General features: G+C 47.9%; 1 protein-coding gene, 4 long non-coding RNA genes and 1 pseudogene across 13 annotated transcripts; 3 read left to right on the top strand and 3 right to left on the bottom strand.

The window, feature by feature from the left end:
• The first annotated feature begins 5,658 nt into the window (after nucleotides 1–5,658).
• On the top strand, nucleotides 5,659–7,699 carry LOC112582964. The gene is made up of 3 exons (XR_003107320.2): nucleotides 5,659–5,716; nucleotides 6,448–6,547; nucleotides 7,366–7,699. It is a non-coding gene; the product is annotated as an uncharacterized LOC112582964 (long non-coding RNA).
• A 6,847-nt stretch (nucleotides 7,700–14,546) lies between these two features.
• LOC123332222 lies at nucleotides 14,547–17,893 on the top strand. The gene is made up of 2 exons (XR_006549020.2): nucleotides 14,547–14,663; nucleotides 17,004–17,893. It is a non-coding gene; the product is annotated as an uncharacterized LOC123332222 (long non-coding RNA).
• LOC123332223 lies at nucleotides 16,872–23,521 on the bottom strand. The gene is made up of 3 exons (XR_006549021.1): nucleotides 21,724–23,521; nucleotides 21,338–21,511; nucleotides 16,872–17,697 (listed from the first exon to the last, which is right to left on the bottom strand). It is a non-coding gene; the product is annotated as an uncharacterized LOC123332223 (long non-coding RNA).
• LOC112582963 lies at nucleotides 18,462–19,627 on the bottom strand (annotated as a pseudogene).
• Nucleotides 23,522–24,009: 488 nt separating the features above from the next.
• RPS6KA1 (ribosomal protein S6 kinase A1) lies at nucleotides 24,010–62,059 on the top strand. Of its 9 annotated transcripts, XM_025278671.1 has the most exons (23): nucleotides 27,296–27,330; nucleotides 27,545–27,644; nucleotides 30,371–30,415; nucleotides 38,838–38,954; nucleotides 39,237–39,318; nucleotides 41,155–41,235; nucleotides 41,418–41,497; nucleotides 43,108–43,214; nucleotides 44,184–44,221; nucleotides 44,560–44,702; nucleotides 45,118–45,188; nucleotides 45,503–45,591; nucleotides 46,554–46,618; nucleotides 46,879–46,981; nucleotides 48,376–48,506; nucleotides 49,985–50,110; nucleotides 50,682–50,771; nucleotides 51,143–51,301; nucleotides 58,537–58,698; nucleotides 58,928–59,004; nucleotides 59,286–59,403; nucleotides 60,622–60,759; nucleotides 61,108–62,059. In XM_025278671.1, the coding sequence occupies exons 1-23, from the start codon at nucleotides 27,311–27,313 to the stop codon at nucleotides 61,228–61,230; spliced, it is 2,265 nt and encodes a 754-aa protein (XP_025134456.1). In that variant the 5' UTR covers nucleotides 27,296–27,310; the 3' UTR covers nucleotides 61,231–62,059. The 9 variants fall into 9 exon arrangements, 8 of the variants coding, with proteins under 8 accessions (XP_006055519.1, XP_025134456.1, XP_006055521.1 ...); XM_006055457.3 differs by lacking the exons at nucleotides 27,296–27,330; nucleotides 27,545–27,644 and adding an exon at nucleotides 24,010–24,241; XM_025278670.2 differs by lacking the exons at nucleotides 27,296–27,330; nucleotides 27,545–27,644; nucleotides 30,371–30,415 and adding exons at nucleotides 37,776–37,987; nucleotides 38,369–38,439.
• Nucleotides 62,060–84,457: 22,398 nt separating this feature from the next.
• Nucleotides 84,458–92,460, bottom strand: LOC123332219. The gene is made up of 2 exons (XR_006549017.1): nucleotides 89,894–92,460; nucleotides 84,458–86,295 (listed from the first exon to the last, which is right to left on the bottom strand). It is a non-coding gene; the product is annotated as an uncharacterized LOC123332219 (long non-coding RNA).
• Nucleotides 92,461–115,077: the final 22,617 nt, after the last annotated feature.

The following is a 115,077-nucleotide window of genomic DNA, read 5'->3' as shown; positions in this document are numbered from 1 at the left end:
TAAAAAACAGATTTTTGGACTCGGTGGGAGAAGGCGAGGGTGGGATGATTTGAGAGAATATCATTGAAACATGTATATTACCATATGTGAAATAGATCGCTAGTCCAGGTTCGATGCATGAAACAGGGCACTCACAGATGGTGCACTGGGACAACCCAGAGGGATGGGGTGGGGAGGGAGGTGGGAGGGGGGTTCGGGACAAGGGGGAACACGTGTACACCCATGGCTGATTCATGTCAATGGATGGCAAAACCCATCACAATATTGTAATTAGCCTCCAATTAAAATTAGTTAATTAATTAAAAAAAAAAAGGTGTCTCCAAGTGCTCAGTGCCATGGATGGAAATGGACCTGTCCCAAGGTACCATCTTGAGGTATCAAAGCTTGGGGGTGGCAGGTTGGGGGGAGGTGGGCAGGGGCCAGGAGATGCAGAGAAGACCCTGTAGCTTCCAGAGCAGAAAAGAGACCCCATACAAAGCACCAGGGATCAGGATGCCTTTGGACTTCTCACAACAACACTGAAAGAAAATAATCTCCAATGAGAGTTTTTTAATAATGAGAGCAAAACTCCTGTCACTTACGATGTGCCAGGCACTGTTCTAAGAGTTTTTATATATCCTGTACTGAGCCACATTATTAAGGGCGAAGATAGAATGAAGATATTTGCAGACTTGCAAGGTCTCAAAAATCCTCATTCCCAAGAAACTGTTGGAGGAGGTACTCCACTGAAAGGAAGGGTAAAAAGAGAAGCAGTCCCAGGGATATCCAATGGAGGAGTAAGGTGAGAGATGCCCCTGAAGACCCCAGGATCAGAAAGGGGCTCACTTGGAAGCCTAAGCTTCTGATTCCTGCAACTCTCCCCGGGGCTCTGGCATGCTGGGGTGGGGGTGGGGTTGTAAGTGTTCTCTAAGGAGGCGGGGAAAAGCCAAACAGAAGAAAGCATTTCCGCTGGATTGTCCAATCAGAGCTCAGAAGAATAGATGCTGAATCTCCAGGGATCTCAAGCTCCAGGAATTTATTGATTTATCAATCCAAATTAAATATACCTAACTTTGTATACCTATTTTTTTTAAGGGCCCCCAGATTGTATAAACTTGAAACCCTACGAAGTCTGGATCTTTCCCTGCTCAGAATGAGAACTGTTCACCAAACAGAAAGGGCCAATACTCCAGACTGGAGTAGAAGGTAGACTCCAAAGAAAGTTCCCTTTAAGAAGACGGAACTGACAGAAAACCCGATGTGGTGGTCATGGAGCTCGTCTCCCAGAGCCCTCTCCTAGGAAGGGCTGGTGGCCCCACTGTGGGGGAGTTTGGACAGCAGGCCACCTCCAGCTGTTAGCTCCTTCAGGGCCGGTCTCTGATGCAGAGAGCTGCATTGAAAATGCAGATCCTTCCTGGGGCAGCCCATAGCGGGGACTGAGTCAGGCATAAAGGCCTGGCCATTTCAGCGGGCTTCAGGACACTCTTAGATGGGCCATACTTGCTCCAGGGCTCCCTACCAGGCAAGCAGAAGCTTCCCAGGCCCAGTTCCTTCCGCCCTGCCCCCTCTGCTTCCACTCACTGCCACTTCAGAGGTGTTGATCCCTAGTAAACATCTCTGTCTCCATCTCTGCTGCCAGAGACCCCAACCTGAGACACCTGATTCATAGGAACCTCTTGAGAAGAGATTTAGCTAACCAGTGGAGGGTGGAACATATACAAACTAAGCAAGTGACAAAACAGGACAACTGCTAACTCTGGGGAAAACAAAAAGGGGTACAGGAAAGGACAAATAATCATAGTGTACATATAGTAATGTACACAGTGACTACTGAGCTAACCAAGATTATGCTGGCAATTTGGAGATGTGGGGATTATGTGTATGATAGAGCAGGGGATGGGGAAAGAGAATTAAAACTATCTTCCATAGTAGAGAATCAAAAGGTAGTCTTTAAACAGAAACATCTAGGGACTCCCTTGATGGTCCAGTGTTTAAGGACTCTACCTTGCCACTGCAGGGGGCATGGGACCTATCCCTGGTAGAGGAACTAGGATTCCACATGCTGTGAAGCAAAAACAAAAAAAAAACGTTTTAAACCCCCCTAAAACCCTGAAACATCTAAAAGTGGCAAGATGAGAAGATCAGAGATAATGGAGATGAATCTAAAATATAGTCAGTTAAAAGAGCTGAAAGTGTCCATAGATGTGTCTGTGAATGTGGAGATGAGGGAAAAGCGTAGTGGACCAGACCACCTTCTGTTCTCATGGAAAACCTTACAATACTTGGTATGTCTTAATTTAAACTACGTGTAAGTATCACTTCTGTTTTTTTAAAAGAATATAAGCTTTCTGGTGGCAGGGACCATGAGAGTCTGGTTCTATAAAATCCCCACTTGAAGTAGGTGTTCAAAAAGTTATTTGTTATTTGAATAATTGAAGTCACCTTACTTGAAGCTCTGAACAGCTCCTCATAAGGCATACATAGTATGATGATCACAATGCTTGTGATGCCTCCAGGGACTGCAGGTGGGGTCTGGCCCTGCAAACTCCTCTCCCTGACCCCCTCCTCTCATGCCTCTTTCAGGTGCTCACAGGCACACTGCTCCTTTCTGCCTCAGGAACATTTGCACATGCTGTTCTACCTAAAAAGCTCTTCACCGACATCACCTAGTTCTCTTCCATAAATCAGACTTCAGCTCAAATGTCACTACCTCCAGGAGGTCCTCCCTGTCTTCTCTCTCCCTGTCTTTACCACCAGCAGGCTTATCCCAGGATCCCCAAGGACCTTGTAGGTTATGTTACTACATTTACTCCTTATCTAGAAGAAGACAGGGAGTCACCAAAGTGTTGCCAGGCAGGAAAGATAAGATCGAACATTCTGGTAGGTCTGGGGCTCAAAGAATTATGAACAGTAGCAAGCACCTTACTTGGGACACAGATGACCCTTGCTCAACAAAAAGCGGCCTCATCCTACCTCCCCAGGGTACCTCAGTAATTCCTATGTGTATTTTCCAGAATGGGGCATGGCTACCACTGGGCAGGGGGGATAATTTTAGTGGCATATGGCCAAATATTTTTCAGAGTTACATATTTTCTTAATGTACTAAGTCACTGCAGTCGTGTCTGACTCTTTGTGACCCTATGGGGTGTGGCCCGCCAGGCTCCTCTGTCCATGGGATTTCTCAGGCAAGAAAACTGGAGTGGGTTGCCATTTCCTTCTCCAGGTGATCTTCCTGACCCAGGGATCAAAACGGAGTCTCTTCTGTCTCCTGCATCAGCAGGCAGGCAGGCGGGTTCTTTACCACTAGTGCCGCCTTGGAAGCCCTAATTTTTTTTTATTTATTTGACTGTGCTGGGTCTTTGTTGCTGCGCGGGCTTTTCTCTAGTCGCAGCGAGTGGGGCTCCTCTCTAACTGCCGTGTGCACACTTCTTATTGCAGCGGCTTCTTGTTGCGGAGCACAGGCTCGAGGGTGCGCAGACTTCAGCGGCTGTGGCACGTGGGCTCAACAGTTGTGGTTCCTGGGCTCTAGAGCACGGGCTCAGTAGCTGCGTCACATGGGCTTAGTTGCTCTGCAGCATGTGGGATCTTTCCAGATCAGAGATAGAACCCATGTCTCCTGCATTGGCAGGCGGATTCTTTACCACTGAGCCACCAGAGAAGCCCAAAGACTTACATATTTATTTCAACTGGTATTCAAAAATAAAACTTTCATACTAAACCCATGATTTCATGGCCATTATTGCTTAGGACAAACTTCATGAGGTTGATACTCAATTGACCAACTAAGATTTGGAGCCTCTTGGTCAAGTCAAATTTGTCACATACCCTAAAAATCCCTCCACGCCTTTCTCTATACAAGTCTCCTGCCTGAAACGCCTTTCCTACCCCCTGCTTTGGAAATTCTATGTACCCTTCAAAGTCCCAGTTGAATCCCTGTTCAGGAACGTGGCCTTCAATTAGGGTAGGAGGTTGGCATAGTGGTTAAAAGCCGAGACTTATCAAATGAAAGTTTAGGCTCTGGGTGATAATGATGTATCAATGTAGGTTCACTAATCGTAACAAATGCACCATTCTATGTGTGAGATGTTCAAAGAGGGAGGAGGTTATGTGTTGGGGCAGTAGGCATAGGGAAATACTGCATCTTAGCTTGATTTTGCTGTGGATGTAAAAATGCTGTAAAAAAAATAAAGTCTATTTGGGGGAAAAACAAAAAAAAAACAACAAGGGAGTTCCCTGGTGGCCAAGTGGTTAGGATTTTAGGTTTTCACTGCAGAGGCTGCAGTCAGTCATTGGTGGGGGAACTGAGATCCTGCAAGCCCCATGATTGGCCAAAAAAAAAAAAAAAAAAAAACAACCAAGGCTTAGGAAAAAAAAATTTTTTTTTGGCTTAGAAATTTGATCCCTAGCTAGCTGTGTGACTTTGAGCAAGATACTTAACTTCTCTGAACTTATCCTCCTCTGTTGGATAGGAATAATAGTGCCTACTCTTAGAGGATTGTGAGAATTTAATGTCATCGTGCATATAAAAGTAATCAGTAAATGTCTACCATACAGTAAGCCCTCTTCAAAACTAACCTGTTATTTTCATGAGTATGGGAAGCAACGAATACGACTTTCCCTACTTACTTTAATAATTCGTCTTTGTACGCCTTTCACATAGTACGTGCTAAGGAAAAGCTGGCTGGTTGTTGAATTTGCTGCCTTTGGAAGGGGCCATTCTCATCCACACCTCCACATCTCCTTATTCAGTGAGCAACAAGATGCTGGCGCTTACTGGATGTCCACACCCGAGTCCCATGCCTTCCTGAGTAGGATCCACGGCGCCTGGGGGAAGCCCTGGTGACCGCTCCGCCGCCACCATGGCAGCTTCAACCCCATTTCTGGAAGCTAGCTCGGGAGGAGCAGAGTGTATAAAGTCAGACTCCCCAAGGGCGGCCCTCCCGATGTCTTCGGGGACCTGTTCTCCCGCCCGGGCCGTGAGGAGTCTCTCCAGGAACCCGGCAAGGCGCTGCTCCCGGGGGCCACACGGTGGCGGCGTAGAGCCAAGCTCCGCGCCCCACCCGGGAAGCGCTGGCAGAGCCAGAGCCCCAAAAGGTGGTCTCCTGCTCCCCACCCTTTTGCCAGGACATGTCACGGCACCCAGGCCGAGAGAACCGCGGGCCTAACCTCACTTCATTACCTCCGACTGGACCCTAGACTCCCGACCCTAGGCCGGGCACTCCCGGTTCGCTTGACTCGCCCTCCACGCCCGACAAACGCTGCCGGGGCTACCCCGCCGTGCAGCCAGTCCCGCGCAGCACACCTGGCGGGTACCGGGCCAGCTCGTGCTCAGAGTCAGGCTCCGAGCTCGCCGGACGCAGACCGAGTGTCCAGTCCCAACTCCCATAGTGCGCGGGCCCAAGGGATGGAGGTGGGCGTGGGCTCGGACTCTGAGGTCCTCACAGCCCGGACCTCCGGCCCGCTCCATCCTCGGCTTCCGCTTCCGGGCCTGCATCGTCTCCGAGCTTCTCTGAATGCCGCGAATCCCCTTCCTAACCATCCGAACGCAAGTCTCAAGGACTGAAAGCATCCCCAGGGCTCTACCTGTATCGGGGTCCCCTTAACAGCGGGGAGAGGCAAACAGGGCAAGCGCTGGCACGTGCCGGGGCGGGGCTTTGGGGGCGGGGCCTCGGGCGGCACTTTGGGGCGGGGCCCTGGGGGCGGGGCCTCCGAGCTAGTGCTCCCGCGGGCCGGGGAGGTACGCGAGGCGCGCGCAGGGTGCCGGGAGCGCGAACTACGCGGAAACGGGGTGGGGGGTCGGGGGGGAGGGGAAAGCGCGGGACTTGGGGCTGGGCGGACGCCGGGGTTGGTTTGAGTGAGCGAGAGCAGGGCCGGCTAGACCTGGGAGGTGAATGGTCTGGCCCTGGCGTTGGGCCTGGATCTGGGGCCCCAAAGCGGGAAGGGCCTGGGGTGGGGGGACGAGGGGAAGAAAGAAGCAGGAACCCCGCCCACTTTCCGACCTGGGTTTCTTGGAACGAGCCAGGAAATCTTGGTTGGGGCTTGATCTGTAGGCCATGGTGTTAATAGAGAAGGCTGATAGGGGGCCCCATATGGTTTTTATAGAGATGGCTGATAAGACACCCATTTCCCCCACATTCCAGGAAGTTCTCAGGCTTGTGCCCCAAGTGTTTGGGGGGCCTCAGCAGCCTCCTCCCCCACACGCTGCAGGGTGAGCCCCACCCCGAGAACCTAGGAAGGCCCTGTGGTCCCTCCAGAGCCTGCCCTCATCTTCAGTTTTAACGAGATTTGGGGGGAAAGAGGAAGTCTTGGGGCCACAGGCCACATACATCTAGATCTTCAGGCCTGAGGGCCTTCACTCTTCCCCCTACCCTCCTGGCTCCGACAAACCTTACTCTCCTTAGCAGAGGTATTAGAGGGGTCCCCATGGGGAGAAATGGAGCAATTTCAACTGGCTTTTTTCTATTGCAGTCTGCAAAAAAGGACGTGGGAGGAGGACTGAAGATGAGGTGCCCTGTTAACTCTTTCTGCCCAGCCTAGTGGCTGGCAGGAGCTCAGCAATTGGGCTGAGGTGCGCAGAATCTCGGAGTCCTTTTGTTTTCTGGTGTTCGGTTCTGCTGTGGGCCTGGGAAACAGCTAGAACTCTCTATGCCTGTTTTTTAAGCCCCTTCAGTGTTCCTCTTTTGTGTAAAAGTAATTCATGCATATATTTTTAAATTAAACTTTACAAAAATATGGATTTGAAAATTGAAAAACTTCACTGATAATTGCTTAACATGTATAAAAATACAGGCATACATAAAGGGGTCAAACCACATATAGTTTTGCAACTTGCTGTATATTGTGGACATTTTGTGTGTGTGTCATTTATAGAGATACTTCATTTTTAAGGAGTTCATAATATTCCAGAATACAGGTACCCCATAATTCTTTTGATCTTCTACTGATAAACATTTAGTTTTATGCTTATGTTTATGATCTTCATGTTGTTTCATTTTAAATTACAAATATGTGCTTATTGGAAAAAATGTAATTAAAATATTGATAAAGGCAAGAAATATGGATAAAGGCAGCACCATATTCGTACCAGCTAACTCCTTTATTTTGTAAGCCACATTTTATGGAACGCTTACTGTATGCCAGATACCATGCTAAGTCATTCACGGAACAGCAATCTGAGGTTTGGAGAAATGTCTCCAGTGAGGCTTGCCCAAGGTCACACAGCTAGAAAGTGGCAGAGCCAGGACCCAACTTTATCTGATTCCAAAGCTTTCCTGGCATCTTCCTGTTAACATTCGGGTGTCTTTCCTTCCAACCTTTTTTTTTTTTTTTAAACATGCAACAGGACAAAAATACATGTAAATATGCACTGTTTTTCCTCCTCCCCAGGCTTAGTTCTAAGGAGCCTTTGTAAGGAGGGCAGAGGGAGACGAATAGACCTAAGCAGAAGACTGGAGAGACCTGGAGGAATTTCCTTCCAGCCCCACTCAGGAAGAGCTGCTACTGAGAGAAGGGAGGGGAGTTGGCAGAGTTTGGGTGGTCAGGAATTTGGAAAAAAAGAGAAAAAAGGGAGAGCTTGGGGAGCTGTTGTAATAGTGTGGAACTTTGAGGAAGAGAGATCTGGGAGGATTCTGAAAAGAGGTCTTGCCATGCGCTGGGCTGCGTAATCCCTTTGCAGTGTCCTCCAGAGAGCTTTGGTAATAAAGCCTTTTGTTTCCTGTCAGTGCTTTTTGCAGTTGGATCGATTTCTTTTGGGTGAGAAGGGAGCGAAAGAAGACGAGCTTTCTCCAGGTTCGCGTGCATTTTGTTTACTTTTTCTTTTATGAAAATGAGATAGCCTCTCTACCCTTGCTCACTCAGTACCCACCCCCTAGAATGCCCTGTCTTTCCCATATCCTTCTCTAGTCCCCTCATCCTCGAAGGCTCACCTCTCCACCTCTTTCCCTCCTGTTGGCCCTTGCTTTTTCCAAGTCCCGCATGATAGCCCACATCAGGACAGATGACTGGCCCGTTGCTGGTAGGCCATACTGAGTAGGAGTTTTGCCACCACCAGAATCTCTTTGGTCACAAAAACTGTGCTGGTTTGCTGGTTTTAGAAATCTCCTGGTGTCAAGCAGAGTACCCGCGTTATCATTACCAGGGGAAGACTCTATAAACACGTCTACCCATTTCCTTTTGGCATCTGAGTAGTCGAGGAAGACCCAAAGCGGTCAAGCACCGGATAGAACAATGCTTTACTCACGTAGAGAAAAGACAGAACAAGACCAACTTCAGGAGTGGGTGTTGGTCTCTCATTGCCTGGGGATCTCACAGTGATCAGCACAGGGAATTCGCTGTATTCACTGTTTTGTGCCCCGGAGGAAGGACCTTGTCCCCTCTAAGAAGAGGACACATACAGCAATGGGGTTGGCTAGATGCCAAATGACCGACATGCTTTAAGCAGAGGTGAAAGAGTACTCATGACACCTGAAACAAGGAAGGAAAGACACACACAAGGTGATAAATCCAGCACTGGTTGCATGGGTGCTTTATCTCCTGGTTAGGAAGAGTTCCAGGCCCAGGGCCCACTCTTATGTCATTGAATAAGGGTTAAAAAACTGCAGGCAAGAGACATTCTCAACATTTGGCCATCATGACTCTTGTTTCCATCTTTGTTTTGACTGCTAAGAAACTCAGAACTTAAAAAAAAAAAATCAACATTTTGTTTATTTAAAATGTTTATTTTTGTCTGCGCTGGATCTTTGCTTCCTGTGGCCTTTCTCCAGTCGCGGTGAGTGGGGACTACTCTCCAGTTGCAGTACACGGGCTTCTCATTGCGGTGGCTTCTCTTGTTGCAGAGGAGAGTGGGCACAATTGTTGCAGTGCACAGGCTTAGTTGCTCCACTGCATGTGGAATTTCCTGGGACAGGAATCGAACCTATGTCTCCTTTGTTGGCAGATTCTTAATCACTAGACCATCAGGGAAGTCCCAGAACTTTTCTACTGCTGGATCAGTATTTTCTCTTTGTCCCAATTTTCTTAATTACTTATTTTTAGCCTTTAAAAAACTTTTTATTATGGAATATTTCAACATTTATTTACTTATTTTTGGCTGCATCGGGTCTTAGTTGTGGTATTCCAGCTCTGCTGTAGTTGTGGAGTACAGGCTTAGGTGCCCTAAGTCATGTGGGATCTTAGTGCCCCGACCAAGGATCAAACCTGCATCCGCTGTATTAGAAGGTGGATTCTTAACCAGTGGACCACCAGGGAAGTCCCTTTATTATGGAAGATTTCAAACACAGGAAAGTAGAGAGAATGTAATAAATTTTCGCATACCTATAGCCCATCCTCAATAATTATCAACATTTTGCCAATCTTGTTTCATCTGCCTTCCCTCTGAAGTATTATAAAGCACACCCCAGACATCATTTCACTTCACTGGCATTATTTCAGCATATGTCTTTAAAAGACAGGGCTTTTTCAAACACAACAGCAATGCCACTATCATACCTAACAAAATTAATACAAATTCCTTAAAACCTTTTAATACCTAGTTCATGTTCAGATTTCTTTAAAAGTTAGTCTGTTTCAATCAGGACTCAAATAAGGCTCACATCATTTATTTGGTTGATGTATCTCATAAGTAACTTTTCATCTATAACAGTTTTCCCTTTCCTTTCATTTTTCATGCTATTTATTTGTAAAGGAAACCAGAGCATTTGTTCTATAAAGCTTCCCACATCCCAGAAGATTTGGCTGATTGCTTCCTGATGGTGTAGTTTAACTTGTTCTTCTGTCTCTTGAATTTCCAGTAGACTGAACGTTAAATCTAGAGCTTGATTGTATGTGTTAGTAGCTCAGTCACGTCCAGCTCTTTGCGACCCTACGGACTGTAGCCTGCCCGGCTCCTCTGTCCATCGGATTTTTCAGGCAAGGATACTGGAGTTGGTTGCCATTTCTTTCTCCAGGACCCAGGGATTGAACCCGGGTCTCCTGCATTGCAGGCAGCTGCTTTACTGTCTGAGCTTCTAGGGAAGCCCTAGAGCTTGATTAGGTTTAATGTCTTTGGCGAGCATACTTTATTGGCAACGGTGTTGTCTACTTGTTTTTATGTCATTAATCAGTTCAGTTCAGCCACTCAGTCGTGTCCGACTCTTTGCGACCCCATGAACCACAGCACACCAGGCCTCCCTGTCCATCACCAACTCGAGTCGACCCAAACCCATGTCCATTGAGTCGGTGATGCCACCCAACCATTTCATCCTCTGTCGTCCCCTTCTTCTCCTGCCTTCAATCTTTCCCAGCATCAGGGTCTTTTCAAATGAGTCAGCTCTTTGTATCAGGTGGCCAAAGTATTGCAGTTTCATCTTCAACATCAGTCCTTCCAATGAACACCTAGGACTGATCTCCTTTAGGATGAACTGGTTGGATCTCCTTGCAGTCCAAGGGACTCTCAAGAGTCTTCTCCAACACCACAGTTCAGAAGCATCAATTCTTCGGCGTTCAGCTTTCTTTATAGTCCAACTCTCACATCCATGCATGACCACTGGAAAAACCATAGCCTTGACTAGACGGACCTTTCTTGACAAAGTAATGTCTCTGCTTTTCAATATGCTATCTAGGTTGGTCATAACTTTCTTTCCAAGGAGTAAGCGTGTTTTCATTTCATGGCTGCAGTCACCATCTGCAGTGATTTTTGAGCCCAGAAAAATAAAGTCCCCCACTGTTTCCACATCTATCTGCCATGAAGTGATGGGACCAGATGCCATGATCTTAGTTTTCTGAATGTTGAGCTTTAAGCCAACTTTTTCATTCTCCTCTTTCACTTTCATCAGGAGGCTCTTTAGTTCTTTACTTTCTGCCATAAAGGTGGTGTCATCTGCATATCTGAGGTTATTGATATTTCTCCTGACAATCTTGATTCTAGCCTGTGCTTCCTCCAGCCCAGCATTTCTCATAATGTACTCTGAGTATAAGTTAAATAAGTAGGGTGACAATATATAGCCTTGACATACTCCTTTTCCTCTGTGGAACCAGTCTGTTGTTACATGTCCAGTTCTGACTGTTGCTTCCTGACCTGTGTACAGATTTCTCAAGAGGCAGGTCAGGTGGTCTGGTATTCCCTTCTCTTGAAGAATTTTCCACAGTTTATTGTGATCCACATAGTCAAAGGCTTTGGCATAGTCAATAAAGCAGAAATAGATGTTTTTTCTGGAACTCTCTTGCCTTTTCAATGATCCAGCAGATACTGGCAATTTGATCTCTGGTTCCTCTGCCTTTTCTAAAACCAGCTTGAACATCTGGAAGTTCATGGTTCACGTATTGCTGAAGCCTGGCTTGGAGAATTTTAAGCATTACTTTACTAGCGTGTGACGGAGAAGGCAATGGCAACCCACTCCAGTACTCTTGCCTGGAAAATCCCATGGACAGAGGGGCCTGGTGGGCTACAGTCCATGGGGTCGCTAGGAGTCGGACATGACTGAGCGACTTCACTTTCACTTTTCACTTTCATGCATTGGAGAAGGAAATGGCAACCCACTCCGGTGTTCTTGCTTGGAGAATCCCAGGGATGGGGGAGCCTGGTGGGCTGCCATCTATGGGGTCACATAGAGTTGGACACTACTGAAGCGACTTAGCAGCAGCAGCGTGTGAAATGAGTGCAATTGTGCGGTAGTTTGAGCATTCTTTGGCCTTGCCTTTCTTTGGGATTGGAATGAAAAGTGACCTTTTCCAGTCCTGTGGCCACTGCAGAGTTTTCCAAATTTGCCAGCATATTGAGTGCAGCACTTTCACAGCATCATCTTTCAGGATTGAAATGGCTCAACTGGAATTCCATTACCTCCACTAGCTTTGTTCATAGTGATGCTTCCTAAGGCCTGCTTGACTTCACATTCCAGAATGTCTGGCTCTAGGTGAGTGATCACACCATCGTGATTAATTGGGTCGTGAAGCTCTTTTTTGTACAGTTCTTCTGTGTATTCTTGCCACCTCTTCTTAATATCTTCTGCTTCTGTTAGGTCCCTACCATTTCTCTCCTTTATCAAGCCCATCTTTGCATGAAATGTTCCCTTGGTTTCTCTAATTTTCTTGAAGAGATCTCTAGTCTTTACCATTCTATTGTTTTCCTCTATTTCTTTGCACTGATTGCTGAGGAAGGCTTTCTTATCTCTCCTTGCTATTCTTTGGAACTCTGCATTCAAATGGGTATATCTTTCCTTTTCCCTTTTGCTTTTCGCTTCCCTTCTTTTCACGGCTATTTGTAAGGCCTCCTCAGGCAGCCATTTTGCTTTTTTGCATTTCTTTTTCTTGGGGATGGTCTTGATCCCTGTCTCCTGTACAATGTCATGAACCTCTGTCCATAGTTCATCAGGCACTCTTTATCTATCAGATCTAGTCCCTTAAATCTATTTCTCACTTCCATTGTTTAGTCATAAGGGATTTGATTTAGGTCATACCTGAATGTTCTAGTGGTTTTCTCCACTTTCTTCAATTGGAGTCTGAATTTGGCAATAAGGAGTTCATGATCTGAGCCACAGTCAGCTCCTGGTCTTATTTTTGCTGACTGTATAGAGCTTCTCCATCTTTGGCTACAAAGAATATAGTCAATCTGATTTTGGTGTCAACCATCTGGTGATATCCATGTGTCGTATCATATCCATGTCATATCATATCATGTCCATGTCATATCTGCTGCTGCTGCTAAGTCTAGTGGTACATAATATTGACTTGAAATATTTTTATTGACTCATCCATGGTTTCAGGGCCCTTGGCCTAGTCTCTTCATTATGGAATTCCCCCCAAAGTTTTATCTCTTAGTTTTAGCATCCACTGATGATCCATTATCTCATTAGGTTTACAAAATGGTGACTATCTATTAATAATTCTATCATTCTTTTTGCATTCATTAGCTGAAATTCTTCCATAAAGAATAACTTTTCCTCATCCATTATTTGATTTTCCTGAAATAGTTTGTACAGGAAAGTTAAGATAAATGCTTGATCCCTTTTATGTATTTTTAGTTTTTTTGGCTATGCCATGCAGCTTCAGGATCTTAGTTCCCTGACTAGGGACCAGGCCACTCCAGTGAAAGTGCTGAGTCTTAACTACTGGACTGCCAAGGAATTCCCTCTTTTTTGTATTTTTATAAATTGCCTGAACTCCTTTGTGGAACAAGGTGTTACAAAACAAAGGGGAGGCAGGTAGGCAGAGTAGTGGAATGGAAAGAGCACAGGCCTTGGATTTGGACAGCATCCTGACTTCATCACTTCCTAGCTGTGTGACCTTGGGCCAGCCTTCCGAGCCTCAATTTCCTTAACTGCAGATTGGGGATATTGCTCCCCGTTTCCCCACACCTTCAGTAGAATCATTTCTAAGCCTAGATCAAGCAATTCCTTGTGCAGGAAAATAAAATATTTTATTCATTGTGGAAATTTTAGAGGATGCAGATAAAAATAAAGAAGAGAATACTAAAAACTCTGAAAAGCATTTAGCACATGATTGGCATATAGGCTTTTTTTTAATCTTTATCTATTTGGCTGTCTTCATTGTGGCACGCACAATCTTCTTTGGGACGCGCAGGGTCTCTAGTTTTGGTGCGTGGTGGATAGGACTCTGAAGTGTGGAGGCTCAGTAGTTTCGACATGTGGGCTTAGTTGCTCTGAGACATGTGGGATCTTAGTTTCCCGATCAGAGAGCGAACCCGTGTCCCCTGCATTGCAAGGCAGATTCTTAACCACTGGACCACCAGGAAAGTCCCTATATCAGTATTTTTGACAACTCCAGCTTGACTCTCAGGCTGCCCTGTGTCGGCATCCTTCTGGAAGAGAGTAAATTTAACCAGCCATGACTCCAGCCTCAGCCTAAGAAAATCCTAGCAAGAGCGAGAGAGGGGAGCCTTTAGGAGGGAGCAGGAGGTGGACTCCTCTGTTCTTATGTCAAGAGCTAGTGAAGTTAGACAGACCTGCCACAATCTCGCAGTGAGATCCTGGGAGAGTCACAAACCCCTGAGCCCTTTTCTCACCTGGAAGCTAGAGGTTGTCAAGGCTGACCTGCCAGTCATTGGGAGATTCCCATGAGATGTTGATGTGGAAACGCCCACCTTGGAGACAACAAGTGGGAGGTGCTCAGGAAATAGGGGTTAGCTTGATCTGTCTGGAAACCTCCTTTCTGAGCCCCCATCAAGTGTAAAGTCGCAAGTGACTCTTGTCACCGAAGGGCTGTGTAAGGCCTGGCTTGGAGTCCAGCTCAAAGTACAGTGTGAACTGGGTAAACCTCTTCCCCTCTGGGGCTTGGGTTCTTCCATTTGTGAAATGGCTACATTAGGGGTCCAAATCCAAACCCCCGGGAGCAGTCAGGTAGCAAGTGAATGAAATGGACAAGGCATTGGGACAATAGCGGGTGGTGGATACTGTGGTAATCTGATGGACTTGTTTTACCTAAGAGGGGCTGCCTGCTGATGGTCGCAAAACGGACTGTGAGCCCAGGTGGCCTGACTTTTAAACAGGCAGGACAGTTCTATTTTAAATTTTATTCTTCCTGTTTTTTTTTTAAATATATATATATATTTTCTTTTTACAAACCCTTCTCTCTGACTTTCAATAGATCTCAGCAAGGGAGCTGCTGTATTACGTAGGAAACTCCGACCCAGAAGCAGGTCATCTATGCATGGTTTAACCCCAGGTTCCCCACCAATGTGCGTTGTGTGACAGGTGAGGGGGTGGCTGCCTTTCCGGCTGTGCCTCATGTCCCAAGGGCTTTCCCTGACCAGAGGGGCAGTGGAATGTGCCTCCCTGTATTTTTAATTTTAAATTCAAGTTATTTGAGATATTTAGCCACCCGTATAGACTACACAAAATGTAAATATAAACAAAATGTAAAATAGGGTTAAGAGCATGGACTCTAAGAGAACTTCATGCACCAGCTTTACCACTTAACTGTATGACTTTGAGCAAATCATTTAGCTTCTCTGTGCCTCGCTTTTCTTATCTGTAAAATGGGGCTAATTATTGCACCTGCTTCACATGATTGTTGAAAGGGTCACATGAGCAAGGACAGGACTAGGCTGAGGTTACTAGAATGAAGTTAATGAGGAACCATCATGGATGCAGAATTTAAGGGGAGCACCATCAAAAGAACTCAGCAGCGCGTGGGCTTCTCCTTGTGGTGGCTTCTCCTGTTGCAGAGCACAGGCTCTAGAGCGTTTGGGCTTCAGCATTTGTCTAAGCCTCCTGGGCCTTAGTGTGCAGGCTCAGTGGTTGTGGCTCATGGGCCTGGTTGTCCCACAGCATGTGGGATCTTCCTGGACCAGGGATTAAACCCACGTCTCCCGCCCTGCATTGGCAGACGGATTCTTTACGGCTGAGCCACCAGGGAAGCCCCACATGTGTCTTTCTGAATTGTGATTTCCTTAGGGTATATGTCCAGTAATGGGATTGCTGGGTCTTATGGTAGTTTTTTCCCTAGTTTTTTTTATTTTTTAAAGAATTTCCATACTGTTCTCCATGGCTATATCAGTTTATATACCCACTGTGGCTTTATTCTTAAAACATGATGATACACATAGAGAACACCCATTCCACCTCCAGGTCCAGTGGTTCAAGGGTAAGAGAGAGAAAGCATTCGGCTTTGTTCACTGTCATATCCCCAGCGCCTAGCATGGTGCCTCATACATGGGTAGGATCTTAATAAACATTTGTTGAGTGGGGGAAATAATGGGATGACACATGTCAAACCTTAGAACAGTGCCTGGCACCAAGTAGGTGGCTCAATAAAATAATAATTATGTTTGAGATGATAACAACGTCATTGTCTGTGGGTCCTATTCTGTCTTCAGACCAATGGTGAACTTGATATGTTTGACACCCAGAATGTATCTTTTTTCCCCCCAAGATATCAGATTTTATTTTTCATTAACTTCTTTAACTTATATTTTCCGGTAATTTTTCAAAAAATATTTTCATTTTTATTGCAATATAGTTGATTTACAATGTTGTGTTAGTTTCAGGTGTACCACAAAGTGATCCAGTTACACGTATACTTATTCTTCTTTTAGATTCTTTTCTCATATAGGTTATCACAGAATATTGAGTACAGTTCCCTGTGCTATACAGCAGGTCCTTGTTGGTTATCCATCTTGTATACAGTAGTGTGGGTAGAATAGATCATTTTTTTAAGGCCAACATGACAAGATTATCTTCAATAATAATCATGAAATAAAGCATAATAATGGCAGAAAAGCAACAAAAATAGTAAAAACTGGCTTTTATTGAACCTCATATATACACTCAGACCAATAAAAATTTTAATAAATTAAAATAAAAATTGTAGTACAAAGGGGAACAAAGTAATGGACTAATAATTTTTGGTTACATTATTTTTTTAACAAAAAGGGACATACACACACACAAGACAAAATGCCTCTAAAAGAGGCAACTTGTGAAGTTCAGAGAATGGTTTGCACAGAGAATGACAGAACTGCATTAACAATTTACTGTTTTACCATCGCTGTGCTATCACTGTTGACTTCAAATCTGCTGTTCAAATGCAGGGACATGGGAACCTCCCTGGGCATCCGGTGGTTGGGTCTCCGCTTACCAATGCAGAGGGTGCAAGTTTGATCCCTGGTCGGGGAGCTAAGTTCCCACAGGCCTCACAGGCAAAAACCCGAAACATAAAACAGAAATACTGAAATTCAATAAAGACTTTAAAAATGTAGATAAATGGAGGGACACAGGGACATGAACACTCCTGATGTGAGCTCCAGTGATGCTGACCTGCTATGAACTCTCACCTGAAGGTGTATGTTGGGGCCAGTTATGTAACTGGGGATTCTTCAAATTAGCGTCCATGTAGAATGCATTATTTATGAAAGGTTAGGTGATAAAATGTCCAAATTTGAAGCATATATATATATAATTTAAGTTAGACCAATAAAGATCTCTTCAGGAGGGAGGGTTTTATCACCAAGGACATTGCTTAGAATTGCCAGGGCACGGTGATAATAAAAGCTGACGCACCCAGTTTCACTAATGTTTTGAACCGCTCCACAGACAATGCATGCCTTACGTCTTGCACATGGAGGACTGGCCACCACCCTTTCCTGATTCGCCTCTTGCCTCAGGCCATCAGCTTCCTATCTCTGGCTGAGACAGTCTCGAAGGCCCTTCCAAAGCTGACGTTGCTCTGCTTTCTAATCCTGGCTCTGCAAGCTATTTCAAGCTATGTGACCCTGGGTAAGTCAGGTCCTCCCTCCAAGTCTCAGTTTCTTCATCAGTAGGGGAACAGTAACCCCAAGCCATGTCTTATCCCGTAAGAGCTCAAGGAGATAGTGTGAGAGAAGACTCTGTAAAGAAGGAGACGCTGCACACAGGTGGCAGGTACCCAGGTGGCAGGCCTTGATGACAAAGGTGACGATGTTCCTCCAAAGTCATAAAGGAATTGTTCTTAGATTGAGGATCTGAGATAGGGGAAGGTTATCTAGTGGGTGCTGGACTTCACAAATCACTGACAGTGACTTTTTCCTTCCAGGAAAAGGCTTGATCCTCTTGGCCCGGAAGCAGGGGGCTGGTTACAATGACCCCAGTTCCTCTCTTGCTGTATTACATCCCAGCTGGAGGGAGCAACTTCCCTTCCAGAGGAAGGTGGCCAAGGCAGAAGCAGGGTGTGAGGAAATGCTGATGCCGGCTGGCTCTGAAATTAGCTTACCTGCTTGTTTAACCATTTCTCCAAAGAGAATGCAAGTTCCTAGAGCAGGGGTTGACAAAAAAAAAAAAAAAAAAAAAATCTTTTATTTCCTGAAGAGCCAGCTAGTAAACATTTTAGGCTTTCTTGGCCATATGGTCTCTGTTGAGACTGCTCGACGCTGCTGTTGCAGTGTGGAAGCAGCCCTAGACCATACGTAAACGGAGCGTGGCTGTGCTCCAATAAAACTTTATTTATGGATCCTGGAATCTGAATTTCACATAATTTTCACACATTATAAAATATCCTTTTGATTTTTTTTTCAGTCTTTTAAAGATGCAAAAACCACTCTTAGCTCATAGGCACATAAAAAGAGGCCAGATTTGGTCCACAGGCCACTGATAGTTTACCCACCCCTACTGGGCAGAGACCCTCTCTGTGTTTTCCTCCATGGTGTCCTCAGTGCCCAGAACAGTGCCGGGCATATAGCTGCCCATTAGTATCTGTTGATGACCCTCTGCTTACTCTCTGCCCATTGTCTCCAATTCCATCCTCATCTCTTGCTACTACTGAATCTCCCTCTCCTGCCAGCTCCCATCCGCTGTAACCAGCAGTGAGAAGCTTCTGCATCTCTCTGCCTTCCCACCCCTGGCCCCATCTCCAGGTCAGTGGAGGACCCCACTAGCTAATTCTCCAGTAGCCCTGGGACTCTCTCATCTGGATGCTCCCATGTCTCCTCTTCTCTGACTGCCTTTGGCCTCATATTTATTTCTCCAGCATCCAAAATCTTTTTACTAACAAGGCAGGATCTAGGGTTAGTTTTTTTTTTTTTTTTTTCTGAAAAAGAAACAACTTTATTGAGGTATAATTTACGTTCCATATTTAAATTGTACAGTTCAATGACCTTTTAAAAAAAGTTTATTTTTAAATGTACAACAGGCTCCAAGACAACACTTCATTCTAGATATGGGTGGCAATAGATGTTATGGCAAGGAACCCAGATGCTTAAACAGGAATGGAATTGAGTATCACTTCAATGGCCTTCATTAAACTCACCTAGCTGTGCCATCACCACAATCAAGTTCTGTAACATTTTTATCTCCCCAATAAGATTCCTTTTACTAATTAACAGTGATGAGTACCATTCTTACCCCTATGGTCAGTAGCTCAGTTGTATCCTATTTGTGTCCACAAGGATTCCTCTGTCTATGGAATTTTCTAGGCAAGAATACTGGAGTAGGTTGCCATTTCCTTTTCCAGGGTAGCGTTAGTTTTTGTAGCAGCAGCTGGCCCACTGGTTTCTGGCTCACTTAAACTTCTAGCCCTGGGAATGCAGGATTTGCCTGTACACCTCTCAGTCTTCACCAGGACCAGAGAGCAGGCCAGTGCCACAGCCCTTGGGAGAGTCCAGGGCCAGCTGGTTGAAGGTTGAGGATCTTGCTGCAGGCCTTGGAGATGATGCCCTGGGTGTGGCTGCTTCAGTTCGGTACCTCCTGGGCAGGCACAGCATCAATTAGATCCCTACAACCACAGCTGTTTTGCCTTCCTGGCCAGGAAATTCCATCTTCCAGATCATCTGGGAAAGGGCCAGAGGTGGCTGATTGGTGTAACTTATGAACAAGGTCTTTAGCACAACTTGATCAAAGGAGTTGGTTCATTTGGCCAGAAACCTGTACAGCTTGACCAACAGCCTTAGGTAGATGTCCTGGCTTTTGGCCTCATTCTTTACCAGCCTCTTGATCACAGTCATGGGAATTCCTTCAAGCTGAAGCCTCTTCTTACATATTCATCTCACACCAATGGAGAACTCACCCAGTGAGCTGCCCAAGCCCCAGTCTACTGCCCTCCTCCTACTTTCAGGGGCAAGAATTTGGAGAGAAGAGAGAGAGTGTAGGATTGTTACATACCCTTTCCAGTGAGCACTGATCGTGTACCAGACACTGCACAGGTATTTTGTTCCCTGACTTCACCTGATAACTCATAACCACTCCTATTTTACAGATGTGGAAGCAAACTCAGATGTGTTAACTGAAATTCTCAGTCAGGCAACTAGGAAGCGGGCAAGCAGGGGTTAGAGTCCAGGTTGGTGTGGCTCTATTCACAAGCCTATTTTGAGGGCTTGCCATGTCTGCCATGTCCAGCGAGTATCAGTAAACAAAACAGACAAGTCCTACCTCATGGAGCTTTTTTCCTAGTGGGAGAAACAAACAATAAACCGGTAAATATACAATATGATTGCTGGTAGACAGGCATGCCATGAAAGAAAGATGAGTAATACCATTGGGACTTCCCTGGTGGTCCAGTGGTTAAGAATCCACCTGCTGATGCAGGGGACAGGGGTTCGATCCCTAGTCAGGAAACTGGATGCCACATGCCACAGTGAAGACTGAAAAGCCCGTGTGCCACAGCTAAGACCTGGTGCAGCCAAATAAATAAATAAAATATTTTTAAAACGTTTAATTATCCAGATTTTAAAAATAAGCTGTCATAGCTGATAATGATTATTTAAATGCTGAGCCAAGTTCTGGTTAAAGGTAACTACCATTATGATCGTTCCCTGCATGCTGTTCCACCTGCTGCCAGGAGACGCATGTGCCAAGACCTTCCCCTACTGAAAGGCCAAGAAAAAAATAATGACAGACTCCCTTCCTGGGGCAGGGAGCATCCAGAACCTGCACTCTTGAACATTATAGCAAGCTCATGGCCAGGCTGCAGGAGAAGGACCTAAAACCAGGTGCTCAGCCCCTATCAGCTCAGACCGCTGCTCCAGGCCAGAATAACCTCTTCCACAGGGGACAGACTAAGAACCTCACTTGTGTCCAGTGCACACTTATGAGTCATTCATTTAACAAACACCTCAAGTGACTGCCCAGAACAGCCTGTTTTCATCCTATTATGAATAGTAATCATAGCTAGCATTTATCCACACCTCAGAGTGTAGCATTTCAGAGCCTGAGAATAGATTGGCTGCCTGGATCCGAGTCTCAGGTTTACTGGGTTGCAGCCAGATGATGTTGCGCATATCATTTATCCTTGCTGAGCGTCTCCTATGTGCCCGGCAGTGTGTCAGGTGCCAGGAAAACAAGAAAGAGCCAAGAAGAGCCGATTGCCGCCCTCTCACAGCTTACTGTCTAATTGGAGAGCCAGATGTTAATCAAGTAATCACAAAAACAAATGCAAAAGTGTACCTTGAGGTATACTTCCCTGGAGGAGAAGGCAATGGCACCCCACTCCAGTACTCTTGCCTGGAAAATCCCATGGACAGAGGAGCCTGGTGGGCTGCAGTCCATGGGGTCGCTAAGAGTCGGACACGACTGAGCGACTTCACTTTCACTTTTCACTTTCATGCACTGGAGAAGGAAATGGCAACCCACTCCAGTGTCCTTGCCTGGAGAATCCCAGGGACGGGGGAGCCTGGTGGGCTGCTGTCTATGGAGTCGCACAGAATCGGACACAACTGAAGCGACTTAGCGGCAGCAGCAGCATACTTCCCTGGTGGCTCAGACAGTAGAGAATCTGCTTGCAATCCTGGAGACCCAGGTTCGATCCCTGGGTTGGGAAGATTCCCTGGAGGAGGAAATGGCAAATCACTCCAGAATTCTGTCCTGGAGAACGTCATGGACAGTGGAGCCTAGTAGGCTACAGTTCATGGGGTCTCAGAGAGGTGGACACGACTGAGCGACTAACACTTTCACTTTCATACCTGAGGAGCGCTCAGGAGCAGTGTCCATTGTCCATAACAGGGAGGTAAAGAAAGATGTCCTGGAGGAAGTGACTGTGGAGATAAACTGGCTTGAGGAAGATGGAAGACAGTTTTAGGAACAAAGAACAAGGTGCTGTGGCAGGGGAACTGCAGGAAAGTCAGTGTGGCTGGAGCCTGGAGAGAAACGGAGAAAACTGTGAGCTGAGGCTACAGCGGGATCAGCACATTGTAGGCTACAGATCGGTGTCTTGGTGTCCACAGCTCTCTGCTGAGTGACCGCAACATCCCTACTACAATGATGGCAAGCTGACCTGCCCAAGCTCCCAGGCAGGGCCCAGGTGGCCTCTGTCCCCTCCCCCACCCTCCGCTCCCTTTTCCATCATGACCTGCTGCCTCTCCAATACTTTTCAGACGACACAGGAAATGAAATATTCATAGGAAAGCACAATCACTACTGGATCCTTCAGTTGGGATGATGCACTTGATAGGGAATCCTTTCGAGTAAGAAGGGAAAGGACGAGACCAGCAGCTCCAGGAAGGGGGCAGACTGAAGGCCAAATCATTCCAGTTTTCCTTTCACCTACACACCTCCCACTCATCCACCTCATTTTCCTCCCCCAGTCCTTTGTGCTTATTCTCTGGGTCTCAATGTCTCTTCCCAAGTTTAACTTATTTAAACTGGCTTGCAGACAGATATTCGGCACCTGTGTGCAATCTGTTCTGAGCCCTGAGTAGGATGACTAGATTTAGCAAATCAATGGGATACCCAATTAAATCTGAATTCAGATAAACAACAACAATTTTTTAGTCTAAGTAGGTCCAAATATTACAACGCTATCCCTCAGCAGCAGGGACTGGGGTGTCAGAAACTGGTTCCGGTCAACTGATAACTAATGCTGGTGATAATAACAGGTGCCAACATTGGCCCAGGTTACCTCCGGTTTGGCCCTCATCAGGGAAGTAACCAAGTGAGTGAACAAGAGAATGAACTCTGGGCCCAGACTAGCAGGGTTGTCTTTCAGCTCTGCCATTTTCTAGCTGTGTAACCTTGGAGGGACCCAACAAATGAAATGCTTAACTTCTCTGTTCTCAATTTCATCATCTGTATATTGCAGTAATAACAGCACCTACTTTATAAAGATGTCGTGAGGATTAAATGCATTTACAGGTAAAGTGTTTAGAACAGTACCTGGTCCACAGTAAGTGCTGTATTAATGTTAGCTGTGATTATCTAATCACACCAGACCAAATGTAAACTCCATGAGAACATGGATTTTCTTTTGTTCATTGCTAGGAGCGGGGCTGGTTTACAGTACATGCTCAAGAAGAGGGCCTGGCATGTAATACATACCCATAAATGTTTACTGAATTAAATCTAGTCCTCAGGATATACTGGAAAGATTGGAATCATGATTCCCTTTTTACAGATAAGGAAACAGGTTTAGGGACCCGAAAGGAGTTTTCCAACATTAAGGAGGTAGCAAGGACGGGATTCCAACCCAGATTTGTTAGGTTCCAAAGTCTTTTCCACTCAAAACTCAACTCACTTCAACAGTTGAGGTGCTACCCTTGGAAAATAAAGAAATAACGGGAGCATGTGGATTCAGGAGAAACCTTCATTGACTTTTTTTAAGGTCCTATAATCTGTTCCCGACCTGCTGTGTGACCTTGGGTAAGTCACCCCATCTTTCTGAAGCTGTTTTATGATGTGTAAACCAGGAGGTCATAAGTTGGTGAAGTCTGATCAGAAGAAAGCTTCTGATAAACAATCCTGCCTTAGAATAGCTTTGCAAATGGCCATTCTTCCCCCTCCATGAAACCCACAAGCCCATCTCTACACTCTTCCAGGTGTGAATCTCACCACACCTGGACTCTTAACACCGCTTTAAATGGAGGCTGAGTCTCTCCAGCGGGGATCCCTCTCCCTGGCCTCTTACTACAAGTGCAGCCCACGTGTCGGTGGATCCTGGGAGCCTCCCCAGAGGGGGCACAAACCCCAGTCAGCCCAGAGCCAGGTCTGCAGCTGGAGAGATTCTGGAGAGACTTGGCTTGAAGAGAGCAAAGCACGCGTATTAAGACATCAGTCTGGAGGCACTGTGAGCCCTGATGGTGGCGAAAGAAGATCCGTACCCTGCCCGGAGCTGGGGCGCAGGGGATCCCAATGTCGGTTTGGGGTGGGGGGGTGGGATGCGGGGAGTGTCCTAGGGCCTCGCAACGAGGGGAGTAGGGCTCAGGCTCCTTTCCTTTTCCAGCTTCTCCCTGGGTCAGGCCTAGGACATTCGGTGTGACTGGGAGTGGGGCGGGGGAGGGGGGGTGTTGAGGGGAGAGAGGGGAGGTAAAGGGAATAAGGGGGTACAGGCCCGCTGGAGAGAGAGGGGGCATCTGGGAAGCTATTCCAAAGGAGCTGAGTGTGGGGAGATCGGTGGCCCTGACGAGGTTTGGGCCCCGGGGACCGGGCTTGGGAGGGAGGAGCCGGGAGGTCCTCTCCTGGGCGGAGCGGAGCGTGGGCCGGGGGCTCACGGTGGAGGCGGGGCACTCACTCCCCGCGTGGCGGAGGCGGGGGTCCTCCCTGGGAATGCCGCGCCGCGGGGGCCGGGGCGGGGCTTCACTGGCCCCGCCCCCTCGCTCAGGTAGCCAATGGGCGCGGTGGCGCCGGGTGACGGAGGGAGCCGAAGTGCTAGTGCCGCGGCGGCGGCGGCGGCGGCGGACGGCCCAGCTAGAGCAAGAGGGTCTCGGCGGGGAGGAAGGGGACGCTGGGGACGCTGAGTGTGGGACCTCAGAACCCAGGAGGCGGCGCGGTTCGGGCCGCCGGTGGAGCACGGACGGCCCGGCTGCGGCGCGATGCCGCTCGCCCAGCTCAAGGAGCCCTGGCCGCTCATGGAGCTGGTGCCGCTGGACCCGGAGGTGAGTGAGCTGGGCGGGGGACGGGCGCCGGCGGCCGGCAAGCCCGAGTCCCCACAGGGGCGGGGCGGCCCGCGGCGCCGCTGTAGCCTGGCGGGCGCCCGCGAGGACGCGAGTGCCCTCCGGTCTCCAGCCTCGTCTCCGGCTCCACCCCCTAATGCTCCGGGTGTGTGTGCGCGAGGGACCGTTCTGCCAAGCCCCGAGGAAGCCCCTTACCCCGGAGAGCGAATCCCGTGCTGCGCTTAGATCTGACCCCCGCCTCACCCCACACATACCTGGGACCTGTACCCGGAGCTGTCGGAGGTTCCTTCATTAGGGCAGACGGACCAGGGCTGGGATGCCAGATGTCTTGGATTCCACAAGAGACGAGGGTCATGGGACCCCCCCACCCCAGCCCCCTGCCAACTTCTTGATGTCTCACAGCGGCCCTACCCCAAGAGCTCCCAGCATCTCCGCTGCTGACCTTAGAAGGATTTCCTTCTTGATCGTCGCAGTTGTGGAATTTGGGGTGACTCTGCCCGTCTGGGGCTGAAACCCTTGGTTTTCTTTGCTCCAGGCTAGGGTCAGAGGACGCCTGTGTCACCTCTCCCAGGCTGGGGAGAAGAGAATGGGGGAAAGTCCTTAGACCTTTGAGAAAATTATTCCTGGAGATGAGGAGGTCCTTGGTTCCTGCCCCCTCCCATGGGAAGGGTTGGGCCTCTAGGGAATTTGGCCTTTGCCTGCCTAGCTTCTCCCAGAAGCAACTCTTGCCTTCTGAGGATACTGTGGTTTAGGCCCTAACCTTGCAGAAGGCTCGCTCTTCCTGTGCCCACCAGGGTCAAGGTCAAGCCCTTGAACTGGCAAATGGACAAAACTTTCCCCTCAGCCTCATTATGGGAAGGACAGTAGGTGATACTGCCTTTCCAGGGGGATGTGAGGATATGAGGGAGACGATGGAAACCTCAGAGAGCCTGAGACCCAAAGTGATTTTCTTCTGGCTGGGGCTCGGACCCCTCCCCACTTAGATCCCCTCCTCTGCCCTCTCTTACCTGGGGCAACCACCAAGTGCCCTGCCCCTCAGGGCTGCTGGTTGGGAGCTGAGTGAGGATCCTGGGTCCCCAGCACCCGGAGTGTGCTGCCCCTTTAAAGGGATGGTCACCGCTGACACTGGCTATTGGAGGGTGGGCGCGGCAAGATTAGGTAACCAACCTGAAGGCGCAATTTGGAGTAAATTGCTCTGGGATCCCTGCCATGGGGTTTTTACGGGCCCTGCACAGCTCAAAAGTTCTCCCGCTGACTCACCCTCTGAACTGAGGAACATGGCCCTCTGCAGCCCCTATCCACGGGCTGCCCACCCTCTAGGACTGGGGCACAAGGGGTTAGGGGTGGTGCTCAGAGGTAAATTCCTTTGTCCTGGCACACCCTTGAGACCTAGGCCTCCCTAGAGGAAGGTGGACTGGGAGAGGCCAGGGAGGGACTTACCGTGGGTTATACTAGTTGGAAAGGCAGACACCCAGAAACTTGATTCCCAGTCCAGGGCACTGCTTCCTGCTTCTCTTTGGGAAATCCTGAGGCAGGGACCAGGTTTAAACAGGAAACTCAACTCAGTTTTAGTCCTACTGCACCTGAACTTTGAGAGGAAAAAAGACGGGCTTATTTCCCTGGTTTAGGGGGGATGTGATTTCTCCAGGAGCTTCACCTTGGATTTGCTGTGTGACCCTCAGTCAGTCCATAGCCTCTCTGGACCTCTGTTTCTCCACTGGCCAGGGTTGGGTTCTGGCCTCTGCTTTCTGGGCCTGAGAGGGTGCATAGCCCTAAGGAGTGCTGCCCATTTTCCTCCTCCCCACTCCATGGAAGTGCCAGGCGACTCGGTGTTATTGTTTGGGTAACAGGAGCCATGGGGCAGCCAGGGCACGGGTTGGGCGCAGGTTCTTACTGGAGAACAGGGCCTCGCTGTTCTCAGCCCAGGTGACATGTAAGTGATACAGCACCCTGACCTGCAGGTACAGGCTCCTGGCCGGGAGGGAGGCAGGCCGAGGGGCTGGCAGGGCATTTGGCAGAGGCCTGGGATCTGCCCTCCCTGCGACGCTGCCCAGAATGGGCTGCTTGGAGGCAGGGCCTTGTCTGGGGTGTGGCCCAGGTGGAGCCACCCCACTGGAAGTGTGGGTGAGGATTCTGCCGGGGCCTCCCCCTGGCCCTGCTGGGCTCAGTAACCGTGGCCGCAGGCCCAGCCTCGCTGTGCAGAGCTTTGCTCTGTGCCGTCCGCCCCACTCCGCCAGTGTGGCCTTATTGAAGTCAAATAATTCTCCAAACAGCTTCTCAGGGCAGGGAGTATTACCCCTGTCATATGGAACAACTGAACTCAGTGGGACCCGGCCTGTGAATTAATGTCAGAGTCAGAATTAGAATCCAGATCTCTCACTGTCTTCTACCCAGTAGGGGGAGGCTTAAAGATAGGCAAGAGCTGGGATCAAGCCGGCCAGGTGGAAGGTACTCCAGGAGAGGCTCCGGATGTTGGCAGACTCTCCTGTCCAGCCTTGGCTGAGGGCTAGTAGTGCCAGCCAGCCCTGGCACCTGGCCCCCAGCTTCCAGCAGTGGGTAGGGTTGCCAGTGCTGGGCTCTGAACCCAACTCCTGGGGCTGCTTCCTGCCTATGGGGCACGTGCGGTCTTTGTCCATCTGCTGCCTGGCTTCTCCAGACACTGCCCTGGATGCTTCTCTTCCCAAGACAGAGCGGCTTGGGTGGGAAGGAAGGATGCTTATTGGAACCCATCTCTGACCTTTGGGGAGGGGGCATAATGGCCTGGAGGCCCTCGGTTGCTGTGCCCATGAGTATTGCTCTCTGAGGAAGCGGGAGGAGAGTGAGTCTCCATCTTCTGAGGGGCCAGAGGCCTTTCCTGTACCAGACTCGTAGACAAGGTCTTTCATTCAGTATTCTGCAAGGTCAGTATCATTGTCCTTATTCATTCATTCAGCAAGTATTTATTGAGCACTTACAATGTGACAAGTACTTCTCCAACCAGCAGGGTGCCACTGTGAGCAAGACAGACCTGCCCTCCTAGTACCGGTGAGGAAGCCGAGGCTCAGAGAAGTAATGAGACAGACACATTCAGAGTGAGTGGCTGGCAGAGCCAGCGTTAGGGGCTCTGTCTTTGTGGCTGCAGACCTGTGTTCTTTCCACCCTCTGTGCAACAGTCAGTCCGGAAGGGCAGATGTGCCCTGTCTTCCCAGGACCCTGGCTTTCAAGGGGAAGGTCCTGTGGTCCTCTTTGCACTCCTAGTGCTTTCTCTGGGGCTGCCCATTCCCCGCTAGAGACCTTGTGCATCAGCTTTTACAGGCCTGGGCGTTCCATGAAGATGGTACCCAAGCCAGACCCCGGGACTGGAGGCAGCCAAACAGGCTCCCTGAATCCTCCAAGATACTGCTCTGTAAGCGCCCACCTCTGGGTTCACCCACCACCTCCTCCTCTCTCTCACTGGGGATTCATGTGACTCTGGGTCATAGCCTCATGTGTCACCTGCTAACAGAGAGGCCGCAGTTAAGTCACTCAGCTCTTCTGAGCCTCATCTGAAAAATGGGAGGAATAGAACCTACTCTGGCCTCCTTGCTCGCTTTGCTGGTTTGAGGTTTCATTTGACAGGCTATGTGCCAGACCCTGAGCTGGGTGCCAAGGAGACAATACTGGACAAGCCGTGGCTCCTCCCTGAGTTAATCTGAGGTTTGCTCGGTGCTGTGAGGCCCAGAGGAGGGAGGAAAGGACTTGAGGCTATATGGACAGAGGAGAAGACATTTAACTGAGTCCTCAGAGAAGACCAAGAGTGCACTGAAGTGACTGGGCAGGAAAGATTTTCTTGGTAGAAGGAGCCACCATGCAAATGCTTGGGGACAAGCTGGTCTGTTCAGGGTCTCAGCTTGTTCAGTTTAGCTCCAAAATAGGGATAGTAATAATGGTGATTGTTTGTGGACCAGTTATATGCCAGCTGTACTTTTTTTTTTTTAATATTTATTTAGCTGTGCCGGATCTTAGTTGTAGCACTTGGGATCTTTAGTTGTGGCATGTGGGATCTGACCAGGGATCGAACCTGGGCCCCCCTGCTTTGGGAGTGTAGAGTCTTGGCCCACTGGACCACCAGGGAAGTCCCTGGATGTATGTATTTTATAGACACTATTTTGCTTGCTTCTTAAAGCTACCCAGTGAGGTACATCACTTTTATCCCCATTTCACAGATGGGGAAACTGAAGCTTTGAGAAATGCAGTAACCTCAGAGTTATGCAGGTGATAACCCACAAGGTCAGATTCCAGAACCCACATTAATCACCTGTGGGAGCTGGAGATGATGGCTTTGAATGCCATACCAAGGAGCTGGGACTTTATCCCACAGGCAGTGGGAAGCCATGGAAGAGTTTGAGGCCTGGTACCTAGAAAGTTCTCAGTAAGGAGTGAGTGAGTGACCAGGGGAGTCTTACTCAAGTGTGATGATTGCAGTTGAGTTTTAGGAAGGGTGAGGGCTTAGAATGGGGGAGGCTGGTGTGTAGGCCCTTGTTACCATCCAGGGTTATGTCAAGAGTCTGCAATGTTGGGTGAAGTGGAACTCTGTCTATGAAGGCCTCACGCCTCCTCCTCCCCTCAGGCCTGGTTCCGCCCAGTCCTGCTTCCCAAGCTCCTGAGAGAGAACATGTATGATGGAGCCTCAGAATGCTGGCCCCTGGGGAGGATTAGGGGCATTAAGGGAGTTCAAGGGGCAGGATGTCCAGGGACTGGTGGGGAGGGAGTGCTGCTCCAGGAGCAGGAAGATTATATAATGGGGAAAGCACAGCTGTGCCCGCTGCTGCCAACAAGACTGCAGCTGCCCTGTGGACTTGGCCCCTGGCTCCAAAGTCCTGGGTCTTCCTGGTCTCTCCACACTCTTGCTGTGCATGAGGGCTGGGGACTGCTTTTAGCTTCCCAGCGCCCGGATGGGGTAGGTTACTCACCTCATATCACACAGGAAAGGGGTGGTATACCCAGGGTGGACAGCACCCAGCGGAGGGCGAAGTCTGGGGTCTGGAGGACTGCGCAGGGGCCAGCTGCCATGCCTGCCTCTCCGTTGCCCTGGCTGGGCACTGGAGCCGGCTCCTCTTCCTCAGTCCTCTTGAGCACCTCATGGTGTCAGAGACCGGATTTTGAATCCCCGCTGAGCAGTGGTGTGGCCGTAGGTGCCATCACTAGGCCCCTCTGCACCTCAGTTTCTTTCTCTGCCAAGTGGGACCCAGGCCTACCTCCCAGGTCAGGAGGGTTTAATGGTGCCGCAGGTGTGAGGCGCCAAACTCAGTGCCGGCGTCAGCAGGGGCTCGGAAGGGAGCAGCTGCTAGCGCCGAAGCCTCATCTCTGCCTCCCAGGATTCCCCATTTGTTAGGAGGGGCTCCCAGGTGGCACTAGTGGTAAAGAACCTGCTGCCAACGCAGGAGACCTAAGAGACGTGGGTTCGATCCCTGGGTGGGGAAGATTCCCTGGAGAAGGGAGCAGCAACCCACTCCAGTACTCTTGTCTGGAGAATCCCATGGACAGAGGAGCCTGGCAGGCTACAGTCCATGGGGTCGCGAAGAGTCGGAGACAATTGAAGTGACTTAGCACGCACGGCCCATGAGTCAGTAGTCCCTGCTTTGTGATAAGTGGTAAAATGAAGGTTCATAGGGAGTAGCAGTGATTCTGCAAGAATGGAGAGGGGTCCCAGAGCAGGCAGGGCCAGGGCATTTCTGGGCTGGGCACTCTCCCAGACTTTGTGTCCTTCAGCCCTTGCATCAACTCTGGGAGGTAGATGTAAATACCCATGTCACAGATTGGGAAACTGAGGCCTCTTGAGTTGGTTAGTTGGCACACACCCATAGTCCTTTCCTTCTCACTGGGAGGAGGTGGCATTTGAGCCAGACCTTCAAAGATGAGATGTTTTCTAGGCAGAGAACATGGGAGGGGTGCCCAAAGCAGGCTGCCTGAGTTGGGGCGATTGCAGGAGGCTTGAGGCCTGTGCCCTCCCAGAACTCCCGCCCCCGCCTCCAGGGCCCCTCTAGCCACTGGGAGCAGCCAGGGGCCGGGGCGCCCCATAGGGTCTGTCTTTGCTTTGTGCCACTCTGGTAAGTTCTGACAGTGTTCCCCACTCTCTCCTCTCTTTTCCAGAATGGACAAGCCTCAGGGGAGGAAGCTGGGCTTCAGCCATCCAAGGTAAGGCCCAGGCCCTAGCACCGGAGCTAGGGATCGTCAGGGGTGGAGTGACTTTGCCTGGAGTGGACGAGGAGGGAGGCACTGACCTTGTCCTGCCCAGGTGTGAGGCCCCCTGGGGCAGGCAGGCAGCTCAGCCTGCCTTCTCTCAAAGTGAAAGTGAAAGTCACTCAGTCATGTCCCACTCTTTGCAACCCCGCAGACTATACAGTCCATGGGATTCTCCAGGCCAGAATACTAGAGTGGGTAGCCATTCCCTTCTCCAAGGGATCTTCCCAACCCAGGGATTGAACCCCGCATTGAAGGTGGATTCTTTACCTACTGAGCCACCAGGGAAGCCCAAGTCCTTCTCTGGTTCCACTGAATGCTCGAGGCAACCCCATATGTCAGGATTACTCACTTCAGCCTTCCAGTTCTTCAGGTGAGTGGACTATGGCCCAGACAGGGTCAGAAGCCAGGCTAGAACTCAGGTTTACCCGTCACCCAGACCAGGACGCTTCCTCTGTTTATTTGCTCATGGTGGCCTGGCTGACTGTATTAAGAGGGTGAAGGGGTGATGGGAGAGGCTTAAGTCCACTGGCCCTGATGAGGGCATGGCACCTGGCACTGGAGGGAACCTGGTGGCCTCCAATCAAACCAGGGCCCAGTGCCTGGCATGTGGCACATAGGCCGTTTCTCAGGGCTCCCCGCTCCCAGTCCCAGGCCGGGTCCCTCAGCTCTGAGCTCTCTGGTCCCTTGGGCTCCTCCCTTCAGCCCCCCAGGGCCTGTTGCTGGTTTTGAGTGTCAACAGCACTGCGAGGCTGGGGGACAGTCTGGCCTGGGCTTTCTCATCACCATGCTGGGAATGACCTCACCCAGTTCTCAAGGTGCTGTGAGGTCGCAGAGCTGCTGGCTGGGGAGGGGCTGTGGAAGCCGCCAGGCAGGACAGGGCGTGAGTTCTGGCAGTAGAGCCGACCTGAGTTCTAGTCCTGCCTCCACCATCGCCATTTGACCCGAAGCTTCTCCCTTCTGAGTCTAGTTTCCTCAGCAGTAAAATGGGAATAATGGTACCTGCCTCCTGCCTCTCAGAAGTGACTTGAAGGACAAATGGAAGAGCAGCTGCCTGGCACACAGTAGCTTTAGCCCTGGCAGCCTGAGTGCCTGGCTGTGTTGCTCAGCTCCACTGCCTGTTAGTGGCCGCGCCCTTCTGGCCTGGGTCTGCCTAGGTACCAGACCATAAGCCCGACCTTTGAGATGGACCGAGGGCTGGTCCTGATGTTTGTCTTGACTCAGCCTCCTAAGATAAGGGAGCCGAGTTTCCTGGGGTAGGGCAGGCCAACAGAAGTAGGCTCCCACCCCCTCCTCTTTTTGTTACTATGGCAACCTTGGGTCACCAAAGGCCAGGCCGAGTCATGTGGACTGGGCCCCTTGACTTGTCTCAGCCCCATGTCTCAGCCTCATGTGGGAGAATCTCTTCCCACCAAGCAGCTGCCCCTGGTTGCCTAGTAATGAAGGGACTATAGGTCTCCAATGAAGATCCAGATGTTCAGATCTTGGGGCTGTAGTTCTAGGGGTTGCAGAGGTGCCTGCAGCTTTGAGGGAACTGGTGGTGAGTGCAGCTTCTCACCTCAGAGCTAGAGGGGCTGGTTAAGAGAAGACAAGCACTTACCTAGGTGGATAACCTACATTTGATCCCAAGTCTGTGACTCCTTCCTGCTTCTGGAACAGCAGATCCTGGGGTGGGAAGGGAGACGAGGCTAGACATGGATGGGGCAGAGAGAGCCTTGAATGCCATGTTAAGAGAGAGAAAGTGCCATACCAGGAGCTTTGCATTTGGTTCTCATAACATCCTCAGCGGTAGAAACTGTTATTCTCCCCATTTTACAGATGAGAAAGTTGAGGCCCAAGGTCAGATCACTAGTGGGCAATGAAGTCAGGTCTTGCTTGACCACAGAACCCACATTCCTCCCAGCCCAGGAAACACACTGAGTGCTGAAGAGGAGGAGCACTGCGTCCCTGTGAGCCCAGTTTCCATCATTACTTGGCACCTGCTCATTCACCTCTGTTGCTGCAGAATCTTGTAGCATCCCCAGTGCCCACTTTTGGGCTCAACACACCAGGGGGCGCTCAGCCTGTGGTCAGAACCTCATCACTTTGTGCAGTGGAAGGAGCTGGTTTATCTTTTGCATCATCACATGTTCATGGCACTGGGAACCCCAAAATGAAGTCAACACCCCACCTTTAGGGAGTTCTCAGCATTGGGGAAGGGTGGTGACAAGAAAGCTGTGTGGTGGATGCAGTGATGGGGAGGAACAGGCTGTGGGCACATAGAACCTTCATTCAGTACCAGGCCTGACAGTGGGCAGTGAAATATACCACCTGCCTACCTGCCTCTCTGGGGCATGATGAGATGAGCACGTCCCAGGGAACCCAGTAGCATCCACTCTCAAGGTTGACGGTGGACCAGATGGACAGGCAGTGCTGTGTGTGGCAGAAGAAGAAACATGGGCTGTGGGGCACCAGGTCACCTTCCCCGCAGAGCTGGCATTTGCCTGGGCCTCGAAAGCCGGGATTTGGGTAGCTGGAGAGAGAAGTGGGCCTTCCAGGGGGAGGAGAGGCCTGACTTGGAGGAGAGGCAGGTTCTCTGAGTTCAAAATCCTGCACCTCTTTCTTATTTGCCAGCTGACCTTGGGCGAGTTGTTTTACCCCTCGGAGGCTCCGATGCCTCTTCTGTAAAAGGAGAATAGAGTCCACCCATCAGGGCCACCCAGAAGGAGGGAACGTGATGTGCATAAATTGGAGCATCCAGCAGTGTTTGAGACATCATATTGGTGTTTAATGCTTGTTTATTTGATCCGTTTCAGGCAGAAGAAGGGATTGGGGTTTTAGCAGCTGTAGAGAGGACTGCAGTCTAGGATGAGAGCTCCCCGTGTGCACCTGGTCCTTTAGGCATGCTGGGGCTCCATTCACCCTCCCTCCCTTCCTGGGGGTGGATTGGGCACCCCAGGCCCCCTCCCTGGCTATCTCCGGAGCTGGACCCCTTGGAAGCGCCTGCAGGTCTATTTTGAGAGCTGAGCGTCTCCCCCCCTCCCCTCCTCTCTTCCTGTTTATGAAACCCTGATCCCTCCCGGATCCCTCATGCTCCCCTGGCTGGAGCTCAGGCAGGATGTGATTGTGGACTTCGGGGAGCCTTGGGAGTCTCAGGTGTTCGGGGGGAATTTCCCTGGGACTGGGCGGGGAAGGCTCCCCCACCCTCCACCCTCTCAACACCTGAGACCCGTGGACTCTGTCCCTTCAGCCTGCCCAGAGGAGACCCTGCAGCAGTAAGAAAGCCCTTGCCGTTCAGGGAGTTCTGTTTACCACATCCCTTTATCTCTGTGGCCCATTTTTGCTTCTTGAAACAACCTTTTGAGAGTGTGAACATTTTACAGAAGAAGCTGAGGCTTAGATAGGGAGAGAGGGTTGCACGGGAACAAATGAGTAGACGGGTCTTAGCTTCCCACCCTGCCCTCCTGGCCTCAGGCCTCTTTTCCGTGCTGGTCTCTCTACACGGAGTGTCTTTTTTCCACCTCTCTGCTTGGCCAGCTCCTATTGATCTTCAGGGTCCAGCTAGACTGTCGCATCTTCCCAGATCTTTCCCCGGGCAGAGAGTGAGACCCTGTGGGCACCTCCAGCACTTGGCCTGCTCTGTTGCATGCCACGCTTCCGTTTCGTTATTGTGCATTTGGGGGAGCTGCCTGAGGACAAGGCTGGAGGCTTCCTTAACACGTGCGCCTCCTAGTGTCTGGCTCCTGGCCTGGGGACACATAGCTGGGGGCCCATAGCTGTGAGTAACGTCCAGAGGGGAGGCAGGCTGGCGGGCCTAGCAAGGAGGGTGATGATGAAATGCTTCAGCCTGTAGGCTTCGATTTTGCCCCAAGCTCTCCGCCTTTCTGGCCGTGTGGCCTTGGGCAAGTCACTTTCTGTCTGAGTCTGCTTTCCTCCTCTCGGGAATGGGATGACAGCGCTTCCCTTGGAGTAGGACACCTGAGCCTGGCAGAATCCACACCAATAAAAGCTGAAGGAAAGAATGGCTTCCTGCAATAAATGCTCAGTTAAGAGGCACAGTTCTCATTGTCACTGCATGCCAGTCCTGGCCTCGGGCCCAAGGCCAGCTCGCCTATCAAGGAGGCCTGGGAACAGTGGACCCACTGCCCGGAGGCATGCCGGGAGAGGCGTCTGGGGATGTCTGCCCCATGAGAGGGGGCACCCCTGGGAGGCCCTGCAGATGCTGTCATCGGGGGGAGGGGCTGTTGATGTCTGTTAGGGTCAGAGATCAGCAGGTGGGCTTGGGCTGCAGCTGCGGGAGGGAGGCCCGGGTTGGGGACCCTACAGGCCAGGGATCAGGCAGGGAGTGTGGTAGCGGGGGGCAGAGCGGGGGTGCGCTCTGGGCTTCTCTCCAGCTGCCTTGTGGGAGGAAGTTAAATAAGAGGAAGTATCTATGGGGGGAATGGGGCCACGACCAGAGGGTGGGGTCTGGCGCTGTCCTCCCCGCTGCTGCCACCGGAGGCTCCCAGACCCTGCCCGCACCCCTCCAGAGCGGGCAGTTTGGAGACAGCTTCCTTCCTATTGCCCATTCTTGTACCCTGCCAGCCACGGAGAGCCTTCCTTTGCTTCTGAAGGATACAGGGGTAGTGAGGAGTCGGGGCGGGAGTGTAGCTGGTACTGGACCAGAGAGCTTTGGGGCTCTCAGGGCAACCCCAGACCCCAGGTCCTCCAGAAGAAGCTGGAGTACAACGAGAGGCCTCAGTCTAAGGAAGTATCTTGCACAACAGCCAGCAGGCCCTCCTCAGACTGCTGTCAGGGGCTCTGTGGGGACTGGAAGGGGAAGTTCTGTGTCCGTGGGGGCGTTTCCACATAGGGCATGTCTGTGGAAATGGTTTCCGATCAGCGGACTCGGTGCATCTGTGTGTGTCAGTTCCTGTGAGGGTACTGGGTGAGTGATGTGGTGAGGCCATGTGGCAAAGGGCCAGGCCTGGTCCCCCCTGCCCCACGGCTACCTGTGAGGTCCATGCTTTCTGCACCGTCCCCCCCACCGCCCCCACCTCAGGGCCCTGGGCGGATAGGCGTCTTCAGGGCGGCGCTGAGCGCGGTCGTGCCTGCTCTGTGGGCTGCCATTTTGGGTGGGCCCAGCCACGGGAAGGTCACCACAGGGGGAGGAAGGCCCGTGCTCCGGGCCAGACTGTCAGAGGCGGTGGCCCTGCTGCCTCTTGCCCCCCATTCTCTCCTGGAGGTGTTTGCAGGTAAAGGGTGTCCCCTGTGTGGCTGCTGCCTCTACTTGCGACTTCTGTCTGTATCCGGCTCTTCTTTCCTTAGGATCAGAGGAGACGAGGAGAAGGGTCTGTCTGCGTCCACCCTGGAGTCGTGGGCTTGGGGTCTACAGTGTCCCCTCCTCCGCAAGGGAGCCTTACCATGTTCTGTCCCTCCTCCCGGCAGAGGGGGAAGTGAGAAGGAGGGGGTCAGGGACCCTGCCTTCTGGGCCAGGAAAGTTGCAAAAGCAGAAGTGAGGGGAATTAGCCAGGCTCTCTGGCCATAGGCGTGGGACCCACCATGCAGACCCCAGCAGATTTCCCCAGGGCTGAGAGAGACTCACGCCCCTGCCCCAGAAAGGTGAGCAGAGGCTTGGCCAGCCTCCAGCGGTGTCTGTCACCAAGCTCTGCGCCAGGAGTGGGTTTGGGGGTGGCTCTGTGCCCTGGGGTTTCCGGGTGACTACCTCTGTCCCCAGGAACGGTTCTCAGTCAGAGGCAGACCGAGCGGTGGAGACTCAGACCTCAGGATGGGGCGGGTCGATGTTGCGGTGTGGTCTTTGCCCTCCCCAGCCCCTCTCTCAGCCAGGTTTTCTGCCTGTCCCACCTACTGGGTTCCTCTCAGGGGCCTGATTGACCTGCAGTTTTTCGTGACTGCAGCTTATGCGGCTGTTCAGGCTCCCTCAAGGGAAGCGTCTCTGAGGGTCGACATCTAGAGGCAGAAGTCCCCAGACTCTCCCTGGTACTAAGGGAGGGGCTGGGCTTGGCTCGGCAGGGCATCGCTCTGGCTGACTTGCCCGCCCTCCCTTTTCTGGCCCCTGAGGCCTGCTGACCCCCGGCCAGGCAGGGACCAGGGAGAGGACTTGGATTTGAGCAGGCTCCGCCACCAGTTCACTTTGAGCCTGGGTGAGTCGCTGTCCGGTGGAGCTCAGTTTCTGGTTCCTGAAGTGGGGCATGACAGCTTTGGGATATCTGTCTGGGTCAGGGTCAGAGTCATCAGATTACACTCAGCAGACATCCGTCTCCGTCTAGTGACTTGATCCTGGGCCCCTCTCAGGCCCTGGCATAGGACGGAAAGCCCAAAGAAATGGAATTCCTCAGAGATGAGTCGGCCACAAGTACCAGACTGCTCTCTCTCAAGTGCTGGGGTTTTGCAGATGATGTTCCCCCAGGTGGACCAGCAGGAACCCAGAGCTCTTGCCCTTAAGTCCAGGGTCTGACTCTCTGGGTGCCTGTGTGTCTAGATAGTGTGCCCTGGGTATCTGTCAGCCTCCTTGGACCTCACTGACGCTGGCTGCCTCTGACTGCTGCCCACTTGCTTCTGCTGTTGGGTTCCTGTCTGTCTCCACTCCATGAGTGCCTGTCTTTACCTGTTGGGTCCATGTCACATAGCTGGGTGCCTGTTGGGTCGTGTCCCTTCTGTCTCTGCCTGTTGAGTAAATTCCCCATCTGTCTCCACCTGTTGGATGCAAGCCCCCATCTGCCTCTGCCTGTTGGATCCCCATCTGTCTCTGCCTGTTAGGTACATGTCACCATCTATCTTTGCCTGTTGGAATGTGTGCCCCCCATCTGCCTCTCCATGGTAGATATGAGTCCTTGTCCACTTCTGCCTGTTGGGTATGAGTCCCTTCCTGCCTCCTCCCTGTGTTGGGTACATGTCCCCATCTGTCTCTGCCCGTCGGATGTGTATTCTTCCCACCTCCTTCCTGTTGGGTGCATGGCCCTGTGCATCCCAGCCTGCTGGGCACGGGGACTCTCCTACCCATCTGTTGGATGTGCGCCTTCATCTGTCTTCACCTGTAGGGAGCCTGCCTCTGCCTGTTGGGTGTCCCTCCTCATCTGCCTGAACATGTCTGGTCCCTGTGTCTGCCTGTTGGGCACCTGTCTCCTCCTCAGCAACGGCTTGGCATATGGGGCTTTCCCTCTGCAGGCCCACAGGGAGGATGGGGGGGAGGGCCAGAGGGCAGCCCTCCGGCGATGAGGAGGGTGGGGGAGAGAGAGGAAGGGAGGTGGTAAGGGAGCTGGGAAACCACAGGCCCTGAGTGATTGGTGGCCCTGGGCTGGCCCAGCCCCCGCCTTCACCCTGCACATCCGCCCTGGGCCTGGCCACCTCCGCAGCAGCCCCGGACGCTGCCTGCTCCTGCCATGGTGCCTCGGCCCGGCCGGGCGCATGGAGCAGGATCCCAAGCCGCCCCGTCTGCGGCTCTGGGCCCTGCTCCCCTGGCTGCCCAGGAAGCAGCGGCCCAGGATCAGCCAGACCTCCCTGCCTGCCCCTGGCCCTGGCCCTGGCCCTGGCCCCAGGCAGGACTCGGTGAGTGTGCCCAGCTGTCTGGGCCTGGCCTGACGGTGGCCCCTGGAACAGGTGCCCCAGTAACCAGTTTGGAAACAGCTGGCTCTGGGTTCTCCTTGCCCATTCCTGACCCTCCTGGGTGACTAGACCCTGTCCAGCCTTGCTTCCTGGGAGAGTGAGGAGGCACTTCCGGGCTCCAGGGCGGCATCGACAGATTGGAAGGAGAGCAGAGGGGTTCTAGAACATCTGGGACCTGGCAGGAGTTTCTAGTAGACTTGTGTGAAGGAAGTGTCAGAGGGTGGTGCAGAGAGTCCCAGTCTTACTCCCCCAACCTCAGGCTGACACTTACTGAGTTGCTAGGGGGAGTCTGAAGTGGCGACTTTGTATTCTTGTGTATCTTAGCCTTGTCCTTCTACCAGAGAGAGCCCATCTTCCATCTTGGCCAGAAACAAAAGCCCAGCTGTGCCTTCCCAGTACGCGAGCAAACTCGACTTCCTATTGTGGCAAAACCAAAACCTTTGTAGCTGCGGGAGGGGAGCCTCCAGAGAGGACTTGGGGCAGGTCTGTAGGCCTCAGCCAGAGCCTGGCATTGGCTCAGCCCGGCTGTGCCTGGGCACCCCTCTGGGCCTGACCAGGCTGGAGCAGCAGGAACAATATGAGCTCGCCTGACCCGGCTCCTTGGTGGTTTGGTCCTCCTCGGGTTTTGATATGCATGAATTGGGAGGCCTTGTCTTCCAGGGTAGCTGGCTGGTTGGGGTGCAGGACCCTGTCTGCTGAGATCTGGCGGGAGTAGGATCTCAGGATGGGGGGCCATGCCCTGTGCTGACCTGGATGGGACCTACCATGCTCACCAGCTCTGTTCCTCCATCAGGATGAGGGCGTTCTCAAGGAGATCTCCATCACACACCATGTCAAGGCTGGCTCGGAGAAGGCCGACCCATCCCATTTTGAGCTCCTCAAGGTCCTGGGCCAGGGATCCTTTGGCAAAGTGAGTCCCGAGCCCACAGCTAGGAGGGCAGCACTCGTCATGTCACAGTGGGGGTGGGAGGACCACCTTGGAGCTCAAAGTATCAGAGCGCAAGGGTTGATGGGTCTGAGGGGAGGAGGAGAGAGGTCACTGTGGTACCCAGGGGCAACACAAGGGCAACCTGGTGCTTAGGGAAGCTGGAGGTCAGCCTGGGACCTGGGGCATGCGGGCTGGCAGGGTCAGCCCCCTGCCCATCTTCTCTTCTGCTTCCCCCTCACCACCCCCACCCCGATGCCTTCTAAGGTCTTCCTGGTACGAAAGGTCACCCGACCTGACAGTGGACACTTGTACGCCATGAAGGTACTAAAGAAGGCGACACTGAAAGGTGAGTGGGGGGTGCCTCCCCGCAGAGCCTCAGGCTGGGCAGAGATAGAGGGCAGATGACACCCAGCTCTTAGGGGCCTTGGGTCTGATGGGAGAGACAGCTCTCTCACCAGGAATACCCGGTCTGAAGATACAGAAACAGGCCTATTCTCAGCCCCTCCTTCTCTCCCACCGCCCCTGATGGCAAAGACAGGATCCATTCAGAAGAAAAGACTTCCGGGAATTAACCCCTTCCCACCCCACTAAGCCAAGTGCCAGTGTTAGCTGAAGGGCGTCTGGCAGGAGGCAGGGGTGAGTGCGGTGTGTTGTGGGGGCGGGCGGGGCAAGGGCTTCAGATATCAGGCATCAGCTTGGTTAGGCAGAGGCATTCTGTTAGCAGAATTGCTTCATGATGCTTGAAGAGTCTGAGGGAGACCTCTCAGAGATGGGGAGAGTGTGAGAGGAGAGGAGGGAACCCAGGGAACAAGGCAGTTGGGCGGGTTGGAGAGGGTAAGTCAAGGCAGGGCCCCAGAGATGGATGGAGAGGTTCAGAAGGGAGCTGAGCCCACGTCTAGAGTTCCCAGACTTACAGAGGGTGTGAGGGTGGTTCGAGTGGGCTTTGGACTGGACAGTGACTCCTTGGTCAGCCTGGGGACCAGGCTGGTCCTGCTGACCAGGAGAAGTGGGCCCCGGCTAGGATGGTGGGGGCAGAATAGGAGGTACTGGCCTTGGGTTCCTGTGGCCACAGTGGGCTGGCTGTGGGGTGACTTAGCTGTGGTGCTCTAAGACCAGCCTGGTAGGGATGGGAATCCTTCCCCAGGAAGGATGATGGGAGGAGAAAGATGCTGTGAAGGGCTCCCTGGCTGGGACAGGGTAGGGGGTGCGGGACCCCACAGGCTGGTGCAGTTGGTGCTGGGACCCAGGAGAATCTGGGTTTCAGCCTCATAGGGGAGGGGCTCCCATGGGAGTAGCCAGGTGAGCTGTGCCTTTAGAGGGTGAGTTAGGCCTTCTCTCCAGACTGAAAACATAGAGGAAAGACACCCCAGGAGGGAGGAACTATGCCTGAACAGAAATGTAGAGCGATATTGATAGTTTGAAAATGCTAGGTGTATTTGGGAAGCAGTGATGAGGGTAGTTAATCCAGCATGGTCCCGGCCTTGTCTGGTGAGTGGAGCAAGAAAATTAGAGGGTGAAAGGTGCTCTGAAGGGGGACATAGAGCACTACAAGAGTCCAGAGGGCTCCAGCTCAGCCTGGCAGGTTAAGGAAAGCTTCCTGGAGGAGAGAATGCCTCAACTGAGTCAGAGGAGAACTGGCTGACAATCAGAACGGCCTAGGGACTTTTATTCTTAAAAAAAAAAAGGGTAAGGTGCCTGCTCAGACCTATGAGTCTGAAATTCATGCCCAGGGAGTCTACCCTCAGCTATAATCAGGGACTTTTTTCTTGCTTTTTTTGGCCACACCGCATGGCATGTGGAACTTCCCCAACCAGGGATTGAACCCACGCCTACTCTAGTGGAAGTGCAGAGTCTTAACCACCGGACCACCAGGGAAGTCTGGGAATTGGAGATTTTTATGCCAGACAGAGAAGGGGCTGATGAAGGCATCCCAGGGGGAGCCACAGGGGCAGAGTCTGGGGGCACACAAGGAACAGGTTGCTTAGGCTGGCTGGATTGAATGGCCCCTCGGGACACAGCTAGCGACAGGGCTAGAGAGATGGGCAGGGCACCAAGGCCAGTCTTGGGCACTGCCGAGAGACATGAGGAACAAGTAGAAAAGAGAGTCCTTCTTAGCCAAGGCTGGAGGCGCTGCTGTGCTGGGCGGCCAGACCTTTGGTAAGCCCCTTCTTCCTTTGACCAGTGCGTGACCGCGTTCGGACCAAAATGGAGAGAGACATCCTGGCTGACGTAAACCACCCGTTTGTGGTGAAGCTGCACTACGGTAAGACCACAGACCCTCCCTGACCTCCCACCCCACCTGCCGGCCTTTGCCCTTGTTGGGGGGCTGTTGCCTCCCCTGTATACTGCCCCATTTTCCGCCTGGCAGACCAAGGGAGCTGAGGGGCAGAGGGACAAGGCCCAGGGCGCAGCTGGCTCCCCCATGGCCTTTTCCCGTCTCCCCAGCCTTCCAGACCGAGGGCAAGCTCTACCTTATCCTGGACTTCCTGCGCGGCGGGGACCTCTTCACCCGGCTCTCTAAAGAGGTGAGCTGACACCCAGGACACCCGGACACCCCACTGCCAGGGCCCCAGATGGAGCTGGCGCGAAAGTGAGGCCTCCACCTGGGACTCGCCAGGCCTGCCCAGCATTCCCTGACCCACTCTGGGACAGAGCCCATTCCCTGGCTGAAATTCTGAGAGTTCCCTGAGATGGGTGAGGAGAATTAGGCCCAGGATGTGATCCTACCCTGATTCCAGGAACCCAAGAGTGGCTCTTACCTCTTCACCTCCTTGCTTCTTCTTTTTTTTTTTTTTAAGATTTATTTATTTGAGAGTTTTTATTTATTTTTTGGCTATGGTGGGTCTTCATTGCTGCATGCAGGCTTTCCCTAGTTGCAGCACGTGGGGGCTGTGACTCATTGCAGTGCTTGGGTTTCTCATTGCGGTGGCTTCTCTCATGGTGGAGCATGGGCTCTGGGGTGAATGGGCTTCAGGAGTTGTAGCTTGTGGCCTCTAGAGCTTGGCCTTAGCAGTTGCGGTGCACAGATTTAGTTGCTCCAAGGCATGTGGGATCTTCCCAGACCAGGGATCAAATCCGTGCCCCTAACATCGCAAGGTGGATTCTTAACCACTGGACCACCAGGGAAACCCCTTCACTTCCATTTTTTTCAGGGCTTCCCTGGGCAGGGTTATGAGGATTCGGAGAAGCTCAAATCCACCTAGAAAGCTGGATTTTTTAGGATTATGTGCTGTTAACCAAAAGGCTTTTGAACTCACATGTAAGAATTTGAGCCAGATATAAAAATGGGACCAGTAATACAAATTAAATTTTAGAAGAGAACCAAAGTTTTTAAATGTTTAAAATGCTGTTTGAATGATCAAATAGATAATACATGACTGAGAAGAAAAATATCCATTGAGAAGTCTTCCTCCCACCCCAGCCCTCTCGACTCCCTCCTCTAGGTAAACATTTTTCTTATCTAAATTTCCCATGTTTCTTTGGGAAAAAAATACAAACCAATTCAATGTATGATCTGAATCGTGACCCCTACTTTCTTACATACAAAATACCATTCTACATATACTGTACTTTGCTTTCTTCATGACAGTGTGTTTTGGAGTAACTTGGCACTTATACCTTGGAGATCGTATGGAGGGATCCTTGTTCTAGTTTATGGCTGCATTGTTGTTCAGTTGCCAAGTCGTGGCTGACTCTTTTGCAACCCCATGGACTGTAGCCTGCCAGCATCCTCTGTCCATGGGAGTTTCCAGGCAAGAATACTGGAATGGGTTGCCATGCCCTCCTCCAGGGGATCTTCCCGACCCAGATCTTGAACCCGTGTCTCCTGCTTGGCAGGCAGACTCTTCATTACTGAACCACCTGGGAACCCCTCATGGCTGGCAGACACTCCATGATGTGGGAAGGAGACAGTTTAGTTTACTGCTTGACCCTTGGGCTGTCTCCAGCCTTTCCCTACTTGCCTTTCAACGCTACCATGAGCGACTTGGATATTAGTCACTTTATTCTTCAAACCCCTTCATAAAGAAAAGGGGGTATAGAATCTCTGAGGGGGACGGGGAAGCTGCTGAGTGCCCAGTGCCCCAGCTCCTGAGAAAGGGGCGATCCCGGCTGAAGCCCCTCCCGCCCGTTGCAGGTTATGTTCACGGAGGAGGATGTGAAGTTTTACCTGGCCGAGCTGGCTTTGGGCCTGGATCACCTGCACAGTCTAGGCATCATTTACAGAGACCTGAAGCCTGAGAAGTGAGTGAAGGTCCAGCTCTGCCCAGCTCCCTAGGGTGTGCAGAGGCAGGCCCCAGGGGCCTCTTCTAGAGCAGAGCCAGTCTGAGGGGGTGGGTGACTCCCCCTGAGAAAGTGCCCCTCTCTTGGGTTGCCCCAGGAATGGGCGGGTGGAGCAAAGTGGTGGCGGCAGTAGGCTCGCCTGGGGGCTGCCTCATCACTAGGGCTGCCATCGCCAAGCACCAGGTACCTCTGTGCCTGGGCGTTGCCTACCTTTTTTGCTAATCCAGTGTGACATCTGAGATGCCACTATTAAAGGTCCTTCCTTGATATGACCCTCTGTAGAATCTTCCTTAACATCTAAATATCTTCAAGTGGTAACTTGGGAGCCAGGGGCAGGTGCTTACGTGGAGTAGGATGTGGCTTTAGAGTAAGGCAGAAAGTGAAAAGTGAAAGTGTTAAGTCACTCAGTCATGTCCAACTCTTTGCAACCACTTGGACTATAGCCCATCAGATTCTTCCGTCCGTGGAATTCTCCAGGCAAGATCACTGGAGTAGGTAGCCATTCCTTTTTCCAGGGGATGTTCCTGACCCAGGGATCGAACCTGGGTCTCCTGCATTGCAGGCAGATTCTTTACCATCTGAGCCACCAGGGAAGCCCAGAGTCAGGCAGACCTGAATTCAAATCTAATCTCTGCCACCTCCTAACTCTCTGACTGAGGGAGTTATTTAACCTCCCTGGGCCTTAACTTCCCCATCATTAAAACGGGGCCATGTGAGTACCTACCTCACACAGTCATTTCAAGAATTAGCAGAAAGGTAGGCAACACACCTGTGCGGCACCCCCAGTCCCTGCGCCACCCACCCATTCACCAGCCAGACCTGGTGGACCAGCTTCCCTGGGCTGAGCCCAGCCCCTACAGACCCGTGGCGTCACCTGACCCCACCAAAGGCCCACGACTGAGGGGCCCTGAACTCTTCTCTCCATTACAGCATCCTTCTGGATGAGGAAGGCCACATCAAACTCACTGGTGAGTGGAGGGCACCTGCCCCTCCGGTTTCAGGGGAGGGCAGGATGGGCTCTAGATGGACCTGGGCTGAGTGCTAGGGTATCCGCTTGTCCTGAGAGGCTGTGCCAGGCACTTAGAAGTGGTCAAAAGTCCAGGCCTGGCATGACGTGGGTTTGAATCCCAGGTCCCACTGTGTAATGCTGAGCAGACCATCTCACCCCCCTGGGCCTCAGCTTCCTCCTGAGTACCATGGTGGTGATGCCCTCAGGCCTCTGGGCAGGAGGGCATGGGTGTGCAGGGGTGGCAGCGAGGAAGGCAGGGGGTCCTGAAGGTGTGTCCACTTGTGCTCCTTGTCACAGACTTCGGTTTGAGCAAGGAGGCCATCGACCATGAGAAGAAAGCCTATTCCTTCTGCGGGACAGTGGAGTACATGGCCCCTGAGGTCGTCAACCGCCAGGGCCATACCCACAGTGCAGACTGGTGGTCCTATGGGGTGTTGATGGTGAGTGCCCAGGCAGGAGTAAAGCATCCAGCAACCAGTCCAGGCATTGGGCCTCAGTTTCCCCATCTGTGGGGCATGGGGGCAAGGGAGGGTGGTTTCTGGTCTCTAAGGCTCTTCTCTTGTCCTCTCATAGCTAAGCTGGCCTCACACTCCTCCGAGCTGCAGTTTCCTTCCTTGGAAGGATTCCAGGCTTGGCCCCACCTGGGGTGCCCCCCGCCCTGTACTGGGCCTCTCCCCAACCTCAGGCCCCTAGTTCTGCTCCTGGTGGTCTGATTGACGGAGAGGGGAGGGATACACACAGTTCTTGATCCAGGTGGACCTTCTGGGCAGGGGGCTGAGTGGCTGGCCCGGATGGGAGGAGGTGGGGGGCCTGGGGGGTGGGAGCAGAGCCTGAACGGACCCTTGTTCCCTGCAGTTTGAGATGTTGACGGGCTCCCTGCCCTTCCAGGGGAAGGACCGGAAGGAGACTATGACTCTGATTCTGAAGTAAGCTCCAGCCTCTCTCTGACACCTCCAGGTGTCTCCTCTTCTTGGCCTCGTTTGGGGGCCAGAGTAACACCCCACACCTATCCTCAGATTCTCCAAGAACGAGACACTCCGCTGGTTCGAGTGCTATGCTTTTGCTAGGGCTCCCTTTTCACCCACAGGGCCTATGGGTGGAGAATCCTGAGTCTCTGGGAGGGAAGTTAGTGGACGGCTTGTCTGGACTGAGCTGGAAATGAGATGTGGACAGAGGCGGGAGGTGAGACGGGGCCTCCGGGGCGGGGCTCAACCCTGACAAGACCCCGGGGCCATTGCAGGGCAAAGCTGGGCATGCCCCAGTTTCTAAGCACGGAAGCCCAGAGCCTCCTGCGGGCCCTGTTCAAGCGGAATCCTGCCAACCGGCTCGGTAAGTGGCCCCAGCCCAGGGGAGGGGAGCGGGTACAGCTGTGGCCTAGGCCACGGGGCCACATCTGGGGCTGAAAGGGGCCGTTGTCCTTTGTGTGGGCAGACAATGCCGGCGGCCACCCTGCGTTCTGGCCCCGTGTGTGGAGTGTGGGGCGGGGGGGTGACCTGTGTCTGGGGGAAAGCAGGAACTGAGTCATCTCCACTCCCCCTGGGGATGAGGACAGAGGCCGGCACGGCTCCTCCGTCAAGGCTGCTGGCTCAGGAGAAGGAGCACGAGTTCAGGCGCCAGGGGCTCGGGACCCCACTGCTGGCATGCGGTGGTCCCTCCACAGATACTGTGGTCGGATGAGTGCTGTTTGTGAGCAGAGTGACCCAAAGCAGTTGACGTCTCCCCCCAGAGCCCGAGGTCCTTGTGTCCACCAGGGACAATGATCTCGAGCTTCGCGGATTAAATGAAGTCACATGAATGTGTCTGTAGTAGCTGCTCAGTATGTGTTGGCTCCTTGGCTCCCGGGTTCACCTGGACCTTGACCAGCTTCGTAAGGTCCCATCCAGGTGTCTGGGCTTGAAAGGAGGGAGAGCCTGTCTGGTGGCTGACAAGGGCGATGGCCTAAGAGCAGCAGAGATGAGGCCTAAGTTGGTGCGGAGCTGGGGGAGGTGGGGACCCCCTGCAAATCTCAGGACAGGTTTGACCTGTCCCGACTTTGGCCTTGGACAAGTTGTCTAGCTTCTCTTCTCTGGACCCTCCTTCTCCCATCAGTACATGGGAGTCCAATCATCAAGAGGCTCCAGAAAGTAGAAAATGCTGAGTGGTCTGTAGGCCTCGGGGTGATGGCTGGACTTGGGGTGGCGTGAGCCCAGCCTCTGGTCCCAGACCCCAGTGAGGCGCGGCCACTCGGAGGACAGGGCGGCTGTCTGGGGTTAGAAGGCCCTGGGGCAGGCCCCTCATCTGGGCTCTTGCAGGCTCCGGCCCTGATGGGGCAGAGGAAATCAAGCGGCATGTCTTCTACTCCACCATTGACTGGAATGTGAGTGAGTCTATCCACCCTGGGGCCCCAGGCAGGGCTTCGGCTGTGGTGGGAGGGGGCCTCTGCTGACTCGAGCCTCCGAGGTGAAGCAGAGGTGACAGCGTGGCCTTGGGGGCACGGGCCGGCCTCCCGAGGGCGAGCAGTTATGCCCTGTCTGCATAGCCTGTGCTCCGTCCAGGCCATTAACTCCTCCTCCTGCATGGGGCTGCTGGTGGGCTGTGGGGTGCCAAGGTAACCAGGGCGCCCACTCCACCTTGCAGAAGCTGTACCGGCGTGAGATCAAGCCACCCTTCAAGCCGGCCGTGGCGCAACCCGATGACACCTTCTACTTTGACACTGAGTTCACGTCCCGCACACCCAAGGGTGCGTCCCTCGTCTGACTTTGTCCTGGGCTTTCCCTTCCCCAGGAGGGAAGTGGGGAGTCAGGGGCCTCTTTGGGGCACAGGGGCCCTGAGGGCTGAGGCAGGCCCAGGTATGTGGGCAGACAGGCAGGGAGTCTCTGACTCTTTGTCCCCGTCTCATTCAGCCTGGCTGTCCCACTCCGGGGCTCTATGGGCTTCTTTGTGCCTGGGCAAGGGGGTGGGAGTGAGTGGGTGAGTGGGCCACAATAGAAAAGTCAGGACCCTTGGCCCCGGGCACCTTCAGCCCACTGGAAAGACCAGACACATCAGGCTCCCACTCACGTCAGGGGTGAAGAATCTGACCTGGCAAATGCGCGAGGTGGACGGTCTGGCAGAGCAGGGGTGACGATGCCCAGAGGTCAGGGGCAAGCGTGGGAATGAGCTTTGGCTGCTCTGACATCTGGGCTTCGGTGACGCATCTGGAATACGGACTTAGCCGCAGACCCACTCAGTCCATGGGATTGCAGATAGAAGCCGAGGAGGGGGCTTCTGAGAGGGAACTTGGTAAATCCTAACGTTTTGGCCACATGCTGGGGAGGAGCGTTCTGAAAGGCCTCCTAGAGGGACAGGTTTTAGCAGAGGGGTGCTTGTACGTCTCTGATGTCGGGGAACTTGTCACTTCTCTGAGCAGCCCGTCCCATCTGCATTTATCTGATGAGTATGTACCAGGTCCCTTTAGTGTGCCAGCCATGCGGGGATCGATGGTGCACAAGACAGACCCAGGCCCTGCCTTCATATGGCTCAGGCTGTAGTGGGAGAGAGACACAAAGTCAGCTCTGGGCAGCTCAGCAAGTGCAGCTTAGCAGGGGCAACGGGCTGGAGGAGCAGCGTGAGGCCAGGTTTCTCAGAGGACAGTGTGTGAGCTGAGCCTCAAAGGATGGACAAGGAATGGTTGTCTAGTTAGCAGGAACAGCACGTACAATGGCTTAGAGTCTCCTCTAAGGATCTGAGAAGCTGGGCGTGGCTGAGCTGTGGAGTGGGGCGAAAGGAGGCTAAGATCACAAGCATCTCATTGCCTGGGCTATCCCAAGGGCAGAGGAAGGGTACAGACAGGGCACAGACTTGTGATTGGAACCCTCCATCTAGCTGCTGCAGAGAAGATGGACCTAAAGGGGCAGACCAGACACAAGGAGGCCTCCAGGAAGAGATAAAGTGCCTTGGCCTGGGCGGGTGGTGGATGTGAGGGTTTTTGCTGTTTCTTACATGACAGGGCTGGACTGGTCTGAACACACATGGGCAGATGGGCTAAAGCCAGAGATGAGAGGTCCTGCCCAGGCTCCCATCCCGGCCAGCTTTCTGGGCTACCTCGGGTCAAGGGTGCCTCCTCTGGTTCACACCCCCCTCCTGCCTCTGCAGACTCCCCAGGCATCCCCCCCAGTGCTGGTGCCCATCAGCTGTTCCGCGGCTTCAGTTTCGTGGCCACCGGCCTAATGGAGGACGACGGCAAGCCTCGGGCCACACAGGCGCCCCTGCATGCGGTGGTACAGGTGAGGGGCGGGAGAAACTTCTCAGCTGTCCCTTTCTTCTTGGAAGCCACGAGGTGGAAGAGCTGAGAACACAGGCACTGAATTCGGACAGACTTGGGTTCAGACCCTGCTGCCACCGGGGAGCCCACTGCGCCTCAACCTCCTTGAGCCTCAGTTTCCCCACTTGTAAAACAGGGAAGGCAGCATGCTTATGAGTTTCTTTTTTTTTTTTTTTTTTTAGTACTTTGAAACTTTATTTTAAAAATATTCTGAAATTTGAATTTTTCAAGAATCGCCATCTGCTTTCCTTTCACACACGCTTGGTCCTAATAAGTCCCGTGTGCGTGTGTGTTCAGTTGCTTAGTCTTGTCTGACTCTCTGAGACCCCATGGACTGTAGCCTGCCAGGCTGCTCTGTCCATGGACTCTTCCAGGCAAGAATACTGGAGTAGGTAGCCCTTCCCTTCTCCAGGTTATGAGTTTCTTGACACAGAGCCAGAATGTTGGAGGGCCGGGGCACACCCAGGTTGGTGGCACTGGGTGGTGGCTGGCCCTGACAGGTTGGGCGGGCACTCAGATCTCTTCCCACTGTCTCCCACTTGCCTACTCTCCGAACTCCATGGGAAATTTAGAGTTGAGAGGCAAGAATGGAGACTTTGGAGCTCACTGCCTGGGTCAGAGCTTCCAAGGTCAGGGATTGTGGAAGGGACACTTCCTCGTGCCTCAGTTTCCTCATCTGTAAATGGGGGTGAGGATAGAACCTTTCCCCGAGGGTTGTTTCAAGGATTATGTGAGTTACATAACACAAAGTTATGTGTAAAGTTAGGGTGACTTATGTGATTTATTATCCAACCGGGATATCTTGGTCCCAGACAAGTGTTAAACCGGACTGGATGTGAGGACAGCAGATGTGAAGCAGGGCCCTGTGTGGGCTGTGTGGTCACCTGGTGAAAAGGGCTCAGAATAGTGCCTGCTACACACTCAGCATCACGAAGCATTTGATACAGTTAATGTCTTAGAGCCTTGAGACCTCCCACAAGGTGGGCTGTGTCTCCCAGAAAAGGGAAACAACCCGCCAACAGCCACAGGAAGTGGAGAGCTGGGACCTGGCTCAGGGCTCCCGTGCCCCTCGCAGGCCTGCCTGGGTTCTCAGAGCCTCCAGCTGTTCCACGTGTGTGTGATGGCTCCTTACCCGCCTGCTCCAGCACCCACTGACCACAAACTGCAGCCAGGAGCCCAGGAGCCAGCAAGTGTGCCCATCATGTAGTGTAGAAAACAGGCCCGGAGAGGGGCAGGTTCTGGCCTGAGGCCTTCTACCCCAGGCTTCCTGTTGTTGTTCAGTCACTAAGTGGTGTCCGATTCTTTGTGCCCCCAATGACTGCAGCGCACCAGGCTTCCTTCTTGCCCAGTGCCACCTCCAGGGGCCCAAGGCCTGGGGCTCTGGGAGATGACTTTCCATTCTAGAGCACATAATCAGTCCCACCTCTTGGTCTCTTGCAGCAATTACATGGGAAGAACCTGGTTTTTAGCGATGGCTACGTGGTAAAAGAGACGATTGGTGTGGGCTCCTATTCTGAGTGCAAGCGCTGTGTCCACAAAGCCACCAACATGGAGTATGCTGTCAAGGTGAACCTCATGATCTTGTCTAGGCCAAGGCTGCTCGGCTGGGGTGGAGGTGGTGGGTGATGTAGCCCTGGCCCTCTGGTCGGGGAGGGATAGTGCTGGAAGCTCTGTGGATGGGTGAAAGGTATGCGGCTGAGACTCCACGCCCTGCAGCATGGGGCTCTGTGGCAGGTCAGGTGTAAGGCGTGCGGCTGAGACTCCACGCCCTGCAGCATGGGGCTCTGTGGCAGGTCGGGTGAAAGGTGTGCGGCTGAGACTCCATGCCCTGCAGCATGGGGCTCTGTGGCAGGTCAGGTGAAAGGCGTGCGGCTGAGACTCCACGCCCTGCAGCATGGGGCTTTGTGGCAGGTCAGGTGTAAGGCATGCGGCTGAGACTCCATGCCCTGCAGCATGGGGCTCTGTGGCAGGTCAGGTGAAAGGTGTGCGGCTGAGACTCCACGCCCTGCAGCGTGGGGCTCTGTGGCAGGTCGGGTGAAAGGCGTGCGGCCGAGACTCCACGCCCTGTAGTGTGGGGCTCTGTGGCAGGTCGGGACTCTGATCCCCCAACACCGCCACGTGCACTCCCTTTCCTCAGGTCATCGACAAGAGCAAGCGAGACCCCTCGGAAGAGATTGAAATTCTTCTGCGGTACGGGCAGCACCCCAACATCATCACTCTGAAAGATGTGAGTGGAGGTCCTTCAGGGTGGGGTGGGGACACAGGCCCTTGATTCTCGGATGGGTCTCGGGGTGGCCATTTCTTTGATTTCTGATCCTCCTCTGCTCACGGATGGGAGGTCCACTGAGGTGCCTCTAGTCTGGCTGCATCAGGTGCCCTCCCTGGGTGATGCTGGCATTCTCTGAGAGCATTCTTGCCCTCAGGACAGAGCCAGCATCCTGCTCAGGGGCCCAGGTGAAAGCCCTGCCAGGGTGATGAGACACAGAGCAGAACCCAGGCCCAAGGCTCAGGTCTTGCCTCCCTGGCCCGGCGAGTGGGCGACCGAGGAGCCCAGGCCTGGCGCCGAGGGGAGGGGCCTGACGGCGCAGTTTCTGGCAGGTGTACGATGACGGCAAGCATGTGTACCTGGTGACAGAGCTGATGCGGGGAGGGGAGCTGCTGGACAAGATCCTGCGGCAGAAGTTCTTCTCGGAACGCGAGGCCAGCTTCGTCCTGCACACCATCAGCAAGACCGTGGAGTACCTGCACTCCCAGGGGGTAAGTCTTGAGTAGGGGACACCGAGTGGGCCTGGGGCAGGGGGCGGCCTGGGGTCTTACCATCAGCAGAATTCATGGACCATGACCGGCCCAGACAGTGGCAGTCTTCCCCCAGCCAGACAGAGGGGAGACCTGAGCTGGGTGAGTGGGCAGGTGGATGGAGGTAAGGAAGGAAAGGAGGATGAGGCCACATTGTGAAAAGGAACGTTTATTCAGGACCTAGGCAGGCATCATGCTGCGTTCCTTCTTGGTTATCTCAACTGATTTTCACAGCAACTCTATTAGGTAGATGCTGGTCTTAGCCTCACTTTATAGTTATGGAAGCCGAGGCTCAGAGATGTGAGCTCACTTGCCCGAGGTCACACAGCCTGGGAAGAAGGGAGCCAGAGTATTTGACTGAGAAATTTGGGTGGGGAGCTACAGATGCAGAGTGGTTTTGAGTTGGGAAACAGCAAGATCACTGTGGGAGCTTCAAAGCTTCAGGGAGGAATCTGGCTGCAGGTTCAGCTGTCAGGACAAGAGGAAGTGGATGTAGGAGGAAATGCTGCTGGAAACACTGGCTAATTTCTTTACAATATTGTGGTTTTTGCTGTCCATTGACAAGATCAGCCACAGGTACACATGTGTCTCCCCATCCTGAACCCCCCTCCCACCTCCCTCCACCTCCCTCCCCACCCCATCCCTCTGGGTTGTCTCAGAGCCCTGGCTTTGAGTGCCCTGCTTCATGCATTGAACTTGTACTGCTCATCTATTTTACATGTGGTAATATACATGTTTCAGTGCTATTCTCTCAAATCATCCCACCCTTGCCTTCTCCCAGAGTCCAAAAGTCTGTTCTTTACATCTGAGTCTCTTTTGCTGCCTTTCATATAGGATTGCTGTTACCATCTTTCTAAATTCCATATGTATGCGTTAATACACTATATTTTTGTTTCTTTTTCTGACTTACTTCAGATTCATCCACCTCATTAGAACTGACTCGAATGTCAAAAATGTCCGCAATTTGTTTATTGGATTCACAATCTCTGCAAGGTTCATACCTTTCATTCACTTATCATACCCCTTAAGTCTCTTATAAAACTGAGATAAAATTTGCTTGCAGTAGATTTTAAGTGTACAAGTTGATGAGTTTCGTTAAATGTGTACATCCATGTCACCTCCGTAGTAAAACCTCCCTTTCAGATGCCACTGACTTGTTGAAGAGAGCAGTTCTGTGGAATGTCCCACATCATTTACTTATTTATTTGGCCTCACTGCAGAACATATGGGATCTTAGTTCCCCAACCAGGGACTGAATCTGTAACCCTACATTGGCAGCACGAAGTCTTAACCACTGAGCCACCAGGGGAGTCCCGGTCCCACATTCTGAATGCGTTTGCCTCCTTGGGGTATCATTTTAATTGTTTCTCGATTGCCTATGTTTCCTGTAAGCTGCAAGGTGCTCCAAAGTCTTAATTAGATTTCACTCCAACTTCTTTTGGGGAGCAAGGAGTCAAAAATCAGTCCATGGGAGGCGCAGTGACCTTCGCACAGCGTCATGTCCAGGAGCCCGTGTCTCATCGCCCGTTAGTCGTCAGGGGATGACTGAACGGGTCTGGAGACGGGTGAACGGGTGTCAGGCAGTGGGTGGGTGTGAGGTGTACCATGGAGATCGTAACCAACCTTTCATGCAGTGGTTTCAGCCTTTCGTGACATTTCCCTGAATCAATCATTTCATTAGAATTTGCAAAAATAACAATGTGTAATTCTGTCTCACTTATTAGGGGATTCTTTTGTGAAAAAGAACTTTACCTTATCACCAGAGGTCTAGTTTGGTTACTGCATGGTCGTGTTTGAAGTGGTTTTGTGTTTTGAAATGACCAGTGCAAACAGACTGATATGGAAATATGTCAGGTCAGACAGTACACAGGCTTCCTTTTCCTGTTTTGGTCTCACGTGAGTACTAGCTAGCATTACCCGAAGAAGGTTTAGAAGATAGAGCTGAAGTGGTGAGTTTCCAGCAGGCCACCTAAAGCTCAGAGCAGGGACTGCTGTGCCTCAGAGCTTATAGGATATTCGTTCCCTCAGCGAGGGAACCTGCACCCTCAGCTGTGAAAGCTCAGGGTCCTAACCACTGGACCACCAGGAAATTAACCAGGGAAGGGCTTTTTAGAGTGGGAGCTGCTTCCAAAAGTAGTGAGCCTCTCTATGAGGGGTAGGTGAGCTCCAAGTACAGACGTTCACTCTGTAGAGGTGTCATGGGAGAATATTATTTCTTGCCCAAAGGACATCTTTGGGATTTTGGAACCTATGGGCCCTAAAGTTTCTCCAGGCCAGAATACTGGAGTGGGTAGCCTTTCCCTTCTCCAGGGGATCTTCCCAACCCAGGAATCAAACCCAGGTCTCCCGTGTTGCAGGCAGATTCTTTACCAGCTGCCTCTAAAGTTTCTGGCCCTTCCAAATACTAGGGGAAGATGATGAGGAAATTGGGAGCTCTTCATAGAGGTTTCTGGAGGGAGATTCTCGAGCCGTTTACACTTTGGCAGCTTCTGTGGTCCAGAAGCTGGAAATCTCATAACAGCTGAGGAATGAGAAGGGAGTGACCAGTTCTGGACCCTCCTATTTGTTTTAATGTTATCTTCATATTGAAATATCACATAAACAGGTCATCATGCACAATTCAATAAGTCTTCAAAAAGTGAATACACCCACGTAACCAGCACCCAGAGCAGACAGGGCTGTGCCTCTCAGCTTAGTTCCCTGGCCAGGAATTGAACCCACACTCTTGGCAATGAAAACTGGGAGTCCTAACCACTGGACTGCCAGGGAACTCCTCAGGGAAGGGCTTTCTAGAGTAGGAGCTGAAGGATTTCTAGTTCCCCCCAACCCCCTCGAGCCTCTTCCACTTTCCCTCCTAAGGATAACCATTCTAAGCTGACTTCTAATTTGACATCCATGTGCTCTTTCATATCTGACTTCAGCCACTCAGCACTCTCTCTGAGAGTCACCGGTGATGCTGTGTGGCTTCAGTTCCCTCAGTCTCATTGCTCTGTGGTGTCTACTGTGCGAATACAGTTTAATTATCCTTTCTACTGTTAATGGACATGGATTGTTAGTAGTTTACTTATTTCATTTTTTAAAGAAGGTATTCAAGAACAAAGGAGTTGATAGTGATGCTGGTCCCTTCGGCATATGCTTCACACAGCTGATAAAGTAAGGTTTTGATGATATTCAGGATTCTTCTCTTTTGGCTGCTCTGGGTCTTGGTTGCAGGAGGCGGGCTCTTTAGTTTTGGCTCGTGTGATCTAGTTCCCTGACAAGAGACTGAACTGCGTTCAGAGCCCCCTGCATTGGGAGCTTGGAGTCTTAGCCAGCGGACCACCAGGGAAGTCTCTGTTACCAGTTTTTTGACTGTGACAAGTAACACTGCCGTGACGTTCTTGCACTTGTCTCTTGTGAACACTCGTCCACTATAACCTGGGTGTAAACATGACAGAGCGATTGCTGGGTCATAGTGCAGGATATGTTCATCTTCAGTAGATGTTGCAGGCTTCTGAAGTTGTTTTACATATTTATACTCTCCAGAAGTGTGTGAGAGTTCTGTTACTTGCCGACACTTGGCATTTTCCATCTTTTTAATTATAGCCACTCTAAGAGATGAGGAGTGGTATCCCATAGTGCTTTTAACTTATGTTTTCCGGATGACTGATGAAGTTGAGCACCTCTTCAGCGGTTTATTGCCATTTGGACAGCCTCTTTTATGGAAAGCCGGTTGAAGTCTTTCGTCCATTAAATGAAATTGGGTTGTCTGCTTTTTTTCATCTTATTTTGCAAGAGTTCTTTGTTTAATATGTGGAGCCCTTTCAAGTCTCTAGCTTCCCTCAGGGCCCCAGGGTGCCGAGAACAGCCTGCCTGAGAACTCAGTCGTGCTTCGCACTTTGACTTCTCTTTTAACCGGATGACTTATGTAGAAGAACTTCAGCCTTTATCTGTGTGTGTGGCTGCTCACAGGTGCCCTAACGCATCCTCCGATGATGCTGGCGATGACAGAGCACTTTGCTGCCACTGGCATCTCAGAGCACTTTCCACAGGCCGGACAGCTTCTAAGTACTTTACACATCCACTCACTCAGCTGTTTCAACAAAGCTATGAAGAAGGTGTGAGTATTAGGTCATCCATTTTATAGGTGAGGAAACTGAGGCTCTGGGAGCTTAAGTAAAAGTCTCATAGCTAAACTGGCTTTAGAGTCTGTGCTTCTTCCTTGCATACGATTGGCTGCTGCTTTGGACAACATCTGTGGCCCCATTTTCCTGCCCTTCTTGTCCTCTAATTTTTAAGGGCTTCTTAGCAAGCACTCACTGTATCTTGATAGCCAGCATGATGGTGGGTTCACCAGGAAGTGCTGGGGTTACTGGGGCAGCAGCTGTCATTTTCCAGGCCCTGTGCTGCGTACTCCTGGTACGTAACTCGTATGCGCCTTCCTGTAACGCTGGGGGCCGGGCACCATCAGCCCCGTTTTACAGGTGAGAAAACCAAAGGCTGGCGAGGTTGAGTGACACATCACGGTCACACAGCTGCTGCCGGTGGAGTCAGGATTCACACTGCAGCCCGTCTGCCTCCTGACTGAAATCACAACTTCACAGGAGCCACAGACTGTGACTCAGTGGCTGCGTTTGGCCTGCGCAATGCGGGTATCTTCTTGGTTTGGTAATTTGGCTGCTTTTGAAACCTGGGCCCGAGGTGGTGCGTAGTGATTGTCAGCTGGAGTGAGCAGCAGCTGCCTCTGGAGCCTGTTGGCCTGGCTCCACAGGGACCATGCAGGAATTCTCTCATAAAGCCAACTAACCGGTGAGATTCAGCCGATCTCACGTGCAAGGTCTCTTGTGTTTTGGAGGTGTGATTCATTCATTCATGGCACAGAGTTCACGTAGCGCTTGCTGTGTGCGAGTCCCTGTGCTGGGTCCTGGGGGTGAGCAGGCATTCCACAGAGAGATATGGCTGTTTGTGGTTGAAGGACCCCTCTCTGACCTGGGCTCCAGGCGCTGGAGGGATGTGGTGGACAGTGAGGCTAGAAAGGACAGCTTGGCTCTCCACACCAGGATGGGGACTTCAGGCTTTATCCCGAAGTAGTAGGGAGCCAATGATGGTTTTTCACAGCTCTCAGGGAGGTACCGTGAGCTCATGGGAGAAGGAAGGTGAAAATGAGTTTAGTCTGGGCTTATTGGGCTTGAGGGGCTAGGGGACATTCGGTGGTTGCCATCTGGTCAGCAGCTGTGTGATCCTGGACTTAGGAAAGTTCTGGGTTAATGTCGGAGATCTGAGAGTTGTCAATAATTAAGTGAGAGTTGGTGACTCTGAATGGAACCATGCAGAGGGAGAGGGTGTGGATGGAAAGCAAGTGGAATGCGTCAGCCTCCTCCGGTTACACACGAGCACATGGGGCCAAGGGAGAGTCATGTGCTTAAGGCCTCAGCAGTGTCATTTGTCCATTTCTCCAGCAGGAATTTATTGAGTACCTACTGTGTGCTGGGAACTGTTCTTAATGCTGGGATGCAGCAGTGAGCAAAACACTCATGGAGCTTACATTCCAGTGGGTGGGTTCTGAAGATGATGAAGTAAATATCCAGCAGTGGTAAATGCTGTGGGTAAAGCTAAAGCAGGGTGAGGAGACTAAGGAATACTGCTCTGTGGTTGCTATTTTGTATGGAATGGACCAGGTGGCATTTTATATTTTATATGGAGTAGTCCAGGGAAGCCCTTATTGGTAAGGTGGCATTTCAGCCAAAACCTGAAAGAAATAAGAGAATGAGCCAGGCAGATGCCTAAGAGGAGAGTATTCCAGAAAAAAGGAATAGCACATGCAAAGGCCCTGGGGCAGGAGTGTGCTTAGCACGCTGAAGGAAGAGCAAAGAGGCTGGCGTGGCCAAAGCCAGCTGAGCAAGGAAAGGAGTGCTAGAGGACCAGAGTGCCAGCCATATGGTGAGCAGTAGGGGAGAGAGGAGGTGAGGCCACCAGGCCACTGTAAAGACTTTTCTTCCTAAGAGGGGAACCCTTGGAGGTGACATGATCTGACTTACATTTAACAGGATCACTCTGGCTGCTCTGTTTAGAACAGGCCATAGGAAATGAGACAGAAGCAGGGAGACCGGGTTAGGAGGTTGTTGCCGTAATCCAGGGGAGGAATGATAATGGCTGGGATCCGCATGTTGCCAGTAGAGGGGCTGAGAAGTGCCTGGGCTCTGGACATTTTTTAAAAAACATTTATTTATTTGACCGTACCAGGTCTTAGTTGCGGCACTCTGGATCTTTAGCTATGGCGTGTGGGATCTTGTTCCCTGACCAGGGATCAAACCTGGCCTGCTGCATTGGGAGCACAAAGTCTTAACCACTGGACCACTATCCAGGGAAGTCCCTGGATATATTTTAATGGTAGAGCCAGCTGTGTTTGGTGATGGATTGATTGAGGAATATGAGAAAAAAAGAGGAATTAAGAATGACTCTTTACGATTTTGACCCATGCAGTGGGAAGAGCGGAGTTGCCATTAGGTCACATGTGTGGTCCCCGCTTCCCAGGTGGTGCAAGTAGTAAAGGACCCGCCTGCCAATGCAGGAGACGTAAGGAGGCATGGGTCTGTTTGATCCCTGAGTCGGGAAGATCCCTTGGAGGATGGCGTGGCACCCATTCCAGTATTCATGCCTAGAGAATCCAGTGGACAGAGGAGTCTGGTGGGCTACAGTCCATGGGTTCTCAAAGAGTCAGACACGACTGGAGCGACTTAGCACGCGTGCATATACACACATGTGTGGCACGCAGATTTGAGGAGTTCGCTGTGGACGGTGAAGTTAGAGCTGCCAAGTGGCTCAGTGGTAAAGAACCCGCCTGCCAACGCAGGAGGCACAAGAGACTTGGGTTTGATCTCTGAGTCAAAAAGACCCCCTTGGTAGGAAATGGCAACCCACACCAGGATTCTTGCCTGGAAAATTCCATGGACAGAGGAACCTGACGGGCTACAGTCCATGGGGTTGCAAAGTCGGACACAACCGAGCGCGTCCACGCACACAGACATTGACCTAGAGGGTTCAGGTTGATAATGCCAGCAGCAAGGCCCCTTGGCAGCCCCTTCCCCCCCTTTCAGATTCTGGATCCTTCTGCCCCCTCTCTGGGCCCATCTTCTGACTCTCCCAGCCCTGGCAGTGGACCTGGGCCCCCGGCAGCCTGTCCACATGGAGAACTGACCCGGACCCTCTGCCCCCAGGTCGTGCACAGGGACCTCAAGCCCAGCAACATCCTGTACGTGGATGAGTCTGGGAACCCTGAGTGCCTGCGCATCTGTGACTTTGGCTTTGCCAAGCAGCTGCGGGCTGAGAATGGGCTCCTTATGACACCTTGCTACACCGCCAACTTTGTGGCACCCGAGGTGAGTGGCCCAGCCTCCTCGGCTACGAGAGTGAGGGGGGGCTGGCACAGGGGCCTTGTGTCCCTTCCAGAGGCCCCACGCTGTCCAGGACTCAGGTCTCTGTGGCCTTGGTCCAGGTACCAAGGCAGGATCAGCCCACGCCTGGGACCCTTGTCCTGCGTTTTGGGGAGTAGCAGGCAGGCGTATGCCCCTCAGCCCGACCACCCTCCCCTGCCCACCTTCCTGCCAGGTCCTGAAGCGCCAGGGCTATGATGAAGGCTGCGACATTTGGAGCCTGGGCATTCTGCTGTACACCATGCTGGCGGGGTGAGTGCCCCTCTGGCCTGCACCCCGTCTGCCCCCTGCCCCTTCCTCCAGCCCTAGTGTACAGGCTGGGGTGGTGCTTGTCTGATGGGAGAGACTCATCCCTGCTTCAGGAAGGGCTGGAGACAGGGGCGTGGTGCTGCCTTTGGGAGCTCCACCTTGGGGAGAAAGTGCCGCCTTCGGGGGCACCCACTCCGAAGGGGGAGACACAGTCCCCCCTTGCCACCCCAGCCGCCTGGATGGAGGCCAGAGGCTATACCCACACCGGGTGGACTTTCCTCCAGATATACTCCATTTGCCAATGGACCCAGTGACACACCAGAGGAAATCCTGACGCGGATCGGCAGTGGCAAGTTCACTCTCAGTGGGGGAAACTGGAACACAGTTTCAGACACAGCCAAGGTGAGTCTGTAAGGCCTGGACCCTGCTCACTCAGGGCTGGGGAGGCAGGGTCCCATCCCAGGGCTTTTCGGCATTTCACGGACAGGTGACTGGCAGCCTCATTTCTCCAAGTGGAACATCCCACAAACCTCTGTTGCTGTATTTCTCCAAGTGGAAGATTCCCAGGCAGACTGCTGCCCCCTCCCCCGCCCTCTATCTTGTGTACTGTTTGAACAACTTGGTGATTGTTCACTGGCCCTTCCTGTGTTCTGGGCGCTGAAGGGGGACAGAGGGCTGCATCGTCATGGCCCCTGCCTCGTGGGGACTTAGTGTGAGGGGACAGACAGGCTTGCACACAAGGGGACAGAGAGGCAGGCCCTCCTGGTCAGAGGTATAGGCAGTGGAGACCCAGGCAGAGCTATGGGCCACCAGGCAGACAAGCATTCTCAGAGGATGGAACATCTGCGCTTTCAGTACTAAACAACAGGTCCCAGTGGTGGGAACCTCTGTGTCAGACGCTGGGTTGAGTCCTTAGTGAACAGCACCCCCTCGCATTAACCTTATGCTGCTGCTGCTGCTAAGTCGCTTTAGTCATGTCCGACTCTGTGCGACCCCATAGACGGCAGCCCACCAGTCTCCCCCGTCACTGGGATTCTCCAGGCAAGAACACTGGAGTGGGTTGCCATTTCCTTCTCTAATGTATGAAAGTGAAAAGTGAAAGTGAAGTCGCTCAGTCGTGTCCGACTCTTCACGACCCCATAGACTGCAGCCTACCAGGCTCCTCCGCCCATGGGATTTTCCAGGCAAAAGTACTGGAGTGGGGTGCCATTGCCTTCTCTGATTGACCTTATGAGTTGGGTACTTTTGTCATCCTGTTTCTTGGAGGGGAAGCTGAGGCTCAGAGAGTCAAAGTAACTTGCCCCGGATATGCAGTCGATGAGCAGCAGAGTCAGGTTTTGATCCTTCCCAGCCCAGCCTTCGGTTCTTCCCACCTTCCTACATGGCTTCTAGATGGTGAAAGAGGAAAGAAAGGGCCTTCCAGGAAGAAATCCCCAAAAAGGGCATGTGCCACTCGAGGAGGCCCTGGAGCAGCGTGGAGAATGGATTGCAGGGGCTAATGCAAGGGTCCAGGCGGGAGATTGCAGGAAACGGCTGCCTTAGCCATTCCCCATCAGCCAGGGCCAGCACTCTGCTCCCCTGCTAGCCTCTCCCACCAACCTCTTGCCTGCTCTTCCCCAGGACCTGGTGTCCAAGATGCTGCACGTGGACCCCCACCAGCGCCTCACAGCCAAGCAGGTCCTGCAGCACCCGTGGATCACCCAGAAAGACAAGCTTCCGCAGAGCCAGCTGTCACATCAGGACCTGCAGCTTGTGAAGGTACCACCACCCTAGGCTGCCGGGCTGCAGGGGCCCAAGCCAGGGTTCTGTGGGCAAGGACTCAGGGTGGTAGAGCCAGGAGATGCCACATGCGTCTCTCCCCAGGGAGCCCCCATCTGACAGGCCGGGGTGTCGACAGTGCACTCATGACCCCCAGTCCTTTGGGGGTGGGCACAGCTCCTGCCCTCTGAAGTCTGAGGGAGGAGGCAGGACTGATGACCATGAAGAACGACCAAGGCAGGATTAACAGGGGACCGGGTGGGCTGTAGAACCCTGGGAGGGGCTGGCTTGGCCTTGGAGTGCATGTACCTCCCACCCTCGTGAGCTGAAGTCCCCCTTGTCTCCCAGGGAGCCATGGCAGCTACCTACTCAGCACTCAACAGCTCCAAGCCCACCCCTCAGCTGAAGCCCATCGAGTCATCTATCCTGGCCCAGCGGCGGGTGAGGAAGCTGCCGTCCACCACCCTGTGAGGGGCCCGAGCATCCAGGCTGCAGGGCGGTGCTAGCTGGATGGAGGCAGCGTGCTTCCCAGAAGAAGCAGGCCTGAATCCCAGGGCCAGAGGGAGCGGAGCCCTGAGGGGCCCAAGAAGCAGCCAGCCCAGATCACCCCAGGGAGGGTGTGAGAAGTGCCTTCTCCTTCCCCAGGACGGACTCTTCTCGGCTCAGGCTCTGCTGGTTGAAATCGATTCACTGTAAAAACTCTTTATCTATTTTTAAGGACAAAATGGCATCAACCACCATGGATTTCTACAAGATCCATTTGCCTTTCTGAGAGCAGAAGTAGCCAGCAGAGCCCCAGGAGGGCGCTGAGTCACACAAGGGTGCTCTGTGGCTGAGACCCCTTAGAGCAGCTTTAGGATTCCCCCAGGGGGACCCCCACGATTGGCTGTCTATAGCCATCTGCACCCCTCTGAGGCAGTCCGGCGTCCCCTCCCAGAGCCTTTGGCTGTTTAGCAGAACTTGCTCTATCCCGGTTGGCTCCTTTTCTGTTCTGTTGTGCTGCAGTGGGGAGGTCTGGAACCACTTTCTGCTAGAGGAGAGGACAAAGGCCCTGTGGCTCCCAGCTCCAGGCACCAGCATCCACCCCTGGGTCCCCTGCAGTCAGGTCGAGCAGTCCCTGAAGGAGCATCGAGAAAGCACTTTCTGGCTGACTTCTGTTGGAGTCTGCCACAGGACAGAGTTCACGAGAGGCCTGTGGGGCGGCCCAAGAGGGGCAGGAGCTTTTTTCATTTCTTCCTCAGCTGGTAACTCAGGGTTCATCTGTCCATGGCCTTTCTAATAAACTTACAGTTGAATTGAAGCATGCTCGCCTCTGCTTGTCATCCCTGGATTTGCCCGCCCTCTGCTGCTGGGTGTTGAGGACTTTGGCCATGACCAGTACTGGGCCTGGGCCAGTTAGCCCACTGCTTGGAGCTCAACTGGGGAGCAGTGGGAGTCCCACTGGCTCTCCCCATTTCTGCCAGGGATTCCATTATGGCATTGACAATCAGTCAGTTCAGTTCAGTCGCTCAGTCGTGTCCGACTCTTTGTGACCCCACGAATCGCAGCACACCAGGCCTCCCTGTCCATCACCAACTCCCAGAGTCCATCCAAACTCATGTCCATCGAGTCGGTGATGCTATCCAGCCATCTCATCCTCTGTCGTCCCCTTCTCCTCCTGCCCCCAATCCCTCCCAGCATCAGAGTCTTTTCCAATGAGTCAACTCTTCACATCAGGTGGCCAAAGTATTGGAGTTTCAGCTTCAGCATCAGTCCTTCTAATGAACACCCAGGACTGATCTCCTTTAGGATGGACTGGTTGGATCTCCTTGCAGTCCAAGGGACTCTCAAGAGTCTTCTCCAACACCACAGTTCAAAAGCATCAATTCTTCGGCGCTCAGCTTTCTTCACAGTCCAACTCTCACATCCATACATGACCACTGGAAAAACCATAGCCTTGACTAGATGGACCTTTGTTGGCAAAGTAATGTCTCTGCTTTTGAATATGCTATCTAGGTTGGTCATAACTTTCCTTCCAAGGAGTAAGCGTCTTTTAATTAATTTCATGGCTGCAGTCACCATCTGCAGTGATTTTGGAGCCCCAAAAAATAAAGTCTGACACTGTTTCCACTGTTTCCCCATCTATTTGCCATGAAGGGATGGGCCCAGATGCCATGATCTTTGTTTTCTGAATGTTGAGCTTTAAGCCAACTTTTTCACTCTCCTCTTTCACTTTCATCAAGAGGCTCTTTAGTTCCTCTTCACTTTCTGCCATAAGGGTGGTGTCATCTGCATATCTGAGGTTATTGATATTTCTCCCGGCAATCTTGATTCTAGCTTGTGCTTCTTCCAGCCCAGCGTTTCTCATGATGTACTCTGCATTTAAGTTAAATAAGCAGGGTGACAATATACAGCCTTGATGTACTCCTTTTCCTATTTGGAACCAGTCTGTTGTTCCATGTCCAGTTCTAACTGTTGCTTCCTGACCTGCATACAGATTTCTCAAGAGGCAAGTCAGGTGGTCTGGTATTCCCATCTCTTTCAGAATTTTCCACAGTTTATTGTGATCCACATAGTCAAAGGCTTTGGCATAGTCAATAAAGCAGAAATAGATGTTTTTCTGGAACTCTCTTGCTTTTTCGATGATCCAGCGGATGTTGGCAATTTGATCTCTGGTTCCTCTGCCTTTTCTAAAACCAGCTTGAACATCAGGAAGTTCACGGTTCACATATTGCTGAAGCCTGGCTTGGAGAATTTTGAGCATTACTTCACTAGCATGTGAGATGAGTGCAATTGTGCGGTAGTTGGAGCATTCTTTGTCATTGCCTTTCTTTGGGATTGGGATGAAAACTGACCTTTCCCAACCCTGTGGCCACTGCTGAGCTTTGTAATGGGATTATTAGCCACTTGTGAGCAAGTGCCAGGCACTGTGCCTGAGCCTTACGTGTATTTCTCATTTGATCTTTTTTTTAATTTATTTTATTTTTGGCTGTGCTGGGTCTTCACTGCTGCACTCGGGCTTTCTCTAGTTGCAGCAATACGGGATGGGGGCTACTCTCAATTTGCGGTGCACAAGCTTCTCACTGCAGGGGCTTCTCTTGTTGCAGAGCACGGGCTCTAGCCATTCAGGCTTCAGTAATTGTTGTATGTGGCCCAGTTTGGTGACCTTTGACCTCCAGAGCACAGGCTGAGTAGTTGTGGGGCACAGGCTTAGTTGCTCTGAGGTGTGTAGAATCTTCCCAGACCAGGGATCAAACCTGTGTCCCCTGCATTGGCAGGTGGATTCTTAACCACTGGACCTCTAGGCAAGTCCTTCTCATTTAATCTTAACTCTGTGAGGAAGATGCTCTCATGTTATTATCCCTGTTTAGTAGACGGGGAAACTGAGGCTTGGGGTGGAGGGAATTGACATTTCCTCACACGATAAATTTTCTCTGGGTACCTATTCTGGCCCTGTTCCAGATGCCGGTGAACCAAGTAGAAAACAAGGTCATTGTTTTCCTGGACTTACTTCTTAGTGGAGAAACAGACAATTAAACAAAGGTCAGCTACTGGTGAAACATGCGGAGTGAAACTGGGGTGAGAGACAAGGTGATCAGGGAAGGCCTCTCAGGGGAGGTGACCCAGAAGCTGAGATCTGAATGATGAGAAGGGCCCAGCCATGACCAGGAGACAGAGGGCAGGGTCAGAGCAAAGGCGCCAAGGAGGAAATAGGCTGTGCTCAGGGACTGGAGAAAAGCCAGCAAGACTGTGGTGTCAGGGCCAGGGGTTTACCTGAGATGAGGTTCAGAAGGAAGGCAGAGGCCAGACATGCTGGGTTTTATAGGCTAGGGTAAGGAGTTAGGATTCAACTCTAGATGAGATGCAAGCTCCTAAAGGAATTTCATGAAGCAGGAAAGTGACGTGATTTGATTAAATTTTAGAAAAATCACTCTAACTAATGTGTAGAGAATGGATAGGGGGAGAAGGAGGAGAGGGCAGGCAGGAAGCAAAGTGACCGGTGGCTTCTGTAGCAGCTCACACAAGCGAGGAGGTCGCCTGGACTAGGGTGGTGGGAGTGGAGAGCAGAGGGAGTAAAGGGTCCAGATAAGCTGTGGAGGTAAAGTAGACAGCACTTGCTATCAGTTTGGATATAGACTGAGAAAAAGGCTATTCATGGATAGTTTCTAGGTTTTGACTTGTGTCCTTGAGTCCTGAGGGAGACGTTGGCAGGAGTAAGTGTGAGAACCCTGTTGTTCTTTAGTCACTACGTCGCATCCGACTCTGTTGTGACCCCAAGGTTAGTAGCCCGCCAGGCTCCTCTGTCCATGGGATTTCCCAGGCAAGAATACTGGAGTGGGTTGCCATTTCCTTCTCCAGGAGATCTTCCCAGATCAGGGATCGAACCCGTGTCTCCTGCAGTGGCAGGCAGATTCTTTACCACTGAGCCACCAGGGAAGCCCTTGAGAAATTTAGGAGATGCCTTATAAATATCCAAACAGAGGTGTCAGCTAAGAGTTGTAATTAGAAGTGGCAGTTCGGGAGAGAGGTCTGGATTGGAAGTCTAAATTTGGGAGCCATTAGTTTAGAGAAAGTTTGTAGAGCCAGGAGGTTGGACTTTCAGAACATGGTCCCTGGACCGGCAGTATCAGCATCACCTGGGAACTTGTTAGAAATGCAGAAACTTAGGGCTATCCCCAGAACTGCTCAATCAGAATCTACATTCTAATGAGATCTACATGTGATTTGTGTGCACATTAAAGTTTGAGAAATGCTATTATAGGGACTGCTCATACCAAACACCCTTTTCCAACAACACAAGAGACAACTCTACACATGGACATCACCTAATGGTCAATACCGAAATCAGACTGAGTGTATTTTTTGCAGCCAAGGATAGAGAAACTCTATACAGTCAGCAAAAACAAGGCTTGGAGCTGACTGTGGCTCAGATCATCAGCTCCTTATTGCAAAATTCAGGCTTAAATTGAAGAAAGTAGAGAAAATCATTAGACCATTCAAGTGTGACCTAAATCAAATCCCTTATGATTTACGCAGTGGAGGTAATGAATAGATCCAAGGGATTAGATCTAGTAGACAGATTGCCTGAAGAACTATAGATGGAAGTTCATAACATTGTACAGGAGGCAGTGACCAAAATCGTCCCCAAAAAAAGAAATGCAAGGAGGCAAAGAAGTTGTCTGAAGAGGTTTTACAAATAGCTGAGGAAAGAAGAGAAATGAAAGGCAAGGGAGAAATTGAATTACAGAATTCCAGAGAATAGCAAGGAGAGAAAAGAAGGCCTTTTTAAATGAATAATGCAAATAAATCAAGGAAAACAACAGAATGGGAAAATTAGAGAGAGCAAGGGAGTATTTTGTGCAAGGATGGGCACCATAAAGACAGAAATGGTAAGGACCTAACAGAAGCAGAAGAGATTAAGAAGAGGTGGCAAGAATACACAGGAGAACTACACAGAAAAGGTCTTAATGACCCAGAAAACCACGATGGTGTGGTCACTCACTTAGAGCCAGACATCCTGGAGTGTGAAGTCAAGTGAGCCTTAGAAAGCATTACTACAAACAAAGTTGGTGGAGGTGATGGAATTCCAGCAGAGCTATTCAAAATCCTAAAAGATGATGGTGCTAAAGTGTTGCACTCAATATGTCAACAAACTTGGAAAACTCAGTGGTGGCCAAAGGACTGGAAAAGGTCAGTTTTCATTCCAATCCCAAAGAGGGACAATGCCAAAGAATATTTAAACTACCATACAATTGCATTCATTTCACATACTAGTAAGGTTATGCTCAAAATCCTTCAAGCTAGGCTTCAACAGTATGTGAGCCAAGAACTTCCAGAGGTACAAACTGGGTTTAGAAAAGGCAGAGGAATCAGAGATCAAATTGCCAACTTTCATTGGATCATAGAGAAAGTAAGGGAATACCAGAAAAACATCTACTTCTGCTTCACTGATTACTCTAAAGCTTTTGACTGTGTGGATCAAAGCAAACTGTGGAAAATTCTTAGAAATGAGAATACCAGATCATCTTACCTGTCTGCTGAGAAGCCTGTATACAGGTCAAGAAGCAACAGTTAGAACCAGACATGGAACAATGGACTGGTTCCAAATTGGGAAAGGAGTACGTCAAGGCTATTTATTGTCACCTTGCTTATTTAACTTATGTGCAGAGTATACCATGTGAAATGCCAGGCTGGATGAATCACAAGCTGGAATCAAGATTTCTGGGAGAAATATCAACGTCAGATATGCAGATGATACCACTCTAATGGCAGAAAGTGAAGAGGAACTAAAGACCCTCTTGATGAGGGTGAAGGAAGAGAGTGAAAAGGCTGGCTTAAAACTCAGTGTTCAAAAAACTAGGATCATGGCATCCAGTCCCATCACTTCATGGCAAATAGATGGGGGAGAAGTGGAAACGGTGACAGATTTTCTCTTCTTGGGCTCCAAAATCACTACAATGAATGCAGCCATGAAATTAAAAGACACTTGCTCCTTGGAAGGAAAGCTGTGACAAACCTAGACAGCATATTAAAAAATTTAGAGACATCACTTTCTGACAAAGGTCCATATAGTCAAAGCTATGGTTTTTCTAGTAATCATGTACAGATGTGAGAGTTGGACCATAAAGAAGGCTGAGCACCAAAGAATTGATGCTTTTGAACTGTGGTGTTGGAGAAGACTCTTGAGAGTCCCTTAGACTGCAAGGAGATCAAACCAGTCTATCTTAAAGGAAGTCAACTCTGAACATTCATTGGAAGGACTGATGCTGAAGCTGAAGCTCCAGTACTTTCACCACCTGATTGGAAGAGGGACTCATTGGAAAAGACCCTGATGCTGAGAAAGACTGAGGGCAAGAGTGGGGGATGACAGAGGATGAGATGGTTGGCTAGCATCACTGGATCAATGAACATGAATTTGAGCAAACTCAAGGAGATAGTGAAGGACAGGAAAGCCTGGCATGCTGCAGTACATAGGGTCACAAAGAATCAGACACAGTTTAGCAACTGAACAATAATAACAATTGTAGGGACTGAGAGCAGAGAAGGGGATTGATGGAGAGTGAGCACATACGAGCATTTAGAGGAGATGACCTGGAGGAGGGAGAGCCAGCAAAGGAAAGGAGATAACAGTGAATGGGGACCTGCCAGTCTGGCTCAATCCAAAGCTTTACGAACCAGACACTTTTGCTTCTGTTATTTCTCAACCTCCTCACTTTATAGATAGGAAAGCCAGGACTCAAGAGATGAGTAAGTCTTATTATGATAGAAGCAGATTCTGACACTAGCAGTTCAACTTCTGAGCTGACCTTGACTTGCAGTTTCTGAGCTAGCAGTCTCCCCACAGGAGCAGGGAAAGCGGCAGTGGAACCCCAGAGGCCGAGGGCCTCTCGTGAACACACACTCACACACGTAGTCCTGAGCCCCTGACCAGGGTGTGTTCCATTTCTCTGGGCAATGAAATCAACATTTACTGTCCCACCCACTACCCAAGGTCGTCCACCCCAGATGCCATCATCCTTGCTGGAATCCTGAGGCTCCTCCCTGACCCCTTCCCCCACTTCCTACATCCAATCTGCCTTCTGGTCCCATCAATATTGTTCCCTAAATACTTTGGGGATCCACCCCCTTCTCTCCCTTCTCCCCGTATGCCTCTTTTTTTGTTGCTTGTTTTTGTTTTTAATATTTATTATTTATTTATTGACTGCATTGGGTCTTAGCCGCAGCACGTGGAATCTTTGTTGCGGCTCACAGGCTCCGCTCTAGTTGTGGCGCGTGGGCTTAGCTGCCCTGCTGCCTGTAGGATCTTAGTTCCCTAACCAGGGGCCGAACCAGAACCTCCACCCCACCCATTGGAAGGCAGATTCTCAACCACTGGACTACCGGGGAAGTCCCCGATCTTGTTTTTTGTTGTTGTTGTTGTTCTTTGCCGCTGCCTACTGCTTCCCTTCGGTCTTTTGTGTCCCCAGCATCCTCCATTTAGAATCACAAATTCTGACCCAGCATCTGCCCTGGAGTGGCTCCCTGCTGTCCACAGAGAGAGCCCAGACAGTCAGTCCTAGTCTGACAGTCAGTGTCCTGTGTGACCTGGTCCCTCCTGAGCCCCAGCATCAGCTCTCATAACTTGTCCCCAGATTGCTCACATGACCTGAACTTGCCAGGCTCCTGCCTCCACTGGATTCTGCCTGGCTAACTTCTACTCATCCTTTAGGAAAATTCAAATGACACCTCCAGGAAGCCAGCTAGGACATCCCAGACAGGGTTTGGCAGTTCTTCTTTGGGATCCCCAGACACTCTATGTTATACAGATTTGGAACTGGCTGATGATGTATTTTCTCCCTACCCAGTCTGTGAACTCCAAGGTATGAGCTGTGTTTTGTTCATTTCTGTATCCCAAGCACATAGCTCCAGGCCTGGCACACAATATTTTGGTTCTCAGCTAGCGTTTGTTGAATGAGTGAATGAGAGAGAACGCAGGAACAGTGGGCTTGGAGGTGCAAGGGGAAGCATAGAAACTTCACCCACAGAGTTGCAGGAGCCTGGAAAGGCATCTAAGGAGGAAGAAAAGAAGCCGATGCCCGACGCACCAAGCAGTTAGTGTCTTGCCCCAGGCACCAGAGGGGGGATTCAAGAACCAAGATGGGTAGAGTGAGAGTCCACAACTGCTTTCTCAGCAGCTAAACCCCGACACTCATATACTTCACCTCTCTGAGCCTCAGGTTCCTCACTTGCTAAATGGGAATCACAATCTGGGCTCATCTCACAGCTTAACCTAAAGATCAAATGAGCAAGTGAGTTTGCACATGTTTTGTAAGGTAAAAAGTGTAGCTTACACAGTTAAGCTTGTTCTAACTTTTACAAGGTGAGCCGCCACCCCAGCCACTGCCCTCAGGAACTCAGTGGATTTCAGAAGCACACTTCCCAATCACCAGCATCTTAGCCAGGAACTTTCCTCTCTGAGTGCTGACTCCCTGGGCAAAACCCACTTATAGAAATAACCCGACTTGAGGAATCGAATTGTCAGTTCAGATGTTCCCAAGTGCCAGAGTCACTCTTCCCATTAAGGCTCGAATAACAGTGCCTGAGCTCCCATCCGCCAGGATGCCCATTCCATGAAATATCCCTGTGCGCCTATTAAACAGATCCTTGCTCTGTGGAGGCGCTGGATGCCAGGTGTTTCCTAGGCTTTATTTCAGTTGATCCTCATGTGAAGGAGTTTTGTTTTTTCTTTTTTTCCTGGCTGTGCCACATGGCTTGCAGGATCTTAGTTCCCCAACTAGGTATCGAACCCATGCCCCCTGCAGTGGAAGCACAGAGGTCTAACCACTGGACCAATGGGGAAGTCCCCAGAGATATGATTAATTCCATTCCAAGCATGAGAAAGTTGAGGCTCAGAGGTTAAGTGATTTGCCCAAGGATACAGCTAAGTGAAAGAGCAGAACTCAAACTGAGGTCTGTGTGGTTCTGAAACTGCTCTTAACAGGGTACTGCCCCACCTCTCCGCTTCCAAGAAGCCCAAAATCTACTTACCATGCTCCACAGAGTTATCTGGTTGTTATCACTCTTCCCCTCAGGCAACCATGTGGTCATAAAGGCACCTATAGTATTGGGGTCTGGCCTCAATTAGAAGATGTTGTTAGAAAGTAGTATTTCCCAGCGGGCAAAGGGCAGAAAACATCTCAGGGAATTTGGGGAGTTTCCTCTGGACAGTCTCAGAAGGTGGTGAGTTCCCCATAGCCTGGGCTCAGGCAGAGAACTAATAAGACCTGTCAGGATCCTCGAGAAGATTCCTGTTGCCAGGTGGGGACTTATTTAGATGATTTTACACATCCCCTCTGAGTCAGAGATGCCAGTTCTCAACTGTTGGCACAGGCATCAAAGTCCCTAATTGTTTCTTGTATTTCACCCACTTACATTTTATGTTTTTCATGGTTATTTCTGGGACAGGCACCCTCAGAGAAAAGGCTGGTTTCCCCTAAATGTTAAGCATCCAAACATTTGGTACTTTGATTAACATATGGATTTAATCCTTGATCTGGCCATTCATTTATTGGCGATGATAGTAGGCATGATTGAGTTCCTGCTTTATACTGAGCACAATATGTACATCACCCCTAATACTCAAAGCAATCTCATGAGGTGGGTATGATCATTTCCATCTTATAACAAGGAAACTGAAGCTAAGAGAGGATACTTGCCCACTGGTCACCAGCAAGGAGGTTGACTGAGCCAGGTTTTGAGCCCAGGTCTATTTGGCCCCGGGATTCCCTGGTGGCTCAGCAGTAAAGAATCTACCTGCAATGCAGGAGCCTCAGAAGACACGGGATCGATCCTGGGTTGGGAAGATCCCCTGAAGGAGGGCATGGCAATCCACTCCAGTATTTGCCTGGAGAATCCCATGAACAGAGGAACCCGGCGGGCTACAGCCCAGGGGGTTGCAAAGAGTTGTACACGACGGAAGCGACTAAGCAAGCACGCGTGCTATTTGGCCCCAGAGCTCATTCTAGGCCACTTTGCTGTACAGCCTACATTTCATCCCACACTGACTTGTAAAATTTCACAGTTAAAAGGGCTCTAAAGGCCTCAACCCAGTCTCCACCCACGACAGGAATCTCCAACAGATGGTTCTCCCGTTTCTACTCAGATACTGCCAGCGATTACGGAGACCCCCCCCCGCCCACCACATCACAAGGCAGTCCCCCGCACGGAAGGAAGGTTCCTCTGCTTTGAACCGAGGTCTTCTGCATAGCTTCCATTTCTTGAGGGGGTTCCCACTAACTCCAAGGACTCGAGGGAGAAATGACTCAGCAGTAACAGGAGGGAAATCTAAAGGACATCCCCCTCCCCACCCTCAGGGAAGCAGCTGCAGCCACAGGCAAAGCTTGTGCTGTCAGGAGACACAGATGTGGAGGTGAGCAGGAGGGCCTTGTGAGCCATGCCCTCCCCAGGGCTGTGCAGTGGACCCTCCAGCCCTACTCATCCCTGAAGGCAGGTGGTGGTGGTGGGAACAGCTGGATCTGCAGTCACACACCAGCCCCAAGGCTGACCTGCTGTTTGACCTTGGGCGAGTCATTTCACTGCTCTGAGGTGTTTCCCCAACCGTCAAACGGGGCTGATGTGAGTGTTAAAGGAGAGGGTGTGTCTAGAGTCTCTCAGTTAAAAGCAAATGTCAAACGTAGGAACGTAGGAAGGAACCCGGAGTCCGGGGTTAAGCATGGACTCCAGTCAGAGCTGTCTTGGTTTTGTTTGTCGTGGCAGTCTGAGTGCGGGTTAGAAAAGAATTTCCAGACACAGAGTGTTTTAGAAGGGAGTGAGTTTATTAAGAGCAGGGAGCAGAGATAATGAGGGTGTGGTGAGCACAGGGGGTTGACTTCCTGACAGGCCGGCGAGAGTTGATTGAGACGCTGTTAGAACAGGGGGTTGACTCAAGGGAGAACTGACGCTTTTCGTGGGTTAACAGCCAATTTTTATAGCCTCAAGACAAAGAAAATTCCTGCTGGAAGGTTGGCATTGTGAAGTAAAAATTGCTCAGTCATGTCCGACTCTTTGTGACCCCATGGACTGTAGCCCACCAGGATCCTCTGTCCATGGGCATTCTCCAGGCAAGAATACCGGGAGTGGGTAGCTGTTCCCTTTTCCAGGGGATCTTCTGAACCCAGGGATCAAACCCAGGTCTCCCGCATTGCAGGCAGATTCTTTACCGTCTGAGGTACCAGGGAAGTTAGGTGACTAGTTACGGCACTATAGGGTGAGCACTGAGGTGGGCATTTTTGCCTAATACGGGGTCAGCTGAAAATCCAATACTTTGGCCACCTGATGCGAAGAACTGACTCATTGGAAAAGACCCTGATGCTGAGAAAGATTGAAGGCAGGAGGAGAAGGTGGCAACAGAGGATGAGATGGTTGGATGGACATGAGTTTGAGCAAGCTCCAGGAGCTGGTGAAGGACAGGGAAGCCTGCCGTGCTGCTGTCCATGGGGTTGCAAACAGCCAGACACGACTGAGCGACTGAACTGAACCGAACTGGGGTCAGAAAGCCTGCTGGTGATAATCAGGGGGGCTTCTGGCAGCGGTTACAAAGGAGCTCAGTCAGTTCCCAAAATGACCTTGTTCCTAGATGCTGCTTCTGTAGCCTTGCTGCAAGGCCTTGCTCGGTAGCCTTGGGGCAGGACTCACATTGTTTACTTTTTTTCTTGAAGTATGAGTGTTTCTGGGTTAGAATCCAATGTTGACCCCTTGTCTGTGTGACCTTGGGCAAGTCATTTAGCCTCTCTGCCTCAATTTCCCCTTCTTTAAAATGGGAATTAATAGTAGTGGCTACTCTGGAAAAAGTAAAACTAAGCACTGCCTCAGAAGCACGTGGCACAGGGCCTGACACATAGGAAATGCTTAACATGTATTGCTAACACTACTACCCACTCTCTCCTTCCAGAGCACAGACTCCTCTGTCTCTGCCTGTCTGTCTTTCTGTCTCCAGAGCAGAGATACCAGTCAACTCATCTGAACATCTTTGTCCCATGAGAAGAAGGAACCCTCTCAAAACGGCTGTCTCTGTCTTTTCCTCTCCTACCTCAGAGCCTCTCTCTGAGTTATAACTCATGTGTATGACTCAATCTGAAACTTCTTTTTATAAGTAATTTCCTCTGTTTCTCTTCCCTTCTTCCGCTCCACACCCACTCCTCAGGCTGTGGGCTAAATTGAGAAATCAAGGGGCAGATGACACATGTTTGAGTGAAGTCTGAGGTCTGCACCTGGTCTGGGCCTGGCATCACTCACCCATTGCAGAATCTTCTTACCAGAGGACTGGGTCGGCACAGTCATTCCTTCTGTTATTACAGAGCATTCCAGGTCCTAGACCTTTTGTGTGAGCATCAGGGAGCAGCTGACAGGGACTGAATATTCTCACCTGGAGGAGTGAGTAGAGGGTTAGAATCAGAAGGCATGAGAGTGAGGTCAGATCTCAACATCGGCCATCACAAGCTGTGTGACCTCGGGCAGGTCACTTGACCTCTCTGAATTTCGTTTTCCTCATTTGCAAGCCATCCTCAGAGCGTCATAAGAGTGAAGGCTCTAGCAGAGATTAGGTGCAGAAAAAATGGTAGCTATGTTGCAAGAATGCTTGATAGAACATTCGGAGCTGAAAGAGACCCTCCAGAACCAGGGATCTTAACTTGAGCTCCATGGGCTTCCCAGAAACGAGGAAATGATATGTAAAAGGGTGTCTGCTTGTGTAGTTTTCTGGGGGAGAAGGTTCAGGGTTTTCATCAGATTTTCAGAGGGGTTTGTGATCCCCTAAAATTGTGTCCAGGGGAGCAGATATTAGACTTTTACTTGACTAGTATGCGGAAGAGTCTTCTCGTCCCAGCACTTAGTAGACATGCATTGAAGATGCTAAGACCAATGCTCCTTGCCTGTCTGGAGCTTTGGGCTTCAGGGCGGATAAGTGATTTAGCCAAGGTGCAGACATCTGAGAATGGACGGAAGCCTACTGCTGGGATTGGAACCCCAAATCTCTGACTGCAAAGCTGGCCACATTTGTATCAGGAGAGGGCGCCCCCCCACCCCCACCCCCCGGCCTGTGACTTGCCTAAGTTCCCTCTGGTTAGCCAAGACTAGCAGGATCAGCATTGCATAAGAAAGGCGCTGGGGGGACTTCCCTGGTGGTCTAGTGGTTAAGAATCCACCTTCCAATGCAGGAGATGCAGGTTCAATCCCCTTCAGGGCAACTAAGCCCATATGCCTTGCTGCAACAACTAAGCCATGGGCTCTAGAACCCATGCTCTACAACAAGAAAAGCCAAAGCACCACACGCAGCCAAAAAAATAAATAATACTAATGGTAATAAAAAGTTAAAGATGGGAATCCTCTGGCATCCCAGTGGTTAGATACCTTCACTGCTGGGGCCCAGGTTCCTTTCCTGGTCAGAGAACTAAGATCCCACAAGTCACACAGTACAGCCAAAAAAGGAAAAAAAAAAAAAAAACCCGCCTTGGGGTCACAGGAGCTGAGATGTGGATACAGCTTATGGGGGTGCAGACAAACTGTCAGGGGTGGGCAAATCCTTGACTGTGACTGGCCCTATTCTACTCTGAGCTGACTCAGGGAGGCAGGTTCCTTTCCTAAACTCCAACACAAGCTGACAGACCAGGAAGCAATTCCACAAGTGTATTTTAGATCAACTATGTGAGGTTTAATTCACCGTCAACAAGATGCATGGATTTTATGTATACGATCAGATGAGTTTTGACAAATGTGTACACCTGTGAAACCCATACCGCTCACAAGATACAGAACGTTTTTATTACCCAGAGAATTTCCTCCTGTCCCTTCTTAGTCTCTCCCAAGGTAGAGGCAGCCATCATTCTTATTTTTTGTCTCCATAAATTAGTGTTGCCCCTTCTAGAACTTGTATAAACAGAATCATACAGAGTGTGCTCGTTCATGTCTGATTTCCTTTGTTCAACATAATATCTATGAAGATTCGTCCGTGTTGTTGCCTGTGTCGGGAGCTCATTTCATTTTGTCCCTGAACAGCATTCCATGGACTGAATGTGCCACAATTTCTTTAACCCATTCATCTGTTTATGGACACTTTTTCCCTTTTTGGCTCATATGAATATTCATATAGGAGTTTTGTGTGGACATACATTTTTATTTCTCTTGGGTAAATATATAGAAGTGTCGTTGCTCCATGCTAGGGTAGGTGTAGGTTTAACTAAAAAATGACTCAGCTGTTTTCCAAAGGACATTTTACACCCTGACTAGCAATGTATGAAAGTTCCATTTGCTTCATACCCTTGCCAATCCTTGGTATTATTAGTCTTTTTAACTTTAGTCATTCTAGTGGGTGTGAATTGGTTTCCCTTTGCGGTTTTAATTTGCATTTATCTAATGACTATTGATGCTGAACATCTTTTCATGTATTTACCGGTTATTCCTACATATTCTTTTGTCTGTTCAAAACTTTTGCTTCATTTAAAAAACTGGGGAGACTTCCTGACCCTGGTGGTCCAGTAGCTAAGACTCTGTGCTCCTAATGCAGGGGCCTGGATTGGATCCCTGGATAGGGAACTAGATCACACGTGCTGAAACTAAGTTTCCAGGCCTGGCACAGCCAAATAAATATTTAAAAAAAAAAAAAAAAGCAAGTGTAAGTACAGTATAAGATAGATTTATCTTCTTAATGTTATATGTATAGAAAAAACAAAAATGATAGACAACAAAATGTTAACAATGATTCTTCTTTGTGCTTTTAAAATACTTGACTAACTTTTTAAGATGAAGCTATGGATTAAAAAAAAAGTCACAAACCCATACACAAAAAATATATGCGTGCCTGTGTGTTTTCAGAACCCAATCCAGCCCTGAGCACACGTCCTAAGAAGGAAACCAGTGCAGAGATTCAGAATTAGCTGCTGCACCCTTGACCAGAACCCTGTGGAGCCACCCTTCTGCCTTCTGGATATCAAGGAGAGTCTTAACTACTCCCTAGGGTCTCAGGGAAACCATGGGAAAAAGGGATGACTTACTGATTCCCAGCGCTAAAACTGAGAAAGCCTAAATAGGGATGGGCAAGTGTTTTGATTGCCTGAAAAGCAACATGTTTAGACAGATGAAATTTATTTATTACACGATACATCGCGGTGATGTTGGCATCAGCTCATTTGTCAGTCAACAAACATTTCCTGGGCACCTACCCAACATCTAATTTTTGGAGGAAAAAATGATGACTTTGGTTTGGTGTTTGTTAAAAGGTAATCACTCTTCTTTCCTCCCGTTTACCACATGCTCAACACTTAACCGGGGCCTTGAAATGTTTTTGTTGTTGCTGTTCAGTGGCTAAATCGTGTCCGACTCTTTGTGACCCCATGGACTGCAGCATGCCAGGCTTCCCTGTCCTTCACTATCTCCCGTCGTTTGTTCAAACTCATGTCCATTGAATCAATGGACATACTTCCAACCATCTCATCCTCTGTTGCCCCCTTCTCTTCCTTCCCTCAATCTTTCCCAGAATCAGGGTCTTTTCCAATGAGTTGGCTCTTCAAGTCAGGTTAGCTCATTTAATTATCAAAAACCACATCAAAGAGAGATTATTATTTCACACATGAAAATGGAATGTCAGAGAACTTAAACAACTGAAATATCAAAGAACTTAAATCCTTTAATCAGTAGTTCATGTGTATTGAGTGCTTATGGGTGCTACCCACTGTACTAAGTGCTTTGTAAGAATTACCGCCTTTACTTACTTACCTTTGATTATACTCATTTTACTTAAGAGTATGAGGTTAAATTATTTTGATGTTAAATTATCTACCCAAGGTCATCCTGTTAGAAAGTGGTAAACCTGGGATCAGTACTCGACTTGGCATTGGTAGACTTTGTTCCGATTTTCCTTTTACCATGTGATTTTAGGCAAGACACTGAACAACTCAGTTTAGTTTTTTCTTAAGGTTTTTGGAGTTTGGGGGTTTTTTTTGGAGTGGCATGCAGCATCAGATCATCCCAAGACAAGGGATCAAATCTGTGCCTCTTCCCTGAGGATGTGGAGTCTTAACTACTGAGCCACCAGGGAAGTCCTTACTTAAGTTTTTTAATGAGGATTTTTTTAAGTCACAAATGGGCTTTGTACACTTTTAAGGGACTTTAAACTTGCATTATTATTTAATCAAAAAACATAATTGTGATTTCCCTGCTGGCCCAGTGGTTAAGAGTCTGCTTGCCAATGGAGGAGACACAGGTTCAATCCCTGGTCAGGGAAGATTCCACATGCTGTGGGTCAACTCTATTTACCCAAGAGAAATAAAAACATATGTCCACACAAAGCTCCTACATGAATATTCATATGAGCCAAAATGGGGGGAAATGTCCATCAACAGATGAATGGGTTAAAGGAATTGTGGCACATTCAGTCCATGGAATGCTGCTCAGGGACAAAACGAAATGAAATCCACATGCTGTGGAGCCTGGGCACCATGATTACTGAGCCCATGCTCTAGTGTCCAAGAGCTGCAATTGCTGAAGCCTGCACACTTTGGAGCCCATGCTCTGCAGCAAGAGGGGCCACTGCAACAGGGGGCCACAACTAGAGAAAGCCTGAACATGGCAACAAAGACTCAGTGCAGGCAAGAATTAAAAAAAAAAAATTATTGATCACAGCCAATACTGGGAAGCACTGGGAGGATGCATACATGAATAATTTGTTTGCTCTTTAGTAGTTTATAGAAAGATGATCAGATATCAATAAAAATAAGGAACACAAGTCCAAGGGATCCCGTTCTTACAACTAGTCTGGGCAATCAGACAGACCCAGGCTTGAAAACTTGGCTCTACCACCAACTATCTGTATGACTTTGGGTAAAGTATCTAACCTTTCTGAACCTCAGTGTTTTTCTCTATCATTGTCTGTATAATATACCTACTTTACACAAGTGTTTCAGAGGACTGAGTTAAGTAAAGTGCCCAGCACCGTGTTTGGCACTAAAGCAGACATACACATTGAATGTGGTAGTTATTTTATTTGCGTACCATGGGCAAGGTCCCTTTTGTCTGTGTCCACTCTGACTCTGTTTCCTTTTCTTCCTGGGCACACAGCTAGACTACACTTGCTATTAGATGTGTCCATGTGACAGAGTTCTAGCCAATGGGATGTGAGCAGACATTCAGTTCAGTCGCTCAGTCGTGTCCGACTCTTTGTGACCCCATGAATCACAGCATGCCAGGCCTCCCTGTCCATCACCAACTCCTGGGTTTCACTCAAACTCACGTCCATCGAGTCGGTGATGCCATCCAGCCATCTCATCCTCTGTCGTCCCCTTCTCCTCCTGCCCCCAATCCCTCCCAGCATCAGAGTCTTTTCCAATGAGTCAACTCTTCACATCAGGTGGCCAAAGTATTGGAGTTTCAGCTTCAGCATCAGTCCTTCCAAAGAACACCCAGGGCTGATCTCCTTCAGAATGGACTGGTTGGATCTCCTTGCAGTCCAAGGGACTCTCAAAGAGTCTTCTCCACAGTTCAAAAGCATCAATTCTTCAGTGCTCAGCTTTCTTCACAGTCCAACTCTCACATCCACACATGACCACTGGAAAAACCATAGCCTTGACTAGACGGACCTTTGTTGGCAAAGTAATGTCTCTGCTTTTGAATATGCTATCTAGGTTGGTCATAACTTTCCTTCCAAGGAGTAAGTGTCTTTTAATTTCATGACTGCAGACACCATCTGCAGTGATTTTGGAGCCCAAAAAACAAAGTCTGACACTGTTTCCCCATCTATTTGCCATGAAGTGATGGGACCAGATGCTATGATCTTCGTTTTCTGAATGTTGAGCTTTAAGCCAACTTTTTCACTCTCCTCCTTCACTTTCATCAAGAGGCTTTTTAGTTCCTCTTCACTTTCTGCCATAAGGGTGGTGTCATCTGCATATCTGAGGTTATTGATATTTCTCCGGGCAATCTTGATTCTAGCTTGTGCTTCTTCCAGCCCAGCGTTTCTCATGATGTACTCTGCATATAAGTTAAATAAGCAGGGTGACAATATACAGCCTTGACGTACTCTTTTTCCTATTTGGAACCAATTTGTTGTTCCATGTCCAGTTCTAACTGTTGCTTCCTGACCTGCATATAGGTTTCTCAAGAGGCAAGTCAGGTGGTCTGGTATTCCCATCTCTTGAAGAATTTTCCATAGTTTATTGTGATCCACACAGTCAAAGGCTTTGGCATAGTCAATAAAACAGAAATAGATGTTTTTCTGGAACTCTCTTGCTTTTTCGATGATCCAGCGGATATTGGCAATATTATCTGTTCACAAAATCCTCCCAAGGAGACCTCCCCATCTCTTTCTCCATTCTGTGGTTTGACAAACATAGTCACTTTGGGCTTTATGTGGTGAGATGGCAGAGCCATGAGATGGAAAGAGCTTGGGTTAATGAATCACTGTTTAGAAGAAGATCACATGTCAATCAGGGACACCTGTTCTGGACTTCACATTAGTCCAAAATAAATTGTTCATGGGTTTGTTTCTTACCCCAGCAAGTACTACCCTAAGAGATCAACAAAGGGTCCATTCTCATCATCCACAGCCTCCAAGTCTCCCAGGATCTGTCTTTTTGCACCTGAGAAGCTCACACAGGGTCATACCCCTTACACCACACCTCTTCATACTCTGCACCCCCACTCAGTAGACACAGTTATGAAGTGATGGAAGAGCTCATGATTGAATTCTGCATTCAGTGTGTTGGAGAGTTTCCCTGACCTAGGACTCCTGGAAACATGAATATGATCTCAACCTAAAATATTAAGGTTCCAGTGAAAGATAACATTTTGGGTTTGGCAGGTTTCCAGAGGAAAACATTCTAAATGGGATAGCAGGGTACCTTGTAAACATATTCCCATGAAATCTACCTTCTCCCCTGTAATTAAACTCTCTTGCTCACAAATATCACTATGGCTGTCTTTCCAGGTTTCCATCAAGGCCCGCCTCCTCCAGAAAAACATTCTTAATCATTTGAGCCCCATAGCTTGCTCTTGCCTCTTTTTATTTTTGTTGCTTGCAACACTCATTTGACTATTGTTTTTTCAATCTTTTTTCTTACTCTTTCTTTACTCTTTTCTTAAGTAACTCTTTGAGGCAGAGAAAAATGATAGAATGAAATTGGAGAAAAAGTGTCTCAGGGAGAAATCATAAAAACACTGAAGCCGAGTTATTGTCCCAATCCTGTTATTTACCAGCTGTGTGACCTTGGGTAAGTCACCTCCTTCTCTGGACTTCAGGTTTCTCATCTGTAATATAAGGGACTAAAACCCAACCAACTGTTCTGTTTGCTTAAAACCACTAAATCTCCCTTTATGTTATTTTTTATTTTACTAATCCTGTGTGTAAAATCAAACCACATTTGCTGATGGGAACAGTGGGAAGAGACTGAGATTTGAAGTCAGTTAGATCTAGACTGGGCTCTCAGCTCAACAGTTCATCAGCTATGTGACCTTAGGTAAATGATTTTCCATTTCTGAGCCTGAGAGATGTTTTCTTCTCCCTCACCTTCACTTTCCTCTTCCCCTCCTTCTCCTTTTGTGTTCTTCTGATCTTTTTTATTTTTAAAATCAAAGTGAAAAAGTGAAAGAAATGTTCTGTTATAATTTTCACTCAATAAAATACATCCACTTAAACTATACAGTTGAATGAGTTTTGACAAATATATATACTTATGCAAAAACTCCCCAAGCATGATACAGAACATTTACATTAGCCCCCCAAATTCTCTCATACTCTTTTGCTATTAACCTCTCTACCTGCAGAAAACCACTGATTCTATTTCCAGTTTTGCCTTAAAATTTCACGTAAAGAGGGTAATATATGATGTGCTGATATACTCTTTTTTGTCTAACTTCCTTCATCAGCATGATGTTTTTGAGATTCATCCATAATTGCATATTTCGATAGTTCATTCCTTTTTATTGCCAAGTGGTATTCCTTTGCATTATTATGCCACAATCTATTTATTCATTTACCTGTAATCGAAGACATTTGGGTTACTTGCAATTTGGGGCTATTATGAATAGAGCTGCTATAAACGTTCATATGCAAAACTTTTTTAAGGATTAGGGTTTTTTAAGTTAAAAAATTAATTATTTATTTGGCTGCAGCAGGTCTCAGTTGCAGTATGGAGGTTATTCCATCTTTATTGAGGCATGCAGGCTCTTTTTTTTGTTCTGTCATGCAGGCTTCTTAGTTGTGACATGAGAGATCTCGTTCTCTGACCAAGGATGGAACATGGGTCCCCTGCATTGGGAGCATGGAATCTTAGCCACTGGACCACCAGAGAAGTCCCAAGACGTTTTGTAGACATACGTTTTTATTTATCTAGAAGTAGAATTGCTGGGTCGTAAGTTAAGCATATGTTCAACTTTATAAGAAACTATCAAACTGTTCTTCAAAGTATTTGTATGAACCACTTTACAATCCCATCAGCGGCATATGAGGGTTCTGGTTGCTCAGCAACATCACTGATACTTGGTGTTATGCCTGTTTAAATTACAGCTTTTCTGGTGAAAGCACACAGATATATCTCATTGTGGTTTAATCTGCATTTCCCCTGATGCCTAACGATGCTGAGCATCTATCTCCTCGTGTGCTTGTTCACTCTTTGTATATCTTCCTTGGAAAAGAGTCTGAACAAATCTTTCGCTTCTTTTTCCCTGAGTTTTCTTATTATTGAGTTGATAGGTTTGTTTTTTGTTTTTTGTTTTTGTTTTTGTTTTTACCTATTCTGGATACAGTTTCCTTGTCAGAAATATACATAAAAAATATTTTCCCCAGTCTGCAACTTGCGTTGTCTTTAGAAGATCAGAAGATTTTATCAATTAGGTTCAATGTAAAGTTTTTCTCTGATGGTTAATTTTCTTTTTTAACTCTAAGAAAGCTTTTTCTTTCTTTCTTTTAAGTGACTTTAAAAGTCCTTTTTACTTATTTATGTGGTTGTGCCAGGTCTTAGTTGCAGTACATGGGATCTTCGATCTCCCTTGCAGCATGCAAGGATCTTTAGTTGGGGCATGTGGGATCTAGTTTCCTGACCAAGGATAGAACCTAAGTTCCCTGCATTGGGGGCATGGAGTCTTAGCCACTGGACCACCAGAGAAGTTCCTAAGAAAGCTTTTTCTATCCCAAGTTCTCAAAGATTTTCTTCTACTTTCTTGCCAAGTTTAGCATTTATGATTAGCTTTATGATCCACTTCAAATCAATTTCTTTGTATGGTATGAGAGAAGAGTTGAAATTTATTTTTTACTTATGGATATCCAAGTTGGTTCTGCACCATTTTTTGAAAGACTGACTATCCTTTTACAGCACTTTCTTGGTAACCAATTGACCATATATATACATGTGGCTCTGTCCCTTAACTCTCTATTCTATTGAGCTATATGTCTTAACATAATACCACACTGTTTTATTACTAAAGCTTTATATTATAGTTTATACTATAGTATACTTTATACTTTAGCTTTATAGTATTTAAAGTAAATATTAATATTGTAGTTAAAAGTACCCCTCTCCTGGGACTTCCCTGGTGGTTCAGTGGTTAACACTGTGTACTTTCAATGCAGGGGGCTCAGGTTTGATCCCTGATCGGAGAACTAAGGGTCTCACAAGCTGCACCACAAAGCCAAAAAAGTCCCCCTCTCCTGAATATTTTTGTGTTTTCTTTTCCTTGATTTTGTGCAGTTTCACTGTGATGTGACTCTTATTTTTTAATGTTGACTCAAGAACAGAATTACTGGGACATAGGCTAAAGCCAGAATTCACCTGACTGTGTACTGGCAAATTGTTCTTCAGAATGGCTTCATTGGCTCTTGAATCTCTATATCCCCTCATTCTGGCTAACAGTTAACATTCCCCAGCTTTATAATTTTTACCAGTCTCATGTTACAACCTGACATCTCCATGCTGTTTTTATTTTTTTAATATTTTTCTTGCTGTTTTTAAAAACAGCTCTATTGAAATAAAACTGACATACCATAGACTACACAGTGTAAATTGGATGTTTTGACATCTGTATACACCTGTGAATCCATCTTCACAAAGAGGTGATGAATCTTTCACTCCTAACCTTCCTTGTGCCCTTTTTGAGTCTGAGCTTTTTTATCTGCAAAATGCAGCTTCGGAGTGAGAAAATATGATGTGAGCTTAATTTGTGGACTGGCATATATAGTGGACACTGGGGAAATAGAGCTAGTACTACTGCATCTATACAGATAGGCAATTAGCTGATGAGATAGGCCCTGAAGCTACACTGCCTGAGTTCAAAGCCATTTCTGTTATTTGCTTGCTTGGACAGATTAATCAATGTCTCTATGAATTAACTTCCCCATCTGCAAAATGGGAATAATAGTGTGACACCTACCTCAAAGGATTAAAAAAGTTAATATGTGTAGAAAAAAACTTTTTTCTGTCATAAGTAAAAGAACAATTTTAGCTAGACTTTTTGAAATTTTGAAAAATATTCATTAGACTTTCTCTGACATATGGGGGTCTGGAACTCGAGCTTTGTAACCTCTGAACTAAAGTGGTCTTTCAGGGTCTGACAACTCCTGCAAATGTGATCCTCTAAGTCTATGATTTATCTAAGTGATAATGGTAATTCTATGAGTCACCACAAGAGGGACTAGGAATTAACTTCTGTGGACTGTGAACAACTCAATAATACTTTTTATCTACTCTGATGCTAGGAAAGATTGAGGACAGGAGGAGAAGGCGGCGACGAGGATGAGACAGTTGCTTGGCATCACCAACTCAATGGACATGAGTTTGAGCAAATTCCAGGAGATCGTGAAAGACAGGAAAGCCTGGCGTGCTGCAGTCCATGGGGAAGAAAAGTCAGACATGACTTAGCAACTAAACAACAACAATCTACCTACTTGGAAATATTGATAACAATATTGATATCTGAGGAACAAGCTCTTTCTTAGTACACACAGGGCTTCTGTAACTGACTCATTACTAGCATTTTGTCCATCCTGAGTCTCTACACTGTAATGCACATGTGACCAAAAGGACTTATACACAGCCTTTTGGAAAATAGCATGTTTAATATTAAGGAGCAGTTTTAATAACAGCAACAGTAACCAACATGCATTGAAGGCACACTGTGTGTCAGTTCTAAGTGGTTTTCATTAACCTATCAACTAAGGTGGGTATTCTTATTATCTTATTTCCCCATTTTAAAGATGATAAAATTGAGGCCCAGAGAGTTAGGAAACTGGAAGAAGATCACAAGTTATTAGAATAATATATAGTTATTCTAGGAGCATCCTGTAGGAGAGAAAAGAGCAAGCCTATTTTGATGAAGCGCTTTTTATCTCTTACCTGCTCTTACTATTTATCTGACATTACTAAAAGTTATACAAACTGGCAAAAGAATCCACCAGATGTGCAGATAAATGTCCAAAATAAAAGAGTTCCCACTAAACTCAGTCAGCCTATGATGCTGTCCTCACAAAGAGAAAAACATTGAATTTAGAGTCACAAGAGGCATCAAGACTTAGTGAAAAGGACACATCTTTGGAGTAAAAGTAACTAGGTTCAACTTCTGACTCTTCCGATAGCTGTGACCTTGGATAAATTACCTTGGCTCTCTAAGCCTGTTTATTCAGGTGTGAAAAAAAAGAAATTTATATATGTCATTCACAGAGAGTTGGTGAGGTATAAATAAACTAGCTTTTGTAAGAGCACGTAACAGTTTCCGACATATAGTAGGAACTAAGGAAATGCTTAGTTGGATGCTTTGGGAACCTTAGAAGCAGAGTCTGACAACAATCCTAGATAGGAAATTAATTAAGGAAGTCCTCCACGAAGCCAGAAAGCGCCAAGGGGAAGCAGGGCAAAGAAGAGAAAGAAGCCAAGCAAAAAGGAGGTTTCAGGCAGTCCCAGAAAGGGTAGCTTAATCCCTTAGGGAACTCAAGAGTATAAATTCTACTGGAGACAGTCAACAGAGTTTGCAAATTCCCACCTCCAGTTAGTCATTTGCTAGAGGCTTAGGGAAGAGAGAGGACTTCTAGGTGCCACTAGTGGTGAAGAACCCGCCTGCTAATTCAGGAAACAAAAGACATGTGTGTTCCAGCCCTGGGTCAGGAAGAGCCTCTGGAATAGGGAATGGCAACCCTCTCTAGTATTTTTGCCTGGAGAATCCCATGGACGGAGGAGCCTGGTGGGCTACAGTCCACAGGGTTGCAGAGTCTGACTCAACTGAGGTGACTTAACATAAGTGCAAAGGGAAGAGGAAAGAATCAAAGCCATTCTAGTAGCCTGAGGACCATCCTGGGAAGAGCCACAGGTTCTGGTTATTGGAAACAAAAGCAAACAGCACCTAAAAGAGGTGGGGAGCAACTGGTAAAAGATCTGAGAGGATTTGGGGAGAGCAAAAATAGTATCTACTACAGGGTTTGAGTTCTTTCCTTCCTTTTAGAAAACCTGGGTTCAAGTCCTTGCTTTGCCACTTATCTGAATCAAATGCCACATTATAATGAAAGCCTTGTGGAAATTAAAGTGTTAGATGTGGGAATTCCCTGGTGACCGAGTGGTTAGTATTCTGAGCTTTCACTGCCATGGCACAGGTACAATCCCTGGTTGGGGAACCAAGATCCCGCAAGCCGAGTGGTAAGGCCAAAATAAATAAATAAACAAAATGTTTTAGACGAATTCCTTATTGAGCAAGCCTTTATAGAACTTCTAGTATAAACAAGACACAGTACTAGGTGCTGCGATATACAGCTTTAAAATTTTTTCATTTTATTTCTTTATTTTGGCTGCACTAGGTCTTTGTTGCGGCGCGAGGGCTTTTTCTGATGCAGTGAGCGGGGGCCACTCTCCAGTCGCGGTGCGTGGGCTTCTCACTGTGGTGGCTTCTCCTGTGGAATGCAAGCTCTGGGGCACAGGCTTCAGTAGTTGTGGCACATGGCCTTAGTTGCCAAGCAGCATGTGGAATCCTCCCAGACCAGGGATCAAAACTGTCCTCTGCGGTGGCAGGCAGATTCTCAAACACTGGATCACCACGGAAGTCCGGGATCTACCCCTTGATTCAAGATTCATAAACAAGGAGCTTTAAATCCAGGGAGGGAGTCAGATAAGGAAATAGAAAATTTCCTGACTATGTGATAAGTGATGTTATTATAGTATGGTGGGGTGGGGAGCGACTGGTACAAAGGAGGCTGTGGCCAGTTCTGTCGAAGGGCCAGGTGTCAGGAAAAGTGTCAAGAGGAGCTGATGCCTGAACTGAGTCCCAAAAGATGGGGAAGAGTTGTCAGGCAGATAGTGAGAAAAGGCATCCCTGGCAGTGGGAACAGCATGAGCAAAATCACAAAGGGGTGAAACAGCCTGGAGTTTGAACTTAATTCCAAAAGGCAGTGGGAGCCTTTGAAAGATTCTGAGCTGGGGAATGGCTTCATCAACCTTCCTTTTTTTTTTTTTTTTTTTCTTTTCTTTTGACCACGCCATGCAGCATGTGGAATCTTAGTTCCCCAACCAGGGATCAAACCCATGCCCCCTATAATGGAAGTACAGAGTCTTAACCACTGGATTGCCAGGGAAACCCCAACCTTGCATTTTAGAATGATCACTCTGGCTGGCAGTAGTGTAAGAAACACCGCGAGGGAAGAGAGACTACACAAGACGGTCAGATGGGAAACAATTAGAGCGGCCAAAGAGCTTAAGGAACATTGCCATTTATTTATCTATTTTTGGCTCCTACTGGGTCTTTGTTGCTGCATGCGGGCTTTCTCTAGCTTCAGCGAGCAAGGGCTGCTCTCTACTTACGTGGGCTTCTCGTTGCGGTGGCTTCTCCTGTTGTAGAGCACAAGCTCTGGGCCTTGGGCTTCAGTAATTCCATACCAAGGTCACAGGTGCGAGGCCTTGCACCAAGGCCACGGAAGTGGAGCCCAGAACCAAGGTCACCTCTGAAATTGACTGGGCCCCATTGTAACTGTTGCCAAAAGCCCCCTGATCTTTTCCAGCCAGCTTCCTGACCCCACGAATAGTGAAAGTGTTAGTTGCTCAGTCGTGTCTGACTCTTTGTGACCCCACAGACTGTGGCCCACCAGGCTTCCCTGTCCATGGGATTTTCCAGGCAAGAATGCTGGAGTGGGTTGCCATGCCCTTTTCCAGGGGTCCTTCCCAACCCAGGGATTGAACCCAGGTCTCCTGCATGACAGGCAGATTCTTTACCATCTGAGCCACTACCAGAGTATTCTGACCGCATATTAGGCAAAAATGCCCACCCTGGGTGTACTCACCCTGTAGTGTCCCAACCCATCACCCAGTGCCCCCCTTCCAACAGGAATTTTCTTTGTCTTGAGGCTATAAGAATTGGCTACCAGCCCACAAAAGTGTCGGCTCTGCCTTGAGCCCGCCCACTGTTCTAACAGTGTCCTGTGGGCTCTCCTGGTCTGTCAGGAGGTCAGCGCGGGGAGCCTGCAGCACTGTCATTATCTCTGCTCTTTATTCTTAATAAACTCACTCCTCTCTGAAATACTGTGTCTGGAAATACTTTTCCTAGCTGCCCTCGGACTGCCACGACAGTTGCATTGTGTGGGCTCTAGAACGAGGGCTGACTAGTTGTGCTGCAGGGACTTAGCTGCCCCGCGGCATGTGGGATCTTCTGGGACCGGGGATCGAACCCATGTCCCCTGCGTGGACAGGCGGATTCTTAACAACTAGAACAACAGGGAAGTCCTTAATCTGTTCTTTTAATCTGTTTTATTTTTATGTTGCATTTTAAGCACGCCATCATGTCACAAATTTTTCATGCAAATAATTACAATAGCTTCAGAATAATCCACCAAATAGATGATCCTAACCATTTGCTAGTTGGTGGACTTTTGAGTTGCTTCTGTAATTTTTTTTTCAATATAAAATGATCATTATGATAAACATCTTTGCACACATGGCCTTTTCTGAATTTCAGATTCATCCTTTAGAAGAGGTTTCTAGGAGTGAAGTGATTAGGTCAAGGTCAAGAAGGGTCTACAACTAGAAACCATGGTGCCAGTTGTCCTCCCATTTTTGGGATATTCCATCAGCCATTAGCTTTACCTCACAACAGTAATAGAGAGCAATACTCTTTAAAAAAAAAAAAAAAAGGAAGATTTTAAACTGTACTGAAACCCTTTATCAACTGAGGAACATTTTAGCTCATCCAACCTGTTTCTCTGCTGTTGTTTCTCTTTTGAACAGCAGATGGCAGGATAATCCCACAACAGGTGTCATGACAATTTAATTGCAAGAAGAAAATTGTTTCTTTTCCCACATGTATTTCTTTCCCGAGATAAACAGCATGTAGGGCATCTGCCTCTTTATTGGAAGTAAGATATGTAAGAAGGTGGGTTTCAGCAAGGAATATAAGGTAGTCAACGTAAATTCTGAGTCTTAGGTTATTACACTCTGTGCAAAAACAAATTTCTCAGAAAGAAGCAAATGGAGGTTGAAAGCCGATTGTTAAAATTCCACATATTCTAGATTTCCCCAGTTAATAATCATAAAAAGTTTATAGCCAGAAAGTCACAGAGGCCCTTCTGTTGTAATTGTTAGAGCTTAGAGTCAGTGGGAACACCCTTCTCACCCAAGGGATTTTAAAAGCCAATCCCACCCCCTCCCCACAACCCTTTCCCCTAGCGCTCATTTCCCATCTCTTCACAAAATTGCCAGGGTAATTGACTCTTAGATGAGATGAGTTTGACTTTCTACCCTGATTTTGTAACAGAAGTTCTTTTGGTGAGGTTCTTTGTTTGAAAATGCACAATAAAAATGGCTTTAGAATGACTTCAGAGGACTCTTTCTTTTTCTGGTGCCAACAACAGATTCCAAAGCAGCTATTATTCGAGGTGGGTGATAGGATCCCTTGAGACTGTTTAAGTATCGGTTTTCAAAGTGCTTAGGAACCTGAAATGTCCTGTATGGTATATTTGCAGGTGCATAATTGGCCAAGTGCTCCAGGGGTTATAAAGACTGCCTTCCTGTAGTTGGAATAGACAGATTTAGCCTCTTACTGAAATTGAAGGCTGCAATGGCGATAACAAATCTGATTCTAACTCTCCCATGTCATTGCTGCCCAAAGGTGCCTTTGTCTCCCAGGAGAAAGAGGTTGGAGGTAAGTGAATGGCCCTTCACCAGAGCTGTGTAGAAAACACTGCGAAGAAAAACTTTTGTCCTGAGAGAGCACGTTTAGGGCTATTGCCTGTGAAGCAAACTTGCTTTGTTTACAGCCAACCTGCCTGAATGCAAATACTGTGAGGTGACTGGGAACTGTGGAGAAGCAAACTGCTTTAAAAGCAGGCTTTCAGTGGGAAACTTTAAGCATACAATGGCTTTTGTTTTTGTTTAGACATAATTCTCCAACCTGGCTTTTTTATTGCACTAACCAAAATAAATTTGGGTAAACTTAAAGGGTTGCCTTGATGTCAGAAGAAAATGGATATTGTCTCTCCTGCACGCATTTGAATGCTCGTACATAATCCTAGCTACATCCAGATAAGAATACACCTCCTCCCATAGAAAGCTTTTCTGGAACAGAATATCACCGAGAGTGTTCACTTTGGGGCTTGATGGTCCTAGCCTGTCTTACCAAAACTTTTAAAGTTTGCCCGCTCCTTCACTCTTCCACTGCAGTTAATACTTACGTGTACTTAGTGGTGTTCTGAACTCCTTTTATTCCTCAAGGTTCCCTCGCATTTGATGAGACCTGTGCAGCAGGAGCTTTCATCATACCAAATCCAGGGTGGTGTTTAGTGGAGAAGGGGCCAGGAAAGGGGGTGGGGGAGAAGCCCTTGCTTTTTACTAAATCACTGGGAAACTAGTGGGCTCTTTTTCAGATTAAATATCTTTAAATAGCAGGATCTCCGGCTATGAAGGCATGGGTGAAACTGCTTCTCTCAGTCAAACCTGAGGTGGAGGATGTAGGTGTCACATTCAAATCAGAGAGGCGCCTCGCAACAGGAAAGATTTAATCAGCTCTCCTTCCCAGGATCAGCTGCCAGGTTTGAACATTTACTTGTCTGTGTTCCAGGCAGGAGACACTGCTAATTATGGGAGCAATTCCCATGGATACAGAGAAGAATTGTCTGAGCTGAGGAGTCAAAGCTCAGATCAGGATGGGGCTAAGAGGAAAAAATACCCCCAACATTCTCAGGGAAATTCCAGAGTTGTCAAGGGACATGCCTCCTCGGCAGGAATGCCCCTATATCTGCCATTTGATGATTTGGAAACATCCTTTCCCTCACTTTCCTAACTCATGTGTTAAGAATCCCTTTGTTTGAGAAATGGAATTGAAAAAGTGGTTTCTTTCATTCAAACATTACGTGATAAAGTTATCTGGAAAAAAAAACCTGGGCTCCACCAAGAGTGATTTTCATAAATGACCGTACCTGAAAAGAGGCAGACTTGGCCATCAGGGCAGCCAAAATGGCACAAGCATTTGGAATCTGTTGCCTTATCCTTGGCAAAGACACCACCAGATCCTTTCTGCTGTGTGTAAAGTAAGCTGTGGCAAAACTTACCTATCTTGTGATATAAAACCTAGACTCACAAGTGAGCCGAATTTATATTCTGCCCCTCTTCTTTCTCCATTATGCAGAGCACCTGCTCCTTGTCCCTCCCCCACTCCTCCAGCTGTCTGTCTGTCTCATTTGTGTCAATTAAGGATTCAATACTGCTTGATTTAATTGAATGACTTTCCCTGTATAGAATCCCAACCACAGATAGGGACCAGCTATCACTCCCATTGCCCAGAATAAAAAACTCAAAAAAGCCAAAGCATGTGTGTCTTAAAAGAGTAACGTATGTGTAATATACATGTTAAATAAATATGTCATAAAATATTTTAAAAAAGAAACAAAGAAAAGAGGAAGGTACTCACTAAGCTTTGACGTGAACCAGAGAAGGCAATGGGGGCAAGACTGGGCTCCTGGACATACCCAGTTATATCACTGGTAGCCTGCCAACTGGTAGTCAGCACTGCATAAACCAAGACCATTTGACCCACTCAATTTAGTTAAAGCTTTCAGAAGTTGTTGAGTTTTGTTTTTTTTTAAGTTGTGCTGGGTCTTCATTGCTGTGCTCGAGCTTTCTTTAGTTGAGGTGAGCAGGGGCTCCTCTTTGTTGCAGGGCTGGCTTTCCCACCCCTGTGGCTCCTCTTGTTGCAAAGCCTTGACTCTAGGCTCGCTGGCTTGGTAGTTGTGGTGCACGGGCTTAGTTGCCCAGAGGAGTGTCGAATCTTCCTGGACCAGGAATCGAATCTGTGTCTCCTGCATTGGCAGGTGGATTCTTTACCACTGAGCCACTAGGGAAGTCCAGAAGCTGTTCTTAAGGCTTCGAAACCAAAGAATCAACTGGAAGAAATAAACCTCTGCGTGACTTCCTAGTTTACAAAGTGCTTTCCCATCCTCAGGAGAACAATTTTGTCTTTCTGTTCATTCAGTCATTGATCAAATAGGCTCTGTTCTTTAGTCATCTGCCTCTATTCATTGAGCCAGGCAGTGTTCTAGGAGCTGAAATCTGTGTTCTAAGAATAGAGAATAAAATCCCTGTCCTCATGGAACTTATATTTTGACGGGCGGGGGGAAGCAAACAAGAAATTAGTAACCTACAGTCTACCTCATGGTGCTCAGGGTTATGGAGAATCAGACAGTAGGGTTAAGGGAGATGAGGCTTATTGTTTGGGTAGAGTTATCCATTTTACAAAGGGTGATCAGAAAGGGCCCCCTAAGCTAAGACATAAAAAAATGGAGGACACTTTACAAACATTAGGGAGAGGAGAATTCCTGGCAGAAAGAACAGCAAACGTAAAGGTCTTGAGACAAGAGTTTCCTTGTTGAAGGAGACTAGTGTAGCTGAATAGAGTGAGCTAGGGAGAGCTTTAGGAGCTAGGCCAGGCAAGCGGGAATGTAGGGGGCAGAATTGTAGGGCCTTGGAAGTCATTAAAGACTTTTATTTGAGTGGCATGAGAAGTCACTGGAGGAATGATTTATGTTTTATGATATGACTTATGTTTTCAAAGGTTTATTCTGGCTGCTGTGCAGAAAAAAAAAAAAAGATAGGAGAGCAAGGACAGAAGCGGGGAGAATAGTTCGGAGGCAGTTGCAGGAATCTAGGCGAAAAACACGGAGAAGGCAATGGCACCCCACTCCACTACTCTTGCCTGGAAAATCCCATGGACGGAGGAGCCTGGTAGGCTACAGTCCATGGGGTCGCGAACAGTCGGACACGACTGAACGACTTCCCTTTCACTTTTCACTTTCATGCACCGGAGAAGGAAATGGCAACCCACTCCAGTGTTCTTGCCAGGAGAATCCCAGGGACGGGGGAGCCTGGTGGGCTGCTGTCTATGGGGTCGCACAGAGTCGGACACGACTGATGTGACTTAGCAGCAGCAGCAGCAGGCAAAAAACAATGGAGTCTCAGATTAGGACAGCAGCAGCAGAGATGCTGACAAGTCGTTAGATTTTAGAGGTAAACGTACCAGGATTTGCTGATGGCTATAAGAGGGGAGGGGTATATGAGAAATAGAGAAGAGTCAAAGATACTGTGGATATTTGGCCTGAGTTAGATAACCTGGTGGGATGAACAGAGAGACCTTGAATCATAGGTGAGACTAAATTGCAAATCACGGCTTTGGTCTAATATTGATATAATCTTGGGCAAGTCACTGAATCTCTCTGAGCATCAGTTTATTAATCAGTAAGAAAGTGATAATGATATAATACCTCACCCACAGGTCTATTAGGGCTTCTCCAGTGGTTCAGTGGTAAAGAATCCACCTGCAATGCAGAAGACAAGAGGAGATACCAGTTCGATCCCTGGGTCGGGAAGATCCCCTGAAGAAGGAAATGTCAACACATTCCAGTATTTTTGCCTGGAAAATCCCATGGTCAGAGGAGCCTGGCAGGCTACAGCCCAAGGTTCACAAAGAGTTGGATACAACTGAAGCAATTTAGTGCCTGCGTGTGTGCGTGCTCGCGCACACACACACACACACACACACACACACAGACAAGTCTATGGTGAGAACTGAATGGGATGTTCAAATGCTGAGAAGAGTACCTAATACAGAGATACTCCATCAATGCCAGTTGAATATGGGAGTAAATAATGTCTTTTGAAATATTATCCATCTGGGGTCTTCTCAATTCTCGTCATTAACTTATCATCCTCCACAGGTTCCACTATATTTAGAATTAAAAAAAAAAATCTTTCCAAAACCAAGAAGATCCATCATGATCTGGCCTCAACTACCTGTCCAACCCACCAGCCACATCGACCTTCTGTTTAGCTGCTAAGAAAACTTAACAATTTTCTGGTTTCAGAACTATCACACACTCTTCTCTCTGCCTGCAATGGCCCTCACCCAAGTAGCTGGTGCCTTCTCATCCTACAAGAAACTTACCTTCCTCAGAGTGACCTTTCCTGACCATCAACTTCAAAAAAAGCTCCCACCATTATTCTTTCTTTCAGCGTTTGTTCTGGGAATTCCTTGGTGGTCCAGTGATTAGGACTCAGTGCTTTGACTGAGTCCTGGTTCAATCCCTGGTTGGGAAACTAAGATCCTCACTTGTTGAGGGCCCCCTCAAAAAAGAGGGTTGTCCTTTACATTTCGAAAAGTTAATCACAATTTATAATTCTTGTCACCTAATTATTGTCTGTCTCTTCTTCTAGGCTGTATGTTCCATGAAAAAAGGGACCACCAAGTATATACACAATTCCTGGGGTAATCTTGGCTCATAATAGGCTCTCAATAAATGTTTGCTGGAAAGCGTGGTGACAGAATATTCTCACTGGTATTCTGCTGCTGTTCTTTAAAAAATAAAAAGTCTCATTTTTTCTGCCTTTTGCTTAGTTCTCTATTGCATTTCACTGGGGAGTGGGAACACTTTACTTCGTTGAATCAGAAAAGCCCTTGAAAACAAAACAAAGAGAAAAAAGAAAGAAAAGCCCTTGACTTTTCTTTTGTGTATACTACACTGGGCTTAACATTTATGTACAGTACTAACACTGATTTTTTTTTCTTTTCTGTGCTCACTTCTCAAGGTTATACTCGTCTTTAGAGGCAAATGACAAAAGAATAGACCTTAAAAAAAGGAAAAAGAAAAAAGAATAGACCTGAGTTTCAGATCATCTAAGAATCCTCACTTTTATCCATCCAAAGTACTTGAATAGGCAAAGACTTGGGAGGGAATTCCAAGGAAGGAATTCCAAGGAAGGGGAACTGTCAGCAAGAGCATGTAGCATTGCTGTTTGGAAGAAAATTAGGAAACATGCATAGTTTCTGTCTCTAAATTTTGGTAATTAGGGCAGGAATGTCAAAGATCAGATGGACTATCTAAGGTTGAATGAGCTGGCAATATTCCCTCCTTATCTATTTTCTAAAAGAATTTGTGGAAGATTGATCTTACTTCTTCTTTAAATGTTTGATAGAATTTTCCAGTGAAACCATCTGGGTCTAGAGCTTTCTTTAAGAAAGATATTTATTAACAAATTTGATTTCTTTAAGAGATATAGGGCAGTTTGCATTTTCTACTTCATCTTGTGTCAATTTTAGTAAGCTGTGTTATAGGTAATATCTTGAATGCTAAACTGAATCTTATTTTCTTAATGAACTGTATTTGGGAGTCACTAAAGTTTTTTATGCAAAAGAGTAAAATTTGGGAAGTAAAAGTTTGGGGAAAAGGTCAGGGAAAGGGGAGAAACTGACAGTAGACTTTTACATAGATGTGAGAAATAAGTGACAAGGGTCCTGATTGGGTGGTTTTGGGAATAAGGGGAAAGAACCTGAGCAATAAGTGACAAGGGTCCTGATTGGGTGGTTTTGGAAATAAGGGGAAAGAAGCAAATTCCAGTAATATAACCACTCCTTTTTCTATCTCTTTTTGCCTGAACTGGGTATTGATAAATTTTAGTACTTAATGGAACATTCTGCTGCTTCTAGCACCCACTCTGCCCTAGATGGAAAGCATTCCTTGTACCAGAGCCCAGTGTAGAAAGGTATAATGTTTCTGCTGTGATTTAGACTTCCAGTCTCTAAGACTTAGGCCTTAGGAACTGATGCCAGCTGTCTGTCCTTTGGGTTTTAAGTTTAACTTCACAACTAGCTTTTCCAATATACTGTTGTTATTTCTCTTTTTTATTTGACAGATGTGGTTTCACAGGGCATCTAGAGGTTGCTTAAATTCTGTAGGTAAGTACTAAACTGTAGCTATTTTCCTAATTTGGGAACTGAAATGGCAGCTATGATAGAGGGAAGAAACATGGGATTTAGAGTCAAAAGACCTGAGTTTTAACACTGTGGGACCTATGACAAGGCACCTAGTTTCTCTGGACCTTAGCACCCTTATGTGTATACTGAACATAATGCCAGTTTTGCACATATCACGATTTGTTCCAAGAACCAAATGAGGAACTGTTTTTCATCTTTTAAAAACAAGCAATCTATTTAATTTCAATGTCTAATTGTTTATGTGAATAATGTTTTTTTAAGTAATTAATTAATATAAATGGGATCTCTCAGCTCAAAATTACAAAAAACTTTGTTGGTTTGTTTGGTTTTAGGATGGTCTTCCATGCCTTTAAGTGATTACGGTAGTACTGTTAAGCTTTCAAAAATTTCTTTTTTTTTTTTTTTTTGCTTTTCAATAGAAAATCTTCAACTAAGCCTTAGAAGACTTCACAGTTGAGGACTGAATAACTTTCAAGGGGGAAGTTATTGTGCATTTAGCAAAGGCACTAGTGTTTGATTAGAATTTGCAAGACCTAACTCTTAACCTATAATCTGAGAGGTATTAAACCAGTTATTGGGAATTTTCTTTTCACAGATATCTACATGGCTTGGAGAAGGCAATGGCAACCCACTCCAGTACTCGTGCCTGGACAATCCCATGAATGGAGGAGCCTGGTGGGCTGCAGTCCATGGAGTCGCTAAGAGTCGGACACGACTGAGCGTCTTCACTTTCACTTTTCACTTTCATGCATTGGAGAAGGAAATGGCAACCCACTCCAGTGTTCTTGCCTGGAGAATTCCAGGGACGGGGGAGCCAGGTGGGCTGCCGTCTATGGGGTCGCACAGAGTCGGACACGGCTGAAGCGACTTAGCAGCAGCAGCAGCAGCACATGTCTTGCTTCCTCACTTCCTTTAGGTCTTTACTCCAGTGATACCCTCTCAGAACTTTCTTGTCCATTCAGTTTAAAATTTAAAGTTTCCCCCAACACTTCTCATTTCCATTCTCTGCTTAATTTGTTCTCCACAGCATTCATCATTTAATGTATAACATGATTATTTATTAGTTTATATTTTGCCCTTCACAAACCCTGTTCATGAATTTGAGCAAACTCCAGGAGATAGTGGAGGACAGAGGAGCCTGGCATGCTGCAGGCCGTGGAGTCGCAAAGAGTGAGACACAACTTGGCAACTGAACAACAACCTCCATGAATTTTATCTGTTCATTGTTGTATCTCGAGAAAATAGGACAGTCCTTGGGACATAATAGGCACCCAATAAATATTTGTTGGATGAATAAAAGAAGACTTCAAGGGTTTTCTCTTTTGCATTTAACAGAGTAAGAATGTGAAAAATCCAGAAGATGCTCTTTTGACAAAACAGTAATGGGACTTTGACTCAGATGCATCTTCTAACACCATCCACAGCAGACGATCATGTCCACATTTAAACTGTTTTCAGCTCTGGGAACAACAATTGTAAACTTCTAGGGTCACTGTTTACTTTACTGAAAATTGTAGAATTCAGGAAGAAGCAGAGGGGTGCCCACGGGGTCATCTTTCTAAGAAAATGCTCACCCAAATCTTGGGCTCTGGCAGTTTGCCTGTCAAGTAAGTTTAGGAATCATTAGGATAATCTCCTCCTCTTACTTCCAGAGGATTCCCTCTGAAATACTAGTATCCCAGGAGGGGATCACAGCTTAATCCTTCATCATTTAACACTTGAGTTGGATTTAGTATATGGGGTGAGGACTGAGGAGGAAGATACATTTTACCAATTTTGCAGTTGTGCCTGGAGTTTTTTTTTCACATACCAAAGTCCCCTTGCCCCTAAATATTACTTCACAGACAAATACTATAGATTATAACTGATTGAACAGAATGGGAAATGAAGATGGGAATGTTTCTAATCAGCTACAATTCCATCAATTCAATCAACCCAATCTCTATAATTGTAATTACAAAGAGATCATAAGGTGGAGAGATTTGAATTCCAAACATACCAAACTGAAGCCAGCAAAGGTAAACCAGATTCTCTGCCTCCAAACCTGTGCCCTGAGGTATACATTTGGTAGTGGGAGTGCCCATCAATTAGGTCACCGTGTGATAAAAATAACTGCATATATTGTAGTTCATACCCAGATGTTCATAGTCAAGTTGAGGACTCCTGTGTCACGTGCTGTGAGCAGTGATCTCTAACTACAGTCAAGGGCTGACTAACATACAGACTTCTGGGTCTCATTGGAGACCTAACAAAACAGAAACTCAGGGAGGGTACAACTTGATAATTTGTGTTGGTAAATAAGCACTGATGACTATCATGGATGGCCATGTTGGGATACCAAGGAAGTAAATGATATGGGCCCTGGCTTTTGAAACTTTACAGTTTACTTGGAAAATTAGAACTGAGATAAGAAATAAGTGAATATGGTTTCATCAGAGTGGTTAACATGTGGTACTTTATATAAACGTTACCAATGTGAAGACAGAGGGGAGAAGTTAGTGGTGGGGAAGATTGAATGGAGGAAGTAAAACCTTGGTGGGCCTTGAGGTTTGGACAGGATTTAAATAAAGGGGAGAGGAGCATGTAGGAGAAATACAGTAGGGAATTGAACAAAGGTTTTGAACTGTGGTGTTGGAGAAGACTCTTGAGAGTCCAGTCCCTTGGACTGCAAAGAGATCCAATTAGTCCATTCTAAAGGAGATCAGCCCTGAGTGTTCTTTGGAAGGAATGATGCTAAAGCTGAAACTCCAGTACTTTGGCCACCTCATGTGAAGAGTTGACTCATTGGAAAAGACTCTGATGCTGGGAGGGATTGGGGCAGGAGGAAAAGGGGACGACGGAGGATGAGATGGCTGGACAGCATCACCGACTCCATGGACATGAGTTTGAGTGAACTCCAGGAGATGGTGATGGACAGGGAGGCCTGGCGTGCTGCGATTCATGGGGTCGCAAAGTTGGACACAACTGAGCGACTGATCTGATCTGATCTGATCAAAGGCAGGAACATAGCAATGTGTCTTCAGAACATTGAGGCTGGCCAAATTAGGAAATGCACTATGAGGAAGAGTTAGAAATAGGGATTGATGGGTAGGTGATACCGGATTGTAGAAAGTCTTGGATGTCAGGCAGAAGAGTTTAACTTCCCTGACATGGAAAAACTGGGAGTAAAAATCAAACTGCCAGCTGAGCAAAATCCACTCTGAGTTGCAGAAAGGGAATGGGTTCTGGTGGATATTCCCTCTCTGCCTCTTAATTATAAGATTCTTTCCAGCAAGGGCAAGCTTTCAGAGGAATCTGGGAAACTTGTGTCTTTCACCCAACCCTCTAATACAAATCTTTTCAATCTCTGATATAAATTTGTCTCTTCCTTTTGAAATCAGCCAGAAAGTTCCCAGGGAACCTGAAAGCCACTTCACAATTTAAAGCAATCCTTACTTCTAACGCTAGAAGCCCATCTGGGTCTGTCTGTAACCCTAAATTCTGAACACATATTGGTCTGGAAATTCCCCATAACTCAGGAAGCATTTTACCTACCCCGAGTATGAATGTTTTGCTCCCAATTCTCCTGGTGAAAGGAGGTGTGAACTGTGATCCTATAGAAAACCATTGTGAAGACAGGAGGGCACAGGCAGTATGGTATGTACCTAAGAAGGTAAGCTTTCTTATCCCTTTGTGTTTCTTTGCTCATTACTGAAAGAGAAGTTTCAGAAGGCAAGCCAGAGAGCCAAGCTCCTGGGTGACTGAGGATTTTCTGGTTTCAAATTAAACAGAAAACTAAATTAGCAAATTAATTGTTTGATGTGTTTTCCTGGGCCCTTCATCAGCTGCTGCAGGACCAGTAGCCAATCAAAGAAGACTTTTGGCTACCCTGAAGAGGGGGCAGGGTTCAGAATCAGGTTCTGCTAGCTACCAAGTGTCAGACATGTTAATTTTAAATTACTTTTGTACAGCTTGGTGTCAAAATGATTAAAGCATGAAGAGAAAAACAGAACCAAAGGAAAGAAGGAAATAATTTACCTTGCATTTGGAGCAAGGACACTTGCAATTCCATTTCAGCTGACTTTGTCCTATAAGTTACACAAGTTGTAAGTTTTATGCCCTTTAGTGACCACCTAAGATGGGACGGTTATGCAGTGGTCATAGCTCTTCATTCCCTTTGTATAATATCACTATCTCCATGGCAGAATCTATATCACAGACATTAATATGGTCACACTTTTTTTCCCTGCTTCCCCAATAAAATTTATTCCGTTAATATATTAGGCACTCTGTGTCAGGCATTGTCCTAACTATAGTTTACATGTAATTTATTATATAACCCTCAACAACAATGCCATGAGGTAGATGTTATTATTATTTCCATTCTACAGAGAAGAAAACTAAGGCTTAGAAAGGTAAAGTCATTTGCTCTAGGTGCTCATCTAGCAAAGGCAGAGCTGGGTTTCTAGTCCTAGTTTTGCCCTATTCCACAGCAGTCTTGTCTCCTTTCCATTTTCCCCTTTTGGTAGGAGGAAAAAGAATCTAAGTAAGTCTGATTGCTAAGACAGCTTCATTGTCCCTTTTAACAGTCATATATGTTTATTTGTTTGAAGATGTAGCTGAGATCAGCCTTATTCTCCATGAAATAGCCTCATCTTTACCATACTGCTTTCCTGGGGTAAGTACATAACCAGCTCACTGGTGGGCTTGTCTTTGTTTCTGTCTCCAGCTTTCCCAGTCAGTTTCATGGGCTTCATGACACATTTTGCTCAAAATGAGCCGTCTCATAGGACTCTTGCATGTGAAATTTAAGGCTGACCTAGCCGCTATTGTTTTTCAACCATCAACACAAAGCTGTACTGCTTGATTTCTCTCATCTGCCAGATTTTATTAATTTTACTTTATCCACCCTTCCTACAGTCACCCCACATTATCTTACTGTGTTGTTTGCCTCTGGAATTGCAGTGTAATGCTACAATTCAATTTTAAGATCCTGGCGGTATAGAATTCACCATCCTGCTCCCTGGGTGTTACTAAGTAAGTTTTAGTTGCACCAAAATCTCCTAAAGGTGCCAACTGATACCCAAGCCACCATTCAGGATAGTATTGATAATGCTAAAGAAGTGATCTATAAACACAAGACTTAAATAGTTGCCCACTGATAAATTTAGAAATCCTGGCTCTTAGAACTTCAGGGATGTTATTATCAGCTGACTTTTAGTGAGTGCTTTCACATCACTATGTGCTAAGTGTTTTTCAACAAACTACTGAAGTATGTAATATTGTTTTCCCCCTTTTTTACAGTGACCAAGTGAATGGCAGCAAGGATGAAAGGCACCTCAATATTGTATGGTCCAGCCTCCACATATATTTTGAATACTTCTAGTGATGGATGTGGAGCTTGTTACATTCTAAGACAATCTATTTCATATTTGCGTGACTTCTTCCATATTCTGAGCTAGTGTGTGTCTCTGAAGCTCCTAAATCATCAGTTTTAGAATCTTAGAGCCTCCCAGGACAAATCTTAGTTCTTTTTTTCACACAACAGCTCTTCAGGTATTTCAAGATGGCTCTACCATCACTTATGAATTCTTCAACTCTTCCTCTTAAGCCTGGATTTCAAGTCTCTTCACCATCTTGATTGGTTGCTCTCTTTATTACATTCCTCTAAAAGTGAACACGTTACCTAGATGAGATCTAACATAGAATGAAGTGGAGCTCTTTCCTCGTTCCAGATGCTGTATTTCTATTAATCCAGCCTAAAATTGTATTTAATTCATCTGAAGCCCCACTTGCTGAAAAAAACCAACCTGACACCCCACCACCCTTCTTTGTTCTGTACTTGATTTTCACGTTTATGCTCCTTTTCTAGTTCTCTTGTAACACATGCACACGATTCAATTCTTTTCTGCATGACCTTGATCCTCATTCTTTGCTCTATCAGACTGATATCTCCCTATGCACATATGTTACATTTATTTTCTCTCAGCTTCTATCACCTTATCTCTTCCCACTTCATCTCCTGGTTTCTACCTATTTCAACATCAGAGAATCCAAATCACTTTTAACCATCTTGCTTCTTTCTGAATCTGGTGAGGTTGGATGTGTCTGTCCCGGTTAACATTTACAATGCATATGCTGACAGTTTGAGGCTAGCTTCCAAGAGAGTAATCTGATTTGGGAATGCTTTTCCTAAGCAGATCTCAACAGATTTCACTTTACTGGAGTTCCAGAGGAAAAAGCATAGCCCTAGACTTGCTCATACAGGGGACATCCTGAAGACAAAAGATGGTAAATTAATGAATGATGACTTTTCATTTTATGGAGTTAAACTGACAACCAGCTTGGGTGATGAGAAGCACAATGGAAACAGTCTGGGTTTAAAACCTAGTTCTGTAGGTTCCAGCCTGGGTTGTGCCAGTTACTTAACTTCTTTGTCTCAATTTCATCATCTGTAAAATAATAGCAACAATTGTACCCACTTCTCACAGGCCTGCAGTAAGGAGTTAGTTCATATGAAGAGCTTAGACGTGCCTATCTCACACCTAGTAAAGGACAAATATTATTATTCCTGGAAAATAAAGGTAGAACAGAAAAGAAATTATTCCTCCTAGGTACTTAGGTTTTCTGCGTGCATCTTTACAAACTTTAATTCACTGAGCCTTAGTATTGAGGTTTTGGCTTTATAAGGAAGCAGACACTCAGAAAGAAGCTCAAGAGTCATTTGTGAATGAATGCCCTTCAATCTGGGGCTGGGGAGAAGCAGGGTAGAATTGTTATTTAAGAGAGAGTAAAGGCTAGAAGAATTATAATCTATCAGGCAGAAGATCTGGCATGCCCTCTTCCTTTTTTCCCGGTTGAAACAAACCAACCAACCCACTTTCAAAAATGAGTAAATGTAGATCTTATCAAGGGCTGTGGAGCTACAGATCTTCCAAAGAATTAAATGGTCTATCATGGTCAACTTTTTGTGTTTAAAAATCTCTGGATTAAAAAAAAATGAAAACACGACTTCCTTTCCACCCCTCCCCCCAACCCCCCTTTTTAGTCTTGGTCATATAGCAGTTTAGCACAGAATTCTACAAAAAGTCAAAGGTTCCACAGAAAGTTATGTTTGGTCATGTTGTATGGTCTACAGTGTAGACTACACTAACAGAAGAAATTAGTTTAGGTTGTGTCAAATCATGTTAAAATACAACATTAAATAAATGCAAAGAGCCCAGAACAAAGAAAGTGATTAAGCTGGTTTAACTGCATTCAACCCACTATGCTAAATCCCCGTAGGGGGCTGTAGTTAAATAACAAATTTAGTTTCTTGGCCTAAATCCTTTTCTTCAAAGAAGAAATTTTTCTTGTGAGTAACTCTGATAAATTTTGTTTTCATCTTCTTCATTTCTTAGTCTCTAGGGAAGCTAGGGTGAAAAGAATCTATCTGATTGGGCTGCATTTTTGGAAGAGATGTACTGTGAAGAATGGAATAGAAGGCGATGGGTTACACAGCTAAAGAGGCGTTGGAGGAACTGAGGCATGGGTGAAGTGTGATTGTTCAGCCCCAGAAAAAGGCCAGCTAGTGACACCCGGAATAGGATTTTATCAGGCAGTGAATCAAATAAGGCTGCGAGGGAGATAATAAGGTGTAATTATAGCAGTGCTGTTAGTGCCTGTTCATGGGGTCTGGCAGCAATTTGGTTGAACACCCCTCATTTTGAGAAATTTGTAATTTGGCAGTAAGAATTCTTGCCTTAAAATTTGGCACAAACCTTCACAGTTTAATATTGCAAAATCTGGGAAATGTTGAAATGTGGCTGCTATTCTAATTGAACTTTTTCAGGCTTTTTCGAATTGGTTTTTTTCCTGTTGGATTCAGAAACAAACGCTTCTCTTTTAAAAAGTTCACTAAGGTTTTTTTAAACCACAAACTCCTGTACGCTTACAAGCAGATGTACTGCTGTAATAAATTCTCATGACTTTAAATCTTTGTGTACATACAGAGGGGGAAAAAGCTTTCACTTGAAAAACCCGAGTTCCTTCTGATAGTAGCCCTTTAAAAATTCCCCACAATCAGTATTTTGTTTAATTTCCTTTGAGTCAGAGCGGTGCAACGTGGTGTTGCTCTTGGTTTTATGAACCGACTGCTTCCCCGAAGCTTATTCCCCGTTGTTTTAAAGTAGAAGGGAGGTCACCGGGCTGTAGTGAAATGTGGCCAACTCCGCCTGGGACCAAGCTGGCCCAACGGGCTTCTCTAAAGTAACTGGAAGTTTTCTGACAGGAAACCGGTCAGTTCTTATAAGCGTCGGCTCGGGTTCCCACGGCCCCGGCAGCTGCAGCTCCCCCGACGCCCCTCTCGGGGCCGGGAAGGAGCGCGGGGTGCGGGGCGCTGTGGGCGGCAGGGGGCAGCAGCGGGAACCCGTTGTTCTCCAGGCAGGGGGTGGGGCGGGAAGCTGCACCCCCACCCCGTTTCCGTGCCCCGCGCTCTTCCCTCCCCCTCTCGCGCCTTGCCTCGCCTTGCCTTGCCTTCCCTCCCCTCCCCGCGGGGAGGAGGGCGGGGGTGCGGAGCCCTCCCCCGGGACAGGGGGCGTGTGCGTCCCCTCCACTCCCCTCCCCCCGGCCGGGCTCTCCTGGCTCCCCGAGGCGGGAGTTTCCAGGAAGAGCTCAGAGCGCGGTCGCACCACCGAGCGCACGGAGACGTCAAGTAGTCCCTGAGAGCGACCTGATTCAGAGAATTCTAGCTGCCAGAGGCTGTCGGGAGTTGGAACTCCGAAAAGATTGGGAACAGCTCTCTGGCCTGGGGAGCTCTGGGAAAGAGGTCGGAGGTCCCACTTTCCATTCCTGGAGAAATATGTGTAGTGGAGGCGGAACGAGTTCCGGCGGAGGGCTCGGACGCGCCGGGTGGAGTGAAGCGCCGCGCGGTCGAAGCGCTCACAGAGTTAAAGTGGGCGGGAAAACCCGGAGCGGACTCTCCCTGACACGCCTAGGACCTCCCTCCCCACTCTTCTTGGGGGAGGGGAACGAAAAAAGAAGAGACAGAAACGTGTTCCCTTTCTCTGCTTCCTAAATGCCTAGTGAAGAAACAAGTGGCGACTCGCCACTTCGAGAAATGCGCTGCAGGACCTTCAGGTCCCGGCGGGGAGGGATCGTATGGCTCCTCCTCCAGTAACGTCCGCACCGTCGGCGCTGGGCGCGCGGTCAGAAACCCAGGCCTGCGACCTGGAGGAGCTAGGCGCGCGCATGCGTGCGGTGGGCGCGCGCTTCCCGCCCCTTTCCTGAGTGCGTTCTCTTCCCCCCTCCCCCCACGTTCCTCAGCCGCCACCTCAGAGCTTCCCCCCGCACCCAGCCCTCTCTTTTCGGGGGAGGTGGCCCATCTTGCCCATCGACTGACTAACCCCTTCACCCCAGCTTCGCCCCGCCTCCCCTGAGCTTCGGTACGAACTCCGCAGCTAAGGGCTCAGCTTTCACATTCCCGCCTCCGCCTTCTATCTCCCCTCCCAACCCTTAAGCACTTCCTGCAAACTACCCTGTTCTTGCTCCTTTCGGCGCCGCCTCCTCCCAGCCCTAACTGGATGGCTGCGTTCACGTTGGTGGGGCTCTGGATAGTACCTTGTAGTCCTCCTGCAGGCGGTGGCTGCTCCATTTTACAGATGAGGAAGTTAAAGTCCAGAGCGCCGACGAGCTGGACTCTAAAGGCTCCTTGTTGTTGTACAGTCTCTAAGTCGTGTACGACTCTGTGACCCAGTGGCCCGTAGCACGTCAGGCTGCCAAGTCTGACGGAGTTTTCTCAAACTCCTATCCATTGAGTGGGTGATGCTCTCTAACTACCTAACAGAACGTGGTCCGGTGGAGGAGGGAATGGCAAACCACGCCAGTATTCTTGCCAGGAGACTCCCATGTACAGTATGAAAAGGCTCCTTTTGAGTTGTCCCCAAAAGCAAACACTGTAACTGGCTTTGGAAAGAGAAACCCTTGACTTGCTACAATTTAAGCAACCTTGGAAAGCCAGTCCCAGTCTTTTGGCACCCTCAATCCTTCAGGCCAAACCACCGAGCCCAGTTGGCAAACAACCATAGAAACAATTTATCCCAAATCAACTATGTAGCGACCTCTAAATTAGAAAAAGAGTCAATTGGTGACTTTAGAGGTTATGTATAGGCTATTTATTCAATGTGAAGTCGTTTTTAAAAGCACTGTGTACTATTTTCTCTTAGATGTTGTAATTCTCGTATTCCTTCCCCAATTTGAGATCATGTTTTTGGTTTTGAAAACATTTTGACATAATTTGTCTCCCAGTAACAACAACAAACTTTTCCTTTTTGTTAGTATCAGTGTTAATCGCACAGTTACGTCCGACTAGTTGGCAATCCCGTGGACTGTAGCCCACCAGGCTCCTCTAGTTCATGGGATTCTCCAGGCGAGAATACTGGAGTGCGTTCCCATTTCCTCCGCCAGGGGATCTTCCGCACCCGGGGACTGAACCTGGGTCTCCTGTATTTCAGGCAGAGTGTTTACCTTCTTAGACACCACAGAACAGCTTTGTTAGTATGGTTGATTATTATTCCTAAATTCCACACCTTAATCCCTAAAGTCAATTCTTCCCTGGGCTTCAGCTCCAGTTAAAAGTTATCTCCAGTAGGTGAGAGGTTTGCAAAAGACGTCAAAGAGAATCTTGAGGCACTGCGTCTCTAAACTTTTTGTGTATCACAAACTTTAAAGCTGTAAGTGGGAATTAAAGGAAAAGACTTGTGTAATTTTATGTATATCAAGAGATTCATTATTTCAGATTCAAATGTTTTGAGATTCTCATTCCAAGCATTGTAAATATGGGTCTGTTTTGTTTTGTTAATTTATTTTCTTTATTGGCTATGCTGGGTCTTCCTTGCTGGGGGCTTTCTCTAGTTGCTGCATGCAGGAGCTACTCTTTGTTGACATGTGCAGACTTATTGTGGTGGCTTCTCTTGTTTCAGAGCACAGAATTTAGGTGCTTGGGCTTCAGTAGTTGCAGCACACGGGCTCAGTAGTTGTGGTGCATGAGCTGCTCTGTGGTGTGTGGGATCTTCTTGGACTGGGGATGGAATACATGTCCCCTGCATTGGCCCCCTGCATTGGCAGGCAGATTCTTGTCCATTGCGCCACCAGAAAAGTCACTGGTGGGACTTTCTTTTTAAATGACTGTTTTATCACTATTTCCTTCTATTGCAAGTATTTCTAAATTACTTATTGGACTGATGTCTTCTAAGCATAATGATGGTCTGAAGAACCAGTCCAGATTGTTTCAAGGCAGTTTTTTAAGTTGACTGAATGTTGCATGATAAACTTTGTGAACATTTGTTCAGTAAATAAATGTTTTCTATGTGTAAAGCACTGTATTAGGTCTTTTGTGAGAGAGAAAGTTGACAAGCTAGGGAGGGCTGTTCTTAAGAAGCAATCTAAGTGGAGATAAAATTCTCTACCATAGGCTCAAATCAGTAAAAATTCGTTGTTATTTCTAGGTTGATTTTTTTTTTTTTATCACTTAAGTTATATTGATTTGAGGTTTCCAAGAAATTTCCCCCATGTTCATGTGCAGTTCTCAGGTTCTGGAGAGCCAAGAAGCATCTAAATAGAAAAGATCAGGAGTGGGCAGTGATTTAATGGGAATATGAATAACGATAGTTCAATACTGAAAAATGAGATTATAGGAATGGTAGGAAAGACAAATGCAAGTGTAAGAAGATCCAGGTCTCCAGATTTTAAATTGTGAAGAAAGCTAGGAAGGCCTTAGGAATTATGTGCTGTTTAATTTTGCTTGAGTGTTTATAAATGTAGCTTTTATTTCAGGAAAGATAAAACAGTGTTGTATTTAAGCACATGATTATGGACACAGATTTGGTGAGGATTTTTTTAATTTTTTTTTTGGCCTCACCATGCAGCATGCAGGATCTTAGTTCCCCAACCAAGGATCGAACCATGCTCCCGCAGTGGAAGCACAGAGTCCTAACCACTGAACCAGGGAATTCTCTGATGGGGAGTTTCAAGGAATACTAGTGGTAGAGAAGAAAAATCTAGTCTGCAGTGGAATTCAAACTTTGAAAATCAAATGTTTTATTTAGGTTGCTGCTGCTGCTGCTGCTGCTAAGTCCCGTCAGTCGTGTCCGACTCTGTGCGACCCCATAGACGGCAGCCCACCAGGCTCCTCTGTCCATGGGATTTTCCAGGCAAGAGTATTTAGGTTAGACAGAGTCAAAACTCTTACCTACCCCACCGCCAAAGAAAATCAATTGCAGTTGAGATTAAACATATAACTTAAATCTAAATACTTTTAGATCAATTAAGGATGCATTGCTTTTGAACTTTATTATTCAAATTTACATTTCTACAGTGATTTTATAAGCTTTAGCTTTAGTCTGCTACTCTGAATGTTTCTGCTGGGCTCCTGCTTCCAGTTACTGCAACTTTGCTGTTACGTCCTGGTTTGCGGACTGATGCCTCTCATGGGGGTGGTGCTATATTATAATGTAACTAGGTTTTCAGCTCAATTCTATTCTACTTCTAACAGATTCAGAAGTTAAATTGTAAGAACCCCAAGAACATAGTCTTTCTTGAGTAAAATGAAGAAATTACATGTGAAAATGTATTCAGTTCAGTTCAGTCGCTCAGTCATGTCCTACTCTTTGCGACCCCATGAACCGCAGCACACCAGGCCTCCCTGTCCATCACCAACTCCCGGAGTCCACCCAAACCCATGTCCATTGAGTGGGTGATGCCATCCAACCATCTCATCCTCTGTAGTTCCCATTCTCCTCCTGCCCTCAATCTTTCCCAGCATCAGGGTCTTTTCCAATGAGTCAGCTCTTCGCATCAGGTGGCCAAAGTATTGGAGTTTCAGCTTCAGCATCAGTCCTTCCAATGAACACCCAGGACTGATCTCCTTTAGGATGGACTGGTTGGATCTCCTTGCAGTCCAAGGGACTCTCAAGAGTCTTCTCCAACACCACAGTTCAAAAGCATCAATTCTTCGGCGCTCAGCTTTCTTTCCAGTCCAACTCTCACATCCATACATGACCACTGGAAAAACCATAGCCTTGACTAGATGGACCTTTGTTGGCAAAGTAATGTCTCTGCTTTTGAATATGCTATCTAGGTTGGTCATAACTTTCCTTCCAAGGAGTAAGCGTCTTTTCATTTCATGGCTGCAATCATCATCTGCAGTGATTTTGGAGCCCAGAAAAATAAAGTCAGCCACTGTTTCCACTGTTTCCCCATCTATTTGCCATGAAGTGATGGGACCAGATGCCATGATCTTCGTTTTCTGAATGTTGAGCTTTAAGCCAACTTTTTCACTCTCCTTTTTCGCTTTCATCAAGAGGCTCTTTAGTTCTTTACTTTTCATTAAATCTGGGGATAATTTTCTGAACTCTCGTATTTACTGGAGGAGGGCATGGCAACCCACTCCAGCATTCTTGCCTGGAGAATCCCATGGACAGAGGAGCCTGGTGGGCTACAGTCCATAGGGTCACAAACAGTCGGACATGACTGAAGCAAGTTAGTATGTGCGCACACAGACACACATGCAACTGTGCCCCATAGACATTAGAGTCAGATTGCTGTGGTTTATTCTCACTGAACTGGGAGATCAGTGGCACCATCTGATTTCCTAAGGGAAAATCACATTGTAGACTAAAACCTATAGAAAAATTGACACAGTCATCAGCATTATCATAAAGGAATTCAGGTTTTGCTTTTCCCTTTATTGTCAACCTCTGGGTCATATAGCATAAATGGATCCTTACTTGCATCCAAGTTGGAAGTCATAAGGCTTCCATTTATTTAGTCATTTTATGAGCCATAGTTTGAATAGATACCTATTAAATCTTTTTATCATCAAGCTTTCTAAAGATGATTGTTCTGGTCACTGCCTCTGACTGTTCTTTTTGGGATCCTGGTAAGTCATTCCTCTTATTTGGGCTTCAGTTTCTCTATCTAGAATCTTGCTGAACCCATGACCAGCCCCGGGTCATACAGTGGGTCATTTCTTTGCCTCAGTGCTGCAGAGCTCTGGATTTTTAAAGTAATTTCTTCTTTTACTTGAAATCTGAGTCCTTTAGCTTTTATACATTGATGAGAGAACTTTTACATTGAGGGATTGAAATTTTGGGCTTAAAAAATGATGTTATGTTAAGGCAAGGCCTTAGAGTGGTAGAGGAACAAAGAGACCATTCCAAGGATTCTTAACCTGGCATGAAGGATAGAATACGTTGGGTCCTGAATGTGGACTGGGGAAAATCACATCTTTATTTTCACTAATTCGTAATTGAAATTTAACATTTCTTTTTAGTCTGAATGAAACAAAACCACAGCAGTATTAGCAGCACTGTACTTGTGACAGTCACTGATAGAAATCACAGGTAATTTCATGGCAGCACTGCAGCTGCTGCAGACATGCTGATACAGCTTGTATTCATTACTAGGAGATCTCGTTATTTAATGTGTTAATAAAGAAATACATTCATTACTGTATCATACATTTTTAAAATTTGGGGGACTTCTCTTGCAGTCTAATGGTTAAGACTTCAGACTCCCAATGGAGGGGACATGGGTTTGATCCCTGGTTGGGGAATTAAGATCCCACAAGCTACCAAAAAAGTTTTGATAATTATTCAGTATAATAGGTTTCCTCTGTAAACCTATGTAATATCCTCTATAGTTATTTTATGCATTTAAAAGCATTATTCTGAGAAAGGATCTATAGGTTTTTCCACACTGCTAAAGGAGTTCTTGGTACAATGAAAGATTAAGAACTTCTGCTTTAATCAAAAATAAATACTAAAAAATAAAAATAAAAAAATACTGTTAGTAGTGGGGTTTTTTTTTTTGTTTGTTTTTCTTTTCAACTTATTTATTTTTTAATTGAAGGATAATTGCTTTACAGAATTTTGTTGGTTTCTGCCAAACATCAAATAGTGGGTTTTAAACCATTGAATAAAATAAGAATCCATGAGTCCACACTGATATAAATAAGTAAATGAATCATTACATAAATGTAGCAAAAGTGAAAGTTTTTCTTTCAGTAGTTTGACAACGAATAAATATGAATGCTAAAACCAGTGAGTGAAAGTTTGTTGAGTAGCAGGATATTTACAAGGCAAAGTATCTTTCCATAAATTATTTAATAGTTACAAAGAAAGTGGAGGAACCTCATTAACACCACATTAACCAAGTCATCAAACCTACATCACTGATATTGGAACAAATTGACTGCATGTACCTCTTAATAAGCACTGAGGACACAATATCACCTCCGTGGTAATCCTGCCAAAATGCACAAACTGAATCTAATCATGAGGAAATGTCAGACAAACCCAAATTGAGGGCCATTTTACAAAATAACTGGCCTGTACTCTTCAAAAATGTCAAGGTCAGGAAACAAAAAGAAAGGCTGAGGAACTGATCCATCCAGATTAAAAGAGACAAGAGAGACATGACATGTAAATGCAGTGTATGACCCTTAGATTTAATCCCAAACCCGGAAAAAAAAATAGCCTCTACATAATGTTTTTAGGACAATTGACAAAATTGTTCATGGACTGTAAATTAGATAATAGTATTGTATCAGCATTAAATGTTCTCATTTTTATACACACGCACTGGTTACATAAGAGAATGACTTTGTTCCTAATAAATAACACACTAATGTATTTAGGGGTAAAAGTGTGTATTTCTAAGTCTCAAATGGTTTAGTAAAAAATACATGTATTTATAAGTCTATATGTAAAGAGAGAATAATACAGTAAATGGAAAAAAATAGAAATAATTTAAAATTTTGGATAAAGGACTTAAGGGAGTTCCTTCTACTATACTTGAAATTTTTCTGCAAGTTTGAAATTACATTGCTTTATAACAATTGTCCCACCCTCACTTTGAAGATGAAAACTGAGATTTTGGAAGAAGACTGCTCAAGGTCACGTAATAAGTTAGTGATAGAGTTAGGGCCCAAACTCAGGTATCCAGATGTCAGTCCTCTTTTTACACCAACTTAATTGTTTGGTATTTGTGTTGGATGACAAAGGTTGAACCACCCCTTTTTTACTTCTCTTTTTAGTTTCTTGGTTCCTTAGAGCTAGTTCCTTCTACTAGAGAACCAAAGTAACATAACTAAATGCTTCTTTCAGTTCCTTCATGATTAGGCAAGGATCAATCTGAAGTTTTTGAGCTGGGTTATTTCTCCTCTTGTAGGTTTAATATCTTTATTATTGCCAACTATTTTCTGTACATGGTAGGCTTCTTTTATGTGATATTATTTTAATCCCCCTCCTCCATACAGTGATGGTGTTTTATTGTTTAAACTTCTTTCCATAGGCCACTCCATTTCAAGGTCTCTTTAATATTGATGGTGGTTGTTTAGTTGCTAAGCTGTGTCTGACTCTTGCAACCCTGTAGACTGTAGTCCACCAGGCTTCTCTGTCCTTGGGCTTTTCCAGGCAAGAATACCGAAGTGGGTTGCCATTTCCTTCTCCAAGGGATCTTCCTGACTCAAGGAACCCATCTCCTGCATTGCAGGTGGATTCTTTACCAACTGAGCCACCAGGGAAGCCCTCTTTAAATCATGTGTTTTCATTTCTGTTGTTTAAGACTCAGTTTCCTTAATTGGTGGAGAATTAAGACAATATGATGAAAAAAAGGGGAATATATAGCATTCAGAATTATAAAATACAGAGATTAACCACAATTATAGACAGTGGGGGCCATTTACTAGTCTTACTAGTTATTGAGTAAATCAGCTTTATCAAAAAATTAAGAAATCAGATCTATCATTTTCCATGTGACTCAGTGTAAATCAGCTATTTGTCATCAGTTTGGGGATGCCTTGTCTCCAAGTGAGATAATGGAAAATATTAATTAACAATTAAATGTCAACAATTTCATATGGCTCAACCTGATGGCAAGTGTATTATTAAGAGAGTGATGTGTTTTCCCTTCTCTTAGGGAACTGGTAGAAAAATGGAGATAGTTCATGTGGTATCTGCTCTTGAATCTTTAACTTCTCACTTTTCCTACCCTGGCTGTCCCTCTGTCTTGTCACTCTCTGTGAGACTCCTGCTAGTCTTCAGGTTCCTCCAGATTTCCATCTTGGCTTATATTAGTTTCTGCCACCTGGGGTCCATCCAGCAGTTCATAGAGTTGAAATATCAGAAGCAGTTGGTTCAGTCTCCTTATACTTGAGATGAGGAAACAGAGCTAATATCATAAAGCTGATACCTCAGAAGTATGGCATGAATGCAATATCCTGACTCCCAAGTGGTCTTTCTATCTCAGTATCCATCTTCTACCATGTTCTACCTTATATTTTCTACAGCCCAATTTTTGGATGTAGGCCTGTCAATCTCTCCCTCAGTTTCTCCTCCTCTTATCTTTTTCTTAGCTCTCAATTCTTGTCAGTCACCTGGATCTTCTTTATTCCCTGGTTTTTGCCTTTTTATCATTTAAGAGAAACTTTAGCTTGTGCATTCTATCTTTCTCTTTCCATTTTTACCATTGATGAATGGTGAAAAAATAATTGTATTTTCTTGATTTTTAGTTCCTGGAGTGATACCATGGGGAGTAACTGGGACAGTTTTAAGATAATGAAAGATATCCTTTTGTATTTGTGTGTCTAATGTGTATTATTTTATACTTATGAAATATTTTGAAAGTAATTTAAGAAAAACTGTGGTTGATAATACCTGTCTTTACAATAAAAATTACCATAGCCCAATGAAACAATCAAAAGGACTGAGAATATTTTTTTTTTAATGAATGTGTGATGTTTTGTTAAGTTTCACAGAGTAGAGTTTGAATTGCCTTTTGATTCTGCTGAAAATATACCCTATCTTTTTTCCTAAAATATTGAATTCTTTATTTGAAAAGACCTTTGGGAATCATGTTCAAGGGAACAGAGTAAAATATCAAGAAAAAAATTATTTAGTATGAGGGAAGTAGAAGACTTTAGGGTAAGAATAAGACTTTGGGTCCTAAGAATACTGTAGCAATTTTTAAAGAGCAGAGCAGACTCAATTGCTTTCTTATAATTCGTATATTTTTAAGACAGTTCAGCTAGAGACTCAGCCAATAAGTATAAAAACTTGGGAGTGAATGTACCTTAATACTCCTGGTACTTTAAGGAGTATCTCAGGTTTTTCTCTACCTTTAAAGACTTAGTTGTAGATAAGAAGTACGCTGTGAGCACCTTATTTAGCCAGCATCTGCATCTTACAGCCCAGAAATTTGGTTTTGTGTACTTTACCTACTTTGGGACAAATTGGCCTTCTATTGGTAGGTATGGGCTTCCCTAGTGGCTCAGCTGGTAAAGGATTCGCCTGCAATGCGGGAGACCTGGATTCGATCCCTGGGTTGGGAAGATTCCCTGGAGAAGGGAATGGCTACCCACTTCAGTATTCTGGACTGGAGAATTCCATGGACTATCCATGGGCTCACAAAGAGTCAGACACGACTGAGTGACTTTCACTTTTCATTGATAGGTATGCCTTATGTGAGATACTGTTTCATCCTAGAGACTGGATAAGCACTGACTGATAGATGTAAGACATCAATGGACACTTTACTCTCTTTTTTAAAACATTTTTATTTATTTATTACTTTTTGGCTGTGCTGAGTCTGTGTTGCTGTGAGGGCTTCTCGTTGCAGTGGCTTCTCTTGTTGCAGAGCATGGGCTCTAGGACACATGGGCTTTAGTAGTTGCAGCACCGGTGCTCAGTAGTTGTGGCTCCTGGGCTCTAGAGAGTATAAGGTCAGTAGTTGTGGTGCATGAGCTTAGTTGCTCCACAGCATGTGGGATCTTCCTGGACCAGGGATTGAACCAGAGTCTCCTGTGGTGGCAGGCAGATTCTTTATCACTGAGCCACCAGGGAAGCCCTGGAAGCTTTAGTCTTAGAGAGGTGGGTGTTTACATTTTCTTCCTTCTGCCTTGTAGCTTTTCTAGAAATGATCTTTGGATTTCTTTTATTAGTTAATCTCCTACTCCCACCCCCAACCCATCTTTTTATGTGTAAACTAGAGTACATCATGAGAAACGCTGGGCTGGAAGAAGCACAAGCTGGAATCAAGATTGCTGGGAGAAATATCAATAACCTCAGATATGCAGATGACACCACCCTTATGGCAGAAAGTGCAGAGGAACTAGAGCCTCTTGATGAAAGTGAAAGTGGAGAGTGAAAAAGTTGGCTTAAAGCTCAACATTCAGAAAACAAAGATCATGGCATCTGGTCCCATCACTTCATGAGAAATAGATGGGGAAACAGTGGAAACAGTGGCTGACTTTATTTTTTGGGCTCCAAAACCACTGCAGATAGTGATTACAGCCATGTAATGAAAAGACGCTTACTCCTTGGAAGGAAAGTTATGACCAACCTAGATAGCAGATTCAAAACAGAGACATTACTTTGCCAACAAAGGTCTGTCTAGTCAAGGCTATGGTTTTTCCAGTGGTCATGTATGGATGTGAGAGTTGGACTGTGAAGAAAGCTGAGTGCTGAAGAATTGATGCTTTTGAACTGTGGTGTTGGAGAAGACTCTTGAGAGTCCCTTGGACTGCAAGGAGATCCAACCAGTCCATCCTAAAGGAGATCAGTCCTGGGTGTTCATTGGAAG

The sequence above is a fragment of the Bubalus bubalis genome, chromosome 2 (assembly GCF_019923935.1).
Source record: "Bubalus bubalis isolate 160015118507 breed Murrah chromosome 2, NDDB_SH_1, whole genome shotgun sequence".
Lineage (NCBI taxonomy): Eukaryota > Metazoa > Chordata > Mammalia > Artiodactyla > Bovidae > Bubalus > Bubalus bubalis.
The sequence above is the reverse complement of the archived record's forward strand: the minus strand, read 5'-3'. Positions and strand labels throughout refer to the sequence as shown.

Excerpts from the sequence above, each read along its gene's own strand:
- RPS6KA1 (XM_025278669.2), top strand. The coding sequence starts at position 37,847 with ATGGAGCAGGATCCCAAGCCGCCCCGTCTGCGGCTCTGGGCCCTGCTC. Across the intron at positions 41,498-43,107 it reads TCACCCGGCTCTCTAAAGAG|GTTATGTTCACGGAGGAGGA; the intron begins GTGAGCTGACAC and ends CGCCCGTTGCAG. Across the intron at positions 59,005-59,285 it reads CTGTACACCATGCTGGCGGG|ATATACTCCATTTGCCAATG; the intron begins GTGAGTGCCCCT and ends ACTTTCCTCCAG.